General features: G+C 49.7%; 1 long non-coding RNA gene across 1 annotated transcript; it reads left to right on the forward strand.

The window, feature by feature from the left end:
- Positions 1 to 14,732: 14,732 nt before the first annotated feature.
- Positions 14,733 to 91,965, forward strand: LOC132237948 (uncharacterized). Its single transcript, XR_009453698.1, has 3 exons — positions 14,733 to 14,933; positions 78,364 to 78,410; positions 91,632 to 91,965. It is a non-coding gene; the product is annotated as an uncharacterized LOC132237948 (long non-coding RNA).
- The last annotated feature ends 52,214 nt before the right edge of the window (positions 91,966 to 144,179 follow it).

A 144,179-nucleotide genomic window follows, 5' to 3' on the forward strand; every position in this document is an offset into this window, starting at 1 on the left:
CTGTGCACAAGCTCACTCAGCTCCGGGAGAGGGTCCCCGGCGGCTGCTGTGGAGGGGCTGCAGGAGGGGCTGGGGGCCGAGTGCACCAACTCCCAGCAATTGATACCTTTTTGAGTCTGGTTTGACTTAAAGAAACTGAGTGTGTTATTTCCTGGGGAATGCCATAATAAACTCCACAAATGGGGCAGCTGAAAACAGCAGAAATGTGTTCCCTCACACCTCTGGAGGCTAGAAGTCCGCAATCCAGGTGTGCTCCCTCCTGAGGTTCTAGGGGAGATCCTGTTCCTTGCCTCCTCCGGCGTCTGGTGGCTCCAGGTGCCCCTTGGCTTGTAGCCACATCACTCCAGTCTCTCCTCTGTCTCCACACGGCCTTCGCCTCCTTCCCCTGTGCCTTCCCTCTTGCAAGGACACTTGTCATTGGACTTAGGGCCCAGCCAGTGTGATCCAACTTGATTATCATCCAAAGACTTTCCAAATCAGGTTCCATTCCCAGGTTCCAGGTTGTGGACATACCTTTTGGGGGAGCCACCATTCACCCCACAACACTCAGCCTGGAAGAAGTTGGGTGCTTTTGGCTGGAGCTGTGGCCTGCTCTGCTGAGCCTGCCTTACTTACAACCTGTCCTAACCGCCCAGGGGAGTGGCTGCAGCCCCATGCTCAGTAGTGACCTGCTTGCCCGCCCCTGAGTCCAGCCCGCTGGGTTCCCCTACCCGCAATGGACCTCAGCCTAGCCAGGGTGCATTTTCTGGTGACTCAGAGCCTGACACAGAAAGGCTGTTCTGCTAGATCTGGGGTGGGCTGTCTGGAGATAGCACTATCTTAGGTACTTTCCTAGCCAGCGTCACTGGGCGGGGTGAGCGAGTCTTTGAACCTCTGAGGTCAGAGGTCAGGCAGCCTGGTGTGTCCCAGGCTTCGGTGAGGAGCTCCCAGTGTTCACCAATAGCCTGAAGGGTTAGGAGCAAGGACCCCAATGTTTCTTCTGTTCCCGCAGTCTGCACCCCAACTCTGCTCAGGGAACACAGCTCAGGCCTTACACAGAAAGCGGCCAGCCAGGGCGGTGCCCCAGCTGCCCCAGAGGCCCTCAGTGGACAGGAGCCTGTGGGCGTGTTACCGGGAGGCAGAGGGAGTCCACCAGATGTCCCTTTATTCTGTGCACAATGGCCCTTGACATGGCGACGATCCATCAAGGACTCCCCAGCACCCCAACATCGGCCGTGACGCTGCTCTCCAGTGGGCCTCGTTCTCACCACTGTTATGTGCTCCTTTTGGGGGCAAATAGCTATGTGACTCCACTTTCCTGGACAGGCTGCGGCCCCATTCAAGCCCTCGCTGCACCCCATTGTCTCAAGGGTTTTGTCTCTCTTTCCCTTTTTGTGTATTGTTTTCATTGACAGACATTGGTCTTGACCACAATAAATTACGCTTTTTCCATTATTTTATTTCTTTGTTTGCTAAGTGTCCCAATTGTCACTAAGGGTTTTTTCTTCTTTTTTTCTTTTTAAAGTGTGGCCAGGGGAAATTTATAAGCAAAGCCTGAACCGAGGGCTGAGTGCCATTGACTGAATTTCTCCCCGTAGTCTTCTGTTCAAATTCTTCTTCTCTTTGGAGTTTTCTCTTGATCTCAGCTTATACAGGCAAACACACTGAATTCGGGGTCCTTCACCTCTAAGCGGAGTTTTAAAATTCACCTTTAATGCTTTACCGCCCCCAAAGGGAATTTTGCTTCAAAGCACATTGTTATAATCTTTTTGGAACTCAAGATATGTGGGAAAGGTAAAAAGTTAACATTTTTGTAAATGGGCTGCTCTGTATGACTTATGGCCGAGATAAAACGGGCCCTGTTTTTGCACGTATGGAGGAGTGATAGCCGTGAGTTGGTTTGGGAACGGGTTTAAACAGCCTGCACTGTTGGCTTAGCCATATCTTTAAAACACCAGGGGATAATGAGCATCTGCTCCGTGCCAGACACCGCGCTTGGCCCTCAGAAACACTATCTCATTTAATCCTGCGGCCCGATGACGTGGGGCCTTTATCTGTACTTTGCAGGGACGTCTAGCACTTTCTGAAAGTCCTGCCTCGGATCCTGGTCTCTCAGGCACCAGTCTGCCCAGTTCTTCCCTGATTGTAACTCCACCTGTGCCACTTTCATCTGTCCAGTGCGTGGTCTTCAGCCCCCACCTACTGCTGTGCACGGCGCATGTGTGATCCCGCTGTCTCAGGCTCACAGGTCGGGAGGCGGTCAGAGCGAAAAATCGCAAGTGACTGTGGTCAGGGCTGCGACAGAATCCACACTGAGGGCACCTGCTACCCCCGGTGGCCAGGCAGCAGCTCTTAGGAGGGACCATGAGCGGGACTTGATGGGGCAGAAGGAGCCGGTGGGTGGGGGTGGGGGATGGGTAGGCAGCAGAGGTAGTTTGTGGGAAAGGGGTCTGTGAGAACAGGGAGGAGCAAAAGAGAGTTGGAGAGGGGCAGGGCCAGCTTGCAGGATGTTGCAGACCAGGTGAACACTCAGGGTTCCTTCCCAGGGCAGGAGGAGCTGGGCAGTTTTAGTGGGCGAGCGACTTTCGGAGGCTCTCCATCAAAATCAGACATTGTGCCTGGGCAGGTGGGCGGGCGGGGGACACACCTGGTGACGGTACTTCATCTCCAACACCGGTCAGCGAGTCCTCACCTTGACCATGAGAAGGGCTCAGACTGACTGTGGGAGATCCCATCGCGCTGTTCACGAGCCTTTGGAGGGGCTTTCAGGAGTCCTGTCAGGTTTTGTAGCATGTCCTCCAGTTTGGGGTTTCTGCTGTTGTTCTCATGGTGAGGCCGGGCTGTGGGTGTCGGGGGACCCCAAGGAGCTTAAGTGCCCTTCTCATCACATTCTCTCAAAGGTGCATGCTCTTACCATGACGTGTCCCCGAGGAGAGGTGGAGCCTGTTGACCCTGTAACTCTGGGCCGAGTAGACTGGCAGGCTCTGTGGACAGGTGTCTCCCAAGGAGCCCCGGCCTGGTGTAGAAGGGATGGAGGCACACAAAGGCAATTACATACGAGCATGGCCTGTGGGCCTGGGAGGTGCCCAGTGGCCGAGAGAAGCAGGTAGGGTCACGGGGGGGCATAAATGAACTGATCTTATGTGGTGGGAGCCTCAGAGAAGGCTTTATAGGTAAGATGCCTGAAAGGGTTTTGAAGGATGAATAGAAGTTGGTCAGGCAGGTGGTGAGCAGTGCAGGGGGGCAATCAGCAGATGAACAGGTGTGGAGCCCCGAGGCTGCGGGGTGGCAGGGGTCTGTGGTGCTTTTGCATTTCTGAGACACAGCCTGGAGATGGGACTGGGGAAGGCCAGTGAGTCATGTGAAGGTACCATGTGGAGGAGGGATTTGATGGGGAAGTGGGTGGTGGGAGAGCAGGCAGGAGCTTACAGTGAAAGTCTGCACAGAAGAGGAAGGGGAGGACCTCAGCGAGGGCGGGGCAGCTGGGAGGAAAGGAGTGGATGCTTTAAGAAATTAGAAGACAAGTGGAATGATGTGGGGATTGGAGGCCGGGCTGAGACCTGAGGGGAGGTGACACTCTCCCTCCTTCCGGCTGGACAGGTAGCCGGCAGTATCCCCGCCAGGACCTATAGGTGAAGAGCAGGCTTCCAGGTGCGAGGAGCCTGAGGAACGACCGTGTTTGGACAGTGGAAGGAGCTGGGCGTGTGCGCCTGGGGCTGGGAGTGGGGTAGGACCTGTGGGTCACTGGTCTGTGCATGGGGGCGGGAAAGGGGCAGTCTGAGGCCCAGAAAGCGATCCTACAGCATGAGCATAAGGAATGGGCAGGAACAAGATGCACGGGGCATCAGGGTGGGGAACTAACAAGCTCTACGAAGATGCAAGCACACCAGCAGCCCCGGAGTTCAATCAGTGCCGTCACCATGGCTTTGCCACTGAAGCATTCATCTCACAGGACCCGAGCTGACTCCAATCCTTTGACCACTTTCTGGGCTCTTTGCTCTTTCACGCTTGGGTGTCTTTGCAGAAGAAGCTGCACCACTTTAACAGGACCCTAGGATCTGTTGGACACCACTCAGCCTGGCCGTCTCTGACCCGCACGATGCGCAGATCCACACACTCGGTGACCTCCTGCTGGTTGCAGAAGCGAAGACCTCGGCTGATGTTGAGTGAAGTCAGGAGGGAACTTGGCTTTGGCAGGGCTTGGGCGGAGCTGATCAGGAGCACCAACGTCTAACGGCAGCCTGGGCTGAGGACCAGGGTGGCTTTCCGCTCTGATTTCCCTGGCCTTGCGTCCTCATGTCGGGGTTAGCATTGGAGGGACGGCTCCTCCGTGCTGTTTGCACCCCAGGAATGGCTCTCCCTTGTTTCTCTGTCAGTCTCTTCTCAGCCCTAAGTGCAGGCGAAGGGTTTAAGCTTGGCAGGTTAGTTAACTTTCCGAATTTCTCATCCCCCTCTTCCCTCTCCTTCCAAGTGGCTCTGATGTGCCTGTCCTGCTCCCGTCACGTTTCCCGCTGTAATGCCTCCGGTCTTGGACCAGTGGTCTGGAGATCTCGGGCATCTCTTCCCAGTTTCTGTAATTTTTCCAGAGGCTGGTTGGTGGGCCTCCTCTCCAAGCATCAGGCTCAACTCACCAGAGGCAGCGGAGTGGAGCCCCGGGCGCTGGTGACAGCTGACATATTCCCCAAATGCTGATCAACGATCACGTTAAATGAGGATTTATGATCGATCCTCATCAATTAGGGCTGCCTCTCGAGTGCCAGGTGAGGCCCTTGCCCGCACGTCGTCGTTCATCAGCACGGGAGGTGTTCTTGCTGATTCGGGCGTGAACAGCAGTGTGTGTTGTTAGAGCCGCACCTTTCTGCTCGGTGGCCACTGTTGCTGGTGTCAGTGTCGCAGGCTCTGGCCGGGCGGGCGGCTCCCTGCTGGAGGTCACACTGCGGAGGGTGCCCTGTGTTCTATGGAGAGACAGGGTCCACCTGAGCTCACTGGTTCTAGGAGGTGGGAACCCACGCCATTTTGGGTGCTCAGCTTTGCTCTGCGGTGTCATCAGAAATCTCAGCTGTCCGTCTCTCTCTCTCTCTCTAGAACACACACTCCCACTCACACCACAGCTCGGCACTCTGCTTCTTGCCGGCTGGGTACCTTACCAGTCACTGAACAGTGACCCTCCCAAATATTTCCGTACCCCAATCCCCACACCTGTGAGTGTGGCCTGATCTGGAAGTTGAGTCTTTGCAGTGTAACTCATTGAGGATCTTGAGAAGAGATGATTTCGGATTAGGATGGACCCTAAATCCAATGACTAGTGTCCTTATAAAAGGGGAGGGGACACAGAGAGAGAAGGCAATAGGGAGACTGAGGCAGAGACTGGAGGGATGCGGCTACAAGCCACGGGCTGCCTCCAGCCTCCAGAAGCTGGAAAGACACAGGCAGGACCATCCCTAGAGCCTTTAGCGATAGCATGGCCCTGCCACACCTTGATTTTGGGCTTCTGGCCTCCAGAACTGGGAGAGAGAACAATCACTGTTGTTTTGATCCACCTGACGTGTGGTACTTTGTTACAGCAGCCACAGGAAGCTAATGCTCACTGTCCTGTCTCCATGGGGAAGGCATGGAGATGAATGAGACAACCCACCCGGCTCAGAGCCTGGGCCAGACTGGCATTATGATGCTTTATATTCCTTCCACTCTGCTACCGAATAAGTGCTTTGCCCCCCTGCCTGGGCTTTATGGAGAGGAGCCCCAAGAAACAGGCTGGGGGTCCCTTTCTGGCATTCGCTGGGGGACCTTGCTGGCCCAGCTCTCAGTAATGTCTACTAGGTAGCAGACTGTTTGCACTAGGGTGGGGAAAACTATTTTCAATTCTTGATTATTTTACCATTGGATTGTAAAGTATTTTTTTCAGGGTGTATGTGCGTGCGTGTGTGCATATGTGTGCATGTGTGTGCATAAGTGTGTGTGATGGTTAAATCACCCCTATATAGGTTCATTCTTTCTCAACAAACCCTATCAGCCTCAGGAAATCCTGCATTTAAAAGACACTTCCAGGAAGCATTTTCCATGCGTTTGGAGAAGATTCTTGGGCGTGCAGGACATGGTCTGTAAGCGGCTTCTTTGTTGCCATGCGCGCTTGGCACTACGGCCCTCTCCTCCACGGCCTCCTCCATGGTCTCAGAGGCATCCACCAGGGTCATCTTAGGGAGCCCTCCTCTTGACCCATCTGCAGTGCTTCCTGGAGCCGTGTTCCTCTGTGACCACTCTCGGCGTCTGTACTCCCTTCTCTTGTTCTCAATACTCCTCCGTTACCTTCTAATTACCACATTATTGTACACATCTTTTTTAGCTGGAGTTCGCATAACATTTAAAATTATTTTACTTCTAATAAATTTTAAGTTGCATATGGACCCCCAGCTTCCCAGCGTTGACTCTGACCCGGAAGATTTCTGCACCTCAGGTGTCTTGTGCAAACATCCTCACATGAGCTAATATCTGGAGTGTTAGAACTGTGCCCGGCACATCGTACGTGCTGCAAATGAGTTTGCTAAGGAATGAACTGCATAGCGGTGTAATCGGGAGGCAGGGTTTCAGGGCTGATTACAGACACACAGAGTCCACATTTCCTCCAAGATGATCTAATGGAAAATCCCATCTGCTCAACTGAGGCGAGGCACCAGATTTCAAAACCCAGGATGTTCTTAAGAAGGGGATGATTCCATAGTAAATACTGGAAAATATTCCTAACTTCCCTCCAGAGAGAAGCCATGGAAAATGACCAATTTTAAGAAAATGCAATCAAATGAAAGTGGAATACAGCATTTTGCTAGGATAATTTCAAATAAGTGGATTCTTTCCAGTCGTTATTAATTGTATGCCTATAGGTCACCTCAGTAAGAGTGGTGCTCATTTACATATCTTCATTAATATTCATGAGGCACTCTGGACCTGCTGGGCAGTCCCTGGATGGCAGGGATGCCCCAGTCTCTCCTCTGCAGGATGGAGAAGTCATAACAACATGGGCATATCATAAAAGGCTTTTAGAATAAACTTTAAAAAATGAGGCACTCCACCATGGCTTTGGCATTTGTTTCTTGATTGCTAGCATGATGCATTGTGTGAGAGGAGCTCACTTCATAGCCCTTAGGACATTATGTACCGAGACAGAGCTGCAGGTGCTGTTGGAACCGGCAGAGCCAGCGGAGGCTCCGGGAGGAATTCCATCTGGAAGAAGCATGCCCTGTCCAGAGGGCGGGGTGGTCTGGTGGAGTCGGCGCCGGAGAGGGAGCAGGTACAATAGTAGGGCTCTGGACCCAGGTGGGAGTCCAGGCCAGAAGGCAGACGATGGAGGCCTCCTGGAAGTGAGCCAGCAGACAGGAGCAAAGGGCAGGCGGGAGCCTTGGGCACAGGGCAGAGGACTGAAAGAGTCTAGTACCAAGGCACTCTGAAGCAGGCCCATGTGGGGGACCCAGTGTCCAGAGGTGGGTAAAGGTGGTGACGTGGCCACAGGAGGAGCTGGAGCCTGAGCTGGACAGGACAGTGTGGCAGCAGCACCCCGCCCTGGAGCCAGGTGGGCTGAGGACCGACCAGCTGACAGAATGGGCTGCAGAGGGTGGTGCTGGCTGAAGTTACGGGTTGAGAAAGTCTGGAAGGGCATCAGCTGGTCTTTGCCGGGATAAGACTGAGAGTTCTAACACTGTTGCAGCCCCTCTTCTCCAACTGTGATCCCTTTTGGTCTCTAAGTGAGGTACACAGGACAGGCTGGGGTGCCTCAGCAGGGTCAGACTGGTGAGAAACCATCTGACGAGGGCTCCAGCAACTTGCTCTGGATGGAGGCAGGTGTGGGCGTGAATCCCAGCTCTACCAGTTGCCAATGTCATGGCGTTGGGCTGTTATTGACTCCTCGGGGACAGGGCTAATCATAAACACTTGTTAGAAGGATGCATGAGATAATGTATGCAAAGAGCATCTGTGGTTTTGAGGGACGAAGCCTGGGAAAGTCATTTGCTGGGATGCGTTGGCTCTGTGCAATCAGTGTGATGACCGTGGCCATCTGCTCACCCCACAGTGTCCTGGCCGCCACAGCAGTGTCCCTTAACTTCCAATAAATGTTTTTTGAGTCAGCAACTTCTTTCAAAGCCTGATGAAAGCTCTGTGAGTCCACTCTTACATTTTAGAAGGAACTTCAGAGGATTCGCAGATACCTGAGCTGAGAATTCCTGCTCCTGAGGACGGGGCTGCGTTGGTGACTGTCCTTTTATCTGTCACGGTGCCGGCTGTATGCATGTTCTACACAAATGTTTGGACATTCTAAGTTACAAAACTGACTGTATGCATCTGATACCCACTGTGTCCCACACAATGATTAATCTGCCGAGTAGGACCGTGTAGGGCACAGCCACTTCTGACTCTCCGGGGAAGCTCCGTGCCTGCGCAGACCCTGCTGCTTGGGTATCGTGGGGCCCCTTCTCCTTTGAGTCTTGTTGAAGCCACTCCTTTCCCAGGGAGGACATGCGCCCTGGGTTGCGTCACAGGTAGACATCAAGTTACCTGGACTTGGCCTATCCCCATCCGTCACTGTCCTTGGGGCTCTCTTCTAACTTCTGCTTTGCACACTCCGTCCACCCCCATGTTTCCTTCTCAACAACGTTTGAGTGGGAATGCTGTATGGGACAGGCAATATATGGGATAGATTGACAATCAATGAAATAATGTGCATCAGTAAAACAAATAATAAGGAAGGTCTTTAAGAATGGATATATAGTTTCCAGGATATATTGGGAAGTGAGGATATGTTGTTAATGTGCAAAAGATTGTTAGAAAGGAGAAACATGTGAATATATTTGCATATATGTGCAAAAAGAAACCCAGAAAAGATAACGTAGAATTTAGGGGCATCAGTGACCGGTAGGGATTGGGTAGACACACATATGGAAGGGGGTGAGGAATAACATATGATGCTGGTTTGAATGAGAGGCAGCAGAATGGAACATGCGCACTTAGTACCTGTCCCCAGCAGTGTCAAGGCGCGATGACATCTCAGTTCTAAGGAGCATATCTGGCCCCCAAATCTTGGTGTCTAAATAGCGTTTCCCGGGGAAGTGACAGGACCAGCAGGGAAGGCACAGCTTGCTCCTGGAACATCTAACTTCCTAAACCAGGGCAGCGCTCATGGGCTGATGGGCTCGGCCGTCAAAAAGAATAATTATGTGCTACAGCAAATCCACCTTTCTGGCATTCTTCCCCAAAAACATTACTAACGAGGAAACAATCAGGCAAATCCAGAGGCCAGACCTTCTAGAAGACAAATAGCCTAGAGTCTGTTCCATGTCATGCAAACTAAACCAACCAACCAAAGGGTTGTGGATGGGGGCGGCTCTAAAATAAAAAGAAGTAAAAAACATTAAAAACAAAAGAATGTCGTGAAAGAAGCTTAATTGGGTCCTGGGGCAAAAAGTGAAACCTCTGCGAAAGGCACGCTGGGACAACTGGGGAAAGCTAGTGTGGGCGGTGGGGCAAGCCGAGGAGACTGTAAAATTTGTGTCTGTCCTTAGGTTCAGTCACAGCCCTGGTGGCCTGGGGAACGCTCGCCCTTGGGCCGAGCCTCCACCCTGCAGCATCCTGAGGCCTCGTCCATCACCCACATGGATGGGAGGGCCGGTGACTAGTGAGGAGGGTCCCATCCCAGCCAGGACCTGCAAACAGGCTGCCTTTGCCACTGTGCTGCCATTTACACCCCGCTTCTTTAAGGGGGAGCCTGAATCCCTCTTAAAGAAGTGGGTTGGATCCATCCTCTCCGTTCAAATTGTCCAGCACCTGTGCGCCCCGGACTCCTGGACCTGTGGAAGGAGGCATTCCTGGTGTCTCTGAGCCCCGCTGGCCAGGCCACAGCTATCTTCTGAACGGGTGGGATTCTGGCTTGTAAACCTCCGTCGCACGTGACTTGGTCCTGCTTTTATCTTTTTTCATGAAACATCCTTTCTTTGCTTTCTCCACAGGGGTTGGGTCAGGAGGGTCAAGATGGGCAGAGAATCAACCTGGGGAGGGAGGGGTTCATCCTGAGACCTGGAGCAGACCATTCCGCTCCTCAGGACCCCGGCTGCCAGAGGGTTACCTCAGGTCCGGGGATTCGGTGCTTCCTAGGGAGGGGCACCTGCTGAGGACCTTGTGGGACATTCAAACACATGAAAATCGCGAACACCCCACGCCCGTTGGCTCCCAAGCCTGGGCGCTCTTCCTAGCAGGGCTGGCTGGGCCTGCACACGCACACCCTGTGAAAGGTCAAGTCCTCAGCGAGCACGTGTCTGGTGAAGAACCAGCAGACCAGAATGAGGTCCACAGAGCTCCTTCCAGAGGAGAGGCGGTTAAGTGGCTCCCAAAACATCTCTGAGGTCAGAAAAACAACGCCCAAGGAGCTGACGGACGCAGTGCTGGGCCGCAGGTTTCCTCTGAAGCGTGGCTGAGTGGCCCCAGAGCTCCGCCCTCCTCTCACATCTGGTGTTTTCCTGGTGGTGACCCTGCCACCCCAGGGAGGGACTGCTCTCTGGCTGGCCCCGTGCCTTCCGAAGGGTCATTGGAACCTGAGTGGCAGTGAAGGAAAAACAGCCGGTGGGATGACAAATGGGTTTGGTTTCAAAGAAGTCTGTTTTCTCCCCGGGGCGGGGCGGCCGCTCGCTGGCTCTGCCGCTGAGTCATGACAGCTCAGGCCCTGGGTCTCACAAGCCGCCTCTGGGTTTACTTGAATCCTGCCCTTCCCAAGAAAAAGGCCTCGGCTGGGCCTCGAGGACTGATTCCCTTCAAAATAGGGGAGTAAACAGCTTTGGCATGTCACCGCTGGCTTTCCCGAGAATCCCTTGGATTTTGGATCTTGTTTCTTCTATGGTTTCATCACTTTAAAATTCCGCAGTCCAAACAGTCAGCTGCCTCAGAAGACCTATATGGAGCACCGACCTGTGCCCTGCTCAGCATCTCAAGCAGCTCCTCTCGGGCCCTTCCCCGAGGAGCCCAGGTGCGGGTCACCGAGGGTCACTTAGGAGGCACCTGATACCTCCTGGGCTTCCTGTGTCCTGACGCTCCCAGGCCCGCCGGCCGCTGTCACTGGCGCCTACAGCCCTGGGAGGCACATTTCTGGCCACTTGATCTCCTGAATGACTTTGAGATGTTGGTTATTGTATGGCCTCGGCTGATGCCAGTTTTCCTTTTCTCACCAAAGGCATTTAGCACATTAATACTGCTGATGGTATGTTAGGAACATTTTCTGAGAGTAAAAAAATCTGAATTTATTCTGTGTAACTTCCACCGTGACTATTAATGTGACCTAGGACATAGCTATAGTGTCCAGAGCTACACTGACTACACCCTTCGTCACGAGTTCTCTCAGCCTAGAGAGCTCGGCATTCCTGATGTGGCCCCTTCCTTTCTTTTAAGCTGGACAGTCCCATAGGAAAAAAATACTTCCGAGGAAACGTCACTGTGTAGGTAACTCACGACTCCACGAGGGCCCAGGTAGCCCGTGACTATCTCTTTTTTGTCTTCACGGCGACTCCTACCTTACCCATTAATTGAGAGGAGGACCCTGGCGTTCTCCCTTGTTTATCTTCTTTGTAATAATGCATGGGGTTTGTTTTCGTCTGGATAAATCAGTGTGAGCCTCACTGTGCCCCCACTGTGCCGTCCAGTGGGATTCTTCTCATTCCAGCCAGAAGTCTATGTTCTGATTTTCTGCACATGAAACGCATTCCCTTGTCTCATCCTGTCCCGTCCCTCACGGTGGAATGCTCCTGCCCTGGGCTCTGAGGAGAAAGCCCAGATGGGACACCTGTTGAACACACTAATTTTGTCAATTAATAACCAGAAAGAAAATAATGCAAAGAAGACAGACAATGATTCATTACTAGTTATAGCACAGAGCCATCTTGGTATCACATGTGGAGTTCAAGCTCAGTATATTTGGAAACTAAATAGAATTTTAAAAGTTTGTGTTTATGTGTTAGATATAGTTCATATGTTCAGAGAGACCTCAGAACTGTCAGCCTCAAGGAGACCCTGGCAGAGACCAAAAATAATTCCATTTTGCATCTTGGGTAGCTTTGCTCTCAAAATAAAATCTTCCCAGTGGTGATGTCATTTAATTACTAATTAAAGCAATTATATTCCCAGCTTGTCATGTTCTAGAATAGTTATTATTAGGACCCTAAAGTTGGTGGAATTCACTGGATTGCTTTGGGCTGACCGCAGAGTCCTGAAAGCAACAACCAAAGTTGTCCTTTGAGGCAAGCGGACATGAGCTCATGGCTGATCCCCCTGGGGTGACTGTGGGAGACGGGATGAGGAGCAGACCCAGTGACACAGACCCTCCTCCGGTCCCCCCACTTCTCTGACTCACCTCAACCCATGGCCAGGGCATTTTGCTAATATTGGTAGTTTCTGATTTGTTTATTTAATTTTTCACTCTGGTTTTTAGGAAACTCAGAGCTATGTTTAGTAACTATTTCACATCAACTTCCTGCGCTCCCTGAAGGTGGTCCCTGGTCGGCTCTGATCATGAATTCTGAGCTGCATTCTGCAAGTGTGTGGGGACCCCAGGATCCAGCTAGCGGCTGGCCTTCATGCTCTGAAAGAAGAGGAGGGGAGCAGGGCACGTTTGGATGAAGAGGGACAAAGGGAACATTCTGGCAGCGGGAGGTAGTTCTGCAAGTGAGACTTGCTGGCAAGTGCCCCCTGCTGGCAAGTGCCCCCATCCCACCCCTCTCCCCCGCCCCAAGTGCCTCCAGGTCTCCAAGCGTGCCCTCCCCCATACCCACTGTTGGGATTTACACATGGACACACAACTATTATTCTCCCAGCAGAGGGTCTGGCTGGCCTTGCTTGTGAACCTTGGCTGGCTGGACTAGGGCTGAAACCTAAAATAATGTGTGGTTTTATGACCAAATTCTTGAATAGTTTTATATGTATTTGTAACGGGAGATAAGGTGACTACAATAACCCCATGCCCATAATTCTTCAGAAACATCTGTTTTCAAAATATTGTTTTACCCAGAGGATGCCACCTTCAAATAGTTGAAGCAACTTCTAAAAGGGCCGGACTGTCAAACTTGAGTTTAATGCATGAATTACAGTTGAACCCTGCAAACAAGATTCACTCAATTGCAATTCTTTGCTTAATGCCTGGACTTCTTAAACAGCCTTTTCCAAGTGTGGTCCAGGACTATTTGCTTTAGAGCCATCTAGAAGTCTTCAGACTATTGGGCTTGCTCCAGACCCACTCAATTAGAAATTCTCTGGGTAGAATTTGAGTCTAACAGGCTCCGAAAAGATATTCAGGCAAAATAAAGTTGGAGACCCACCACATGAGGGGTGGGCAAACATTTTTTGTAAAGGGCTGTAAGTACTTTTTAGGTTTTGTGGGCCATTGGTCTCTGTGACAACTAAACTCTCACCATAGATCATATGTAGACGGATGGGCCTGGTTGGTTCCAATAAAACTTTATTTACAAGATAACTGGTGGGCAGATTTGGCCCCTGGCTCTCGTCTGCCAACCTTGCACTATGAGTTTAGAGAGGGGAGACTGGATGGACCCCGTTTGCTCCTGTACCGAACCAGAGACGTCTGCATCACAGAACAGGCACCAATAAACATGGAGCGAGGCCTAGGTGAATGCATGCTTACAATGCACACAGACTTTTCAAGGTTTTCTGGTAGTAGAATTTTGTTATTGAGGTAACTTTGATTTGCCACATTAAATAAGTTTCAGGTGTACAATATTATAATTCGACATCTGCATATACCATATCATGCTCACCGCCACAGTCTAGCTTCCAGCTGTCACCATGCAGTGGGCCCCCTTCCCGTGTCACGGTTGCTCTTTAGTTTATACAAGTAGAGTGCACCCTTTTGGTGTGTGGTTCTACGAATGTGGCAAATGTGTAGTCACGTACTTGCTGTTGCAATCAGGCATGGGCAGTGTCACCCCTCCCTGAAGTCCCTTGAGCTGCCCTTGGCAACCACACAGATCTGTTCTCTGTCCTAGAGTTGGCCTTTGCCAGACGGTAAAATAGATGGGATGGCACCACAGGCAGCTTTGAGTCTGGCTCCATCCCCCTTCAGAGAGTGTTTGAGAGGTGCGTGTTGTGGGTTTCAATAGTGGGTCCCTTTCACTGCTGGACTGCACCCCCTGCTGTGTATGTGCCACAGTTGTTCATCCACCCCATTAGAGGGAAACTTTGATTTTTTTTAAAATTAGAAGAAAGGTGCTATCAGCACTCATGTACAAGTTTTTTTTGTGTGTGAACATACATACCATCAAACTGTCTTTGACAGTGGCCCTAGCTTGTGTTCCTTTAGCGATGCAGGAGAGCGCCCGTTATTCCGCATTCGTGTAGACACTTGGTGCTGCCAGCTGAAGATTTTAAATCATTCTCGTCAGCATGTGTATCTCATTGGTTTTAATCTGCCTGTTCTTAAGTAATCCTTGAGCATCTATCTTTCCATGTGCTTATTTGCATCTGTGTATCTTCTTTGGTGAAGAGTCTGTTCTAATTTTGTTTTTGTTAATTGGGTTTTGTCTACTGTTGATCTTTGAGAGTTGTTTATAGATCCTGAAGTTCATTGTCAGTTATACAATTTGTAAATATTTTTTTTTCTTAGTAGGTGGTCTATTTTCTCATTTTCTGTTGCAGAACAAATGTTGTAAAATGTTGACCGTGTCTGGTTGACCCATTTTTTTTTTTTCTTTTAGGATTGAGCGTTCACATTCATATCTAAGAACCCGTGCTTGACACGAGGTTGCAAGTTTGTTTGCAAAGTGCTCCTGCTGGTGCACTGGAGCTGAAGGAAGAAGTTGCAGAGCTTGTGAGGGCAGATCTCCCTCAAGCCATCCACACAGAACTGAATGGAGACAGGCTGCGTGGACGGTGGTGCAGACGGCTTCTGGGATGCGATGGCTGCTGCTGAGTTACTGGTAAGTACCTATGTAAGAATTGCAGGTGAAGGGAGAATCTGAATGTGCACTAATTAACGGAAGCAGCTGAAATGATCCATGTTCCTAACAATTGCATGAAAAGTCTGCGCCTTGGGAAAGCTTTGTCACAGCCAGAAAACCTCAGTCAGGGTGGGGAGGCCGTGGCCCCTGGGGAAACGGCACATCCTCCGACCTACATCAAGGACAGAAAGCGTGTTCGCCAAGTGTCTTGTTTATGAGAGTGTTGACCCTGTCACAGCGCAGGAGTGGCTCCCCAAGCCCAGGACAAGGTGGGTCACATGTGTGGAGGTTTGATGCTTCTGACCCCTATAAAATACAAGCCAAAGTTCTCCCAGAAAAATTCAAAAGAATCCCTGGCTATTATCCAGGGCAGCTTACTTTCTAGGAGAGAAAAACTCATGATAACGAGTTGAGTGCTCTTTTGGCCGAGAGACACCCACTCAACTTAAGAAATGACAGTGTTTATCTGAGACGGAAAGGACTGAGGAAGAATTTTAAAGGTTTCCAGAGAATCCTTAGGTCCCTGCTGCTGCGGGAGGGGCATCTGGCAGACACCCAGGCCCCGAGGAAGCAGGAGCACTGGGCCGTGCTGGGTGGAAGTGCGGGGTCCAGGGCTTGGGGCAAGAGCTCCTGCCATGTCGGCCCATCCCCAGGAGTCAGCCACTCACTGAGCACAGGAAGGAGGGACTGGCTTTTGACCCAACCTTCTGGGCTCCATCCTCACCTCGTCCCCTGGTCCCTTGGGCGGAGGTTCCAGGAGTTCCAGGACCAGCTCCTGGAGAGAGAGTGCTGTCCTTTCCCAGATTCCAAAACGGGAGGAAGGAACTGCCCAGGAGTCCTGCCACGAAGGGCGAAGAGCGCCCTGACCCAGCCCTCCCCAACTAAGGTGCAGAGACGCACCTGCACAGAGCGCTGTCCACACAGCCTGCAGGCAGAAGTGTGTCTGCTGCATGTTGCCCCCACCTTCCCAGGAGGCTGGTTCTGAGAACCCAGAGCCATAACAAGCAGTTCTCGCTCTGCTGAAATAATTTGATTTTTTCCCTTTTACCTGCTGTTAGTTTTTATTGGCTCAAATGGAAACTTGATAGGATTTTATTATTCTTGGATCAAGTTTTACAGTTGCAGATTATTTAAATGTGACTCACAAATGAACTGATTCCATTATATATATTTTTGTAGAGAGTGTAGTTACAGTACCTTAATTGTGAACAAGTCAACTAAAATCATCCAAAAAGACGGCAAACATATTATTTGGTCTTTCTTCTGAAATAATTTAAAAAATCTCCTATTTTGGTTCTTATTGCTATTACTTAAATAATTATACGACATCTACATGAGGACTCGATAGAATAATTGTTAGGATGGTGTTCTATCAATAAATATACATCAGGTGAATGTGGTCTTTTAAATTGTTTCCATCTTATTTGATTCCTAGGTGGTACAACAGTATTTTTGTTACTGCTATTTAACAATATATTATATGGACCCAGGATTAGTAAATTTTTGTCTTTCTTCTGAAATAATATTGAATTTTCTCTTACTTGATTTTGCTGCTAGAGTTCAATGATTATACAACGCTCACAGGGAAGTTCGCTAGAATTATAATCTTAGGATAGTGTTTTTAGCAGTAACTTATGTAGAAGTGACTATCCCCAGTGTGTTGCTTCCTTTGTCTGTTTCTGATGGTCTCAGATTGCATTTCAGTTGTCGCTATTCGAGAAAGCCCGCAACCTGAACCTAGTGAGAATTTTAGGTGAGCTGTTTCACAACTGGGAATGTTTGGAACTCAAAATTTATTTCTGTTTACCAAAGGCGAATTTGCCTAGTTGTCAGATGGGCTAAATACATTTTGGTTCTTATGAAACAGTTTTGGAACCATTGTCGATGGGCACAGAACCTTGGCCTCGGTATTTACTGTGGATGTTGGCGTGTAGGTGGGGAGAGGGGTGGGAGACCTTCCAAAGGGCCTCAACATCTTCTACCAACTTCACCATTAAATCTGGGGCACCTGCTTTGGGCCCCAGGTGAGGAGTGAGGCCCCCATTGGTTCCCTCCAGGAAAGCACTTGAAGGATGCAGGGGAAGAGGAAGGAAGCGGGGAGAGGAAAGAAGGGGGGAGAGTCAGGAGGAGAAAAAAGAGGCAGGTTCGGCCCCACCCAGCTGCTCTGTGTTGCTGGGGGTGCACACGCCACCACCTCCCAACAGCGTTTGAAATAGGGCCCTTCCCTTGGATCTGTCACACGACTGACTACTCACCATCGACAGGGCTCTCGACTTGTGTTCATGCCCAGAGCAATAAACAGCTACTTTATCACTACCTGGAGGTTCTTCCTGACTTGGAGGGAGGATGAACGGTTAGCTATCCCTAAAGAACTAAATCCATACAGTGCCATAGTGTAGTCTTAAATCTCACAACAGAAAAGGCTGCTTCTCCACCTCCTGCCTGAAACCAGCGCTTGCTCCTCTGTCGGCAGCATGCATTGCTCAGGGAGGAAGGGGCGAGGCGAGAGATAAACTGTCTATTCTTTCTTTTAGAATACACACGCCAAAAGCTCTGCGTCATCAAGAAGCAGAATACCTCGGTCACATGACCACAGTTTTGCCCCCGAAATGTTTCCATTCAGCTGTGGAAACAGCGTGGAAATGGAACCCACCTTCCAGTTCACATGACCTAAGGCTGGTTAGGACACTTCTCAGTTTACAAAGCACATTCACATGCCACTGCGTCTTGTTTGAGCCTGGTACTAGTCCATGGTGAGCCCTTGGACTTGCAGAGAGAAATTCATTACCACACCTCTCTGGTGAGTGGGTTTTCCATCCTTAGACAAGGTTGGGTTAAGGCCTTGGGTTTAATGTCAGGAGCTGTCTCTAGATGCATCTGTGTGGGAACTTTGGTTTAAAAAATAATCGTGTACCAAAGTATTTCACTTTTGACGGGCTTTTAGGAAACTCATAGCTAAGTTTCCTATTAACTTGTGATAATAAGCTCACGTCTACTCCTCCACATCTTTAATAGGGTCTCTGTTCTTAATTGTCCTACTTTTCATTATGTTCAATCACGCAGGGTCTTTGAGGCATGCGGGAGGGTTTGGATTGACTCCAAAGGCGGTAGGAAGCCATAAAAGGATTTTGGCAGGGAGATGACTTGATTGACTAAGAATGTAAACGGATGATCTGGCTGTCACTTGTGGAGTCGGGTAAGAATGGGAAGGGAGAGACCGAGCAGGAGATTGCTGTAGGGGCCCGGAGCAGGGCAGCAGCGCAGGAGATGGGCAAGGGTGGACATTGTGGGATTAGAATTGATAGGACCTAGTGATGGTGTGGCCATGGGATGAGTCCATAGAGATGGGCTCATGGATGGTGAGTTAGTAAGGCAGGAATGGAATGCAGGAGGGAGTTGGGGGAGTATGGGGGGGCATTCACAAGGGCCCTACTTCATGCCAATATTCTGGACTTCCACTACCTGTGACATGCAGGACGAGGAAGATGATCAATCAGAACAGGAAGGGAGCCTGGTGTCCAGTTCTCAAGGATACCAGGGCCACGTGCACAGACCGGTGCTCCTGGTCACGTTGCTCTGGATACATGAACAGAGCAGCATGACCAGGGTAAGGTGCCCCAGTGGGAGGTGGGTCTCCTGTGCTGAGCTGGGTGGGGAATTTGCCCACTGTGACCCGGAAGGAAAACACCTTGGTTGTGGTGGGAAGGGCAGGGCCCTCTGAGGTTACCTTGGTTATCACTCACCCGCCCTTCCTTTTCCTCTCTCTGTGAGAAGATAAGGGGCCACTGACTCAGTCTCTTGGACGCTGCCTCCTCTGGCTTATCCCACGTCCCCAGCTGAGGGGCCCTCCCCCGGGGGGCGCTCCTCTAATTGTCTGGCAGAACCAGGCATTTCGGTTGGGGCCACGTAGTGACTGCCATGTCGCTCTGATATCACGGTGGCTGCCTCTCTTTGCTCTGTGACAATGCTGCCCTTGTCACATTCCTTCTGGGGGAGACTCCATTCTGTCTCTCGCCTCGTGTAGGTCCAAGGCTGCCAAACAGGTGTGAGGAACGGGGCACCAGGAGGGCATGAGCTCTCGTGCCCCCTTTGGCGGGTCCCAGGTGAGCAGAGACCTCTGAGTTACAATCCAGCAAGAGAGCTCGAGGATGTCCCACACCCGAGCATGTCACCGACATAGCCACATGGCATTCGCCCAACAGCATTCGTCAGATAAACATCTGTTTCTATAAGATTCTGTCTTCAGTTTTACTTGGAGAGCTTTCCCAGACTAATTGCGTGTGTCAACTCCGTGGCTGTAATCAGTGCTCTCAGGTTAACCTTCCTGAACAGTCAGATGTCGATGGCTTTACGGCCTGTCTCAGGGAGCCTGGGGTTACTCTAGACGAGAATGATTACCGGGCGATGGAACTGAACTCCACAGCCTGCTGACCTCTCCCAGCACATTAGCGGGATGGAGTCTTGGCACCGCCTTGCCGCTTGGCTCTCGAGCAGCCTTTGTACTGAAAGTATGAGTAACAGCGGACACGTCTAGCAAATCACAGAGTGACCCGGACTGGTTCCAAGTTGTAAGAACTGCGTGAGTTTGCTTAAGAGGGAGGCCCACAGTGAGCTCTGAGTGCATCTCTGGGAGACGAACTGAAATGAACCCAGCTTGTTGGTCATCAAGATAAAAGCACGCATTGGCTCCTGGGAATCCCGAAGAATGAATGGGCGTTTTTCCTGTTCCTTTTCCACTCCCTTTAGCTGTTTCCCACCTGCAATGGACAAGAGGGGGCAGCATGAGTGGGGAGGGGGCTTCCAGGTGATTTGGGGATGTTGATGTTCAGTCTTTTGATGTGTTTTATCAAAGGTCTTTCCCTCGCCTTTCTCTGTTACTACGGAGTTTCTCCTCCCGATGGTTAGTCCTGGAGTTCCCATTCGCACAGCTTCCCTCTTGGCCCTGGGGCGTCCGAGTGGAGTAGGCGTCACCATAACCCTGTGGCAATCATTTCAGGCAAAGGGGTCGTTTATTTTAAAACCAGAAAGCAGTGGCCCTAACGTTTCAAGTCAAGCTGTGAAACCACTCTATTTTTGTTCTCCCTGTCACTAAAGATAAATCTAAGATTATAAAATCATTTCTTGAAGGTAGGGAAAGCGGAATCAGTGGTTTTTGGAGACGTTATCACGATTCAACTGTAATAAAGAAAAGTAATGGGTAAAAGCAACCCTGACATGCAATAAAGATTGGCCTCATCATCAAGGCTGGGAGGGGCTGAAGAAAAATAAGCCAGCGCCCCCTCTGCTGCGATAAAATCTGGCTGCGTCTGATGCTGGGCACAGTGTGCGCCCTGGGGATCACCGCGAGGAGCATTATGTCTCCTGCCCTATTTTGCAGCTACTCTGTCTCTTATTTTAAAAAAGCAAACTCCAATGTGCTCAAACCCCCCTTTGCCTTTTTCAGAGCCAGAGTGTCTGGTTCCTGTGCCAGAAACGTTCTTAGCCCGTTGGCATTGATGAGACAAGAGTAAATAAGGTGCTTCGGGCTGTGGCAGGGGCGTGGTGCAGAGGAGACTCGGCCTGGGTGCCAGCGGCGGCTTGCCCCTGCCAGCGAGGGCTGCGTGCTCCGTGCTCAGATATCGGCAGAGCTACTCGACTTCACGTCGCCACCATGAAGTTGGCCGATGCGCAGGTGTTTATTTAAGGGTGGAAACGGGCCAGTGCCACAGACAGGGCTCTCCCTCCCCAGCCACCCATGATGTTGCTGACACGTGCCCGCCAGCACACCCCTGTCTGGTCTGGAACGGACGACAGCTGAACACAGAGCCCTCCTCCACCACTAGTGACTCAGGCAGCAAAATGGTGATTTCTGAAATGCTCTGGACCACGCAAAGGCTTGGGGGTGGGGCAGGGACTGCGGGGGCTCGTTTATCAGGAGCCTGTGCAGCCGGGATCTCTCACTCACACCCGGTTCTTGAGTTCTGGACCGAGACGCTTTTCTCTCTGGGTCGCTTTCCTGTGCTCAGAGTGGCCAGGCCTCTAAGACAGAGACATATAACTCCGGGACAGTTGGAGGGCCGGGGGGCAGGAGGTGACAAAGTTGGTTCTCACTCAGTCTCCACACTCAGACCGTGTGGCTCTCGCAGGGATGGTCCAGGTGGGAAAGTTTTAGGAATAAAAACAGGAACATGTTTAAAAGCTGTCATTTTAATCCCAGCAGCTGATCTGACCTGTATCAAAAAATCAAGCTAAAAAGATGTTTTTGAGAGGCGGCAGGACGGCAAAGTGGGAATTATCTCCTTGGCTTTGCATCCAGGGCGTTGGGCTCCCAGAATGAAATTTTCTGAGCCCCTGCTTCACAGTCAAGGAAACCCCGAGGTTCCCTTCATATGCTTCATTTACTACGTCTCCAGCTCCTGCCTCGTGTCTTCAGCTCCTGCCTTGTGTTTCCTGCAGCTGAGTTTTTGGCCCCAGCAAACTTCATGCTGAGTTGAGGGAGAGGTGGGTCAGAGAGGGATGAAGTTCCAGGAAGCCAGCCTGCGAGACGAATGAAGTCCACGAATGAAGTCTCCCTGGCACTAGCCCGTCCCCCACCCCCCTGCATGGCCTCTGAGTCCTGTCGGGTAGGCAGGCTCTCACCGCCAGACTGTGCATCCTGCCTGAATTGGAAAAAGAAAAGGCCAAGCATTATTTTAAAGTTTAGGACTACAGTGGGGAATGTGTGTGAGTAAATGGCTTATAAACAGCATTTGCTCTGCCAGAAACTCTGGATTGCCCGGCAATAAAAGCAGGGAGCATCCTCGCTGGGCTGAGAGGGTTGGAGTGTCTCTTGGGGGCGTCTTTGAAAGGCCGCCCAAACCGCAGCCCTAATCACCAAGGCACGTGGCTGACATTTAGCAGCCTCCTTGGACTGCGGGAAACTGGGGCACAGCGTCCCTCTGGAGCACTGCCCCGCCCCCTTCCCCTCCAGCCCTCAGCCACTGCCCTGCTCCCTGGGCAGTGTCTGCTCCGCAGCCTCCCCCGCAGCACACGGGCCAGAGCTCACCAGCCTCCCGAGGGGTGGGGCGCGGGAATTTGGCACAATGGTGGCTGTTGGTATAATAATGATGTTTTACATTAATAATGCTGCTTTTATCAGAGGGGTTCTTAAACACCCTACAAGCTTTGTTAAGTAATTGGAACAAGTTACAACAATTTAATTGGTCTATCAGTGAGCGTGGTTTCTGGGTGAATCACGGGGGTTTTGGACCACACACAGTAGCGGGATAGTGATCATGGATGATGTAGAGCCAGGGCTCCAGCCGGCCTTTGGTCTGAGCTGGGAAAACCTGGAGACCAGCTGCCTCCGGTTGTACCTGCGGTGACAGTGAGTGATGGCCACGAGGAACAGGAGATGGAGGGAGGCGGCCAAGGCATTTTACACGGCCCTGGATATGTATGCTCACACACTGTCTACAAACCACACGGAGTCCTAATTTAAAGACAGAAAAACCCAACAGGACAGACTATGGGTCTTGAGGGCAGAGGCTCACTCAACGGGGCCTAGAGCCCCAGGGGCCTCCCGCTCCTCTTGGGTGGGAGCCTTTCAACCTGGGCCTGCACTTCACTTTGAGGGGTTTTGTGAGGGAGCTGAAGGGTCACCAGGACGCCGTGGCCCTGGCCCTGCCCCTGCTCTGACTGTTCCACCCATTGGACTTCTGTATCGTAGGATCTCAGCGGGAAAGGTTCCACTATAAAGAAAGAAAAATACCTTTGGAGACCTGACTGGGACAGTGTCTGAGATGATAGGTGATGACCAGAGAGGGTGAGCGAGCGGTTTGAGGTCACACAGCTAAAACTGGCCAAGCTGAAGTAGGACCGAGCTCTCTGTGCTGCGGATGGCGGTGCTGGTTTCAGAAGGGAGGATGACTCCTTCAGGGGCCACAGGACTGTCCTCGGATGGTTTTCTAAGGAAGCGCCACTTTTCCTTTAAGTTAAAGGATGGGTCCTGAGCGATGGGGAGGAGGGTGTGGGTGCCTCTGCGAGCTCAAAGCGGGGAGAGAAAGTCAAAGGCAGAGACTGGGATGCAGATTTGAGCTGCTCTGACCTGGCCTCTGTGGAAATCCAGCACCACCCCAGTGACCACGTGGCACCGTGCACTCAGCATGGCTCTGGACAGGCACCAAGCGAGGCACTCACATGCCTTACTTCCCTGTCCTCGCTACACCCTGCCAGGTGGCGTGCCGGTCTCCACTTTGCTGCTGAGTGGGTGGAGTTTTAAGAAGCTGAGTAATTTGTCCACAGATTTGCAGCGTTGAAAACTGTTCTCTTCCCACCTGCCCACCCACCCACCAGGGAGAAACCTTGGACAGTGGCCAAACTCCAGCCACTGATAAAATACATCCCCACCAGCCATCGGCTCCTTTAGGGCAGGCGGCAACCCATTTATTCTCTCATTCTGAGTGCCTGACCTAGCACTGACGCATGGTGAACACCTGATGAAGGGGCCTTGGATTTAACTGACTACGTCCTGTTTGACCTTAGAGACTGACCCCAGCTGGTTCTGGAGCTCGGCGACCCTGTACAATGTAACCTGTGATTGCATTTGCTGGGGGCGGGGTCTTCACTACAGTGAAAACTCCTGTAGGCAAGACTTCTGTGTCCTAGTGTGGCTCCCCGGGAATATGCCTTTGGGGGGCAGGACAATGCCCCCAAAGATGTCCCCGTCCTTATCCCTGGAACCGGGGGATATTAGGTTACATGGCAAAGGGGAACTAAGGAATTAAGGTTGCTAATTAGTTGGCCTTAAAATAGGGGGATCACCCTGGATTATCCACAATGTGATCCCAGGGGTCTCTAAGGCAGAAGTGGGACGCAGAGCAGGCAGGAGGGTCAGGAGAGGAGACGTGAGGATGAGCGGAGCCCAGAGGGGTGCAGCTGCAGACTCTGGTGATGCAAGAGGCCCTGGCACAGGGGTGTAGTCGCCTCCAGACCCTGGGAAAGGCAAGGAATGAGTTCTTCCCAGAGCCTGGGAAGAAAGGCAGCCCTGCCCACTCCTTGTCTGTGGCCAGGTGAGACCCTTCTCAGACGTCCAGCCTCCAGAGCTGTGAGATAGGAAATTCGTGTTGTTTTGAGCCGCTCTCTGGTCATTAGCTACAGCCGGAACAGGAACTAAGGCGATGCCCCATGGAGTCTTGTGATTAGGTTGCTGACAGTCCTCTGGGTTTTTGAAGGAGTTGAGGCAAGAGTGGCTCCTACTGTCTGTGATGGGGCAAATTTTGCCACGGTGCCCCCCTGCACACAGGTGCCTCCTGTACATGTCTTGAGAGGCCCCCAGGCATCAGGACCACATGGGTTCTACTTGTTGCCACTATTGATCCCAAGGATGGGCTGGGGTGGAGGGAACAGTGGTTTCTCCTCATCCCAGTCCTGACAATCTTCTGAATTACAAATCCGCTGCCCAGAGGCAGCCCTGCCATTCCCTACCCACACCCCCATCCTGGGAGTTTAGTGCCCGGATGTCTCCTACACGCTGTGTTGGAGGAGGGTTTGGCTTTCCCTTGCACACTGCGTGTTTGAGTGTTTTAGTATTATTTCCCCCCCTGAGTAGCAATCTCTCTTCAAAGACGAATCCAAATGGTCAGCTAGAGAGATAGGGACACTGCCCCCACTTTGTGTGGAGCCCCCACCTTTACAGCTGGTGAGGCTTCCAGAGCTCGATGCTGAGCCTGACTCGCAGAAATATGTTACCTGGTGTCTCCATGTGCTGGCCATCTCCTGGGCCTTGTCACGCATCTGAGCCTGGACGCATGGCAGATCCCTCACACCAGTGTCCCCACCTCCCAGTCATTTCCTTATCAGGGAGCAGGAGTCCTCTGGCCAGCTGGGAATGCCATCGTGTCATGGAGACGCTGATGGCTTCACAGTGCTGGACACTGTCCCTCCCACAGATCTGGTGGCCCATATGGAGGGTGGGGGTCTTCATGACATAGGACACGTCTGGGCCAGAGTGAATGCCCTGTCTAATTCCCTGTTCCTCTTAGCACATCCTCCTTCATGGCTTCAGGACAGGCATCTGTCCTGCTTCTCTGGGCCAGGGGTGGGGGGACCCAGGCGGCACCACCACACCAGACCTCCAGGCCCCGGCACATGGGTAGGAGGACCGACACCTGTGCCGTCCGAGCCCCTGTCTGGGTGGAGGTGGAGCTCTGCCCGTGAGAACGCACTTGCTGAGTGGCTGAGGAGCTGTGAGCGTCCCAGGGACACTTGGAGAATTTTGTTTGGGCTTTGCTGCATTTGCAGCCTCCAGATCTGAAAAGAATGTTTGTGTCAGCAGCAATGACGCCCACGGTAGGTGGGCTGGAGCCACACCAAGGAGCACTTGGACAGCAGGCTCACCCAGAAGACGATGGGTGAACTTCTGACCCGAGCACACCCAGTGGTGTCACTCATCTGGATTCCCTCCCCATCATTTTTCTTTATGTCATTTCACATCACAGCCCAAGCAGTTCCATGTTTACCTGGGTGTGCAGACGTGCACGTGTGTGTGTGCAAATGTGTATGAGTGAGTGAATGTATGAGTGTGGGAGTACATGCAAGCATGATGTGTACTTGTTGGAGTGTGTGCATGAGTGTGTGAGTACTTGGGTGTGTGCGCCTGTGTGTGACGTGTACACACATGATTGTGCACATTTGAGTGTGCAGTGTGCGCGTGGCTGTCAGCTGTATACCTGCCTCATCCCACCACCCTTCCAAAGGGGGAACCATCCTGTTTTATTGTCACATTCCTCAGACATTCAGATACGGGCTAGACGTCACCACACCTTGGCTGGGACACCAGTGCCCACGGAGGCCCCTGCGCCAGGCTGTGGAAGGGGAAGAGCAGCCACACTGGGACCGCCTGGAGCAATGAGGGGCATGGGCCCTGTCCTGGGGGTGGGGGACATCAGGAGGACAGGGTGCTGTCACAGGCTGAGTTCATGCCGGCAAATAACACTAAACGACATGTTCCTGGAACTTCATGGTTATCACTGTTTATTGTGCCACATCCTTGAGGCAATCTGATTAGTTATGCAACGACAAGCTGTGGGGGTGCCATGAGCTCCAGGTGACACACTAGCCAACATGCTGAAGAGCAGGACTTCCCAGTCATCTGCAACCACTGCCCAGGTGGCTGGGAAGCCCCACAGGTACAATGACGGGACACAGAGGGCAGGTGGAAACCTGCATCTCAAATAAGAGAAGCAGCTGACATTCGTCCGAGGCCCCTTCAGGGAGGGCCTGGTGGTCAGTGCTTGAGAGTATGATCACCACCGGTCCCCACGATAACCCCTGCTTCATGAGCTGCTGGGATGGGTTTGGGGGTGGCTGCCTCGGGAAGTCAGGAGAGCAGGGTGCTGCTCCCCCTGGGGGACCTCTGGCAGGTCCTGGGCATTTGGAGGGTTCTCTCCCTCATTGAAACCCTGGGTGGGACTGGGCCCTCTTCCTCGCCCCTCCAGCATGAGGCTGATGCCTGCTGATAGCAGAGCTCTCTTCTGATGCAAATCCAGTGGCTGAAGTTCATGGCCAGGTGAACCAGTAGTTTCCTAAATAGGCATTCAATGTTTGTCGGACTGTGCGAGTGTGCTGACTTCAGAGAGCAGACTGTCCCCCGTTCCGGAGCCTGGTAGTGTGACCTGAGTAGGGGTGGTGAAGGATTAGAAAAGACAGACAAGAGAATAAAGCTGAGGCTGGGTGGGACACTGCCCTCTCTGATGGAGAGAGACAGCGCCATGGACTACAAGCCGTGTCTTTATTTTATCGCCAGATTCCACGAGGCAAAGTAAGGGTGTGGTCAAGATGTTTACAACATTCTCGTGGGTTTCAATCCTATTCAATTACATGCACCTGAACTCCATCAAGCCCACATCACTCAGGCACATAGGGCCATGTGTTCGGACCATAGGTTCAAGCTTACAACTATAGCTGTTGGCTATAATTGTGCTGGGAGGACTCTGCCCTCCAAGCTGGGACTTGCACGTGGCAATGAGAGGACAGTGCCCTCTCCTTAGTCCGAGGCTTAAACCTGTCCAAACACTGTAGCCAATCTCCACAGTGGCCCACACTCAGATTTGCTGTCCTGGCCACCCCTGTGCAGAGGCCACAAGCTGGGAGCACAGTGAGCTCAGGGAAAGCTAGTGGGTGCACCACAGATCTGGTTGCGGGCCTGGCTCCGAGCCCCACATTTTCCTCTCGGCCATGTTGGCGGGCATGTTGTTCCCTCCTAAGATGAGCTAGAGCATTAAGATGGTCTTCTCATTTGCTGAAAGCATATGGTCAAGACAGAACCCTGAATGTGTGCTTTGTGGAAATCACCTCCTATTTTTATTTTATTTTTATCCCCTCCATTTACTCATACAGAAAACACGTGACTCCTATTTTCACTGCCATCCGTCAGGGGGATTTAGTCTCCTGGTAAGCATATCTGGAAACATACCTCCAAGTATTTATTTGGACTGAAGAATTAAGTCTGTGCTGAGTTTAAACACAGGACACACAGGGACTGAGGTTTGCTGCTGGAAACAGCCAACGGCATTTTGGGAGCATAAAGTCATTTTCATTTTCCTGTAAGCAGGTGATGGAGAAAAGGCTGAGGCATCGGTTTGATTAAATCATGTTGTTCCAAAACATTTCTTCTTGGGGATGAGTGAGAGCTCAGGCCTTAATTTGGGGCTATTTCCTTCCAGGAATGCACTCTTTTGGCTGCATTCTCACTTGGCATGCTTTGGAGAAAAGTGGTGATTTGAAGAAGTGGGTTCATGGGATCTGTGCTGTCATCTTACAGATAAGGAACCTGAGGCGCAGGCAGGGGCTTGAGGCTCCCACACAATTAGTTCACGACAGAAGCAAGACCAGACTCCAGAATCCCAACCACGAGATTGGTTGGGATTTTCTCTGCACCCTGCTATCTCCCCTGACCGATTTCCTGACATAGACCAAACACCGGCTGCTGAGTTATGGGAAATGCTGCCTGTTGTGTCCTTATGAAAGCTCTGAATCATAATGCATGCTTTGGGGCAATGCAAAAGTTTTGAATTTGCAATTTGAAACTTCCTTCTATCTCAAGGAAAATCATGATTTCTTTATGTGTGTGGACTTTGACATATATCTAATTGGACTGTAGGCAGAGATCAGCTCAGAGAAAAAAGTTCTGACCACAGGGTTCATGGTTGTCGTTTTGCTGCGGGAACTCCGAGAAGGGAAGCCTGGTTTCTGTCCATTTCAGACACTGGGTGTGGGGGTGATTTGGGGATCTTTAAACCAATTTACATTCAGTCATATTAATTGCAGGACGATGCAAACAGGCTAATGGACCTTTATTTTTATTTTGTTCTTTTGCTTGCCTCTATAAGGCAGCAATTTAAAGAGTAGAACAACTAAATGGAAGATATGGAAATTTAGCCAAACAGTTGGCTCAAATAATAGAAGCCTTTCATGTTCTCTCCAAAGCTCCCTATTCATGCAGCCTGGTGCCAAGCTTGGGTTAAGTTACAGCCAAGTATGTTGTCTTTGCCCATTCAATTTATTCTTGGCAAACTTCAGAGAGTATTTATAATAAAGTCCCATTTCGAACATTCTATTGCCCCAGTAGAGTTCTAATAACACCGGGTATTTACTTAATGTCTAACTCTTGGAGTTCAAAGCACTTTACAGACATTCCTTCGCTGATCTTAATATCCCTGCAAGATTTACAGATTGTAAAAGTCAACTGAGGCACGAAAACGTGCTTGAGATCACCCAGGAAGACCACGGAACCCTCCGGATTAATCCCACACCCTGCGTTTGGAAGTTTCTGCACCTCAGATGGCAACGCATCCCCAACCGCCTACCTCGGTGCTGTTGACTAGAGAGCGTTTGTTTATTTCTCCATGGAGATCTTTAATTAGGGAGAGGAGAAAGCCCACAAAACACTTCTGTTTGTATGTCACAGCATTAATTAGGCAAAGTATCTTTCACATACTCTTTGGCAAGGAGGTGAGCATTTGCTAACTGAAGAATAGACTGTTTGGAAGGCGTCCCATTTAGACGAAAGCAATGGTATCGATTTTCCTGTGGCCCCCAGAATAGATGACACTGCCCTTGGGGTTCGTGGGGGGCGGTGGATTGCAGGGCTGTGGTGGTGGATGTGGAGAAGCTGTCAAAGGCAGGTGTTCAGATATTTCTGTGGCATCTTCAACCTGAATAGTATCACCATCCAGCTCTCCGCTGTTCCTGGGTGCTGCCTATGAGATGGCTATTGAGCCTTTTCTTGGCACTTTTCATGATGGCCAAGTTGTAGTTCTCTTAAACTTTGCACTGTGACCGAGGCGCTGAACATGCCACGTCAAATGTGTTGAAGATGATTACATGAAGGAGGCAAAGTCTGAAGTCCAAGTGTGGGCTTACTGGCCTGCGTGCCGGTCAAGGGATTTCCTCGTGTTTCTTGCATTGCAACAACGGTTATGCTGCCATCTGCTTCTCTGAAACAGTGTGAAAAGGTCACCTCAAGGACATTCTCTGAGAAGCACAGAGGTGGCGTCTGCTCCAACAGCGCTGGCACGGGGTGGGGCAGGGGCATTTACAGAAATGGCTCTGGTCTCTACAACCTGTTTATCTTAGGCCCGGCACGGGGTCCGAGGGTCCTTTCCAAGAGTGTTGGTAGGAGTCAGGATTGAAGGCTGCTCTGCCATTTTCCATGCTGCTCCTGTCCGTCCCCTGGGACATCAAGTGCTGGAACAAACAGCAGCTGGGGGCCAGTCACCTGCTTTGGATGGAAAGGCACAAGGGGGTCAAGAGGCCGACTCTGGAGCTGGACTGACCCAGATGTTGGTGCTACTCAGCAGCTATATAACTGGGAACAATTCACTTTGTTTCCATGGGCCTCAGTCTCCTCACCTGTGATATGGGGAGACGAATACTAGTACCTGTGTTGTGAAGAGTAAATGGGCTGACATATGGCAAATGCTTAATTCTGTTCGGGGCGCAGAATTAGGGCCTCACCAGTTTACTAGCTGCTTGTTATCATGCCCATGAACCTCATGGAGTAAGATGAACAGCGCAGCTTCTCTCTGTCTCCTTGAAACTGATGGCAAAGATACCAGTAAGGCAAAGACAGGTGGGGCAGTGGGGTCAGCACTGAGTCCTGGTGGGAGTTCGGTGACCAAGAACACTGAGGACTTTGTGCAGGATGTAGTGAGGGGACACAGGGTTGCAGCATCACCTCATCTTTCCCCAGAAATCAGTGAGGGGCGTGGCGTGGGTAGGAGGTGTCCCAGGGAACCTCATCCTGCCCCGGCCTGGGAAGGCAGGGCTCCAGGTGAGAATGGGCCGCACAGACATGCCTCTTGGCACCAATTTGCCGGTCCCCAAAATGACCCTCAGGGAGGCCACACGGAAAACCAGTTGATACGCAGCTTGTGTTTAAGTGGCCCTGCCTGTCCCACCTGTTTTCATGTTTGTGACCCACTGTCTCATTCCAGGTGAGCAGTACTTCTCCTATTTGGCAGGTGTGGCGGCAGACAGGGCCAGCCAAAGCCACATGGGTCCTGGAGTGGCGAGCTGGCTGGATGGCCAAGTCTGGACAACTGGGGAACCATGTGAGAGTTTGTCAGCAAGAGGATACACCCGGCAGAGACCGAGGGGTGGGCCAAGGCACACTCACTATTAGGCCTGTGGGACCCAGCACCGTCCCTATCGGGCTGTAAGTCTGGGCATGTGCGAGGGTGCTGACTGTGTCCGGACAGAGGAGGATCCAGGGGCAACTCCCACTGTTTTCGGTCAGATAGCGTCCAGACCCACACTCACCTGTGAGAAGATTCTGCAACATGAGAGAAGGAGCCGAGGCATGCAATTATCAGGGAGGAACATTAGCACCGGTGCTGCAGGAAGCAGAGGGAATGTGGAAATCTCTCCCCCTTTCCTGGGCTCCACACAGTGAGAGGTGGACTACGGCCAAAGATGGAGATAGAAAAGGAGACAGTGACGTAAGGAAAAATGGTTAGAGAAAAAGAAAGCCCCACGAGAATGTAAGATGGGGTCAGAAAGCAAAAGTCCATTGGAATTCAGAAAACGGAATCGGGGGGTCTGAGGAGCTCCTTCAGGAGGAAGTGAGCGTGCAGGGGAGAGGCGAGGAGCACTGAGAACCTAGAGCAGCTGTGGGTGAGGGCGAGCGGGGCCTCCACGTGCCTATGCCCATTGTTCCTAAGAGAAAGACCAGCACCAGGAGAGCATCCTCACTGACTGCGAGCTCTTTCCCCTCCCCCCGCCACTCCCTCACCTTCCTGCCAAAAGCAGCCGCAGCCACAGCAAAGCACTTGAACCTGACATTAGTGAAAAGGGACGTGCCTGAGAGGAATAGCAGCGGAAGCTCATCCTTTGGTTTTGAAGAGGTTACTTCAGGGAAAAAATGAGAGTGAGGGTTTAAATATCGTAATTAATAACTGCGAGTGGAGAGCTGAGAGGCATCCGGAGGGAACAGACTACCTGCCCGGGGACAGCTACAGAAATGGACTAAATGTTAACTATGTCTAAAGAACTCAGTAAATGACAAAGAGCAGAAACAGTGCTCTCCACATTCTTTCAGCACAATGCAGTGGACTCCAGCGAAGGGATAAAGATAATAAACAGGAAACCGTAGCCACAGGAAAAGGAAAACAAAGCAGGTCGGAACAAAGCGTCCCTACATAACTATCGGGGGCAAGATGCAATCGAAATCGCAGTGACAGACTACTCAGATGCATGATGCCGTGCAAAAAGTCCGCCTCGGTGAGGAATGATGGATCGAGGATGCACTGACCCGCACAGTGCAAAAGGCCTCGCCGAGGGGTAGCATGAGGTCATGAAGAGATTTCTATCGACACAGAGTGATGCCCTTGATATGTTCTAGGTAAGAAAGCTAGGTTTACAGAATCATCCCACTTTAAAATTTGTTTTTAAATTAAATTTATTGGGGTGACATTGGTTAATATGGTCATATAGGTTTCAGGTGTGGATTTCCATGTTACAAGATCTGTATATTACACTGTGTGCCCACCACCCAAAGTTAATTGTCTCTGTTGCCATATATTTGCCTCTTTTACCCATCCCCAAACCCCTTCCCTCTGGCAGCCACCCCACTGCTGTTTGTGTCCACAAGTTTCGGTTTTATATCCCACATATGAGTGAAATCACATGGTTCTTAGCTTTTTCTACCTGGCTTATTTCACTTAACATAATATTCTCAAGGTCCATCCATAGTGTTGCAAATGGCAGTATTTCATCCTTTGTTGTGGCTGCGTAGTATTCCATTGTGTACATGTACCACATCTTCTTTACCCAGTCCTCTATCGCAGGGCACTTTGGCTGTTTCCATGTCTTGGCCACCGTGAGTAATGCTGTAGTGAAGAAATAGATGGTTATGTTTTCTCTGTGGGCGGTAGGGTAATATACTTATTTCTTTTCTGCTTATGGCTGTTTTCTACTCTGGATGGGCATGTATAATTAAGTATCAAAGTAGACAAACATCTATAGACAGAAGAGGGGCTCAGGTGAAGATATGGCATCATAACTAAGGAAAACACGCAGTGATTTTATGTGGAACCATGAGAGTATGGAATTCACTGTGTGGGGCGCTGCCTGTGTACAATCTGCAGGGAATTTAAACTCCATATACACTTACTTAGCTACATTTCCATGGGCACTTACCAACTTCCTCTGATGGTTTCCACTATTTTCACCACAACAGTAATCCGCTCACTAACTGCGAAAGGATCTCGAACCGAGCTGGTGAAGTTTAACGTTGGTTCACGAAGCTCAGTGGCATGTGTAAACAAGATGAATTCCTCCGAGCGTGTTCTGAATGCCGGCTTCAGGGTACGATCCCCTGTGACACCCCAAATATAGTCTAATCGCCGGAGATCTGACTGTAGATTAGGTGACTCAGACACACGGGGTTGGAGCTGCCCTCCAGCCCCACAGTAATAACTCTGTATGGCCCTGGAACAACATGCCAGGATGAATGCTGCCAACACATCAGTGAATGCGCCCACCATACAGCACCCGTGCCCAGACAACGTCCACTCTTCCGTACCCAGCACCCCAAGCCATGAATGCATGAGTGACTGGACTGGGGCTTTCCCCCACCCAGCTGGGCCCATGAGAGGCTGTCTCCATAATTTGGACCTGGGACCACTGAATTTAATTAGTCTCTGTTGGTGCTTGGCTGCAGGGGGTGGGTGAGAGGGAGCTGGGGAAGCCACGAGCTCACTGAAAAAGAGGACCCTGGACTGTGAGGAAGATGATTCTTCAGGGGTGCAGAGGATCCGTGGTGAGAGAGGATGGGAGGGAGAGAGAGACAGGGAGAGACAGAGGTGGGGGAAGGGAGCCAGGACCATAGAAGCCCCTCTGAACTTGCCACCCAGTTCTAGGAGGCAAACCTGGGCCCTCCCTGCTCATTGGGGTTCAGTTATACTGATCCGCTGTCAGCCCCACAGGCAGTATTTTTGCCTGGTGTCACAGTGATGACTGGATGCGGTGGGCCAAGAGGCTCATCAAGGTGCTGGCGGTAGTGGGGACATTTGATCCAGTCCCTGTAGCTCTCCACCAGGGTCTGCTGTACTTCCATGCGGAATTTCTGTTACCATCCACACCCCACAAACCTGCAGCTGGTGCAGGAGGGGATTCCTGAGAATGAGCGTGTAGACAACATCCGTGAGCGAAATAACTGGGTGGATAGAGTCCTGGGGCTGTTCCCGTCTGAGCCCGTTGGCCCTGTTACTTTGGGCTACATTGTTATTTGGTTTGATTTACTGGAATTGACTCAGAATAAGAAGGGTGTGGATCTTTTTGGAAGATGTTATTATTGTCTTTATGGACTTGAGAAAAACAAGAGAACATAGAGACACCTTGATCTGCCAGTGCCCATAAAACAAAGTTGGCCTCTTTAAAAACAAGACAAAGCAATTATATCCATCCCAGAATTTGGTGCTGGTGCTTGTCCTAGAGAAGGAATTGCCCTGCTCCCTGTAAGTGCAGGACGGGGTTCAGTTGAGTTGTGACTCATGTCTACCTGCTAGGTGGGTGGGCATCATCCCCCCTGTCTTGCAGCTGGGCGACCTAAGCGGAGGGCTGAGGTGACCTGCCCAGGATGCTCGCTGTGAGTGGTGGGGGGATATTGCATTATTAGAGCATCTCTCTCCAAAAAAGTCTCTCAGTCTACAGTTAGAGACAAAATGGTAAGCCGGTGTATGGCGTGTTCTGTCTTCAGTCTCCTGTCTTCTGTCTAAATCTCTTCCTGGTGGTGAACCCTGCCCACCTGGAGCTCCCTCTCTGTCCGAGCTCTTCTCCCTGTGAGAGCAGAATGAGGAATGTCCTCGTCATTGCCCATGCTACGGACCGTGCTGCCCAAACCTCAGAGCTCCCTCGTCTTTCTCTTCTGCAAAGTGGAGACCAGAGTGTCTGCCCTCGGGATTTCCGTAGGATTAAATGAGAAAATTCTGTAGACCTGCGGCATGGTGCCCGGAACATAAACATTCAATGCTTAATAGATATCAGTAATGATACTCCTAGGTTAATAAGGGTCATGCATTTCAGCCACTGTTTTGCATTTTGAGCCTCTCTCCTCTACTAGGATCAAAAGACCCCTGGATATGACATGTAGGCATGTGACATGTGAACAAAGGGACCCCAATATCACTCTGTGAATAAGCTAATCCCCATGTGACAGCCAAAGGGCTGCATGACCCAGCACGACCCCAATGTCATAGCTGTTGAACGGTGGGCTGTGCCCGTGCATCCCAACGGAATAAGAAGCCAAGGCCCAGCCTGAGAGTCAACCCGGTGGCCAGCCACCTCGCTGCACCTCTTAGAAGGTAGAAGCATCAGAAAGCCCTCCCACCATGGCTGCAGGAGGAGGCTGTGCTGGGCCCTAGCAGGAGGCTGGCTTTCACCGTGGGGGCAGATGTGAACCTGGGATGGGGCCTGGGGCATGTCTGCTGCCTCCGGGCCCTAGCCCCACAGCACTCCTGCCCGAGCCGTCTCCTTGGCTGCTGTAGAAGCCCCTTACTCCGTCCAGGCCCAGAGGTGAAGCCGTTTCTAGGCAGGAAGTGGAGAAGGAGCTGTATCCGTGTCACTTGGGCCTCTCTGGGTGTGTGCAACTTGTCAGAGCAGAACAGGGTGTCCTCACCAGGAGCTGGCGGTCCCAGGGCGGTGGCCACAGCTGGAAATCAGGGTGGAGGGCAAGACTGAGCAGAGGCTGGGTCAGAGCCAGGGAGGGCCTCATGGGGTGTTTATGGAGAGGGAGGGGTGAACTCGGGCTTCAGATGTGGGGTGCCTGGGCTGAATCTTCAGATGGAAGATTCTGGGACAGAGTGCACAGGGTCAAGGGCCTGGGGGTCTGGTTGGTATGACTAGTGTGGGTGGCAGGTCTCCTGCAGGGACTGCTCTGGGGCCCCAGCCTGGGCCAGGGCTGAGCCTCCCAGAGGCTGGGCAAGCTGACCTGCTGGGAAGTCTGCTGAAAGCTATGAGGCGGCTCCAGAATATGACGGCTTCTCTTGGGGACTTTATGTTGGCAAAGACTAAGTCTGCACGTTGCATGTAGAATAAACATGCAAAGGGGTCTCTGGGTTTTTGTTCCTTTCTCATTGCCGACCCGCAGGCACCAGGTCCCTGGGTTTATCCGGGCTCCGGGGTCCTGCCTCTGCTCCTGGCTCCGGCACACAGGCCTGTATCAGACCTGAACATCTGCCCCTGTGCGCTGCCTCCGCCCTCCTGTCTGGCCTGTGGTCCAGGACATTGAGGTCCAGGGGCTGTGGGTGTGTCCTGTCCGGGAGGGGGCTTTGCACTTTCACGAGCTCCATTGAGACGTAGCCACTGTGGGTGGTTCCGTTTACCAAATGATGTGTGAGCCCCGGGGCGGTCTGTCCTGAGAATCTGGATCTGTAAGAGGAGGTCAAGCTATAATTCCGTGTATTATGGAGACTGTTGATTACAGAAAACTCTTTTATACTCTTCCTCTCTGCCCGTTCCCTCATCTGTGAAAACAATCACAGGGTCCCCACTTATCTCCTCGGAGAGTTCCTGAATGCTGTGGGAATAGGAAGATGTTTGGGGACTTAATCCGGTTTCCAGGGTGATGTCTGGACTGGGAGGGGCCGTGAGAGGAAGCTGGGGGTGGGGTGTTGTGGGAAGGACTTGGAGCCCTGACCTCACCACAGAGGAGGCAGCTGCACCTGAGAAAATGTCTTATTGAGGCTCCCGATGCATCTCTCCAGCCAGCGTGGTACCTGCATGGCACCTGCATGGCACACTCCTCATCCCCTGGTGCTGCTGGGCTCCTGCAGGCTCAGGAGACCTGGGGCGGATGCCAGGCCTGGAGAGGGGCACTGCCCTTCTCTGTGAACCCTGGTGCTGAGGATGGCCTCGGGGGGAGCTCCCAGGTGGGGGTCTGGGGGGGTCCTCTGTGGGGTGGGACAGGTCACGTTTCCATGTGGAGAGAGCCCAGAAATGCTCATTTGGGTCAAGCATTTTGAACTGGTTTGAATCCAAATGAATGCATAGCCAGAAATATGACAGGCATTCATATTCTAGAAATACACACGGAGACGGCCAAGTAGCTCGGGGACCACCCGGCAGACGAGCTCAATGGCGATAGACACTCCACTCATGTCCCGATTCCCTTCCCCAATTCTGGGATCTGGGGAGTTGTTTTGAACATTCTGCTTAAGTAAACATATTCTTCACCAGCAGGAAGCCAAGGCACCCATGTCGGGGATGGGCACCGCTGTGTGCCCACAGATGGGAGGTGAGACCCTCTCCGGCTGCCTCACAGAGCCCCTCGCCACCTGGGCCACCATTTCTCTTTTCTTGTGCACTGAGTTCAGAACCTGAGGACTTGGGCTAGCTTCCTGCCACTTTGTCAAAACGCCCAATGTAACGTTTTTACCCCTGAACTATAAGAATTCCTAGGAGTTAAAAGAAGGTTTGGGAAGGCCTTGGAATCAGGGGATTTGAGGGCAACAGCTGCTTCCAGTCCAGAAGAGCTGGGTCCTGTCTGTGCGGGGTTGTCTCATGGGTCGAACGCAGGCTGGAGGAGATGGTCTCCCAGATGGCTTTGAGCTGCTGACTGTTCTCGGTGCCTGTTATCCCAGTGCGGCTGAGCAGGTGGGTAAGAAATGCCAATGGAGGGGGTGCTGGGCATCACTGGAAGAGATGCCCTCCATGTAGTGTCTCAGAGACGAGGCGCGGAATAAAGTGGGCAATGTCGTTGGGAGCAGGCGAGCGTGGGGCTGCCGGGGAGCCTGACCCTGCGTTCATTTCCGGGAGGTGAAACAAAGTATAATTCAGAAGGTGCTTCCGGAGTGGTTAACTGTGAATATTTTTTTAAAAGCTGACATTTATCGAAGGCTGTTCCACGTGAAAAAAAAAATATGTATATGAACATTAGGAAAAGGAGACTTTGTTCGATACAGCAGCAAGTCCAAGGCCAAAAGGCTGGGCTGGGTGTTGTGGTTGAGCCCTTGGTCACTCTGAGCCCAAAGCCCTTGCCCGTGACAACCCTGCTATATTTCATGTCACCAAATCAGGAGAGCCGGGCAATCCATGCAGTGGTGGGTGTTCATGTGGTCCAGGGACTGTCCTGCCCTCCCCATCATGCCCCTCACTTTCTCAGGGGGTGCTCTGTCCTGGCTCCTGGCTCCTGTGGCCACCAGCCCACATCTGCTGGCACTTTCTGTGCTTGAGGGGAGGACGGTGGGCTTTGCAGCAGGAGCCAGGCCTCTGCAGCGAGCTCTGCACGATGCTCAGACTGCCCCCATATGTGTTGATATCCCATCTAACTCTTAGGGGACATTTTGCTTTCCTTTTTTATTCCCAGATTCGGGAGATGTTTTGCCTTCTATGGGCCTGTGTGGTTGGAAAGGATGTCCTTACACTTTCCTTCAAATTTTGAATCTGCTCATCTATGAACTTTTATAAGGTTTATCCTATAGGATTTATGCCAGAATTGTAGAAAAAGATCAATACCACATTGAGATGTTGGGGATCCCGACTCAATATTTTTAGCTTTCATTGCCTAAGGTGAGCTTGCAGATCCGTTCGTCTGGGCTGCGAGCTCGCACACGGCATTCCCTGGTTAGCATCTCTCCAAGGAAAGGAGCCCCAGGCTGAACACTGGCTGTTGGAGTCAATTAGCGGGAAGGCTTGTCTGTTTTCAAGGGCTGTGTTTTGGAATGCCTTGTTCCTGCATTTCTGCATTCCACATGAGCAGAGGGAACCCTGCAAAACCTGTCAGTCATGACAGTAATTGAAAAAGAAGAATGTTTTCTCTTATCTCGGATTTGAGCCAAGACGTGGGCGGGAACCCAGCCGGGCTGACTGCATTCACTTACCGCCTTCTGTGGGACTAGTCCCCTTCCTGCTGACTACGTACCCCAAGGCCATACATTCATGTGTGCACGTAGATTCTTGGAATAAGAGCAGGGAGAGACCTCAACCACATCTAGCCAGAGAGCTGCCATCTGGTCAGTGTGCCCAGGGAAGATGGAAGGGGCCCTGGCAGGTCAGAGCCTCCCCTGGGCTCTGCTCCTCTGTGACATCGCCCTCGTTCTCATAACCTGTGGAATCATTATTTGCATTTTGTAGATAAACAAAAAGACGGAGTTGGAGTGACTTGGCCAAAGTTGGAAGGTAGCTATTTTTAGCCTAGGATTAAATGGTGGTCCCTCAAGTGCATTTATTTATTTATCCACCTATCTATCCATCCATGCATCCACTCCCCCAATTCATCCATCCATCCATCCATCCATCCATCCACCCATCCATTCATTAATCCATCCAACACGTGTCCATTGAGCTCCTTGTCTGGGACGGGTGGCAGACTGCAAGAAAACCTGGACGTCCTTCTCCGTGAGGACACAGGCGACAGGCAGGTCTACTCTGCACCCTCTCATTATCAAGGTTTCCTGGGTTTGGGGTCACCTCTGTTTTCTTCTTGATTTCCCTTGGGGGAGGGTTGTCTTCTCTGATAAATCAGCTCCAGGCCTAGCATAGGATGAGTTCCAAATACCAGTCTTTCTGTGCATTGATCTGCTGTGGACGGAACGGTTGGGGGTCCCGAATGTGGAAACTTCAGCAAGTGACCTTCACCTACAAAAAGCATTTAACCCAGCGCCAGCATTTAGGAGGCATTCTCCTTCCTCCCAACTCTGTCCCTGTGCTTACCGGGGCCAAAGGGATTGCTACTCACCTACCTCCCTCCCCTGCGGCCAGAATTTGCCCACCCTCTTCCTCAGTGTCTACAGGTAATCCCATCGACTCTAGCTCAGAGGCGTCCCCGCCCCAGCCTGTGGTCCCCACACCAGGGCTGATGCAGCTTCCTGGCTGGGGGTGGCCCTCAGCCTCTGTGGGGAGGATGACCCAGCCGGCTGGGACACCAGAGGGACATCACCAGCCAGGTGAGGCCTTGGCAGAAAGGATCTTTCTCCTGCTCTCCTCCTTCCTCCTTTATTGACTTTGCTCATAGAGGGAGGTCTGAGGACTTGGATTTGCCCTTCTGGGCCCGCAGTGATGCCTCGGCTTAATCAGGTGGCCAGTGGCCACAGCTTCTGAGATTTCTGCAGGCGCCGAGGGAGCCACGGCCCAGGTGACCCACCTGGCTGGAGACCGGGAGGCTTCACTGAAAGGTGAGCAGTGACTGTGGGGTCTGAGGCACAGCTGGAGGGCCTCTGCCCTCATGTGCAGGGTCAGCCCTCTCTAGCTGCCTGCGAGCCCACCACTGGGCAAGCCTGGAACAGGAGAGCCACTGAACCCTACAGGCCGGGGAGGGGATCCCAGACAGGAGACTGGATAAAAATCTCCTGGTGGTGTCAGATTGCTGGGCAAGAAAGAGGTCTGAGGGGGAGCCTGCTGGACAGGAAAGCAGGGCTGTGGGAGAGGTGAAGGCTGGCGCCTCCCATGGACCAAGCCGCTCCGTTGGGCCCAGTGGTGGCTTTGGGTGTGTGTGTGGGGGGGGCTGGGCACCGACATTCCTTTGGTCTGGAGCAGCCGGTGGCTCAGGGCCACCAGGGCTCATTCCACACAGACCCCAGTGTCAACTCCCCTGCCATTAGGGCCGCATGCCAGGGACCTTCTCCTTTGGAGGAGGAAGGTAGCAGATTTCAAAAAGGGCAGAGAAAAGAAATCAGCCCTTCTGACATGAAATTCTTGGTTGAAGCAAGGAAAGGCAAAGGGAAATTTATAAAAAAAAACTATTGCTTTGGGAGGCTCCTAAGAAACCCAGTTCCACTGGGTAGGAACCCCACAAAATGCTCAGAGCCTGGGGGCTTGGAAGACCAGAGTTGTAGAGGCCTTCCACAGGAATCTGGGGAGGGAGGATTCCTGTAGACAAGAGAAAGCTCAACTGCTCTGTGTGCTCTGACAAGTAGGACGTCCTCTCTCCTTCCGGCCTCTCTGCAGCATGTGACTCACACCATCCTTTTTGAGTCTCTGTTCACCCAGATCTCTGTGCACTGACTGTCCTGCTGTCCCTGAGGCAGAGGAGAGACCCAGACTTGAAATTGGAACCCACACACCATTGCACTTGGATCTTGGTCAGTGTGAGAAATGCATGAGGCAGAGGCAAATACCCCTCCTACATCCCCAGCACCAAGAGGTGCCCAGTGCGTGGTGGTCCCCACCCTTCTAGCCCCTCATCACTTCCCTCCCTGGGCCTCGTGGTCATCAGATGAGGAATGGGTTGTCCACTCCCATGGCCAATGCCTGTCCTTCAATTTGAGGATGTCTCTGTTGCAGAAATAGACTCATGGTGCTACTCCTATCTCTTTTATAAGGTGGCTCATGATCTGGACACGCCATGGATTATCAGATTCTCTGTTCTCTTGCTTGAAAACAGGGGTTTAGTTGCCTTTTGGGTCTACTGTACCAACCAGGCAGTCAGTCATCTTTCTTTTAGAAGTCCATGAACAATCCAAATTGTTACATGGTGTTTCTGCTGGGATATCAATCTTTGGAGGGTGGGTATGGAGTATGGTTTGAGTTACGTTTTCTTCTCTCACTCACTGGCTTTTTGGCTTACGTCAGCTGTGTATTTGGCTTACTTGAACCCGAAAGGAACAGGCTCTATCTGAACATTTTAAACTGACATTTTGCTGGACACCTTCAGGTGTCAAAATGAAACAGAATTAACCTTTCTGCCCTGTTCACACATTATAATTACTACCACATTCCAATATTTATGTACACTGCGGGGTGACCATATCTTGAATGGCTGAAAAAACCCACTCTGCCTCCGGTCTGTCAACTGGCCGGTATTTTCCTATTACGCGTGGTAATGACAGGTACCATTATTAAAGCAGAGCTGACCTTTTTAAAGGAAGGCCCAATCAAATGTCACATCCAGTATTGCTAAATGGTCTTGTGAAAACGCATTCGCACAGTGACAGCAATCTTGGGAGAAGCCATTTCCCAAGAAAAGCCAACTCAGGATCCCGGGACACCTCGCTGGGCTTGAGTTTCCTCGATCAGATTACGCCCTGGCTGCCAAGGGGACTGCAGATGACAAACCAAAGGAAGGCCTTTCTGAGCTGGAAGAAAAACAAACAAAATATGCAAGATGTTTATATTTCCAACAGCTCAAGTATGTGTGTGTGTGTGTGCACACCCCCCCTCCCCCCACCGCAGAGAATATACACTGTTTAATAAGTGCTTGCAGTCCTGCTGCTTCCTGTGCATGAGGCCGCAGTGTAACAATGGGATCACATCTGGAACGGTGCAGCAGGAGAGAGCACGAAGCCCCGAAACCTCTCTGCTTCCTTGGAGCCTGTCCCAGCTCCTTAGGGTGACCGTGACCTCTTTCCCTGCCCTCCCACCCACCCATTCACCAGGTTGTCTCCAGCTTCCCCTGACATACCTGCCCCAAGAAATGCACTTCCCTCCTGGTGGTCATACTACAGGAATGCTGGTGTATCTGCAGGGAATCAAGGGAGCAGACATTTTCCAAGGAGTGGCCTTGGCAGTCCCAAGAAGACAGCAATCCCGCGGGACATTTGTATCCTACACTGGGCTCTACAGTGACCTCAGTCCTCCTCCATCCTCACTGGGCTCTCAGCTCCCAACAACACTTCAGTGGGGGTTCTCTGAGCTGCGTATTAAGGAGAAGGTCTCAATCTGTAGAGCCGACAGATGAGGTCCAAGGACCTGTCTGTTCCATAAAATGATGGGTCTGAGAGTTGGGTGGCACCTCTCCCTGCCACCTGTCTTCCTCTGAAATGCCCAGCCACTTGGCCCGCCTGTCTCCAGGGAAACGCCACCCTTCTGGCCTCCCTCCTCTCTGATTATTTTGTTCTGCTGATGCCCTTGCTCATGTGAACCTATTTCCTGGTTCCCCAGTCAGAAATGATCTCACCCTGGGTCTCAGAGCTGGTAAGCGGAAGGTAAACTTGGAAAAAGCTGCCCACACACTTTCTAGGGGAAAACATCAGAAGAAAAGAAAACAAAGCATTGATCCAATTGCCTTGCCTGGCGAGGGGAGCTGGGAAGATCAAGGATGCAAAGTCTTCCTAGCTTGCACATCCCTTTGTCTACCACTCAGTGATTGATTTGTTTGACAGACACTCACTGGGCCTCCAGCAGGTGCCAGACTGGGAATATCGTGGTGAGCAAAGCAGGCTGCCCCATGACTCATGGAAAGGCAGATGTTGGATCATCTCAGACTCATGTGTGCATACATACACTTTAATAACAATTATGGTAACTGCTCTGAAGGGCAGAATCTCCTCTGAAGAGCCAGGGAGGAGTTTCATGGAAAGGGAGTTTTCTGACACTTAAAGGAAAAGTGAAATTAACTGGGTGAGAAGAAAGAGGCCACACTGGCTGCAGCAGGAGTGTGCACCAGGCTGAGTCAGAGGGCAGGGCCAGCCAAGTGCCATGTGGGCCCAATCTGCCCACTCTGTTTTTTCAGTAGAGTTTTTTTGGAATGCAGCTACACCCACATGCTTATGTACTGTCCTTTGTGGTTGTTTCAGTGTTATAATAACAGAGTTGAATAGTTATGACAGATCATATAGGCCATTGAACCTAAAATGTTCACTGTGGGCCCTTTATAGAAGAGGCTGACAGTCCCAGCTCTGGAGCAAGGAACAGTGTGGCTGGGGCAGGTGGGGGAGGGCCCCTGGTGGGGCAACAGAGGAGGGGGAGCCTATAGGCCTCATAGAGGCCAGAGGCCATGAGGGAGTTTGGCTGTTTCCTGAGCAGCAAGGGGGAGAAGTCAAAGGTTTGGAGAGAGGATTAGATTTGGGTTTTTCAAGGTTATACTCTTCACAGTTCTTAATGGTCACTCCAGGCTTGCTTTTCTTGGTTTATAGTAGTTACTCAATGAATATTTGCTAAATGAATGGAAAAACAATTGCAAAGGGTTTGAGCAATAATCAGATTTAATAGGAATAGAGTAATATCCTAAGGCCCTTACTCCAAGCTACTTATTTTTAGAAAGTGTGCATCATATTAAAAAAATCCTCAAATCTCTGTGTTAATACTTGTAGTGACTTTGTATTTCAATATTTTACCTTGAAGCATACTAGCTCTATAGAGGGAGAGAGTTATAATGACCATTCTGTCCCACATTCACACTTGAATTTCAAAGTGCTTTCTTTCCACGAGAAGCCTGTCCCCCAGCTATGGTGGGTATGAGCCAGAAAGGTAGAGCTGGAGGAGGGAGTTTGGTCTGGTGAGTTCACCTGCTTAGTGGGAGCGACTGTGGAGTGAGTCCAAACAAAGATGTTAGTTACCTTCTTAAACCAGGGTATCCTGGCCAGAAAGTTCATTAATACTACAATCTGACCATCTGGTCAACCTGAGAATTAACTCTTGCTGAGTGAGTCCTGGGGGCCAAAGAGCTGCTTTCTCAAGGTGCAGATGCACCACACATAACACTTACTCTTAATTGCTTGTGTTGTGTTGGCTAGTGTGAAGGTGAATTTTGTGTGTCAACTTGACTGAGCCACAGGGTGCTCAGACATTATTCCGAGTGTGCTTGGAGGGTGTTTCTGGTTGAGACTAATGTTTGAATAGGAGACTGAATAAAGCAGATGGCCTTCCCAGAGTGGGTGGGCCTCAGCCAATCATAAAGACCCGAATAGAAGAAGAAAGCTGAGTAAGAGGGAACTCTTGGGCTGGAGCATCAGTCTTTTGACTTCCAACATCAACTGAAAGTTGACTCTCCTGGGTCTTGAGCCTGCTGGCTGTGGACTGGAACTACCCCATCGGCCAGCCTGGGTCTCTCACTTGTCACCTGTAGATCTTGGGACTTCTCAGTTTCCATAATCACATGTGCCAATTCCTTATAATAAAGCTCTTTCTATATATGTGTGTGTACATGTATATGTATGTGTGTAAGTGTATGTGCATGTGTGTGTGTATTTCTGTTTCTCTGGAGAATCCTGACTAACAGGTAAGTGTTTTCATCCATTACCACCTTTCTCAGCTTACTGTTTGCATTTTTATTTTCATAATGTTTTCCTTTAAGCTGACTTATTTGTGTAATACATTATGTTAAAAGGGGAATTTAGTATCGCAGCCTGAAATTGAAAAGCACTATCATATACCAGGAAGGAAAGCCAGAGAATGCTGTCCCCTCTGGGCTCACCCCTGGAGGCCTGCTCCCTTTCTCTGCTGAACAGGGAGATAAGCAGTGTGGGTGTTCCAGACAGACTAGCAACAAAGAGATGCAAAGGCAATAAAGTCCTCACATGTGATTTATGACTGGATGCCTGAGGCTGGTCCCACGCTAGTAGAAACAGTGGCTACTCCCTGTCCAGTGAGCTGACCCATAGCCTCAGCTTCCTTCAAGGATGGAGGTCAAGAGAAGACCTGGCAGTTCTTACTGTTTCTTTTAATAAAAATCACCAGGGGAGTTTGTTAGAAGCCCTGGTTCCTGGGACTCCCTCCGCAGAAGTTCTGATCTGGGAGAGGCTGGGAGTTGACAGGGTCACAGTGTTGGGGTCACCCTGGTGCCTGGGTTTTGGGGCTGCATTCTGGGAAGCACAGCTGAGACCGGGTTCGTGGCAGGTCTGCTGGACAGGCCTGGATAAAGGGTTTCCACCAAACAGCAACAAATAGCTCCCAACCAACCTGAGACAGCACCCTGGATTCCTCTTTATGGGTGTGGTTTGGAAAAGTAATCTAAAAAAAAAAAGTAATCTATACACTGATTGTGCACATAATTCCATCCACTTATAAGAGGAATTTAGGTTTGAGGCACTTTATTGCCAAATTCCAGGAATGAGAAATTGCCATTGACTTCTGGGATACCCAATAAATTCAGGCAATGAGAACTCAGCAGTTTCCTGCCCACTAGGGGTCTGACCAGTGGTTCATTCTCCTCTCCATCCAGCAGTGGGCTTAATGGTGGTCCCATAAAGATGTATCCATATCCAAGTTCCTGGAACTTGCAAATATTACCTAACTAGAGGCCCAGTGCATGAATTTGTGCATGGGTGGGGTCCAACCTGGCCTGGCCCCAATCGCTGGATGGGGGCCGGGCCTGTCAGGAGGAGGAGATGGTGGGAAGTTGGCTGGCCGGCCTGCCCAGATCGGGGCTGATCAGGGATGGGCCAGCTGGGGGAAGGGGCCACAGGCAATTGGCTGGCAGGCCCTCCCCCGATTGGGGTGAGGGGACTGATTAGGGGTAGGGCTGGTTGTGGAGAGGGGCTGTGGGTGGTGGGCCAGCCAGCCCCACCCCCAATTGGTGTGTGTGGGGGCAAATAGGGGGCGAAGCTGGCAGAGGGGAGGGGCTCCATTGGGCGGGTTCGCTGCCACAGTGGGTGTCATAGCAACCAGTCATTTGAGTCATTACGGCGTTCCAGTTGCTGGCTTTTTATATATAGAGATATGGTAAAAATGTGATGAAGTAAGAATGTTGAGAGGAGGCACTAAACCCAATGACAGTGGTCATGAGTGATGCAGGGGGAGCGCCCACGCACACAAGAGGGGAGGCCGTGTGAAGACAGGAAGATAGAGTGATGCTGTCACCTGCCAGCCAATGCCTGGAGCCACCAGACACTGGGAGAGGCAGGAAGGACTCTCTCCTAGACAACTGGGAGGGAGCGTGGACCTGCCGACACCTCGATCCAGGACTTCTGGCCTCCAGGATGGCTAGAGAATACATTTCTGTTGTTTTAAGCCATCCTGCTTTGGTAATTTATTATAGCAGCCTCAGAAAATGAATACACAACGCAGAGCAGGATCCAGGAATGATACTCAAGGGGCTGCTGATATGACCTTCTTTAAACAAGGCAAAGCTCTTGGTTTCCCACAGGGAGAGTCAGACTGAATGACTATTACTCATGGAATATGTGTACACACATGCGCATGCATGCACACTCCTCATACACACACTGCACACACTCTCACACATGCACACAGAGTCACACATGGCCACACACTCTCTTCCACATGCACACAAGCAACTTTTCTGTTCTCTCCTCTCACCTGGGTAGGTTTGGCTGAGCTGGTAGCCCCGGCCTGTGCATCCTTCACAGACGACCAGCCATGGACCGCTCTCCTCTGCCCCAGGGAACACACAGATGAGCGGACACCGTTCTTATCTGACTCCGAGAGGCATTTGGGGCCAGAGCTGGGCAGAGCTGCTCACGCAGGAAGGGTCCAGAGCAGAGCTGCCCAACAGAAATAGAATGTGAGCCACTTACCAAACCTTAAGCTTTCTAGAATTTATATTTAAAACGTTTTTAAAGGTAAAGTGAATTTTAATACGATATTTCATTTTACTCAGTGATTCCAAAATATTCTCCTTTCAACATGGACCCTGTATAAAATTGACCAGTGAAATGCTTTACATTCTTTTTCCTTGTATTACGTCTTTGAAATCCAGTGTGTGTTACACACTGCCTGTGCATCTTGGTTTGCAGTAGCCGTAGTTCAAATAGTCAGGACCTCCGTTTCTAGTGGAGAGTGCAAGTTAGTGCTCAGGCAGCACCAGGAGGTGGGCACGAGGGGCTACTCCGACCACTCTTGGCTCCCTCAGCTCTGATATTTGATCCATGTGGTCCCTGGCAGCGCTCCCTGGCCAGTGTTTCCAAGGAAGCCAGCCTGCGTGTGCATTTGTTTGGGGTTGTGGTTTGGGGTTGGGGCCACACGAAGGCAAATGAAAAAAGCATCTCCTTAAGAGCAAAGTAGACAGGAAAGTTAAAATGATGGCCGGGGTCCAGAGATCCGAAAATCTTTCTCCTGGTTTGAGTGAATTCCTGGAGTGGCTACAGGATTCCATCTGGGTTGAGGTCTTGAGTCCTTAGGTCATGAAATCTTCTAGAACAGAATTCCTTCAGGAGGCATCCGTTCGTTGGGAGCCCTGGAGAGCCCAGACTCGACATGTCTTTAGAGAGAGGATGGGAAGAGAAATTGGTTTACCTCACTTCGAATGGAAAGTTAATTGCTTTTTAGAAAGTTGTTTTCAGCCCAATGAGGACCACACAGAGGAAAAAGCAGCACTGCCCTGGGATGGGAGTTGAGCCAACGGTGACAATAGCCGTCTGCTTTTCCGAGGTTGATGGACGTGGAGGGCAACCCGAGGCAGGACCATTGTGTGCACTGACAGCTGAACAGCAGGCTGGAGGAAGAAGAGGTTGCGATGGCAGTGGGATGCCATACACCCTTAATCCGTCACAGAAAGTTTGAGGGAATCAGGCGCCAGACCAAACCCTTAATTGTTGGACCCTTGCCGTCCCGGGCAGTCTGCACTCGTTGGATGCCAACATGGCTGGGCATTCAGGCCAGGACCGCCCACTGGAGGGTGTGGTGGCATCAGTCCCCAGGAGATGTGGGAAATATGATGGATAGTCACCTGTCCACAGTGCTTGTCTCATTTATTCAAATTAGCTGGTGCCCAGAGCTGCAAAGAAATGGATCTGGACTCAGACAAAGATGGATTGCAGTAAAAATGGAAATTACAGCCCAGAAAACTAATATCATCAGGTCACTGGGATTTTATTAGCTAATCATGGCTATGATATTGGGCTTCTGAAAACGTTGCTCTGATTGAATTTTCGCCTTGTATCCATAAGGACATGTCAGGATGCGTGTTTAGTGACGCGGGGAGGGAGTGACATAGACTGTAATGAGCTGTTTCACGCCTCCTCTCGGAGGTTTTCGTTTTGTTGTTCAAGTATCACAGAGTTCTTGCCGTTGACAATGCTTCAAGTCCTAATAGTAGACGCAGTGGCTGCTACCCCCCAAGGCCAAGGTCAAGCATTATTCAATGTCTCAGGGGCCGCTGAAATGTCGTCCCAGGTGTGACGTGCTGATGCTTTGGGGGTTCAGGCAGCACACCCAGTCTAAGAGAGGAAGCAGCATGGATGGCAGCCTTCCTAGCCTGAGCACAACCTGGATCACCAGGACTGGGCTTTTGCCCTCAGCCATGTCTTTAGCACTTGCTTCAGGGCATCCACCGTGAGCTTGATTTCATCCTCACTGCCCCCCGGAATCTCAAGCTGATCCTAAGCCACGCCTCCCTGCGTCTCTGCTGGCTTCTAAGCCTGCACTATGTGACACATCCTCCGGGTCCCCTTCTGACATCCGCCTGCAGGTTCTCCTTGCCTGGCTGTCTCCAGCACAAGGAGTGTCTTTCATTTGGCGCCTGGGGCTTCCCCAGGGGCAGACACTGCTCGGAGCCTATTTTTCAGTGCAGAGTGTGGGGAGTTTGAGTCCTGGGGGCAACTTTCAATGGGTGGGGACTGGGAGGGGGGGGGGGGCAGTGGGTGAATCCTTCACCTGAATCCCTGGAGGGACAATTCCATGCTCTCCTCAGAGGGTCCCAAGCAAGATCAAGACCCGGGTTTCCTTTCTGAGTAGACATGTTCGTAACATAACCTTCTGTTGACCCTCCTTCTGTTTCTCACACCTCCGGGGCCTTCCCTCCTGTTCCCTGCAACCATCGCCATGGTGATCCAGGTGATCACAAGGACTTCTCTCAGCTCTCGGCTTTCTGGGGGAACCCAAGCCAAGCACCAGCTAAGTTCCAGGTCTCACCAAGGGCCCGAAAATCCACGACAGCTCATTCTCGCCCACCTCCAGGACGCCAGGGACTGTGCGGAGAACTCTGTATGCCTTAGTACCTTTAGTTCTCACCAGCCTTTCACACAAATAATTTTTTTAAGTGAACTGCCTTTGCCTTGTGCTCCTTGAACCTAGGAGTGAGTATCTGAAATGGAATCCAACCTCTGCTTAGAGATAAGATGAAAACAAGGAGACGACGGTGGATCTGAATTAACACGAATGAAGGGCTGGCCCACACGTGCCCTTGGTCTGGTATTTTTTAGGATAACGGAAATGGATTGAGACCCAGAGAGCTCGGACCCCCTGCAGGACCCGTGCTTCTTCCTCCGGCAACATATTAAAGGCCCTCCTGCTTTCTCTCCGGGTAACGTGATTGTGCTGATAAAATAGTTTATCATCGTGTGAGCTGCACTGATTCTCTTATGAGAGAATGTGACTGGAGGCTCTGAATGTGGCTGATCCTGACCCGTTTTAATTAGGGCTTCCAGAGCTGGGCACGGGCTGGCGGCGTAAGTCGGGATGTGACTCCAAGAGTGTTTAACTCCTCCTTCCCCTGACAGACAGGATGGAAGAAATCTGGGAGAGAGGGGGGGGGGGGGAGAGAGAGAGAGAGAGAGAGAGAGAGAGAGAGAGAGAGATTGTTTATTTTTCTGGGAAATAGAAAGACTGCCATCAACAGGCTGGGACGAGATGGGTTCCTGCAGATTGTGGGCCTGTGACATCTACACCCTAATGAAGCCAGATCCCCACCAGACCTTCCTGGGACCCCAGAACTACTGAGTTTACTTTACAGTCTATTTTCACCTGTCACTGTTTCTCAAAATTTAGCCCAAGGACCATTGCAGGATAATTGCCGGGTCATCGCTGAGACTGATCTGGGAGTTTTGCATTGAGCACCAGAGTTTTAAGGGTGCCCAGGAATCTTCATTTTCCTTAAGTTCCATCCTTTGCACGCATGGTGCAGCCTAAGCATGCAGTTCACAGATCTTCTTGTTCACGGTGATGTGAAATGTGGGGCCCGAACACGCGTGTCTGCAGCATTCAGACTGCCGGAAGCCAACGCTGAACGCTTTGAGCTTCTCCATTTCATTCCCATTGTAGCCAATGTAGCACAGTGACCACATAAAACATTTCTGGGCTTCTCCTCCGTGATCTTGTTTCCCTCCAGGCTGGGGTTCTTTGGCCACCAGAAGTCGGCAGCGTCTGTGTAGCTGGGACCATGTTTCTCTCCAGGCTGGGGTTCACCGCCACCAGCTTCTGTTGATTTTCACAAACTCAGGACCCAGCTCCAGACAGGCTGGTCTGCATGCGCCAGGCCCACGGCTGTGTCTGGTACTTCTCAGCGGCCACATGGAGCTTGTACAAATATGCCTGGGGTAGAGGTTTAATTAACATGGCCTCGGTTACTGGCATAAATAAACAAAAATTTGTGTGTTTCCAAGAGGAGTCATGCATGTCCCCAGGCCCTTCTTGTGCCCGATTCCAACAAACCTTAAAGTTGGGCTTCAAGTAAGAGGTAAATGGCTTACTTGACCAGGGGATCAGAGCCAGGTCAAAGTCGAGGTCACCAGGGTCCTGATTTACAACCCAGGAGGCAAAGAGGGGCCATGAGAAGGAGGCCCGGATGGCCGGAGTCTGTAACCAGAGGTTGAGCCTTCATGCAGGGCAGCAGGGGCACAGTGGGGTCAAGGTCAGATTGCTGGTGACCTGTGCTAGTTGGACTCTTGGACTCTGAGAAAGAAAACCAACTTGAGCTGGCTAAACTGGAAAAGATAAATTTATTATCAGGATATATGTTGCATAAACTATTCAAACACATATATAGGGTAATATATTTGAACTAGAGGCCCGATGCACAAAATTCGTGCAAGAGTAGGCCTTCCTTCCCCTGGCTGCGGCACCAGCTTCCCTCTGGCACCCGGAACCTGGGCTTCCCTTGCAGCCTTGGCTTCTTTCGGAAGGTCATCCGGAAGGATGTCCAGTCTAATTAGCATATTACACTTTTATTATTATAGACAGGCTGCAGAGATGAGGCACAGCCTGAGCAATACCAAGAGTTATTTCTGTTCTTTTTGGACTTGATCAGCCCTTCTTTTTTCCCTCCTCCTTCCTTCAGGCACTTCACACATATAATAGAGTACTATATTTAAATGTATAAAATGTATGTATAAAGCATACCACCTATGTACCTTGTATTTTCAAGTGTAAATGATAAACCTGTATCCATTAACCAGTTCTGATGGTTTTAGATACGTCTCTTTAATTTTGGGGGCTTTTCCTTTGAGCTCGCATTTAAGTTTCCAGATGTACTCGAGGGTGCCATGGCGTGCGTAGAGAGTCACCCGCCGCCCGTCAGGTGGAATCTGATCCCCTTCAGCCTGGCGGCAGCTCTGTCATGACGGGTGATGATGTATGGCTGTGCCACGGCTTGTTATGTCACGTCTGTTGATAACTGTATAATTAATTTGACGCCATCGGATGCGGCAGCAGGTGAGACAGGTGAGAAATAAAAAGTTGTCCATGCCCCACGGAGCACATCTGTTTAATGGCATAATTCAAATTAATCCCAGCGATTCTGCAGAAGGTCTGGAACCGCTTCACTAGGCGTTTCACCGACGTCCTCTTGTTGGCTGCGGGCGAGGCTCCGCTGAGCGTCCAGAGTGGTGGCTCCTGAGCCCATTCCCATGGAGCACATTTTAAAAAAATCTTTTTTATTTAAAAAAAACTTTTAGAACAAGTCAAATTGTAAAATTATGCACAGAGTTCCCAGTACCCTCACTATAACTTCCCCAAATGTTACTCAGAGGACAATAATTAATCGAGGCAATCACTGCTGGTCCACCCTTATTAAGCAACATACAAACCCTTTGCCAAGTTTGCTGCTTGTCCTGTGACATCCTCCCTCTGGCCAGGACTTGGCTGTCACGTTCTGTGGTCATCTCCCATCTGGGATGTTTCCTTCCATCTTTGTCTTTTCTGACCTCCACACTATTTTCAGGAGAACGGCCTGTTTTTGTTTTGTAAAATGTCTCTCCACTTGGGTTTTTCTATGTTTCCTCACTGTTAGACTGGGGTTCTGCATTTTTGACCAGAATATTAGTGAGCAACAATACCAATAGTTATTTCTGTTACTGTTGGCTTCTCTAAGCATGGGCTTGGTCAGCCCCCTTTCTCCTCCCTCCTTCATGTCCTCCCACATCCCCGGATGTTGCAGGCTCACCATGGAGTCCTGGGAAACAGCTGCCCGATGGAGAACCTGCGTGAGCACTGGGATCCCCTCCCCCACCAGGTGAGCGTGCTTAGACCATCTAGTCATATCTGGCGTGGGTGCTGGTAGACAGCAAGGTGACAGGCTGCAGCGATGAGGCACAGCCGGGGCTGTCCATCTATTATGGGAAGACAATGTGGCATCATCAAATGGGGGCAAACAGGGCCACACGAAGGGGTTCACTTACTTCCTATGTCATTAAATTTTTGGGTCACCTTGGGACAAGTTACTCTCAGAGCCTCAGTTTTCTCATATCTAAAATGGGAATGTTATCTTTCTTGCAGAATTGTGAGGAATATAATGTTGTGTGTAGTTGAGCCCAGTGCCGGATACCCAAACATGCTGAGTGAATGACATGTACATCCCATTATACCCATGCCTGCTCAGTGCATATGTGTTTACATGTATTAAGCATGCACATGTCTGATGCCTCATGCATATACCTGCCACATACCCCGCAGCAGATAAACTCTTGAACCACTGATTCAGGTAGGATTTATGAAGGAAACAAGGCAAAGGAAACAAACATTCACTAAAATCTGATCATTCTTGTTTCTGCTTAATGCTGTTTTCCTGAGCCATCCGGAAGCAATTTATTGAAAACCATAATTGTACGTTAACCATGGCGGCTTGTCGCAGACCCCGTCTCGGACTAAACAGCTTGGAGATGGGCTGTGCAGTCAGCACCCAGCGGCCCTGCAGCTTTGGTTACAGAGACATCATGGTTCCCTCGGGTCTTTCAGGATCACTCAGGAGAATGAATGCTGGTCCCCATAAGCGAAACTCGCAGGAGGAAGGGAACAGCACCAATGAAGCACCTCTGTGTTCATACCCAACGGAGGCAGTTCAGGGAGACGTCAGCGAGGAAGGTGTCTTCCCTTTACCTGGGCCCAGGGAGGGTCCCCGGGACCGCGAGAATGCTGCAGCTCCATCCCCTGGAAGAACAAACACCACCTGCCCTTAGGAGAGGACCTGCCCAGGTGGCTGGGCTCCCAGAGAGCTGTGACTGTCCCCGGTGCCCAGTGTGGCTGTAGCTACAGCAGTGCAGGTGGAGGTGGGACAGTGTGAGGCCAGGCAGTTGGATTTTGGTGTCTGGCCAGGATGGACCGATTGCTGTGGGCCACGTGCCTGGGGTTCAGCCGAAGGGGACTGTTTCTCAGCCCTGAACTAGGATTCAGTAGGAACAAACCGAAGGTATCAGTGCTGAAAAGCTGGATACAAATGGGGAGCCTGGGAGGTGGGAACACAGCGAAGGAAGCTAGCAAGGGCTTGACATTGTGATTTAATGCAACTGGAGGGAAAGGCCGATGCCCCCATTTTTCATGTGCGATGTTCCAGGTCTCCTGCTGGCAGGTCTCGGGGGCCAGAACCTCAGCCACCTGGTTTCACGCTGGGGCGCCCTGGAGTGGCCTTGTGGCCTCAGCTCCTCTCTGCTGGCACCCGCCCTGTCTTTTCGTGCCCTGGCTCCCTGTGCCATGGTCCCTTCTGAAGGTGTCCCTGAGAGCAGGCTGGTTCCTTTCCCCACGAGCTCAGCTCAAAGCCCTGAACACCTTTGGGGCAAGAGAGTGGTGGCTGAGTGGCCGGGAAAGGTTAGCGAGTGACGGATGAGGCTGCATGGCCCTGCCCCGCTCCCACCAGTCCTTTCACACGTTTCCATTCTGCGTCACTTGGTCTATCAAGCACTTCGCATTAGGCAGCCTGTCCACCTGAAGGACATTGTATTTCCTTTCTTCTTTGTTTCTTTTCCGGTCCCCTCCCACCCACCCACCCATTTGTCCTGGAATCTACGGTCAACTCGTCATCACCAAGAAGGGGTGACGTCCGGAGTGCAAGGCTGCAGAATGAGAGGCAAGGGGATCGCCACTTCCCTGAGTTCCTGTCCAACGCCTGGTGCTGTGGCCTTTGGCTCATAAACACCAGGGACACACAAACGCGCAGTTCCTGTGACCTTCCCGTACAGCGGTCGTTTGTGGAAGAAGAGGCTGTCATAACGTCGTGAGCTTCTTCTTTTGAGTCACTTCCGTCAGTCCCACTTGTGTTGTGAGGGTCAGTGGACCAAGGGGGCAGGATGGTCAGACCTCTGGCCTGTGTCACTGGGGGAGGAGCACCTGAATCTCATTGTCAAGGTCAGAGAAGGTCAGAGCTGAGGGAACGCAGGACCCTTGGGGGTGGGAGGAAGCAGGTCTGGAGAGGATCCGCCAGCAGGCTGGGCGGGAGGTGATGGCAGGACAGGAAGCTGGTCAGAGCAGGGATGTTTCGAGGAGGGATCAGAGGGCTTGTTATCCGGACAACCTGCGCTGGGAGCCCTGCCTCAGTCTCCCCTACACGATGCCAGCACCATGCCTCCTTGGAGCTGGTGGGATCTTGGATGTGGGACAGGCGGTGTGTTTGTGCCTCCCTCAGTCTCAAGCGCGGTGTAAGTACTGCTCTGTATGTGGTTAGCACCCTAGCCTAGACCTTGACCATGTCCTGGCCCTGCCTCGCCAGCCTCTTGGAGCTGAGCATCCATCATGAACTGTACCTTAGTGAGAACAGGCGGGATCAGGCAGGGTCCTCTCATTCAGACCAGAAAGTCAAGGCCCGGGGCTCGGTTTTGTTAAATATACATATTTATACATATGCACACATGAGTGTGTGTGTGTGTGTGTGTGTGTGTGTGTACCTGCTCACAGAAAATACTCTAGAAAGTAAAAGTAATAAACCACAAAGGTAAAAGTTACTGCACTTGGTAGTAGAATTTTTTGCTTTATTTTGCATTTAAAAATTTTCGTATAATAAAAAAGGAGCAAGTATCATGGTTAAAACAAGCTATTAGAAATTAGGTTCTATATTGGAAAATATTCTAAAACAAACTATTAGAAATGGGATTCTATATTGGAAAATATCGTAAGTGTGCTTAGACAATTTTTAGGATGTAGTGTGGTAAGACTGGGCTCAGGGATTGACCCCCCTGAGTTCTGATCCTGCCTCCCTCACTGACTGCGTCCACCTGTGTGTGAGCTTGAATTTCCCAGTGCCCAAGTGTCCCTAACTGGAAAGTAGAAATAATAACAGTACCTCCCTGACAACAAATGCTGTAACAGTCTAGAAGTGAGTTTATATTTCTGCATTAAATACTCCTTATTAACATAGTTCTAATTCATTAGGTTTTAAACATTAAATTTTCCACCACTAATAGCACATTTAAAAAATTACTTCGAACGCTAATAGAGAAGAGTGAGGAAAACTGGTGTGAGTGTTTTTGACCTTTTATTCCTTCCTGAGAAAAATGGCAGAGGGCAAAGTTGTGAAAAGGAGGCAGTTGCTCAGTGAGATTAGAAGCTGTAATGTCAGAAACAGCTGCTGGGTTGTGAACTTAGCAAGGAGCTTACTCTGCTCCCGTCTGGGGCAGGGGAGACCAAGCACACAGCAGGCTGGCTGGGGTTCTCGGGTCATCCGAGGCCGTGAGCTCAGCTGGCCAGCCTGGCTCCATCCCCGGGCCGCCGTCCCTGGAAGTCACAGGACCGAGGCCCTGCTCTCTCGCGCTGGCACCTCCTCCTTCCCACCTTTAGCCCCGCTAACCCGGTGAGGGGCGCCCCGGGGAACAAGTCCCAGGGCCAACAGCAGGAAGCTCTCTGGCATCTGTGCTCACACAGGCTCCCTGCTGCTGCCCAGGCCACAGTGATGTGCACCTGGGGCTGGTGGGTTTAACAAATAAAAATAGAGGAGGTCTAGTTAAATTCAAATCCCAGGCAAACAACAGATCCTTTCTTAGAATAGGTATGACCCATGCCCTACGCGGGGTATACTTACACTAACACAAATTGTGGGTTGCGTCTCTGAAATTCAGTCTTAACTGGGCATCCTGCACTTGACCTGGTTCCTGGCAGCCCCAGTGCCTCCCAGATCTGCAAGCCCACTCTGAGGGGTACTTATATAGCACAGCACAGCATGTGGGTGGGAGGGAAAGGGAAAGATGTCCGCTGCAGGTACAGGGGGAGGACTAATTTAAGTGAGTCAGCAAATGACAGCCCGGGGGCCAACCCGGCCCACCACCCCCCGGCTTTGTAAATAAAGTTTTATTGGAACGCAGCAGGAGCATTTGTGTACAATTGTCCGTGGCTGCTTTTAGGCTGCAGCGGCAGAACTGAGTAGTGTGACGGAGACAGTGGGGTCCATAAAACCAGGAATACCCCCCGTCTGCCCTTAGCAGAGGAGGTGGGCTGACCCCGACTTAGGGCAGCGATGGAGGAGAAAGGGCAGCCTCCCTTCCACACACTGTGTCGCGACAGGCCCCATGCATACACTGTGTCGGGCTGCATCCTCCCACCCATTTCTCAAACTGACCCTCCTCAGGGGGCACAGACTCTGGCTCAATGTGGTCTGTGTTCTTATCCAGGCTTCCTAAGACTAAAGACACAGGAGGTTGTATAGGTAAAGGTCTCAGAGAATCCGCTCCCCAAGGTGTCTAGCCAGGGCACCGGGAATTGGCACCAGTGGGACCCAGGCCTCCCTCCGCCTTCCCAGGTCTTTGCTTTTGGGAGCTTCCTCTCCAAATTACTTGACCTCAAACGGCAGCCTCTGCTCCAGAGAGCAAGGGTGATCAGGCTGGTGTGAGGTACCCCCCTCACCGTGTCTCTGTCCCCTGCACTGACCCTGAGAGAGGACAATCTAATCTAGGCCTCCAGGACTCTCAGGCCAGGGGCCCCGGGCAGTATGCTGGTGCCAGTAGGCAGGGTGGGTACATTGGGCGAAGGGGCTCATGTCAGGACAGTCATACAGCCTGTGAGTGGCCAGGACCGTCCTCAGAGCACAGACCCCAAGCACTCACCTTCTCCTGGAGGTAAGGGCCAAATCACAGTGTCCCGCCCGCCGGGTGAATATAATGGGAAGGAGGCACAGTGTAAGACACGTCCCTGTCGCCGAGCCTGACTTCAATTTAACCTCAGCAAACAGCGCCAGCTACAGAGGGCAGCCCATCACCAAGTGCCCTTGTCCCAGAAAGGCCCCTCCAGGTTGCTTTGCAGGGGTCAGATTACCAGGACAAAGGGCACGAGTGTTTAGGGCCAAGACACGTCGCCCTCGGACAGACCCATGTCCCCTTAGGGGCCACCCCCAGCAAGGGCTGGGTCTGTTCTCCTCAACCTGGGGGTCATGGCACATTCTCTCTCCTCTTTCTCTGTCCAAAAGGCAATATGAATATGAACCGGGAAGCAGCCTGGACCCACGCTGTCCCCGTCGTCCTGGCCCTCGGTCTCCCTGGAGCAGCTGGCCAACTGCACGGCCGAGTCTCTGGCCAGGGCTCCTGGATGCCTGGCGGATATGGAAAACCTCTGCCTCGGCTGGAAGGGACACCAGAGAGGGAAGAGGGGCGGGCGGTTTAAAGGTAAAGAGAAGGCCAGTGTATGACATTAACACCGCGAGAACACGTGGGGGCAGCTTCCTGCCTCAGAGACCCAGGAGCCCACCCACGATGCCCCATTTGAGAGGAAGTGACTAAAAGTGGCCAGTTGACATCCTGTTGGTACCTGTCCTCCCTTCCTGTGTGTCTGGGTGTCCCAGCCAGAGGTTACTGCAGGGGACATTTTCACCCTGAGTCACCACGGGCAGGTCCCACGAGAGTCCAGAGATCCAACCTACACCTTTTCTCTTTAGTTCAAACCTCCAGCCTCCTCTGCACCATTTAGAACTCGTGGACGAAGGAATTCACTCCCTCACTCTTCCATTCATTTTTTCACTCGCTTTTGTGACCATGTATTTGGAACAATATATGTGGAGAGCGGCTATCATGTTTGTACAGGTTATGGTCCGAACCCGTGGTCCCACGTGGCTGAGTGATATAAGCTGCAGGAGGTGCAGCAAGTAAACAAAGCTTGATCAGGTGCATGTAACTGAGTAGATTCGAAACCTGTTAGAACATTGTAAACACCTTGACCATGCCCTTACTTTGCCTCGTGGATTCTGGCTATAAAATAAAGACTCAGCTTGCAGGCTGTGGCGCTGTCTCTCCATCAGAGAGGGCAGCATCCCACCCAGCCCCAGCTTTCTTCTCTTGTCTTTTCTAAATCCTTTACCCATGGCCGTGCTGGCTCAGCACATATGGCACCCAGTGAGGCCTGAGTATGGGGGAACTATAATTGTCAGGTGAAAGGAGGCTCCCTTGAGGCATGCAGAAAGAAAAGCAAAAGTAAGGTCAGAAAGCAAAAGTAGGGTAGCGAGCGAGGTTTGGTAGCAGCTAAGTGTAAAACATAGGAAATTCAGGTTCTCAGGAAGGGGATCCCTAAAACAATGCTTAGTGAAGCATTTTTAAATTTCTTAAGTTTTGTTAGGAACTGTAAAGCACAGGATGGAAGTCCTGGTCAGCGGGACGCTGAGAGCCAGGCCAGGGCATTTTGTTAAGGACCGTCTGCTGTGGTCTGTGGCTGATGACCTCAATATGAGTTTTGACTGTTCGATGACCTACTAGCTCCCTGGAACTTTGGGTCTGTGTGAGATGTCAGATTCCAAGTTAGAGGTCTCCAGCTCTGCAGGGCTGAGGGCTGCTCGCCTCCAGAGAGGACTCCATGCAGCAGCAGCTGAAGAAGCCGAGGAAGGAACTAGACTTCCACGGGCATGGACGGGGCTGACTGGGACTGGTGCCGGCTCAGGCCCAAAACCAACCGTCCAAGCAGCCTGCTCCTCAGAATCCTGGGGCACCAGCCTCGCATCGACAACATCTACTCATCAACAGCATCTTCGAGAGGAGCCAGAGCATGGTCAGCAGCCTGAATGCCGAGGCAACCCGCAGAGGCTCGCTGACCTGCGGCAGCTGTGGGGCCTCCTCATCGAGACGGAGGAGCGGCACAGGCGGCTGGAGGAGGTGCAGGGGACCCAGAGAAGCTCCTCGTCCCTCCGTTCAAAAGACTGAGAGTTGCCCCGATGATTGTGATGTGGAAGAAGAGGACAACGGAGACTACGCAACGGACCGAGGAACCAACAAGGGGCCAGCTGAAGAGGTTAGCAGGTAGAAAAGCCAGAAGTGGAGCCCGTGTTTCTGGCTACGCTAGCATTGGTGAGCTGCCAGTTTGCTGTAAAGTATTGCGCAGTCAAGTCTGAGGACTCTGAGTAAGATATACTCCAAGTGCAGCTAAAGAAACTTTCATTTTGGAGAAATAGTCCTGAAAATGTTAACATGTTTGTAGTTTGGTTTCTCTTACAAGTTTGTAGTTAGGTTTACATTACTGTGTTTGTTGTTTTGTTAATAGCCAGAAGTTTGTTCTTGATGTCTTGGTTATGCTGCATAATTTGCCTAGAGCTTTTGATGATGTAAATGAAAGTGTTTAAAAACAAAAAAAAGGGTGGGGGAGGGGAGGGGAGATGTGGAGAGCGGCTCCAGTGTTTGGACAGGTTATGGTCCGAACCTGTGGTCCCACGTGGCTGAGTGATATAAGCTGCAGGAGGTGCAGCAAGTAAACAAAGCTTGATCAGGTGCACGTAATTGAGTAGATTTGAAACCCACGAGAACATTGTGAACATCTTGACCACGCCCTTACTTTGCCTCGTGGAATCTGGCGATAAAATAAAGACTCAGCTTGCAGGCCATGGCGCTGTCTCTCATCAGAGAGAGAGAGGGCAGCGTCCCACCCAGCCCCAGCTTTCTTTCTTGTCTGTCTTTTCTTAATTCTTCATCACCCCCACTCAGGTTCACTGAAACCGGCTGTGCTGCTGTGGCACAATTACACATTTTTATACAGCTTGATTTCATCCATTTTTCTAGGAATAATTGTTGTGGGGTTTTTTTTTGTTTTGTTTTGTTTTTTCCTTAAGTAGCAAACTGGAATCTGACCCAGATCCCAATGTATTAAACAGAGAAGAGGTAGGTGGTGACCTTCAGATGGATATGACTCACTGGGTTCATGTATGTATGTATGTGTTTGGAAACCTCCATGGTGTGCAGGACTCTGAGGCGCCTGGCGGTCTGTGAGGCCATGGCTGGAAATGCTCCGTCCTTGCCCCTCCACACCCTCCCTCCGGGTTGAGGGAGGGTGTCCTACTTATTTTAGCTGAATTTGCCCACTGAGCCTATAAGGGGAACGTGGTTGGTTTTAATAAGATTTCAGCTGAATTTCTCAGTAGCCACAGGTACTAAAGATGGATCCTTGGATTATCAATCCTTGTTCCACCCTCATTTTTGTTGAAAGACACTGAGACAATCAGGAGTCCTTTATGTGCAGGTTCCCCCGGATCCTGGAACCACCAGGCTGACCCAAGAAGTTCGTCTGGGGCCAAGTCCACAGTGTGAGAGCCTGGAGGCTCCCTGGGCACAGGTGGAAGGAACCTCGGCTCCACCACTGATTTGTTCTTCCCTGAAGCCAAGAACAATGACAGGATCTTAGAGACGCAGGTCCTCCCACCATGGGGCCCCATATCAGGGCTCACTCACCTTCCCAGGAGCGCTCCTCTGTGCCAACAGCACCCAAAGTGGGTGATTTGTTGAACCTGTACCCACATCCCTGTTAGCACTGACCCTAAAGATTTAGGAAATCTGTCCAAACTCTGTGGGGCGTGCCTGCCCTCCCAGTGTGTAAAGAGGGTTGTCTCATCCTCCTGAGGTTGTTTCTTTCCTACGGCGTTGCCATTGGCATTGAGGACCACGGCTTCACCCTCCCCTCTTCCCTGAGGAAAACGGAGCCTCCCATGAATGTTGACAGTGATACTTTCCTGGGAATGACACCTAAAGGCCTGAGGCCCAGGTGATGGAGTGACAATGTCACTTTCCAACATTTTAACTCTGCCAATGGCACTGCAGGAACCCCGGGTGTGGAGGAGGACACTCGAACATGCACTGTGGGGGGAAGTGTCTTTACAAAGTGTGGCATTTGAAACAACATGAGTACAGTGATACTATATGAAGTATGCAAATTCAGTGAGCCTCTATTCTCCAACAGAGTTATGTGATGTGTATTATGTAGTCACAGTACAGAGGCAGAGTAGAGGAATGGCTGAGATACAGCTCAGGCGTGCGCGTCTTCTCTCTTCTCACTTGGGTGGTGTCAGAAACTTTAATCCTCTCTGGTTTCTACACCCTGGTATTTAATACAGTGTTAGGGTGGGCTCTGTAGAAACACAGTTCCCCAAATGCTCTTTAATATACGGTTTCTGTGGTCAGAAGAGTTTGGAAACTATCACATATTATAGCCTCCTCCTGGAGATTCATAATTCACATTGCAGTATTAAAAACTACAAAAAAAAAATGCTGCAATAAGTATGCCGACTTCAACTGTGTTTAATCAGTGATTTATAAGCTTGCTTGAGCACCGGGCTCCTTTGTTATTTAATACCTGTTACCATCCTGTGGAATTACCACTCCACCGGCTGCTCCTTGGGAAACGCGACGGCACAGCTTTCTCATGGATTAAGAGCGTTGCTTTGTTCCCAGGTTTCTCACTTAGTGCAGCGCGGTTGCAGGTGGCTTTGGTCACAGTGGGACCACTTATGGCGGCGCCGGGCAACGTACCTTTGTAACTTTCGTCAGCATAAACAGACTAATCAAACTGGAGGTCAATTACAAAACTTTCATAAAAAAACTTTATCAATGGTATTGGTTTTAAATGAGGAGACACGATCCGCAGTTCAAGTTGATATTAACATACTGAAAGTTTGAATTCCTTTTGCAAAAGAATTCATTCCGCAATCTCTGCTGATTTTCCCCAAGGTGGGCTAAAAAAGAATACAGGATTCTGAGAGCACCCACCTGCCCCACCCCGTGTCTTGCTGCTGACTTCACCGATGGATGGAAGTGCTCACCTGTGCCGGTCAGTAGGGAGCTGGACTCTCCTCTCTGTGACCAGCAAAGCTCTGCCTTTGGGCTGCTTGCTTCCAAGTAAAGATGCGTCTCCCTCTGGAAAGGCCCGCACTGCCACCGTCCGGACAGGTACACTTCTCTGCCCTGATGCCTGTTCCACACCTTCGCACCTCCATGCACCTCCTTTTCATGCCCAAAATCATGTTTTATCTCCCCCACAAAATGAAGGCTCTTAGAGGGTAGGAGCTGTGTGCCTTTTACTTTGTGGGGCTCCCCCGAGCATGCAGTGCGGGATGGAGAAGAGCCATGTGCTTGTAGCCATCTGTAGTAAATACTTGCAGAGGATGCAAATGGTTTTTATTTGTCCCTGTAAACTGCATTTTGCATTTTGGCCAATCTAATCCTTAATTTAAAAAATATATTCAGACATCATATCCATTTGAAGGCATAGCCAGTTCCCAAACTGTGCTATAAAATAGGTTATAGTTCCCTTTGCTTCCCCTCCACCAAATGTTAGCTCTAGTGTTTTTTGCCTGGTTGGATTTCACGTTTGTTTGTTTTTCTGGCCACTTTTCTGTCATCTCAAATTCCTAGTTGTGGGTATAGCCAATGGAGTCATGAAGTACTTACTGTTCTGTGAGTGCCAAGATGTCACCAGTGAGTGACTGCCAGTAGGGCATACACTGAGAGTGTCTTCTCCAGCTGGGAGGATGTGCTTCGCTGTTATCCAAAACTCCAGTTCCTCAGGTCATCAGGTGAGAGAATGGGGAATTGATAAATGTGTAGACAGACGGATTGATGGGGTCATGGACAGATGGGTGGATGGGTGGTTGGGTGAATGAATGGATGAGGAGATTGATGGATAGGTGGTGGGTAGGTGGATGGATGTATAGATGGATGGATGGATGAGCTGGTCGATGGATGGGTGGGCAGAGAGAAATTCTTACAGCTGGAAGGGGTGTTAGCTCAAATGCCTTCTTTCCCAGTGAATTTTTGTGGCCGACCAACCATCATGTGGACACTAAAGTCTGAGTGTTTCGGTTTGAACCCCAGCTTTGCTGCTGCTTTACTTTTGAGAATTCATTTCCTTCTCTGAGAGATCAACATAATAACAGCATCCACCTCTGAGCTTCCTGCCAGACCTCAGGAGGCAATTAACACAGTGTCTGATATAAGAGGAAGCGCTCAAAAGTGATAGCTGTTACCATTTGGATAATTGTTATTTATAGTTGAGCGAGGAATTGTCCAGGGAAGAGTGAGGGAATCACCTGAGTCTCACACGGCCAGTGAGATCATGAGAAACAAGGTCTCCCCGGTTCTCAGACAGTCTTTTCCTCTAAAATTGTGTCTCTCTGGGTCACAAATATTCAATGGCCAAAACCCAAGGAAAACAAGCAGAGATCCAATTGGCTGGCTACTGAGATCATGAGAATGTACCCATATGTCTAGAGTCTACAGGAAGTATCTTCATTTGTTCAACAAATGTTCTACGTGCTGCCATGTGCCGAGCATGCTGGAATTCAACAGTGGAAACAAATCAGAATAAGGCCATGCAAAATCCCTTTCTTCATGGAGCTATATTCCCATGGGGTTTCGGCATAAAAAACGAACAAAATGAGCAAATAAGATATGTAAAATGTTCAATTGTGATCAATGCTGAGGAGAAGTAGAGTAGTAAAGGAGGAAGTATGTCAGTGTGTGTATGTGTGAGCATGTGTGAGTGTGTATATAAGTGTGTGTGTGTGAGCATGTGTGAGCATTTGCATGTGTGAACACATGTTGAGGAAGGTATGGTTTGGGAAAGGAAGTGACGGAGCCATGAGAAGTCCTAAAGGAAGAGCATTCCAAGCAGAGAGAAAGGCAATGCAGGTGCTGAGAGTGGGGGAGAGCAGAAGTCAGTGTGGCTGGAGAAAAGTGGGGGGAGAGCAGTGGCCAGGAGGGGGGAGTGGCAGGGGAGCTTTGGCCTTTGGAGGGACTTTGGCTGCTGCTTGAGGTTGGAAGCCAGTGGAGGGATTTAGGTGTTAGCAGGCATTTGACCTTAGTACTAATATGTAAGTTTTTCATTAGGTCTATTATTGCCATGCTTTCCCTTCCTCTTCCTTTATAAAATCACTTTGAGGTAAGGTAGGTATTTGCAAACCAAAGACCCAACAAGGAACTTGATCCAGGCCTCACTGGTTTTTGAGGAAAGACACCAAATCCATTCAGTTTGATTGTAACTGGCACCAGGAACCCTGAGCCTGCCCAGCCCCACCTAGCCCAGCTCACTCTGCTGTGGGAGGTGTTATCTGAGGCCCTACTTCCCTCCCCCAAAGGCCTGGGGGATCCCCCTGAGGCTGCTGGTAGTGAACACCTGGAAAGGTGGGTGAGATGAGCCCGGGTTGGGGGAGGAGGAGCGCCTGAGATGGGAGGCTGGCTGGGCCTGGGGTGGCCTATGCCCGAGGGATCCCAACTCCTGAGGCAGCTTCTCTTCAGTTAGCCACCCAGAAAATTGAACTTTCCAGAACCTTAACTTTTTCCCCTAGAGAACTGTCATTCTGTGTTCAAGTTGCCCCACCCCTCAGCAGTGGAGAGGGCTGCACCTCCAGCGGCTGCATGCTCATCTACTTGTCTCTCAGCACATGAAAGGGGGGTAAGTCCTCCATCAGTGGTCTCTCTGCCGCTCAGGGCTCCCTCACAAAGCTCATGGCTGCATCACTTAGTGAACCAGCGGAATTAATTAACCTGAATGACCAAGTGGGGCTACAGATGGGACTCTAGGGCCACCCCCTTTCACTCTGCCTGAGTGATGAATGCATGCTTTGGCTTTTCTACTTTTCCGAGTCATTTTGTTTAATGAGTCTCTTGGAGGGGCATTGGGTTGGATTTATGGGACAACCAAAACCATGTTCCGTGACCTCTCCCTCCAGGCAGATGGGCTCTCGCAGAGGCGAGGGAGCCCAAGATGCCAATGCATCGGTGAGACTGCAGCGTGTGTTTTCTGTAATGATACAAGTTGTGTTTTCTCCCTCTCCTCCCACCCCCTGCCTCCTAGGGGAGCCTTCGTACCTAGTGTCCTGGAGGTTAGTAGACATTACCTTAGGAACTGATTTCTAAACTGAACATTCTTTGAAAACAATTTGGAATAAGACACTTACCTTCAAGACAGTCCATAATCCAAGAATGCAACCATTTGATGCCATTTGCTAATAGTAAGATTGAAAGGATAAAAACATGCAGCATCTTACCAAGGGTGTCAGTGTGTCTCCATAGAGCAGTCTACATTGCAACAATGACCAGTCATTGCATTGAGTAGTGCTCTTGCCAGGAAGCCCTCCAAGTGCTTGTCCTTTTGTCTGAAGACCTGCAGACCCCCAGGAGAGGAGGCTCGTTAGCTGTGGGAAATACCCAGGAGCCCCTGCAGCAGGGAGTGGCCGTGGCCACTGACTTAGGAGCTTCTGGATGCTCATGTTTCCAGCATGAACTTAGCTCCAGGGACAAAATGACCTTGCTTATGCTTTGGGCATAAATGATGAACAGTGGATGACAGGATAGGAGAAGGTCTCCTGGGAAGAGCAGGGGGCAGGGGAAGGAGCACAGAGCTGTGGCCCTGGTTGAGCAGAGGACACATCCCCAGTGGCAGGAGCAGCATGAGGACTCCTCCTCCTCTCACTGGGCTTCTCACCACCACTTACATAACCTAAGGTACTGGTCATGGCTGCTTTTAAAAAGGTGTGAGCTGCTTTGATCTAGGGCCTAAAGGGTCTCTATCCCCCAAAGTTAACAATGCCATAAAGTAAATCAGAAAGCAATTGGGTAGAAAGAGGAAGGAGAAAACCACAGCCATGGAACAGGCCATTCCTTTGGGATGAGCACTGAATTTGCTTCTGAGCCTCTCTGAAAACAAAGGAAAAAATGAGGAAAAATTATCTCATGATTTCCATGATCATAACTAGGAGTATTTTTGTTTTTCAGGTTTGACTAAATGTTTTCTGGCAGTGAATTATTAAAATAAGAATTGTCATGGACTTCAACTGTGGGACAACACTGGATGGCATAATGAGAAAAGGCTTAGGCAGTGTTTTTATATAGAAACTCTAGTTTCCTATGACTATTTTTTTCTTGTAGTAAACCTGTAAGAAAAAAGGTCAAGCAGTAGCATAAAAGTATAACAGGATCTTGGATGAGGTTAAATTTACGTGGTGCAAGTATGTAGCTTCTAGCATTCTAACTTGATGCAATGATCAAATGTGAGAGGACTAGGGAAATGAAGGCAGCACAAGACTGATCCCCACCTGTGGGGACTTGTGTGGTCCCTCCCACGAAGGGCTCGAGACCCCAGTTCCATGTGTTTGGTGGAGAGAAAGTTGTGCCCTTGGAAGTTCAGAGGCGGTGGTGACAGGACTGATCTCTCAACCTTGGGAAAAGGAGACGAGGAGGCTGCTGTCCTCGAGGCGGGGAAGGTCATTGCAGGCAAAATCTAAGATTTTCTTCAAGGAGTGTCCTAGGGACTGGTATAACCTCAACTCTCTCCCTAATGAGAGCCCAGAGTCCCATGGTTTATAGGGTCGGGCAGAGAAAATTTGGACCTGGAACATCTTCAGAGAAAGTGTTACTGCTTGCTCTCCTGGGGAGCCCAGGAAGACCCTGGAGACCCTTTCTCTTCAGTGTGTGAGCAGCTCCGGATGCTGGGCAGTCACCAGGGTGATGGACACAGACATGTTGGACTTGCTTGTGAACTCGCTGAGTGAGGACCTGACTCTTAAACTCATTGAGGAATGACTCATTGAGTCTTGAACAGTGTTTGCAAAGACCATGGCTAGAGCTGGGGCGGTTCCATGGAAGCTGCTCTTCCTGGCGGTGGTTAGATCTTTTGAGGTCGCTGTCAGTTCATGATAATGAAACTATGTCCTCGGCAGGAGGGAGGAGGCTTATCTCCCTCCGTGTTACCTTGGGGACATACATCCAGTTCTTCATAAGCGCTGCTAGATGATTAAGACACAAGCTCCTGGGGAAGGATTGGAGGAGAAAAGCAACTGCACCTGCTCTCACTCTGCTTGCGACCCTGACCCTGTCTGTTGGGTCGCCATTCCTGTCTCTCCTCATTTGTGTCACAGTTCTTAAAACAGACCTCTTGCCAAAGCACTCGGAGCTAAGGAATTTGATGATGGTTTTGTTGCGCTCCAATGCTTTGGATTTTCATGTGCTTCAAATTACTGAATGACAACACCTTGCCTTCCTCAGCGACGTGAAACAATGTCCTGCTACCGAATGCACTCCCAGGGCCAACCCAAGAATGTCCAAGGAAAATCACTGGAATGTGTTTGGCAAATGCAAAAACGTTTCGGAGAAATCATCAATGCATCCCATTCACAGATGTTCCTGCGTGTCAGGAACTATAGACTATAGACGTTTATTAACTCTAGGCGTTCCTTAAGCGCTTCATTTTGACCACAAGCATGAAGTTGCTGACCATCAACCGTTCTCTGGGAGCCCATCACTGCACAGACATCTGAGTCAGCAGCACTCAGGCCCTCAGAACAGACCCATTGGCCGGGAGTCAGGAGAGAGGACTGTGCGTTTATCAGGGCTTTAATGAGGCCTAGAGATTCTTCTGTGCCAAAAATAGTAGAACAAAATACGGTATGGTCAAAGATGCAGAAGTGGGGAAATCCCTTCATTCAGAAAAAAAGTGCAGTAGCAGAAAGAGAGATACAGAAAGAGGTGCTGGCTGAGGCTTTCTGAGGCTGTTTGCTTTAAATATATCCTTTGCTGCTTGTGCAGATTCCCACTGTCACTGAACTTGGCCTAAGTGCCTTGAGGAATAAGAATGAATGGAGCGTTCACAGAAGCCTGGGGGTTGGGGCACTCGGTGCCAATGCCAAGGGCGCCTGCATGCACCAGGCCTCTCCCGTCCTCACACCCAGGTGCCCACACTTCTCAGGAGGATGTTCCTGAGCACTGAGCTTCTGGAATGGAATTTAGCTTTTAACCACGATCGTTATTTTTCTCCAGCTAAAACCTTGCATTCATCAAGCCGGGTGGTCTACTAGAGCACAGAGGCCTGGAGAATGTGAATGATTTACAGAATTCGCAGACATTTTCACCAAAGGGATAAGCCAACATGTGCTTCAATTCAGGGCATAGATGTTTGTTATTCAAAGATTATTCTTAAGGACCATGCTTAGGTCGCAGGATAGCGTCTTCAAAGTTTGTCAATGATTTAAAGAAATATATTAGTGTGAATTTCTGTGCCTATCACATCTTTATCACTGTTCCTCTTGTCTCCAGGACAGCTTTGGAAAACTTTCTGAATAGTCCTCCTAAGAAGTAATTCTGGGAAAGAGCCACATGACTATCTGAACATGCACTGTCATAGTCATAGATTTGAGGGGCCAACACACTTATTCCTGGTGACCGGGGTTGCTTAAGTTCATGTTAGAATTTGGAGTTATACCTTAGTTCTTCTAGAACAGCAAGCACAGGGTTAGAATTCCCTGACATTTGGTGAACAGCTAAGATGGCCTTGGCGGCGGGGGACCCACTAACAAGGAGCTAACAATTGCCAACTCACAAGGTCCAACTGACAAGGAAGGTATTTTGCTGAGAAAGTGCCATCCAGGGACCCTGAAGAGAAGGAGCAAGGAAGGCCTGGCTGTTTACACCCTTGTCTCTGTGCGGAGACACACACGGTCACGTACTGATGGGTCCCAATCCTATTGCAGTGTTGAAGCTGCTGTTTCCTGGTTGGGTGGATGGTTATCACACAGATATCGCTTGGCTGTTGAGCGTCCTCATCACTGATGTTCTTTATCTGATATAGGAAGTCCTGGTGTGTGACCAGCTGAAATGTGGGATGTCACTGTGTCGCATCAGACCCTTGGTGCCCACAGACCCCGGGTGGAATGTGCTGTGTATGGCATCAGAAATCTGAGTAATTGGCAACGAGTCTATAATGGGTTCCAGATGCTCCTCTCTTGGAGTTCTCTAACCTGATTATTTGCATGGAATTCACAAAAGCAACGGGTATCCCAGGGAAGCCCACATTTGCAGTTGATCTCTCACGGCCCTTTGCATTCACCTTGAAGCTAGGACCTGGTCACCTGCAGATGACCTTCAACAGGGCAGCCACATGCCAGCCCCAGGCTGTTGGGTGAAGTTACCGACTGGGGGTCTGTGCCGCGTGCTGCTGTCCGGCTGCTGCTGGTTTGTTTTGCCTTTTCTCTATCATCTATTTCTAGAGTCTCTTCAATCAGCCCAAAGCAAAAAAAAAGTTCCTTCCCATTTCTGTACATCTGGAAAACAATCTATTAATCACCTTAAAATCAGCTCTCAGTCCTCAGGTATCTGGAGTGACCACCTAGGTCAGGGCCCCGGGACCTCCCGCACTGTTTTCCGGGACAGGAGTGCCCCCAGCAGCGGAAGTCTCATGTGCAGGCCCAGGCGCTGAGCCCACTGGGAGAAAGGTATTCAGTGGGTGGGGCAGACCACCTCTCCCCTGTCACAGCTCTGGCAGCTTGCTTCACTGTTGGCCGTGATTCTATTGGCATGGCGTCCCCCCTCCACCACGCAGACAGATTTACAGGGTCGCTGTGGAGGGGGGATCAGATCCACTCTTTTCTGGGTTCCATCTCCCAGGCCTGCAGCAAGGCACCTGGGTGGGATCTCGCGCTCTGTAGGGGCCACCACTCTTCGCTCCTGCACCGGGCTCTGATCTCTCCATCCTGAGTTTTGCTTTCTGGATTCCTGGTGCGGACACCCTCAGAAGGCTCATCCAGAGGCCGATCTGACGCCCCTGTAGCCACGTCCCCTCAACCATCTTCCTCTTTAATGCACAGTGTGTGCCGACCTTGGCTCACGGGCCGTTCAAAGCAGCACCGCCTCGTGATGAGGAAATATCAGCATTAAATAATTTCCCTGGGCTTCACTTCCCATCCCAGCCAAGTCCCCGCAGGCCGCCAGCCTCCCAAGCCTTTTTGCTTAGTCTGCTGTTTTATGTCCAATTCCAGGGTCTCGCTTGATCCTGCCTGTGAGCATCCCTGCCCCCAATTCCTCCTTTGAGTCCTGGCCATTGAGCCAACGATATTTTAAAATCACAGAAGCTTAAGGCTGGAAAGCATTTTGACAGGTCCCCCAGGCTGAAGCTAAATGCCTTTTCTCTGGTTTTGCTGAGTGGAGCCAGACAATAGCGGAGTGCCTGGGGTTCCCCACAAGCTGGCTCTGGATTCAGAGGCTGGGGCTCCCAGCTGCAGACCCTCCCCTGAAGCTGGCCTGCCACCGGCTTCTCCGGGAATGTCTAGCACGAGCGAGGCAGAGCATGAAGGTACATGAGGCCGGGCTCCCCCCAAACGTTAGTGGAAACAGCAGCAGTGCCTTGCATTAAGCAGGACGGGGATTGCCTTGTCCTCCAGAAGGCAGAGGCTGTACCGTCAACCCATATTTCCAACAGCATTTCCAGAAATAAACAGAGGAAGAAATGGTACAACCAGATGTTCTAGTTGTGACTCGGCTGGTGATGTGATAGTTTCAAGCCCTGATGGGGAAGCTACACTCTAACACTTGACATGGAGATCCATCTGACTTTTTAGCATGTGGTTGACTGATAATGTTCTGCACAAACTCTTTTATTTGATATTTGTACTGTTGCTTTATTCCTCTGATATTTATGGGCCGCACTGGTTCAGTGGTGAGCAGGCAGACATGCGCCATGCCCATGCGGCCGTCACAGCTCAGCTGGAGGCAGAAAGCCCCAATACCACAGGCTAGCGTTGGGCACAATTGTGGGAAGCGTCTTTAGGGAAGGAAGGCAAGCTTGGAAAGTAATAATGGGGGCAGGAAAGGCTTCCTGAGGGGATTTCACATGGAGACCTCAAGGTTACTGAAAGGAAAAGGAATTCCCAGGAGAGAGAAAAGCTTGTGAAAGGGCCCTGAGCCCAGAGGATGAGAAAGAGCAATGTGTTCCACAGGCGGGGGGAGCTGGGCCAGGTAAGGACATGCACCTCCCAAGGCCCCCTGGACCTCTTTTAAGAAAGTCTGAATCTTGTTGTTGATTATTAACTTATAACACTACACATTTCGTTTGAAGTACGAAGTGAGAGAACATACAGTGACATATAGCAGAATACAGTAGGGTATGGGACAAATAGAAAAATTGAAGTGAAAGGGAAGGAAGGTGAGCACCTGGAGCTCTGGGTACTCTCAGAGATGAGTCCAAACTGGGCTCAGAAGTTCTGAAAACAATGGGTTCTATGGTCAAATCCATTTGGGAAACATGGCCCCCTTCATCCCAGCTTCGGAGACCCACAATGCACATCTGCACACGAAGGGCATGGGTTTCCTTGTGGTAAAGAATCTGATTAACTTGCTGTCCATCTCTTTCTCTCTCTCTCTCTCTCTCTCTCTCTCTCTCTCTCTCTCTCTCTCTCTCTCTCTCACACACACACACACACACACACACGCGCGCGCACACGCCTGGGGCACTTTTTTTTCTCTGCTATTTCAACAATGAGATGAACTGAATATACTGTTTTCAAACCTGCTTTCTCCATTCAATAAAACATCACAAACATTTTTCAAGCCATTAATTAACTTTTCTCAAACATCTTTCTAATAGTTGCTGCATTAGTATTCCATTTCATGGTTGTACCATAATTTATGGCCCCAAATCCTATCCTAACATATTTAGGCCAACCCTCATTTTTCTACCTATAAATAAAATGGATGAACAGCTTTGGAGCTAAATCTTTGCCGACGTTTGTGATTATAACCTCAGGATCTGTCTTGTGTAGTGACGTTTCTGAATCAAAATGTATAGGGATTTCTTGGTTCTTGATACATACGTGTCACCATTGTTGAGCCTTTGCAATAATTTAAGCTTATTTTTTACTGGTTATTTTGAAATAATTTTAGATAAACAGGAAACCACCAATAGCACAAGGAACTCTTCCCTGAGTCACTTGAGAGAGTGCTGTCGCCAGGAGCCCTTCACACACACAAACACTTTGCTGTGGGTTTCGTGCAGACAAGGCAGCACAAGGGCAGCATGGACAGCAGAGAAGTCAGGAAATTAAAGTTAATAGATTGTATTCTTTGATTCCAGACTCCTTTCAACTGTTACCAGTCATTCCGTTAATGTCCTTTAGCTAGAGCAAACTTAGTCAACTCGGGCTACAGATTGCATTCAGTTATCCTGTCTCTTTATGTTCCCTTCATTCCGGGACAACTTCCTAATCTTTCCTTGACTTCCATGACCTTAATGCTTTGGGAGATGACACCCGAGTTATCTTGGGACACGGCCCTCCATTTTGGTGTATCTAATGCTTCCTCATGATGAGATTCAGATTACTCATATGTGGAAAACATCTTAGACATGATGCTGTGTCCTCTCCCAGGAGGTGCCCAATGATTTTGTTTGGTACCATTGCTGGTGATGCTGATTCTTATCACTTGGTTAAGAGGGTGTCTACCAGGATTCTCTACTGTGAAGGTGCTTTATTCCCTTTGTAATTAATGAACATTTTTGTGAGGAGATATGTCAATATCCTATTCTCTTCAAACTTTTACCCACTAATTTTAGCATCCACTGATTTTTTTTGATGCTATAGTAGTTGCCAAAAATGGTGATTTCCCAATTCCATCATATCTTCTGTATTTATTAGTTGGCTTTCAGCTCCCACAAAGAGCTTTCCCTTTTCCCTATTTATTTATTCATGGATTCCTATGAGTATAAACTTCAATGGGTTATAATGTATTAGTACTATTCCTCATTTTGATGTTCAAAGTGTACCATAAATACTAGGAGCCAGCACAGCCCACTCTACCTGGTATCTAATCCTTTTGCTATACCCCTGCCACAGGGTAAGCACTTCTGTATTTTCTGTGACAATGAGTTGTCTAGCCTCCCAGCCTTGAAATCAGTCATTTCTCCATGAGAATGGCAGTTAGACACCAATGTCTGGGTGCTAGGTGTGCTCTTTGCTGTTGTGGTGTTGCTGCTTTATGTCAGAGCTAGGACTCGTGTGTCTGTGAGCTCATAAGGATACCTTAATTCCAATCCAACACCACTGAGTCCATCTCAGCTTCCTTCCCATGATCAGAACCCCATTATCTCCTCTATATTTTCTTATTTTACCTCTCTTACATAATCAATCTCAGGGGTTGAACATTGACCTATGAACCAGGAGGTCACAGTTGGATTCCCAGTCAGGGCACATGCCAGGGTTGTAGGCTCAATCCCCAGTAGGGGGCATGCTGGGGGCAGCTGATCAATGATTCTCTCTCATCATTGATGTTTCTATCTCTCTCTCCATCTCTATTCCTCTCTGTGAAATCAACTTAAAAAACTTTTGAAAATGTAGATGACGAATAAGAAAAACACCAACAATGATGAGACCAAACAAAATTGAGAAGGGGGGGCTTGTACCTGCATGTGCCTTTCACCTTACGGACGGGAGAGGAAGTGCGTGCTGCTCAGTGCGATGGGCTTGGAAGCAGAAGTCTGAACCCATTGTTTAATGTTGTGGTGACAGCCACGAGCATAACCAAACCAGAGACTGTTCCAGGGGCGTCTACAGGATATCGGATGGGGAGGATGGTGAGAGAGATTTTCACTCTTCATTTAATTCCTTTCTGGAGTCTGTAAATCATTGTTTACCAAATGGATGTATTACTTTCATAATAATAATAATTTATAATGTGAGTTAACTACAGGATACATTGCTGGTGCAAAGTGTGTGTTATTAGGCATGTTGGCAGTGGGAGGGGGGCAGTGATGTTTACAGGAAGATGTTCCCACCAGCAGTGTTGGGAAGGGATGGGTTCCAGAATCTGACAGAGAAGACCACATTAGAGAAGTGGGAAGTCTCCTCTGGGGGAGGGTGGGGGGCAGGGGGGCACTGTGCTTCCCATGGGAGAGGCTCTGGGTACTCTGTAGGATGCTCTCAACTGTTCATCTGTGGAAGAAATGGGCATGGACTGATGATTCAGAAGAGGTTAGTGTGGGTGGTGGGGTAACCGCCATGAAGACTTGAGTGATGGATGAGCCGTGGGCAGGAGCAGTGACGTTGACCAGATGGCTGAATGCTGAGGTGTCCAGGGCCCGGGTCTGCTTATCCCAGAGGCTGAGGTTGAAGATGGTGAGACCTTGGGCAATGAGTCCTGAAGGCTCCTTATCAGTGTGCTAACTGGACCACAGTCCCCTGAAGTCCCAGGGACCAGAGGTAAACACAACTGTGATTTTCTTAAAATGAGGACTCAGAAGTAGGATTGGAAAGTCAGGGCCCATTGTCCCCTAGAGATCTCCACTGCCCCTGGTCCTGAGATTAGGAGGTGAGTCACTGCCGAGCACCCCAGCACACCGGCCTCTCACCTCTCTGTCCCCCTGTCCATGTTGCCATCGTGTCCCTGGTTTCCTGGCAGGTGCACAATAACTTGCAAGACCCTGATAGTGAACGAACGCCTCAACTTTTACACCCCGAGTGCCACCGTCACCTGACCCTGGACTTGGCCCTGGTCACTGTGGTGAGAACACATTAACTAGAGTCACAATGCGATGGAGAAACGGGTCCCGTGCCTTGTTGTCTCTTAAACAGAACCCTGGCTTCAGTGTGGGGACGAGTGGCTCGGGGTTTAGGCACCATGAGGAGTGCGTGAGGGCACGTGGTTCCTTGCTTTCCCTGTTTTGGAAATCTGCAGAAAGTAGATTCCTTGAAGGTTTGGGGGAAAATAATGAAAACAGTATAAAAATCATATTTTTAAAGAAAATTCAGCAGAGCACTTTGCCTCCTTCTAGATGCGGCCGTGCACGTGGGACAGAAATTAGATTCCCCAGGGCTCGGACATGTTTTTAAGATAAACGCCTCCCCTACGCGGGAAGGAGGTGATACAAAACGATTGGCTCTGCTTTCCACGGAGTGAAAGAAATGGAAGACAGCACATGAATGCCATTTGCTGGACAAATGGTTACAAGGTCAGCTGACCTTCGCGCATCAAAAACCCCCAAAACTCCATCAGTTTCTAAATTTGCTTTAGTAAATCAGCGAAGCATAAAAAAATCAATGTATAGGTCTTAAGAATTTCTGATTTTTAATTATTTTACCTAGTGCTTTCGTCCCACGCTGCCTACCCATTCTCTTGGAAGGAGGAAGACCTTGTCAGTCACTGAAGGAGATGACAGCCCAGACAGTCCACACAGCTCACAACAGGAATGGCAGCCCGGGATTCCACACAGATTGGGAAATGTGCGCATGTGGTATCTCTTCAGAAAATCACACTGAGCTACGTGACATCGGTGTTTCTCCTGAAACTCCAGGCGTGGGAGTGCACACCTGTGCTGTCCTGTTCAATCTGACCTGCAGCGGCAGTCAGGGCACAGACTACTACAGTGGCCTGCAGTGCCCTCCTGCACCGCTGGGTGTCAGACGGGCAGGTGTGTGTGGCCCTTGTCCTACCCAGATCAGAAGTGTGGCCCTTGTGGTTGCCATGTAGCAGCCCCGTGAACTGCAGGGAGGATGGTGACGGTGATGGTGTGGGTGCGGGAAGATGGCTGACATTGCTCAGATCAGCCCGCATCTTCCATACAAGGTCCCAGACAATGCCAGACCTTGCGTAGGTGTGCCTCCAGGTGCTCTGGACAAGGGCCCTTCCCGCCAGTCTTTGGGCCTCTTCTTTCGTTCTCTGCTTCTCCAGTTTCCTCTGCGACAAGGCTCAGGAAGCCACAAGAAAAGGCCTGTCCCCACCTCCAGGTTGTGTTGCAAGTGCCTTTGTTCCCAGAGTCACCCCAAGCAAATTCAGCCAGGTGCAGCCCCTGTCACCACCCCCGCACCTTTGTGCCATGCCATCCAGGAGAGCTCCCAGGGAGTGGAGGCCGAGCCCTTCCACCCTCACAGAGATCACCCGGAACAAGCTCAGGGCAAGAATGACCTGCATGATCATGTACTGAGATGTTAGCCTGTGTGCTGTCCATGGATTCTCTCTCTCCCCCCCTTTTCCTCTGTCTCTTCCCCACACTTTCAAAGCTTTCCAATATTTGTAAAATTTTCAGTTTCTTTTTTTTGTGTGTGTGTGTGTGTGTGTGTTTTTTAATTTGTAAAAATAGAGAGGACAACCCAGGCTCTCTGGCCAGCTTGGTAGAGGCCTGGGCCTGAGATGAGCTGCCTGCACTGGCCGCCAGGTCTAGATGCCAGGTCGCTGTGTGGACCCCTTTGTATCTGCAGCTGCCACCGGCACCATGAAGAAACCTCCTGCTGGAGAGAGCATGGGTGTGGGCAAACCCGTACCTGCCGGCATGTGGCTGAATCCATATGCTGAGAACATATGTGGAAAAGCTGGTTTAGGAAAACCTCTTCCTAATGTGTTTTTGGGAGGGGAAACACCTTCAGGGGTTTGGGCACCAGCTGCAGAGACAACAGCAAAGCTTCCGACATCCCCCTGTGGACCTTTATGGTCAAGAAGTAACCTGCAGGTGTTTGAATATCCATCTTAAAACACCTGGAGGCCAGGTGATGGCCAAGCTGGCACTGGCCTGGCTCTTGCTGGCTTGGGAAGTGCGTCTTCGTCAGCACTTTATTGTTCCATTAAGGACATGGTTGCCGATTTTCTGAGCGCAGCCTACGATACCAGCACCAGTCTCTGCTCAGCCACTTTCTAGACTTCCCAGGGAGCCTTTATTCTCATGACCCATGTTATTTGATCCCCCCAGCTCCGCTTTTTGTTCTTAATTTCTCTTGTTTACAGTGAGTTTAATCTCTGTCATGCTTAGGGTTTAGTGGGACAGATCCGCCCCTGCCCAGGCCTGGCCATGTGACCACATCAGTGAGGCCCATGACAGGGGCTGCAAGTGTGTCTACCTCTTGAAAGAACAGAGTCTTCAAAGCCTTAAGCCTTTCCCCCTAAACAGTCTTTAAAGGGCATCAGAGGCTGGAGTGATGGGGACCACCCTGCTACAGGATGCACCAGGTTTAGAAAAGGAAAATTAGTCCATTTCTCCGGTCGGTGTGAGCCTGTGAAAGACTTAGACCAGTTGTATAAAAGCTTTGCACTTAAAAAAGCAAGAAACATTCGATCCATGTGGTTCACAGGTTAAACTCAGACTCCCAGGCACCCGAGTGCTGGGTGATGGTTGTGCATGTGCAGGTTTGTGAGTGTTTGGGGACATCAGAGCAGGGTCATCCATAACGCTGTCTGGGGGGTGTGAGTGGGGTGCGAGGCACAGCCCCCTGCATTTCAAGGCTGTGTCCGTGGCTGATTGTCCTCCTTCCCCCTGGAAACGGGTAGTGGGCTCATGGAACCAATGCTACAGTCCTCGCTAAAGGCTGCTCTCAGGAGCCCAGCGAAGAGGCTCCAGGGAGAGAGGAGCTGGACAGGGAGCTCAGCGCCCTCGGACAAGGAACTCCTTGTGCTTATCCGTCCAAAAGCAGAGCTGTTTTCACACTGGTGACTTGAATTTAATTCAGCCTATTGAGACTTTTTTTTTTTAAATTGTGGTAAAATACATATAATATATATTCACATTTTGATCATTTTTAAGGATACAGTTCAGTGGCATTAAGTACTTTTACAATGTTGTGCGACCATCCCCCCCATCATCTCCAGAACTTCATCTTTCCCAACTGAAACACTTACCCATTAGTCCCCCCATTCTCCCTCCCCCCAGCCCTTGGCACCCACCATTCTACTTTCTGTCTCCATAAATGTGACTGTTCTGTGTATAAGTTGAATCAGGCAGTATTTGTTCTTCTGTGACTGTTTATTTCACTTAATGTCCTCAAGGCTCATCCATGTTGTAGCATGTGTCATTTTTCAGGCCGAGTAATATTCCACTGTCTGCATGGACCACGTTTTGTCTGTTCATCCATCGATGACACTTAGTTGCGTCCACCTTTCGGCTGTTGTGAATAATGCTGCCCTGAATATGGGTGTACAAGTACCTGTTCAAGCCCCTCTTTCACTTCTTCTGTGTACACCTAAGTTATACGCTAACTCTATGCTGAAATTTTGAGGAACTGCCGTATTGGCTATATCATTTTACATTCCCATCAATAGTGCAAAGATTTCCAATTTCTTCACATTTTTGTAAACACTTTCTAGTTTCTGTTTTGTTTTTTGTTTGTGTGTTTCTTAATTATAGACAGCCTATGGGTATGGAGTGGTCTCTCAGTGTAGTTTTGATTCACATTTCCCTAATGATGGATGATTTTGAGCATCTTTTTTACGTGCTTGTTGTCTATTTGTCATGTGCTCCAGAGAAACGTCCATTCAAGTCTTTCGCCCATTTTTTAACTGAGGTGCCTCGTTGTTGTTGTCGAGTTGTGGGAGCTCTCTGTAGATTCTGGATCTCAGTCCCTTATCTGATGTGTGATCTGCAAATATTCCCTCCCATTCCCCAGGTTGCCTCTTCATGCTGCTGATGGTGCATTGATGATGGCCCAGGAGCGTGAGTAACTGCCGGTGTCTGTGGGGAGCACGGGAAGTTACGGGGTGGGATGTAAGCAAAGCCAGCCTGGATCCCTGGCCATAGAGAGATTTTCATGTGCTCCCAGGCCTCTCGGGACCGTGGCGGGTAGCTGGTGGGCAGGTAAACCCTGGCATGACTGTAATAACGGAGTCTGTGGGCTGCCTCCCTCACTGGCTAGAGGCGGGGACCCACCCTCCATGTCCTGGAAGCGCCCCCTCCAGGCGCCACTCCTAGCTCTGTCCTGTGAGTGAACCCATAGAGCACAGCGTCACATGACTCAGTGACCATGGCGCTGAAGTCGGTGGGCCCTGGAGGTCTGTGACCTTGTTTCTGGGCCTGCACCAGCCATTAACCCAGGCTCCCTGCTGCCGCCCACCCCCGCGGCTACCTGATGCTCACACAGAAACTGGAAGCCCTGAAGGTCACAGGTTACACATGAGAGAATCTATCTGGGGAAACTGAATCGTGGCATTAAGTAATGCCTTCCAGACCTCTCCCCCCTCCCCACCTTCCTACCTTCGACCCCAAGTCGCAAGGTTAACCTACCAGCTTGGCCCACGCAAGCCTGTGGCCCTGGGCCATCCACGGAGGCTGTTAGGAAGCTGAGCTTCGGAGTCAACCCTGCTACCCTCGAGGACTGACCTGTCTGCTGCTCTGAGACTCAGGGAGTCTTCTCTCTCCTCCTCCCTCTGGCTGGTGCCCTGGTCATGCTTGGGGCCGGCGCCAGGCTCTGAGCTGAGCGTGTTGAATCAGAACCCCCCACTCCCTCTTCGCCTCCGCTGGGGGTGGGTCTGCTGACAGGAGGACAGTGCTGGAGATGCCAGATTTGCATGCGAACATGGAAGATTTCCCCTCAGCTCTGCACCACGTTGTGGAAGAATGGCTTTGCCCCAGGGCCTCTCTGGCCTGCGTAGGTTTCTCTCATATGTGTATGGGGTGGGGGGTGGGGGGGGAGCAGGAACAGGCACCAGACCACAAACAGGCAGGGGCCACATGGGGGATGTGATTGCCACCCAAGACCCGAGTGCTGCCGGCTTTGGAGGTGAGCCCTGCCCGCCTGTAGAGCCAAATGACCGGAGCGAGGCCGCCAACCCACAAGGACGGAGGGAGCCAGTCCAATCCTGAAGGATTTCTTTCTAATGGAAGCCAGACCATGGGCCCAGCTCTGCAGCCCAGGCTTCTGTCCCCCAAACATCAGAACGGCCTCTTGTCTGGGGGTTTTCTGCAAAACCCTAGCCCCCAAGGCCGCGCTCTGCCACTGCGCCTGGCACATGCGGCTGGAGTTAGAGGCATTTTCATCCGATGGGCAGATGCTGTCAGTGCCTGGCAGGGAAGAGGCAGGAGGAGCAGCTTCCTGGGAGGAAGGGCCTGGACTGGGAGGACATGACGGGTGTGGGGGTGTGGGGTGGAGGGCGAGACAATGGGATCACCCAGAACACAATGAGGGGCAGGAAAGCAGAAAGGGGTCAGCTTGGAGTCAGAAGTCCAGCCCAGGGCTTAGACCTGGGCGCTTAGGTAAGAGATTGCATCTTCATGCCCGAGTGGGGTCCTTCCCATGGGACCCCGGGTGCCATGAGGGCAGGGGTCTCACTCATCCTGTATCACCCACACCAAGAGCAGTGGCAAATGCCCAGGATGAGGCCCGGATTGGGGTGGGATGACAGGGCAGGTGGGAGGAGAAGTCCGATTGTGAGGAAAGTCCAGGCAGTGGAAGGAGGGCCCCAGGCAGGTGGGCTCCCATCTCTGGGGTGCTCGCCTCAGAGACAGGGACAGAGAGAGAGACACACAGGAACCTTAGGGTGGAGCGTCCCCCAGGGGACGCCCGGGTCAGCCACATCTAAGGTAGAGTGCTGACCACCACCAGGCGTCTACACTGGGCTATTGGGGGCGTTGCTGGGGGAGGGCACAGCACCTTTCCTTTGGGTGGTTTACTTCCTTGTTCTCCAAAACCCTTAAGGAGGGGTAGGGTTACCAGGTCAGAATCACTGTCCCCCACTTACTGGCTTATTTTCTGGGACCTGGACCAATAGGAGCTGAAAAGGTGGAGCAAGAGACATGCCTTCAGGTTGGAAGGTACAAATCCGTGCTCCTGGGGTGTTGACCCCAGGTGTGGCCCAGGCATGCTGAGCTGGATGGGGTGTGACAGGCCCCGAAGGATGAGTCCCAACCGGGGCAGGTCTGTGCAAGGAGGAAGAATGCAGGAAATGCCACTGCACCTGGCTCGCCTGATTCCTGCCCTTGTTCTAAGCGGCCTGCCCGGGTGGGGGTCTGGCAGAGTGCGTGTGTGTGTGCACGTGCGTGCCCTCTGCTCCCTGTTCTTCCTCATCTCTGAGATGTGAGCTTCTAAGAAGTCAAACGGGGCCCAGAAAGACACTGTCATGCAAGAGAGGAACCAGAGGACCCTCCTCTCCCCCCTCCAGAGGCCGGGATGTTTGACCAGCTGGAGGGTTGGGGAGGGAGGGCATCCTTTTCACCCAATCCTCAGAGAGTTTGTCTCCCTCCCTGTCAGGTTCCCAGACTAGTACACCTTTCCAAGTTCTTTGTGCACATGTGACGACTCAGATGTACCTTTCAGAGAGCCCGGCCCACCCACGTGGAGGCAGGCTCTGCCTGCTTTTGGGGCCTTCTCTGTGCCGGCTCCTGCTCAGTGGGAGGCAGACACCCCTGCACATTGCCTGGCATCTCCCAGGACAAGGAGGACAAGTCCCGGATAGTCCTCAGGGGCTGGGCCTCGGACCCCATGAATGCTCTTGCTCAGGACAGGCTGGTGATCTTTCTACAAGAGAAACAAAGTCACGGGCGGCACCTGCATTTTTGTCTTAAGAACTCCCACCTCTGAAGAGGCTTGGGCCTCCTCAGATCCAAGGGGAAGGTCCTGAGAAGTTCACCGGCTGCACTTGGATTAAGAACCTACCCCCTGGCGAGTCAACTCTTCACCCAGTCCCTCAAGACCCATGCAGATGAGGGGCAGGGAGGAGGGTGACTCTGGTGGGGGACCTGGGCCCCTGGACATGGCCGGTCCGATGAAACCTGGGCAGCGTCCCTTTCCTGGGCACAGAGAAGCCTTGGTGGCTGCTTGACGCCAGTTACAGTGCCAAGGACTCAACAAGATTAGTGTGAATACGCTGCCCTCATGGAGGAAATCGGATACACGGGCCACCCCAACAATCGCCTTTAGAAAGCGTTCCAGAGCCCCCAATGCCTTCCAGGATGAATTTGAAATGGCTGCCAAGGAGATACAGGGCGAGGCGGCCTACACTTGGGCTGGGTTTTGTCTATTTCCCTCCGTCTTCTCACCCCTAACCATTGTGTGAGGGCAGTGACGGAATAGCTCCAGGAAGGGGGTGGAGAGGCATGTGGGCACCACGTTCCCGAGGAGATAGGCAGGCTTCTGATGATGGGCTGGGCCTGTGCTTTCTCCCTCAAAGACCTCAGCATCCTTCTGTGGGCCACCCGTCATCCACCACCTATCCTCAGATCCGTTCATTAGCTCATCCCCTGAACAAACTCCTCCTTGTCATGCCAGCCGGGGCCACAGGGCTCTGCAGCCTGCCTGGTGAGCATATCTGGGCCCTTGACTGGCTCCCCTCTCCCTCCGCTGGACCCCAGCCTGCCCTGGCAATGCACAGACATCCTTCTTGAAAGAGCTGTGGGGATGGCATTGTCCCAATTTAGACTTTCCCTTTCTTGTTGACATCAACATCCATGGCCATGCTTCCTACATCTGCAGTCTGGTGGGGATAGAAGGGGAAAGTTGGTTTTAATTTATGTTTTTGCAACTTAGGGTGTTTGAGATCCGTGTTCTGTGGTACCAACAAGTGAGAGGGAAAACTGACTTCAATCTTTTTCTTATTATAGATGCTCATTGAAGCCGTTTGGAAAATACAGCCAAGTGTGAATAAGCAAATTAAAACCAGTTGTGGGAGCACAGTTAATCGCTGTTGACATTTCGCTGCATTTTCTCCATGCTTTCATCCTGCATGCCGTGTGCTTTAGAGCCGCGTTTACAGACAGGGAACGTGCATAGCAATCCTCCGGCGATCAGGCCGAAAGCCAGATTCACCTTTGACCCCTTGCCTGAGCTTCAGGTCACACTGATGCTGCTGGTCTGGTCACCATGACTCGGAGGGCTGAGGGTAGAGCTCAGGCTTGGAGTCCGAGCGGGCTCCTATCATGCACAAGTGCTGGAGAGCGGCTTATTTGACCTCTCTGTGCCTCAGTTTCCTCACCGATAACATGGGGACAGCATCTGCCATGTAGAGATTTCGTAAAGAAGAAATGAGAAAAAGTATGCCAGGGTTCATCTCTTGCCTGGCACCTCGCAAGTGCCCAGGAACTTGTAACTAAATTGAAAACAAGCCAGTGATTTCCAGAACACCGTAGTCTGTGTAAGGCCTGACATGACAGGCTTGCTTTCACTTGACATCATATGGTGAGCATGTTTCCAATATTACAAATTCTCTGAAAACATAATATTCAATAACTGTTTCTTAGTGGCTCCCACTGTGTTGATGAATCATAATTTATTTGAACATTTAAGATGTGAGAATAATTGTTTACTTGTGTATTTCTTGTAATCCAATAAAACTCTGTTAGCAAAGCTGCTATTTGAAGGGTGAGGAGAGTTCTAGATTGAAAAGAAACTGTGCTGTGTTTTCCTCCCCTGGAAACAAGGGTTACAGAACATTCTGTGAGAACAGCCGTAGCAACTTACAGACAAGGATCTTTTAAGTTCCGAGGGTTCCTGGCACCCCAGGGGCTCTTCACAACAATGATAGAAATAGTTATAGGACCAAAAGCCCCCACACTTTATAGATCTAATAACAGAAAGTACAATTAGGGCTTTTCAGACAAAGAGGATATTTCATGACTTTGTTCCTGGTGATGACGAAAATAACTATTGAGAAGAAACCAGTGAACTTGGGAAGAATCTTGACATTTTAAGAAAGAATTTCAAACATGTTAGGACCCTTTTGTACTTGGAGATTTTTCGCCCTCGGTTTCATTGGCAAAGACATTTCGTGGAATTTACGTTAACCCTCGAGAACGATGTTGATTTGGAATCCTCGCTGGCGTTTGATGAGGGTCCCTTCCTACTGGGCTCAGGGAAGCTGCTTTGAACAGGGTGTGCACGGCCAGGCTGCACAGGGAGAGGTGCGTGCAGGTCAGACCTGTGAGTGGCTGCTGTGTGCAGGTCAGACACAGACCTCACCTGCGATGGAATCGCTTTCCTAAGACCAGGGGTGCCTCTGGAGACAGCAGCTTTGCCTGTCGCTGAGGATCAATGTTGTGGCTTTGAACCTTTAATGAGGATTTTGAAATGTCATGTCGGACGGTGTAACTGGAGAGAGGGATGGCTTGTGGCCTTCGTTCATTTTTGTTCAAAAGGTCACGCACAGTTGTGGCTGGGACCCTTGCAAATCTTCCTGCTGAGACCCATGCCTTGCAGATATGAATAAATCATCACAAAAGACCTGTGGGGAGGAGCCACTGTTCCTACCAACATCTGTGATTCTCCCCACAAACCACACCTCAACACTGTAAACACTGTGGTCTGTGTTCACTCTGTGCGTCCCCATCATCTGCCACCCACAGGCCTGATGAGTGACTCACACCTTCCCGCTAAGCCTACCTCTGCCCCACACACCTGCTCTGCCAGGTAACCTCCTCAGCATCGATCAGGGACGGAGCCCAGCCCCAGAGGGACCAGAGAGGGACCCCAAGTCATGCTTGGCTCTGTTGACTCCAGGTTCCCGCAAGGACTGAAGGCATGTTTGACTTCTTCTCTCTGACCTTCCAAAAGAAGCTGTTTTTCAGCCTTTCCACGCCTATAGACCCATTGCATATTCATCCATCTGACACTATTCATTTTTTATCAGTGATCATGTTTATCCTGGGCAGTGTTGCCAGGACAAATATTATTTCATTGATTTTAACATCTGTTCACATGAAATCTGATAGTCAAATTCACCCCGTCTTGTCCTGACAGCTAAAGGGCCCCCGGGACAGTCACACCCATGTCTGTAACCAACACAAGTTATTTCTGCCCTGCGGCTATGAGCATTCCTCTGCTATTTTCTGAAGCAATGCCTGCCTGCTTGCTCCAACGAATAAAAATGGCACCAAAACAGAGAGATAGCTCTCCACCCTTCCTCTCACCAGGGCTTCTACCCACCAGGGCCACCGTCATGCTTTTCTGCATCTGAAGGATGAACAGGCCACACCCAGGGACCTAGACTCAGGACCACTCCTATCTTAATGCTGCAGCATTGGACACCAGGTCCTCCTGCAGGGCAGCCCTGGGGGGGACGCACTTGGAGGCAAGGAGGGCGACTGCATGCCTGAGAGCACCTCCCAACAAAAGGGCCGTCAGAGGTGACAACAGTCATTTCACTTAGTCACCGTGTGTCCTGAGCAGGGAGTGATTTATAGCATCGTGACCCGGCCCTGTGACCTGGATGTGAATGGCCCCTTGTTCCATTTGTTCGTGGGCTGCTGGTCATCTGGCCACCCCAGCCCCAGCTCTGGGAGGAAGGACAGTGCTGTCCCTGTGGCAGGCTGAGACCAGGATGGAACAAGTCCCTGGTAGGAAGGAGCTGGGTCACCTACATACGGGGACGTTTTGCTCCTGCAGCTGCTAGCTGTCCCTCCATCACAGAAGGACCCACTCACACAGCCTGAGGCTGGAAACATGTTTGTTCCAGGGCGTGGTCATCCACTGGACCTGTCGAAGCTCAGTTTATAAAAGGACTGGCTTTATGAGGCTTGGCTCCAGTGCATCTTGAAAAATGATATAAAAATGATGCAGGTGAGACAGGCCACGCCTAGAGGAGCTGTGACCTCTGCTTCCCTGCATGGAAGATGCCGATCTGTGGCCTCTAATGACCTGCCCTTCTAGGAACTGCCCTCGTCCAAATGGGTCCTGCAGCTGCTGCCCCCTAAGACCGTCTTCTCTGTTTCCCCCAAATCCTCTGGGACCGCCTATGAGTGGAATCACGCAGTATTAGTCTTTTTGTGACTGGCTTATTTCACTTAGAATCATGTTCTTGAGGTTCAACGGTATTGAGGTATGCATCTCCTTCCTTTTATTTTACTTATTTATTTTATTTATCTTAGAGAGATAGGAAGCGGGGCGGTGGGGGTGGGGGAGAGAAAGAGAGAAACATCGATCGGTTGCCTCCTGTATGTGTCCCAACCGGGGATCAAACCCACAACCTGGGGATGTGCCCTGATGAGGAATTGATCCTGTTGGTGTACAGGACGACACTCCGACTGAGTCCCACTGGCCAGGGCCCTCCTTCCTTTTAAAGCTGAGTACCATCCCCCTGCATGTATGGACCACATTTTGCTTGTCCGTGCATCTGTCCCAGAACACTGGGGTTGCTCCACAATGACCTCTTAGAGATGCTTTCAATTCTTTGGGGTATACACCCAGATATGAAATTGCTGGATCATATGATAGCTCTAATTTTTGTTTTTTTGAAGAATTTCCTTACTGTTTTCCAGAGCGGCTGCACCATGTTACATCCCACTAGCAGTCTACAAGGGCTCCAATTTCTCCGCACGCTCGTCAATACGTGTTGTTTTCTGGTTCTTGGTAGTAGCATGTCTAATGATTTGTGATGTTGAGCATCTTGTCATGTGCTTATTGGTAACTTACACATCTTCTTTGGGGAAATGTGTATAAGTGCTTTGCCCATTTTTTTATCAAGTTGCTCAGTTTTTTGTTGCTGTTGTTGAGTTGTAAGAGTGCTTTACATATTTTGGATATTAACCCCTATCAGATATATAATTTGTAAGTATTTTTCCCATTTTGTCAGCTGACTTTTCACTTTATTGATTGTGCTGCAAAAAAACCCCAAAACACACAATCAATAAAATAAAAAGGCAAAAAAATGTTAAAAACTACATCAGAAGTTTTTAATTTTGATGTAGTCCAATTTATCTATTTTTTCTTTTGTTGTCTATTCTGCGTTTTTAGAAGTAAAAACTTCTTTGGTCAAAATATATGAGGGCCAGACTGAAAGGAAAAAGCACCTCGTGGTGACAGATTACCTGTGACCTCCAGAGGCTGCCGCGGTAACGGAGAAATCGCTCTGAGGTGCATCGGGGGAACTGTCTGCCTGCCTCTCACAGGGATGAGCGGCCTTCAGCTAACATTCCTGTCACACCGCAAATCCCACAGGGCTCAGCAGTCATAACAGCCTGAGCTCAGCTACGGAGACTTAAAAGAGCAAATGCCCCTTGTTTCAAACCACAGACACCTGGCCCACCAGGGAGCCCGGCTGTGCTTGTTATAGACCACTTCCATCCATCTATGCACACCATACGCACACACACATGCACTTGCAAACACACACGCTAACTCACATATGTGCATGCACACACAAATACACAAACACACATGCACAAACACACATTTGGATGTAACCTGTCCCCTAATCCTTCATTCTTTGAATGTAAAGAGGACCAGATATACCCGTCCTTAACTATCATTGAATTTTTGAAAGTTTTATGTCCTACACGGTATATATCATGTTTCTATCAAAACAGAAATTCCATCTAAGACCGGGGCTCTAATTCCAAGATTCATTATAGCCCCCATTCTGGGACTTGGCTATTTTGCATTCACCATAGAAAAGGGTCCTCACAGAAACAGGGACGATTGTTGGTGTCCTCCCTCAGCCCTCCCACCCCACACTCTTTCTCTCCCTACAGCCTCCACCAGAGTCAGCATTTAAATCCCAGTGGCTTCATAGTCATAGAACCTGGCTAGTCACCAGGCACCTCAACTCAGCACCCTTCCCTCCACCTTCTGTCCCTCCCTCCACGGACTCCTATTTGTGCAGGTGATACCACCTGCCTGGGGGGACTTCACTGGCATTTCTTCTCCAGAGCCTAAAGCTGCCACTTCTGCAAAGTCAATGCCATCTCTAGAAAGTTCTTTGCATCTCTCCCCCTTTCATCACCACTCCCATTGCCTTAATGCAATGTATGGCCTCCTTCCCAATGGTTGGTCTGTTTCCCTGCCTCAGGTTCCTCTGCCTCCCCTGCCTCTCTTACCACGAAGGGCTTGAGATGATCCTGACACCAGCTCTGCGTTTATCACTGAACTGATTACAATGTCAAGGTTTGGGGTTTTAATCACTTCCCAAGAAAGGCCCAAACCACTTCGCCTGGCTGTCAGTGCCATCCTCATGTGAAGGAGACAAACACCTCCTCCCCACACAGAGTTGGGGTGAGAGTGAGCCGAGGTGCCATGAGAATGAACAAAAAGTCCGAGCCAGAGATCTCATACAACTTAACAAAAGGAAGGTAAATGATCCAATCAAAAATGGGCAAAGGACCTAAATGGACACTTTTCAAAAGAGGACATACAGAAGGCCCAGAGACATATGAAAACATACTCAAAGTCACTAATCATCCAAGAGATGCAAATCAAAACAATAATGAGGTACCATCTCACACCTGTCAGAATGGCTATCATCAAAAAATTAACAAAGGACAAATGCTGGAGAGGATGCGGAGAAAAAGGAACCCTCTTGCACTGCTGGTGGGAATGCAGACTGGTGCAGCCACTGTGGAAGACAGTATGGAGTTTCCTCAAAAAGTTAAAAATGGAACTGCCATTTGACACAGTGATCCCACTTCTAGGAATATATCTCAATAAATCAGAAACACCAATCAGAAAGGATATATGCACCCCAATGTTCATAGCAGCACAATTTACAGTAGCTAAGATTTGGAAACAGCCTAAGTGCCCATCAGCAGATGAGTGGATTAAAAAACTTTGGTACATCTACACAATGGAATACTACGCCGCTATAAAAAAGAAGGAACTTTTACCATTTGCAACAGCATGGATGGAACTGGAAAGCATTATGCTAAGCGAAATAAGCCAGTTGGACAAAGATAAATATCACATGATCTCACTCATGTGGGCTATAATGATCAACATAATTTGATGAACAAGAATAGATCCAGAGACAAATGGTAGGGGAGAGGGGGTTAGAGAGCAACCAAAGGACTTGTATGCTTGCATATTAGCATAACCAATGGACACAGACACTGGGGCAGTGGGGGCTTGCCCGGGGTGGGAATGGCTGGGAGGGGACGTCAACTGGGGAAAAAGGAGACATATGTAAAACTTTAGACAATATTAAAAAAAAAAGTCCAAGTCAAAATGAGGAGGTCCACTGAAATCCAGGGCAGGTGCCCCGCCACACCATGGGGAGATTTCCTCAACTTGCTTTCCTTTGTCAAATACAAAAATGCTTTTCAGCTCAAGCAAAGGAGAACACAAGAACGCCCAGGTTGTGGGTAAGCAGGTGGATGACCACGGCCAGGTCTCAGTAAACTCATGGCCGGGGAGGATGTGGCAGGTGCTTGGGAGATGAAGACCAGGGTTCTTATGTTAACCAGCAAATTCAATTTAGGCCAAACCACATTGGTCAGCAACCTGGTGACAGTTTTGCTCTACCTTCTTGCTTTGAAATAGCTTATTATACTAAGTCCGTGGTCAGCATACTGAGGCTCTTGAGCCACATGCGGCTCTTTGGCCCCTTGAGTGTGGCTCTTCCTAAGCCTTAGAAGTACCCTAATTAAGTTAATAACAATGTACCTACCTATATAGTTTAAGTTTAAAAAATTTGGCTCTCAAAAGAAATTTCAATCGTTGTACTATTGATATTTGGCTCTGTTAACTAATGAGTTTGCCGACCACTGTACTAAGTGAAACAAGCCAGTCAGAGAAGACAAATACCCTATGATCTCACTTATATGTGGAATCTAAGGAACAAAACAAACTGACGAACAAAATAGAAACAGGCATGGATACATAGAACAAATTGACAGCTGTCAGAGGGGAGGGGGTTGGGACCCTGATGAAAGAAGGTGAACAGATGAGCCAAAAAACATGTATACATGACATATAGACACAGACCACAGTGTGGTGATAGCCGGGGGGAAGGGGGTGGGCAAGGGGGGCTGGGAAAGAGACTTTGCTTGGGGTGGTGGGCACCCGATGCAGTGGGCAGATGATGTTTTACTAAGTGGTACACTTGAAACCGGTATGGTTTTGTAAACCAATGCCACCCCAATAAATTCAATTTAAAAATAAAAGAACCAACCCGCCGAGGAGTTATTCCCCGTGGGGCAGAAGTACGGATTTTGTCTATTTAGCAAAACAGGAGGCTAATTGCGTGCTGCTGGGCTAATGGCTCTGCAAGGGAGAAATGAGGCAACGGCTTAATAGATTAACCAGATTTCCGACTCTGCTCGTTCTATTTGATCCGTTTGCACGCACACTTCAGAACACGGAGCTGCAAGAAAGCTGAGCTGCCGCCGTGTTCACCGAGGAATGCAGCCTTTATGGTTCTCGTGTTAAAGCAAACACGGAGTGAGCGGCTGCTGCAGAAACCCCAAGCAGAAGGAACTGTTTACGGGGCAATAACATTTCTCTCATTTCCCACATCTCTTACATTATGTATTTCATCGTTTTCGAGGAGCTCCAAAGCCATTGTTTCCTGGAATCCACGCTGCTTTTGGGTTCTGGGTACAAGTATGCCTTATTTAATCAGGAATGAATTCGTGTAGCCCTTTGAGGCCCCAGTCAGGAGTTGAAATCATTGCCAGGAAGGGCAACTCCCCCAAGAAGCAGACATGCTATGCGCGTGCCCTTTGCAACTGATGTCATTGATTTGCAAAGTGATGTAATTCAAAGAAATATTGGGAACTTTTGCAGTGACCCACGCCTCCCACCACATAGCTGACCTCCACAATACTTGGCCTCGGGAGCTGTTGACAGACAGTTTGAGCCGGTCATTCTGAGCCCCTGCTCTCAGAGCCCCAGTTTCCATTGAGAGGCTGGCCAGTGGGACCTGGCTTTTCTAGATAATGTCTACCTCATCCGCCCATCCACACGCTCACTCAGCACACACATCCTAAGCTCTATGACTGTGGACAGAGCACCAACAAATGGTGATTTTCTGAAAGAAACCTGTGGTAATGAAGTCCAGTGTCAAAACAAATGCAATTGCTTCGGCAAAGTCATTGGCATGCCTTGCTCGGCAAAAATTGACCACCTGCACGGGATGACAGTGGCCCGGCAGAGCGCCCTGCGCGCCCTGCTGAGTCTGGGGACTCGCTCTCCTGTGGGCGGGACAGTCCCGAGCTCAGCCTGGGGACTTAGAATTCGGTTCTTTATGAGATGGGATGGATTGTGTGAAGGGGCCTCTGAGTCAGCAGCTCTTTTTGGTCCACTGCAGTGAGGAAGGGAAATGAAAAAGGGACCCCGTGGTGACATGTTAATTTAACACTGCTTGCTTGTTGAGTTTGATCAACTAGGGTCATAATTCCTGGGTGAATGTAAAGGAAGAGGGAGCCAGGATCCCTCCCCTGACGGCCCAAGGGGACAAACACAAATGCTGGGGGACACCCCTCCTCTAGGGCTCAATGAGCAATTTGGAAACCAGCTTAAGCAAGACGCCGTCAATGTCCCTCCTGCCTTCGCTGTGACCTCTTCCCCTGGTGCTGCCTGGACCGTCTTTCCTGAGCCTTGTGGATAATGAGTTTTCGAGGGTCAGTGTGTCAGGCTGTGCCTGTGCCTTCACTCTCTGCTAAAGGCATGCGCAGCAGACTCCTGACATCCGGGAGTCGTCTGGATAAAATCCATCAATCACCCGAAGAACTCTCACACCTGGCAGGCTGTAGGGCCCATCAAGTCCCATTGGCCCAAGTCACACAGCTATTAGGGGACATCAGTCCTTGAACCCAGAGTTCCCTTACTCTGCACACAGCAGCCGGGATGGGGAGCACAGACAAATATCCTAGTAATCCAGGATGATCTCTCCATCTCAAGGTCCCTGACCTCATGACACCCACGAAGTCCCTTTTGCTGTGTAGGGTCAATGTCCTTAGGTTTCAGGAATTAAGAGGTGCACATCTCCGGAGTCCATTATTCTGTCTACCACACAAAAGAACAAAATGCACGAGTGTGGTGGTTTTAAAATTTGTCCACAAACTGATACTCCTCCCTTCAAGAGATGGAGCTTAATTCCTTTCCCTTCGCTTGTAGGTCAGACTTAGCAACTCTCTTCTAACAGATAGAAGGTGGAAGCAATGGTTTGTAACTTCTTAGAGACTAGGTCAACACTTTGAGTTTAAGGCATTGTGATGTTTTCTTTGCTTTCTCTCTCTTAGGTCACTGGCTCTGGGAGAAGCCAGCTGCCATGTTGTAAGGATGCTCAAGCAGCCCTGTGGAGAGGCCCACATGGTGAGGAACTGAGGCCTCCTGCCAACAGCCACATGAATGCGCCATCTTAAAATTGCTCCTCAGCCCCATCAAGCCCTCCAAAGACTGTAGTCCCAGATGACACCTGGATTGTAACCTCACAAGAGACCCTAAGCCAGAAGCACCCAGCTGATCCACTTCCAAACTCCTGACCCACAGAGAAGTCTAACATAATAAATACATTTATGGTTTTAAGCCACACAGTTTGAGGGTAATAATCTGTGTAGCAATAAATAATTAAGACAATAAGCTATTTTAGAATCCTGTAAACAAAAGAAAAACACTTTATTTTGTGCTTTGATAGTCTTTGAAACTCTCTTATCCAATCAGGATCCCACACTACCCCGAGGGACAAGATGAGGAGAGTCTGATCCCAGTAACCCCACCCTTGGGATTATGTTCTCTTTAGGACCTTCTCCAGTTACCATGGAGCCCAGCACAACATATATAAATCGGTGATCTGAGAATCTGACTCACAGAACAATCCAGAAAGTACAGTTTCAAGTGTAATTTCATTAGTGAATTCATTTCTATCTTTTGGGTGTGCCACTTTTACATTTTCTTGCACATTCCATTTCTCTTATCTCCTTTGGCTGCTATTATAAGTGTTATCCAAGTTTCCTAGCTACCAATGGATCTAAGTCTTTTATCTTATTATTTCCTTTACTTCTTTAACAACATTCATAAGCCTTGGTCTAATGGTACTCTGGATTCTGCAAGTCTTCGAGATCTTCCTGCACATTTCTCCCCCCACATGGAGGACCTAGATGACACGGCTGGCTCACCATCTGAAGAAGGTCACCTTGCCTGCCTGAGTGCTTACTGCTGTTCCCATGGGCTAGATGTTTGTCAGTCAGGATCAGATAAACTATGCTTCAATAACAAACAAGCCAAAATATCAGTAGATTTAAAATCTTTATGTCTGTTTATTTCTTTCCCCCCACTCAAGCCACATGTCCATCACTACTTGCCTGGGGCCATGGGCTCTTCTCTATCTCATGGAACCAGGCTGAGGGAGTCTCCAGCTCTATGTTTCCATGATTGGCAAACAGAGGAAAGGGAATGTGTTGAAATAACACATTGGCTCTTAAAGCTTCTCCCTGGAAGTTAGATGTGCCTCTCCGATCACATTTCATTTGCCAAAGCAAGCCATATGGCCTCAGCTAACTTCAAAGGGGATGGAGAAATGCAATCCTAATATGGGCCTGGAAAATCGGGAACTGGAGACATTTGATGAATATCAGCGATGTCTGCCACCTTTGGTTCTTGGCCCGCCTGACCCCTTCCTAAGCTCTCCAAATTCTGCAGACAATCAGATAGGAGTCTTTTAGTTGCAACTGACAGAAATATAATTAAAGTTGGTTTTAAGAAAAGATAAACCCATTGGCTTATATGACTGAAAGTTCCAGTGGGAGCAAAACCTCGCTTTAGGGGAAACTACTTCCAGATATTCCAGCAACGTTTTAGGAAGCTGGTCTCCAGTGTGGGGTTCTGCTTTCATCTGTGCTGTTTTCATTCTCAGATGGAGTCTCCCGAAGATGGGAGCTCCAGGCTGCAGGCAGAGAGGCTCCTTCCCAGGAATAGCAAAGTCTCAGGGCTGGTTCTTGGTTTGGCTCCTGGGCTGCATACACCAAATCCACCACTCTGGCTGAGCAGTTGTGACACCTAACTGGCCAGGCCTATGTCATAGCCTTTGCCTAAGAGGCAATCAGCCTCACATGAACTACCTGGCTTGAGAGTGAAGGAGGGGTGGTCCTAGGAAAGAAGTCAGTGACCTGCAATCTAAAGAGGGTGGGCAGCCGAAACCGGTTTGGCTCAGTGGATGGGGCGTCGGCCTGTCCCGGGTTCAATTCTGATCAAAGGCATGTACCTTGGTTGCGGGCACATCCCCAGTGGGGAGTGTGCAGGAGGCAGCTGATCGATGTTTCTCTCTCATCGATGTTTCTAACTCTCTATCCCTCTCCCTTCCTCTCTGTGGAAAATCAATAAAATATATTTAAAAATAAATAAATAAATAAATAAATAAATAAATAAATAAATAAATAAATAAATAAAGAGGGTGGGCAGATGGACATGGACATGTCAGATACTCTCTGCAGGTATTTTTCATGTGCTTATTCTATTCCCACAAATAACTCACATGGCCCACACCTCTCCCTCTATTCCTATAGCTGTGCCCCGGCCACCAGAACCCAGGTCTGATTTGCTCTGTGTTGCCCTTGGTGGCAGTCAGAGAAGCAAAGTGACCCCAACTCATCATGTCAGCAGGGACAGCAGGGACGAAGCCAGGGACTTGAGGGTTGTTTTTCTTACCTAGATGCAGGTATCATACCTTCTCAGGGCATAAGGAGCAACTGGATTAAAAAATGAGCCACAAGACTTTAGAAAGCCAAATCTAAGAAGATTTTTAGCAAATGGCCATTATGAAAAACTCATGCACTTCCCTCCTCCCCAGCCCCTGCCCATCTAACATTGTAGATGGAGACAGAATTCTATTGTGAGCAACTAGAAAATTACCCAGATAATTAGGATGGAGAGGAGTGCTGGCCCAAGGTTAGTCAATGACACCTACGTGGCCGTAGTTTCCAAAAAGCTATGGCCCATGTGAAAAGTGGGACATATCACTTCCTATGAAAAGGGGAAGATGAAGCGTCTCCTTCAACCACAGCCCCGGAGCTGGATCCAGGGCAAGCATTTAGAAATGACTTTCCAGTAGATGGTTTATAAGCCTCCTGGGAGGAAGGTGATCATTTGAAGCCAGCGGGAGTTCCTCGAGGGCCAATCACAGGAGATTAGTCCCATTTCCTTGTTTTGACAGGGAAACTGGACTTACAGAGCGGAGCCGTCTGCAGACATCATATATCTGGATCGGAACAGCATTTTGGAAAAGTTTCTCATGCAATCCTTTGGAAGGATAAGCTGAGGGATCACGCTGGATTGGCCCGGGATTAATGGCTGCATGGAAATGGGGCTGATGGCTCTCAAATTAGTGGGCCGCCCGGCTTCCTGCTGAGCTTCCATTAATCCTGCACGTGAACTATTCCTGCCCGTAACTTAGATGACACTGATGGCACACGGGGTAGTATAATTACAAATATGAATGCCAACAGTGACAACAGCAGCCACAGCTGCAGTAACACATATAGTGTGTTCACTGTTCTGGGCATTGTGCCCAGGGCTTTCCATGGAGTATATTATCAAAGCCCCAGAATCCAGTGGGGCGGGCAGTCCTATTTCCCCATTTTACTGGGGAAACAAGGGCTGGCACTGGGAGGGAAGTAACTTGAGGAAAGACAGCTTAGCCCATCTAAACCTAAGCACTTTCAACCATGTGCAAGGCAGGTGGGGAATGGGTATTTGGAGGGGGAACAGTTGGTTGTGTTTCCTATCCAGGAGGTCCATCTAGGGGAGGGGCCCAACGATGGAGTTTACTGCAGAAGGTCTTCTCACAGCACACTCCCCTTGCTGGCTCCCACCTTGATCCTGGTTCAGGAAGGGCCCCGACCTCACACTAGGCCTTAGGAAGGAGGCTGGGCAAGTGACAGCCAGTGCCAGGCCCCCTCCAGGAGAGTGGGGATTTGGGGGACAGAAAATGATGTGGGACCCATGCCAAGGCTGAGATGCAAACTGTGCTCCGATGGTCCTGGTGGCCGAAGCAAAAACAAACGTGAATCCGTTATCAGGTGCCAACGCTTATGTGGAGAAAGCAAATGAGTGCCTCGGGGAAGAAACTTCTCCTAGGGGGTGTGTGTGTGTGTGTGTGTGTGTGTGTGTGTGTGTGTGTGTGTGTATAATACCATTTCTCACATCGGGCATCTTAAGAGAGGAGCTACACAATGTCCTCAATAACTCAAGGCTTTTTCTATGTCATCCCTACATGTGTGTGGAGAGTTTTATGGCAAAGTGCAACTCCATGACAAATGAGAGCACAAGAAAATATAGGCTATACTTAACATGGAAAATTCTAGAACATGTGGAGGACTGGATGGACTCCATGTCCTTCAAACATTTCTCCGTGGGAGCTCAGGTCAGAGCTGCTCTGTGGATGAGTGATTGCCTTTGGGAAGTGCACTGAACCCGGGGCTTTTGTGTTCTTGGTTGAGGTCAGACTCAGTTCTCTCAGAGAGCTAGAGATGGTCACGTTGCACGTCTGCTTTCGGGAACCCAAACTCTCCACTAGAATGAGCTGAGGGGATTAGGAACACATGAAGAACCACTGGGATGATAAAGTTCTATTCCCTATAAAACACTGGGGAAATTATTTTAGCTGGGAATTTTTTTGTGGTACAAAAATTATAGCCAAAGGAAAAGAAATCTCTGTAATATTCCCATGGAACCTCAGTCTCGATTGCATATGATTTCTCGGTGAAACCAGCAAGAAGAATTGATTTCAGAATGCACCGCCAGTGGCCTATGTCACAACATTTTGGGAGCACATCTGCTGGATGGAGTTTGGGATGAGCTGACATCACACTGTGACCTCTGGCAGTAAGTAACCCGCAGGACTGGTCTCAGCCTGGAGACTGCCTGCAGCGCTAACAGCAAAACCCGTGGGCCCACGGAACAGGCACTTGTCCTAAGCCCTCTAGGCAGGATGGTGGGCAGCCAGCGCTACTGAGAGCCATTTTGGCCGGGGGCGGGGGGGCCACACAAGCCCTTTTTTATGCCATTTAGAACTACATATTGATTCGCCATGTGACCTGCTCTCTCAGAGGTGTTTAAACCCCAACCCTGAGTAAGCACAAACCCCCGAAGACGCTGGGAGCACATAGCACCTTACCCTGCCGCCCGGCGGGGTCCTCCGTCAAAGGCTGGGGACAGGCTGTGGAGCGGCATCCGTGTGATGTTGTTTGTGACAGATTCTTTAAAAGGGGCTCCCGAGCACCGCCAGGCTGAGTGAGAGCCGCGGCGCCCGTCCCAAGCCATGCAAGCTGGACCAGCGGTCTTGATGTGAGCTTCATCTTGGCATCTTTGCAGCCGTCTTTGCTCAGAGCGTTAATTACCTTGTGTCCCACTCAACCCGATAGGAGTTCTTCATATCATGCCGCATTCATTCTTCTCCATTTCATGTTTCCTTGAAAAACAATGAACAATCTTGGTCTTTTCATAGAGAATAATTGCCCGTGATTTTGGAAGAAAGCAGGTTTTGTGCCAAATTTAGAAGCTCACGTGGTGCTTACCCTGCCTGGTTTGCGGCAGCTGCAAGTGCTGCAGGATTATCTGGAAGCTGAATCTGCATCTCCAGTTGAGGGGACCCATTGTGATGCCTGCAGCTCTTTGAATAGTGCCCCGCCTCGCTGCAGTGTGAGCCCCAAGCAAATCAGCCCCCTTATCAGGTTGAGCCCAGGCAAAGCAGTCACTGTGTGCTCCACCGAGTGTGCCCGAACTCAGGACCTAGGGCCGGCGGAAGAGACAGCACTGTGGTCATTAATGGACCCCGTGCACCATCTCCAGTTCCCACAACAACCCTGCAAATTGGTTATAAGCTGAATTGTGACCCCTTAAAAAGATGTGTTGGAGTTCCAAGCCCCAGAACCTCCGAATGTGACCTTATTTGGAAATAAGGCCTTTACAGGGATGATCAAGTTCAAATGAGGTCCTGGGGTAAGCCCTCATCCAGAGTAACCAGAGCCCTCAGACAGACACACAGAGGGAGGACTATGTGACAGACACAGAGGGAGGACTACATTAAGAACCACAGGGAAAATACCAGGTGAAGACTGCAGTGATGCAGCCATGAGCCAAGGAATGTCCAGAGGTACCAGCAGCTGGAAGAGGCCAGGATCCTTCCCCTACAGACTTTAGAGGGAACGAGGGCCTGCACGCACCTTGATTTTGGACTCCAGCCTCCAGAACTCTGAGATGACCAATTTCTGTTGTTCGATATCACCCGGTTCTGGTACTTTGTGACAGCAGTCACGGGACACAGAGGGATGGATGGATGGAAGAAGACCTTAAGCAGCATAATTGTTCCCATTGTATAGCCCAGGAAGCAGTAGAAGACATTTCCCCAGGCTCCTATAGCTGCTGTGACGGAGTGAGTCTGAGTCTGAATAGGCCTTTAGAGCTGCCCGGTGCCTGCCCTCCGAGGCAGGGATGCTGCTGCCGATGCGGCCATGCCAGACCTGAAGGATGCTGCTCTGGAGGGTGGTGGTGAGAACGTGACATCCCAGTACCTCGCTGTGCTGCATGCACACACTGCTTTCTTCACCTTTCTCTATTTATTTTGTGCACAAACTCAGATACTATGGACAAGCAGACAGGGCATGATTGTAAGTGTTGAAAAGCTCTTCCTGCATATTTTGGCCTCTGATATCAACCAATACACAAGGGATGGATGCACTGAACATCCACCTTGAAGGACTTGGCAAGAGCCGGCAGGTATGTTGCTGAGAGATGAGAGGCAGAGCCCCCAGCAGAGTGGAGGGACAGTTCAGCCCTGGGTGGGGAGGGGGGGGGGAATCGGGAGGTGGCATCAGCCATTGGCTGTGAGTGCAGGGTGACATGTCAGCATCATTCCTGCTCAGAGCCCAGAAAAGTCTGGGTTCAGGTGCTCATGAAAGCTCTGGTTCCAGGCGGACGCCATGGGAGGGCTCTGTGCTGTACGCCACAGCGAAGGGTGCTCAGCACCGTCTCATGTTTCCAGCAGTTTCTTGGTCATGGCAGCCATCTGCATAGTGGGGCCCTGTTAATCCACATCCCTGTAATTGTAACCATAGATTACAGACATTCGTCGCATGGTGCACAAGGTGGGAGATGAAGAAACTGCTTCATGCATGCAAATCTGAACTGTTTGTATTCCTGAATATAACCATGGGGGGTGGGGGGGGACGGGTGAGTTTCCAGATGTGCTAGAGAGAGATTTTCAAGACATACAGTCACACCATAACACGTTATGATGAATTCTTCAGAGATGAAATATGCCTTTGATTAAGGAAGGTTTTTTTCTCTCCCTTTTTGATTAAGTCCTGTGTGCATTGGGGTCCTCATTTAGTCATGATGGCGTATGCAGAATGAAAGGATAAAAACTTCACTTTGATTTATGATCATGGTTATTAATTTCTGATGCAGCTTTTTGGTTTGGATTATTTGGGGGTGGAGGGATTCGGCAACGTATCTGAGAAGCCTGAGAGATTTACTGGCATAAACATCACAGCTGAGGTCTAGCCGTAAATAACAAAACTTCTAAAAAGAAATATTAAATCCCACATTCATAGTAGGTACAGGAAGAAACTTAAACATGTAAAAAGTTAGTGGACACAGACGGGGGTCTCTGCACAGGTCACTTCTGAAGGGAACCTTATGTACGGGGCATGGACTCATGCTTCCTTGTTTTATGTAAGACCCTGATTCCAAACTCTTGTCACCAGGATGGGGGTCCTGGATCCTGGTGCACCAGCAAGCTAAGACCATTCCTGTGCTTAATTTTGCTAATGACCAGCGTCCACAGGATAGAACTTTGATGGATTATTTTCTACCTCCTCATATTAAAGGCACAGTCATGAGCTGCCTGCGTCAAAATTTCAATTTTGAGTGCATGCTGTATTCATAACATTTTCAGTCTGGACATGTTATCATCATAATTAGCTGGTTAATATTAATAAAAGGAAAGACAGCGAACAGGAGGCCAGACATGATAAGCACAGCCATCTTGGCAGCTTCATCAGGAAGCTAAGCTTCATGCTCTTCAGGGAACCACTGGCCCATCCCTTGACGTTCACTGGGGGAAGGGAAGGGGTCAAACAAAGGGGGAGATGGGTGCATGGGCAATGAAGTCTGGATGATGTAGAGAAGTTGCTTGCCTGTCAGTCTAGCCTGGGGAACAATGGATGGGCCAGGCGGTGGACCCCATCAGAATCACGTGCAAAATCTTGGAGAGCTAATTGATTAGTTCTCAGAAGCTCCTAGTTAAAATCCCCAAACAGAGAGTTCCCTCTCTCTTGGGCTCTCTTGTTCACTCTCGCTTGTTTGCTTTTGTTCTCTGTTTGCTCTCCTGCTCCATGACCCACACTCGCCCATGCGCTGGCCTCTTCTCTCTCCATAGCCACGTGGCCTTAAGCAGCTGCATGGTTCTTGGCCATGCAGGCCCCACATGCAATGGACTGCAGCTGGGACACAAGCTGAGCGAGCCAGATGCTGGACTGGACTCTAATATGGAGCAGAAATTCTGGGCAGTGGCTTTAATCCTGGCCCTGCTGAAGACAAGACTGGGCTTCTTCCATGGAGAGACGGACAAAGATGGGATCTTGGAGGAGAACCCCCTTAATTTTACATCATTAATAAAGCTCTTCATGAAATCCCATCTTCCCATAGGGGCCTCAGGAAATTATTTTCCTTGAGGCACCCCAAAAACCACACTTCCACTGATAACAGATGTATCTGATGACGCCTCTTTTGTGGCGTGGGCAAGCAGCCTTGAGGTGGGATGAGGGTGTCAAACTGGCCTGGCAGGAGAGAGGTCAGACCTGGAGGATGTCGGAGTTTAGGGGATGCTGGCTGCCCAATGCAGCAGGGCCAGCTGTCCACTCATAAGGTCCGCTCGTCTCAGGGTGGTCTGGCTGATGTCCGTGGTCATGGCATATACCTGGCATAGGGTCTCCGGGCAGAACTTGGGGTGGATTCACAATTCCAAAGAAATTCAACTAGAGCCCCCGGCACATTCAGAGAGCAGGTCTGGTATCCAGGGATGGGCTGGGCGGGTTGCATGTGGGGATGTGTTTGATAGACCAGATCCAGAACCTTGACTGTGACCCAGAGGCACTGGAGGTGGAAGCCAAGAAGAAACAAGCTAAGCAGAGAGGACTGGCAAGCTAGGCAGATGTCGGAGCACATGGGGGGGGGGAGGCGGCGGGGGGGGGGGGGTTGTCAGGGAAAGAAGGCTCAGTTTGGGGTTCTCTGCCTGCTTCATTCAGGACGACAGATTTCACCACATACCAAGAGTTGAAGGGACCCAACGAGCGAGAGGGGAGATCTGTGCATCGGGACAGAGGCCTATGTCTCCTCTCCCACGAGGGTTTACAGAAAAGCCAGGAGTACTGTCACCAGAGCAATGGCAGGAGCTGGGCGTGCATATCACAAGCTGTCTAATGTGCTGCCATCCCCGTGCCATGAGTCCGGATGGAGCTCTCTGCCAGCTTTGCCCCATCTCCTGCGATGGCTCACCCTGAGGCTGAGCGGGGTCCAGCTCTCAGGGCCCTTCTCCCGGCCACGGAGGAGCTGGGCAGCTGTTCCTCTCCCCACCTGGCACCGGGCACTGATGCCTGGAGAACCTTTGCCCCTCTGCTCAGCCAGACGTCCATCCTCGACCTTTCAGAAAACTGGCACGTGTGATTGCCCTTCATTGTATGTGAACCAGAGTGAGGCTGGGGGTGGGGTGAGAGGGCAGGGGATTGGAGGGGGGGGGGCATAAGGCTGTGAAAGCCGGAGGAGCTCCCCACAGCTGCCCAGGGTGCATCTCAGAAGAGGGGTCTGAGAGCAGGGGGTGCTTTGAGTCAGCCAAGAAAGTTCGGGGGGAACGCCCAGAGGTGGCAGAGCAGGGGAGGCCAGGCTCCTCAGTTTACCTGAGGTCGCGGCAGCGAGGCCGGAGCCCTGCCCTGGCGTCTCTGCCTGTTTTGAGTTGCTGCCCGGAGACGCTGACTAACCCCATGCTCGGACCACCGCCGAGGGCGACGCTGTGGCTGTGGCTCGCCAAGGCCCGCCAGCTCTGCCCAGGGAGCTATCTCTGTCCAGAGGAGGAGCAGATCTGTTTTCTCTGAATTGTTCGTGTGAACTTGATCTTCAAGGGGAAAGAAACACTTAGGAGCAAGGAAATAAACTTTTAATCATTTCAAGCAGTCAATCATAAAATTACAGTCCATTTCCCCCAACCCATCTCTCTGCAGCCCAGCGAGGCTTCCCTCTCCACCTGCCACGTCGCCATCCACGGGAAGCCCAGCTAGTCCTCTCTGGGCACTGCTCCCACGTGGCTGGGGTCCTCGGGCGGCCTCCACAATGCCCACCCGTCCCAAGACCCGAGATTCTGCTGCAGATAAAAGGCTACTCTTGTTAGCGGCTGTCGGAAACACGTGTGCAGAGTGTCTCCCCCCCCCCCCCGCCCCGCCGCCGCTCCACCCTCAGCCATGCAGATTGGACTTGGCACACAGGTGCTTTGTTCATGAGGATGGTTTAAGTATGTGGCGTGTGGGAAACTGTGCCAAAACCACAGAGTGAATCAGCTCTTTCTGAGGAAAGCGTCTGTCTTGCCGCCTCAGGAGCGTGCGGCAGGTGATGGACACGTGGAAAGAAACCGTGGCTCTGAGATGGCGGGTCCGACAACGGTGCTGTATCCAGCAGCTCGTCAAGGATGTTTGATGAGCCTCCCCTGAGAATAGCAATCTCACACCTCCTTCTCTACCACATAAATAGGTTACAACAGGCCCTGTGGTGTGTCTGGAATGAATGGATTATAATCAGAAAGAGCTGCCCATGCAGAGATGGGCCCAGAGGAGGTGAGTCAGTGTGAGTCAGGGTGCAGGAAGAGGGTCAGGTGCAGGGGGACTCGGCAGGCCAGGCCGCTGCCTGAAGAGCACAGGACAGTGGCCCAAACCAGCTGGGGTGAGCAGGACTGAGGGAGGTCGGACAAGGGAGCCAGGAGCAAGCTCAGTTGTTCCAGTTGCCCCCACCATCTGGGCTGGGCCACGTCCTGGGGCCAGAGGTGGACATAGCGCAGGGGATGAGCGCAGCCACAGGCGGAAGCAGGACCCAGCGTCCCCAGAACCATGGTCCACTCTTGAGACAAACCCACTCATTTTTCTATTTTTTCTAGAAAGGACACACTGAGAGATTGTCAAGCACTTTGCTACAAAAACATGACTTTGTCCCACTCCTATTCTGCAGTCTACCGACGCTCTTGTTTTTAAAGAAGCTACTGCAGCCCAGCTACTCTGCACAGGCTGACACAGGGCCGAGCGACCCTCACGCACTGTCCACACGCCCTGACACCTCCTCCATCACCCGTTACAAATGCTCGTGTTCCAATGTGACTCCATAAAACCGGGACGTGAGCGCGATCTCACACACTGCGACCACAACCGAGTTCCAGAAGCTACGCATCCGATACCAACACTGGGAACGGTGCAGGGAGGCCAGCGCTTGGCCTCGGGGTTAGTCCTCTCAGGGACGTTCTTTCCCTTGCCTTTCTTTCTCCCTTTTTTTCTGTATATTGAAGCATTTCACAAATGACTTTTGCTCTGCTTCTATCATGAAAAATAAAAGAACAGTAAACAAAACAACGGATCCTGAACCACCCCAGAGGCCAGGCCTTGGACCTCACCAAGCAGACGGGTGGGTTTAAAGGCATTTCCAAGTCTGCGGATGCTGGTGGACAGCATGTCACTGGTGGGTCTCCTGGGAGTGACCCAGACTCCGGCCTGATAAGGGTGTGCCCCAGTTTATAAGGTCCCCCCCCCCCCAGTCTGGCCTTGGACATCTTCCCTTTCACGCAGATGCCAGGAGAAAGTGGCCCAACAAAAAGATCCTCCCTTCCATTAGGAGCTGTTTTGCTCATCCCTGCCTCACAGGATCGTCGGAACTCACGAAGTCAGGTTAGTGACTTCCACTACTCTGTGTTGCAAACGAGGCTCGGCGGAAATATTAACCAGAGGCTCCAAATCAAAAGAGGGTTTGGACCGGGGAAAGCGTGCACTTTGTTTACAGTAAGCACCTTTGCATCCATCACTGCCGTTCTCATTCATTTGGCCCTTGTTATGAGCGAGACAGTATAATATTTCATCGGAAAACGGCTCTCAGCCACTCGTGCACAGTCATGAGAAATTAGGCTGCAAATGCCATTCTCCAAACTAATTTGATTTAGGCTTAAATAGAGAAAAGTCTGTGCGGTGCCTCAGTTTTCAGTGTGGAGGAGAGTCAGCTGGTTCTCTTTGCGACCTGGGAGGCCTGGGCCCTGGACCTGCGGGGGCAGGGAAGGCTGCTGTGAGGCCCGGGAGCAGCTGCCCTGGGGGCGATGCTTCCCTCTTGGCTTAAGGCTCACCCTTCATTTTCCTTCTGTTAACCCACCCTATTTCCCACAGCGTCAGGGCTATCCATGCGGCAGCCCTCCTTGCACCCACACCTGTAGGGGGTTTGGAGGCACCGGTCCCTTTGACTTAACCGTGGAGGGTGAGGGATCCCCAATCCTGGAAGACAAAGTAGCTGTCCCCCACTTTGGGGAAGGGGAGATGCCACTGTCCTTTCTCCATAAACCTGAGGTCCCATGGTGAACTGCTTAGTCGGTTCTATCCAGTTACAACACCTGCCCCGGGAATGAAGTTGTCCTCTTAGATACTCATTCATTGGGCTGTGTCCATGGGTGACAGGGAGGAGAGGAGAGTGAACCCCGGTGTGGTGGCATGCTGGCGGGGGTCACCTTTTGAAGCTTACTATAGGCGGACAGGCCTAGCCCCGGCCTGGTGACACCTGCTTCCCATGCAGCCCCAGAGGCGTGGGGTGGGTGCTGGGTCTCGGTGCTGGCAGGACATGGAACTCCTGCCTGAAAGGATAAACAGAGAACACATATTCAGCCGTTTAGAGAGAACATTTTTTGAAAATAAATAATGCGTTTTTAGTATTTCCCTGTGTATTTGATTTGTGGCTTAACTCTACAAACAGGAAGTGGATGAATAGCAGGATGATGAAGGCCCCATCCGGGTCTCCCAGTCCAGGATCTGTCAAGCCCTGAGTCTCTCCAGCCTGAGGCAGAGGGTTCTGCAGATGAAACCCCAATAACAGGGCACAGCAGTGATTCATTAAGGCGGTGAGCCACAGGGTCTGGGGAATGCGGGTCCAGAATTTTAATGAAGACACGCTCCTGGTTAAAATGCCGATACTAAAAACACCCCAATAAAAGTCAAAGTCTTGCACACACAATGTTACAATTATTTCTCTACAGCGGAAAGGGACCTTTGAGGGTGGCCAATTGGATCATCTAATTTTTCAGAAGAAGCTGCTGTGCGGAGAGGTTTCCTGAGAGAATGTGGGCAAAGGCAGAGTTTCTGGCATAAAAACAGCTCTGTTCCCGTTCAAGTTCAAGCAAGGAGCTGGCCACTTCTCAGCACTCACAAGTCAACGAGAATGACTGAAATGGTCGCTTTTCAGTGAACAAAGTTTTATTCTAACCTAGTTACCCCACTTCTCAAAATTGATCAACACTTAACGACAGTGATTGGACCTGGGAGAAGCTGTGAGGGAATCCACTCACGGCCTACCTGTTTTTATGAGCCATAACCTGAATGTCCAACCAGGGACTTCTCTGACCCATGGGATGTGCTGGAGGAAATGGATGAAGTTATGCCTGCTGGGTACCCAACCCTCAGGCTCAGGGGCTGACAGGCATCCCTTCCTCCAAAAAGACACGGCTCCAGCCAGGAAGCATGGCTGCCCAAGTTCACTGTGAGCTACATTCACCTGCCCTCTGCCGGGTGCTGCTGTGCATTAAAGGACCTGCACCCCCATCCCTGGAAACACTGTCCCCGAGAGAGAGGGTTAGACACAGGTATCAGGGTTAATGCTGGATGGAATATTATGCAGCTATGAAGAAGGAGGTAGAGGGTTAGACTCAGGTATCAGGGTTAATGCTGGATGGAATATTATGCAGCTATGAAGAAGGGGGTAGAGGGTTAGACTCAGGTATCAGGGTTAATGCTGGATGGAATATTATGCAGCTATGAAGAAGGGGGTAGAGGGTTAGACACAGGTATCAGGGTTAATGCTGGATGGAATATTATGCAGCTATGAAGAAGGAGGTTTAGGGTGGATGTTTATTGAAAAAGGTAATGCTGTCAAGGTAACAGCACAAAAGGAAGCAGTGGGATCTGCCCAGGGCACAGTTATATGCCAACACGGACACCCCGAAGGAGGAAAGGCATGAGGCAACATTTTAACTGTCCTCTTCTGATGAGATGGCAGGTGAGTGTTCCTTCTCACTTCATCTTTAAGTTTCTTCATGTACAACTTTGTAGTTAAAACAACCACAGCCCATTCTTCTTCCTCAGATGGTTACTTTCTATCAAGTCAGCACGAACACCGAAGGAAGGAACACTGAGCCCTTGCTCCCACGGGACATGTGGGCTAAGCTTCCCGTGAGTCTCTGGTCACAACACTCTCACCAGCTGTTCCATATGTAACCTTGTCTTACCCGTGTTTCTGTTTAAAGGCACCTTATTTAATATGCGCTTCTCATAAATAACTAATTATATATCGTGTTTCTTTATAATAAAACACTCGCTGAGAAAGACCTAACACTTGCAAAACCCTGGGCAACGGTGACCATACATTTCTCTGGCTTTTAGTTTAGCCTCACAACAATGCCTTTGCCATGACATTTTAAAAAATCAGTCATCATCTCATGAATCCGCCAGTGTAGCTGCTTTTCCATTCTCCATGGCTCTCGAGCGCCCTAGGTGTCCCTGAGCCCTTCCCAGAGCAGCCGCCAGTACACAGGGGTTTCCTCCTCGGTTTGCTCCATGCTCGGCACCCTCACTCCCTGACACTGACCTGGCCCACCGCACCGGCACACAGGCCTGAGCGAAGCGCAGGTAACACATGTCTGCTCCATAAGTCACCGCATAGCCCTCTAGAGCTCAGGGATACCGACTACCCCCAGTACCTCGGCACTGCACTTGGGGCACGTGAAATCACTGCGAAAGGGCACAAAAATGCAAAGCAATACCCCCAACTTGGCTCTCTGTGAACCTCACCTGGGGACATGCTTTTGGACGACTCATTCCCGGCTCTGCACCTGCCCACACCTGACTGTCGGAGCATGTGAGTGGTGAGGTTGCCCTCAGAAACACGTTTTAGCCAGAAGGTGAATTTGCAAATGTGTAGTGTTCGAATGAAAGGGATCAGCAATAATTAAAACCGAACAGATCAGCTTTTTTTAAAAATATATTTTTATTGATTTCAGAGAGGAAAGGAGAGGGAGAGAATGATAGAAACATCAATAATGAGAGAGAATCATCGATCAGCTGCCTCCTGCACACCCCCTACTGGAGATTGAGCCTGCAACCAGGCATGTGCCCCTGTCCGAAATCGAACCCGGGATCCCTTAGTCCACAGGCCGATGCCTTATCCACTGAACCAAACCAGCTATGGCCAGATCAGGTTATTGGATCTGTTGTCTGCCCAGGTGGAGCCATTCTGATGACATTTCTGATCATCTCCATAAATCACGTGGATCCCAATTCACCACACCGGCGGTTCCTGAACGGAGGGCTGGTGTGCTGTCCACTAGGGAGTCGTAACCCATAAAATTTAATGACGTTTAATATGTTTTATGTTAGAGAGCAGTAATTTTCAATCGAAATCATTAGGTCTGGGTTTTATTTTTCTGAGTGAAATTTTGTGCCTAAAGCGCTGAATTGAAGCAAGATGGGCTGAAACCCGAGTGCAGCCTGGTGACAGGGGCCTCTGGGGAGCTTCACAGTTGGGGGGATCACATTTCACTTCCCTTGGCTGCAGCCCCACCCAGCACCTGGGAAAATAGCCCCTCTTCTCCCACCAGGCAGCCCTGCCTGCCCAAGGGCTGCAGAAAGAGCTTTAATTTAATTAACAGAAAACAGCATCAATAAACATTAGCTCAGGGAGATTGTCACGGTGACGCCAGGGCCTCAGGCGACAGCTGTTGGGGACACACCCAGCGTGGGGCTCTGGCAGGCGGGCGAGCTCCCTGACTTGGTGCCTCTCTTGTGTGGCCCTCTGCAACCTCCACCCACCTGTCCCAGTCCCAGTCCCAGTCCCCCACCTGGTGGCTGGGAGAACCACTCCCCCCCCACCCCCCCCACCCCCATGGCAGGAGGTGGAAGAAGGTGAGAAGCCCCCAGCAAGCACAGCCTCCTCTTCCTTCCATCCCCCCGAATTCTGCCTCATCCAGGACAGCTGACACAACCAGGAGTCTCCAGCAAGCACCAAACATAGAATAAGGAAGGTAACACATTTGTCAACAAAATGCTTCTTGCAGATCCTGGCTTTATTGTGACAAGCTTCCTGCTGACCGTAGCTGATGGGGTTTGGTGATGACAGGAAGGGAGGTGTCACCTGTTGTCAGCTCCAGTGCAAGAGCAAGGGCGTGGCGTCGACGCTGGGTCTGCTCTGACCTCTGAGGGCCCGGCAGGAGAGCGGGAACAGCTCCTTACGAATGAATGCAGTCCCAGCTGCCGTGTCCCACATCTCCCCAGGATGTGTCCACGGAGGTTCTTGGACGCCACAAGGCGCTACTCTCACGTGGTGGCTTATTGTCGTCACAGGAGATTCTGCGCGGGGACCTGGAAGTGAGTCTTCCAGCTCATTATTGCTCTTTAATGGCAATTCTGGTGTTTTTCCCTCTCACAGCTGACATTGGCACTCACAAGTGGTTGTAATATATTAAAACAACATTATGAGAGAAGCCACAGAGCGCTGAGCTCTGCGTGTCTGTGCCTAGGAAAACAGCAGCCCTGTGTGACTCCTTTGGCTCAGACACCAGCGCGTCACAGAGGCCTCGCTCGGGATCCCGGTGAAGGTGCGCGTTCCAGAAACAACAAGCCCAATCCACTTGACACATGGGGACGTGGTGGGAATGTAACCCAAGCACCTTTGCGAGTGTGAGGTGGCCGGGCAGCTTAGCCCCCGCCGCTGTTCCTGCGGCACCCGAAGAGCAACGTCTTCCTAAGCCACGCCGAGCAGGTGGCCTGCGGGGCTGCACGGCCAGGTGCCCTGGGGCAGCTGCGGAAAGGCTGATAGCGGCTGGTGCAAGGAGGCCCCACCTGCTCTGCAAGGAGGTTCCATCCCATCGGAGAACACAGCTCCTGTGTCTACCTGCACGACCCTCTCCTGCTACCTCCAGACTTCATGAAGACACCAAAACACTTTCCTGGTGATTGACTCACTAAGAAATGAGGTAGATAAACATATAATACACAATATATGTTCTATATTCCAGGCACATGCGCGTGCGTGCACCCAGCCCTTCCCTCTGAGACGGGCTTTGCATCTCGGCTCCCCTGCCCACTGTCTGCTCCCCCAGCAGCCTCCACCAGGCAGGACCACAGGCTTACGTGTCAGGGAGCAGGGACTCAGAGCCCCAGCTCTTTGTGGGAAGGCCTTTGCGGTTCAGCGGCAGGAAGCTGTGGTATTGAAACTGGCTGCGTGTTGAGAATAGAGGGTGATATGTCAATATGGGCCTTCCATGCACGTGAGCCTTCCTGAGGAGGCCAAGGGAAGGCCTGGCCTGCAGGCTGCGGCGGGTGACCCTGGAGGGCCTGCTGGGCACCGTGGGGGTGTCCAGGTGGCCATAGGGGCAGCAAGGGGGGTTGGGATTTATCGGCATGTACACACAGGATAGGATGGCTCAGGGTTAATACCCCCTGTGTTCGTCACACACACACATAGCTTATGCCTGGAGCTTTCCCCATTTAGACGGGGGCATTGGTCTGGCATTGCCCCAACCAGGAAGAGAATTATACACAGAGAAACCAGAGGACGACTGTATGAATGTTTTTGCTCCAAACTAAAAAGCAGGGGCGTGGTTTGGGAGTGCTGGCGAATAGGGTCCTTGTCTCTGTCCCCTCTGCTCCTCACAGAGTCCAGGTAAGTGCCTCTAAGGACGAGGTGATGAGAGAGCACCTCTTCTGGCGGAGTCCCTGCTGCTGTGGGCAGAGATAGGAATCCAGTGAGGTCGGGGGTCCTGGGCTGGAAAGATCCCTGTCTTCCTTCCCAAGGGGTTCCGGGCAGAGAGCAGGCCTCAGAGAGAAGACAGGAGGCCACGTGGCACCAGAGACCAGGCCCATGGCTGCCAGCGGGAGCTGGATGGGTCCTGCTGAGCCCCCCGTTTTGGATGGGTGGAGAGTTTGGAGACTTGGTTGAGGCCACGCAGATGGGCAGGGCAGAGATGACTAAGCCAGGCCTGCTTCACCGGGATGCCGATGCCTGGGGCTGCAGCCTGTGGCTGTGGAGTGTGGAGAGAGGAGAGGGGGGGCGGGGAGGGGAGGGGAGCAGAGGGGAGAGGAGTTTTGTTTCTGCCAAGGGCCATTTGGATATTTATAACATCATTTGCAGGCCATACAAAATTATCAACTTAAAAACGGGCCTGCTATATTTGGTCAAACATTTAATGAACTCACCCCGAATGCCTTGGCAGCCAGACCAAATGACTTTGTGGGCCTTGTACGGCCCGGGGTGGGCTGGATGTTGCTCACCCCTGACCTACACGAATGTGTCCCCACACTGTGCGAGGCATGCTCAGAGGACGTGGGCTGGGGGCAGGGCCAGGGCCAGCAGGGAGGCCTGGCCAGGATGGAGCAGGGGGGAGGCTTGGGGCAGGGCCAGGGCCAGCAGGGAGGCCTGGACAGGATGGAGCAGGGGGGAGGCTTGGGGCAGGGCCAGGGCCTTCTGTCCAATGCTCACCTTTCTCTTGTCAGTAAGGACAGGCTCCAGCTACCTCCTGCCCATCATGAAGGGAAACTTTCCTGTCTCTCCACTTTTCCCCTGGAAAGTGGGAAAAACCCTTTTTATTAAGCGTCCATAGGACAAACACGTGAGCACAATCCCTGGGCGCTGGGAGCAGGTGTGGGCTCCTCGCAAATGCTCACGCGCTCTCAGCTTGGAACAAGGTGTCTGCATCCATCTGGTGCCGACATCATAAAAAATCCTTACCTCCCTTCAGAGGGTCCCTTCGCCAAACAGGCCTCTCAGGGGAACGTGTCCCCGCCCCCAGCAGATTGGGTTGGGAAGGACACCTTTAATCAGCTCCGTAAACAGAGGGTCCGGATTAAAAGGAAGAGCGCCACCAGATTGAAAGTGAGAACCTGTTAATAACACGCTGTGAATTAGCCTTCAGGCCTCTGATCTTTCAGAGGTGGCTCCGGACAGGAAGGTTCGCAGCCTCCCGTCCCGCTGTCCTGTCCTGCCATCGCCTCGCGCCTGGGAGAGCAGGAGGAGAAGGAGAATCTCCTGAGGTGGACGTGTGAGCCTCGGGGTGCAGCAGAGGGATGGTCAGCATCTCCTGAATTTCAAACTGAATGGCATCAATTTGAGGATTTGTCACCAAGAAAACTGCTTTTTAGTGTGGACACGAGAGGACCTGTGAGCCTGTCGACACTGAGCAGTAACACCACCTCCCCGCCTCCTGTGGACATCTTAGCCCAGAGGACATGAGAAAAAACAAGGTTGTAATCCTGAGGAGGATGTTTTTCCTAACCTTTCTGTGTAAAGGTCCAGTTTCTTTCTTGAATATCAGGAAATAAAATGTCATTTTAAGAAGGGGGCATGGCATGCAGTCCCTAAATTAGGCCCTTTGTTCCGGCTGCCAGGCATTTCAGAAATATTTGTTTCCTGAGAAAGTGCATGAAGATGAAACAAAACCGCTGTATTTAAGGGCAGATTGAAGGGTCTCTTTGAAGTCCCATCTGGGGAGGGCAGCAGCGAGCCTGGCGTCCTGCCCCTGTCCCTGCTCCTTTGTCCTAGCTTTCCCTTCCCCGACGGGGCGGGCTCTGCCTCCGAGGGTCTCCTGCCTCTCTGGATAAAATGCAGAAAGCTGCTCTCGGGGTGTGTTTGATGAAGGAGGAAACAACTAGAAGACCGGTTCTGCCGACGGCACTTAGCACTGCGTTCGCTTTCCTGAGGTGGCGATTCTCTCTGGCAAAGTCGGCATCCTGGGTCGGGCGTGTGGGTTAGACCCGGGTGCCTGCAGAGAGGATGGTATTTGCTGGACAATTAAGTTTGTTTTCAAAGACTCTGCACATGTCAGTGTTGCCAGTCATAAGGAATGAAGTTAGGCAGGTGGTTTCACTTGGCCAGGTGGTCTTTGTTGATGCAGCACTTTTGTTACCTGATAATTAAGCCAGGCCAGCTGAAGGCCTGGCTGTCCCCTTGCCCCGGCCTGCCTCATGCTGTCCTGGCCACCTGGCCCTCCCTTCCCACCGTGCACCTGTCTAAATCCCGTGGTTCTTCAAGGCCCAGTTCCGATGGGACGCCAGCGATCATATGTCACTCACACAGTGGTTGAGGCCATTGGCCTTCCCTTTTGAAGTGCCCCCATTCACTGTTGGTAATGCGTTCTTGTTGGTCTACTCCCCCTTGGTGGATATCTAAAATAATTTATATGTGATTTATTTATTTAGAAGGCCCTTCTTTAGACAGAGATTGCATCAATATTCCTATATTTTTCCTTTTGTTTGTTAACTAATTGATTGACCTCTATTTTACTTGGGTGTGGTTTAAGGTGAACATTGACCTTTGTTTTATTTTTTAACCAAGGAACCAGTTCTCCTGGTGCTTTTGGTAACGAGTTGGCCTGGCTTTTACCAGGCTGGGTGCATTTCTCTGCCAGTTCAGGTTCCCAGTCACACTAAAGCCTGTCCTGAATCCACCTGTGCCGTTATCAGCCTCTGTCTACCTGAGTCAGTCCTTCCGGCTTGTAATCACCTGGGCTCCTGCTGGATCTGTCTGCTAGTGTTGATGGCAACTTCTTTCCAGAGTTTGAAAAATTGTGATTGAGCGTCTCGAATTCCCTGGCGGAGTTAATTTTGCAGCTGAGTGAGTGAGTGAGTTCCATGTGCATTCCAGGGGGCTTTGGGGGCAGAGCCTCGGGGCCGCTCTTGTTTCTACCAGGGAACCTCCCTTCCAGGATCTGGCTTCTCTTTCCTGTCTTCCTAAAGCAGTGGTTCTCAACCTTCTGGCCCTTTAAATACAGTTCCTCATGTTGTAACCCAACCATAAAATTATTTTCGTTGCTACTTCATAACTGTAATGTTGCTACTGTAATAGCTGATATGCAGGGTGGTCTTAGGCAACCCCTGTGAAAGGATCGTTCGACCACCAAAGGGGTCGCGACCCACAAGTTGAGAACCACTGCCCTAAAGGCTCACTCTGTCCTCTGCTCCCTGTGGGCTGTGGTGCTCTGCCCTCCTCATTTTCATCTTCTTTGGCTCTCCTGTTTGCTGCTACCCTGTCCCGTAGGCAGACACACCTGTGCCTGAAAGTCCTGTTAGCGCATCCCTCACGACATACCCTCTCCTTTCTGGTGTGTCTTCTACAATATTAGGCCCACACCCAGCCTCATGTCAGGCCAGCACTGAGTCTGCCTGTAGAATGATAAATGTCTCTCCCTTCTGGCCTTTCCTTTGTGGCCCCTGCCAGTGCCCCACCTCATCATCCCATCACTGCCCTTGTTTCTTGGATGGTCCCTGTCGTTCCTCACTGTATTGTCCCATTTTCTGCTCACTGACAGTCACCTGTCCACAACACAAGGTTTTTCACCCCACTTCCTTGTGGAGCCCAGATGCTGTTTACATAAACACACACACACACACACACACACACACACGATAAACATACACGTAAAACGGGAACAAGTGTCACAAAACAACAGTTATTGCGTGCACTGTCCCCTGGCATTTCTGTTCTATTAGCTGCCATGCCGCACACACTTTATAAAACACTCACTTGAGGGGCAGGTGAGATAGACCCCTTGGCTCTGTTACCTGCCCTCGGTCATCTCTTCTGCACGAGGACTTAATCTCCAGCGAACACGGACCACAGCACTCCTTCCAGAAGTGTGACATATGGGTAGATGCTCAAACATTCATCCTCTGCGTATACCCACCTCCAGCTAACATTCCTGCTGGGAACCCCTAGTACCATGATGGCGCCAGCTCCAAGATCCCACAGGGAGTCTTTCCTACTGCCCTGTCCTCTAGCGTCCCCAATTACCTTCTTCATTAACAACCTACACCTTATTTTTTAAATTAAAATAATGCATGTTCTAGTATTTGTCAGAGTGTAACTGTTGGACATGGGCTATTTATTGTGACATAGTAAAGAAGCCCCCTGGCCTATGTCCCCATTCCTTGTATAGAGTTCCAAACCCCTTGGGATTTTCTGAGCCATACCGATGTCTCTGCTATTCACAGGGACACTTTTAGGCCATACCTGAATTTATGCTAATGAAGTGGGCTCTTAGATCTTTTCAAGGAGGAGCTGTCCAGGCAGGAAAGACCAAGCATGTGATAGGAGGGCTGGAACTTGAACCATCACAGTAGACCTCTGGGGAGGGGTGGGAGAGGGCTGGAGAGTGTGTTCAACCCTATGGCCAGTGAGGTATCAATCAATCGTAGATGATAAAACCCCCAATAAAAACTCTGACCTGGAGGTGTGAGGGAGCTTCCTGGTTGGTGAATGCATCAATGTGTTGGGAAGGGGACGAGCTGGGATTCTGGGACAAGCGGGCATGGAAGCTCTGGCTTCCCCTCCCAGACTTCACCCTGTGCATCTTTCTTTCTGGCTTTACTTTGTATTCTTTGAAATAAAACTGTAATCACGAGTACAATGGACGCTTGAACACTGCAGGGGTCGGGGTACCGACCCACCACAAAGTTGAAAAATTAAAAGTTTAACTTTTAATTCCCCCCAAACTTAATGATTACAAGCCCATGTGGAGCAGAAGTCTTCCTGATCACAAACAACACGGTGTGTGTGTGACATGTGTTATATACTGTGTTCTCACATAAAGAGAGCTAGAGAAAAGAACATGTAAAGAACATCACAAGGAAGAGAAAATACATTTAAAGTACTGAATGTATTTATTGCTGCTGTAAGTTTACACATAGTCTATTTTAGGCTGCATGGTTTGCTTTCAAGTTTCTTCAAATTATCGATTGAAAAACATCTGCGTACAAATGGACCCTTGCGTTCTAAGCCATGGTGTTTAAGGGTCAGCGCTTTCCTGAGTTCTAGCAAATCATCAAACATGAGGTAGGAATCATGGGGACCCTCAAATTCATAGTCAAGTGGGACAGAAGTTGGGGTATCCTCAGGATCCCATGGGCAGCTGGCGCCTGAAGTGAGGGCAGCCTGGTGGGGAACTTGCCCTTTCACTTGTGGGATCAGATGCTGACTCTGGGTGGTTAGTGTCAGAATTGAATTGAACTGTGGGACACCAGTTGGTGTCGGAGAATTGGTTAGAACTGCAGACATGACAATCCTCAGAATGTTAATAGGCACGGTGCTTCCAGGTCTCGCAGATCAGACCCTCTGGGTCCGGGAATCCTCATTTTTAAGGACCATTCAAGTGATGCTTCTACATATTAAAATTTGAGAGCCAGGGCTCCCCGTAAAGCAGATTTGTGAAATATAAGCAAGTAGAATGAAATGAAAAGTAAATCAACCCTAATCCCATGAGAAAAACATCTCGGTATGTTCTTTCACCTTCCCACGGAAACTGATTTTATTACGGATTTGATCACACGGTGTATTCAGCTTCGGGTTCTGCTTTTCCACTTAACATTCTGTCACATCAGACATACTTCCCTGGCTGTGGTGTACTCTTTTAAAATATCAGTAATCGCTTTTGCAAAAGAGTGTGTTTCCTTAACCACGTGTCTCTTTGGGGGGCATTTCTAGCACGGCCCATTTGTCACTGTTGTGAATTATGTCGTGATGAAAATCTCTCTCTCTCTCTGAAGCTTTCCTGGTATTTGTTTTCACTGCCTCGGGATTCCCAGAGGTTAGAGGACTTGGTCTGTCACCACAGATGGTCCCCGGCTCTGGGGCAGCACTGTCCACTGGTAACTTTAAGGTCCCTTCTCTGGCAACGATGTTTATTTTCACAAGCTTTGTTAACTTGATAGGTCAGATGGTATGTAATTATTTTAATTGCATCGATCCACCCTTCGTGCTGTGGGAAATCTCCCCAAGTGTTTGTTTACTAATTGCATTTCCTTTTGTGACTTCTTGGTCCATGACCCCCACCCCTTTCTCTCCCAGGGGCGTTTTGCAGTGAGATTAACCCTCTGTCTGCATACTTACCACAACTACCTTCTCTTTACCCATTCACTCTGAAGTCCTGGTTATGGTTTTGATAGTCTGGCATTTAAAAATGGATCTAGTCAGAATCCAACAACTTTTCCTTTGGCATTTCTTTTATTGCTTCAAAATATGAAAGCTCCTCCTTCTCAGGAGATTTTACGATTGATGTTTGCTCTCTTGTAGCTTTGCTGACGGTTAAATATGTCCTTCTTGAATCTATCTCGGATACATCTTGGTGTGTGAGAGGAAGTAATCTAATAAATTATTCTTTTAATGTTGTTGTTCAAAAAACATGTACTGACGGTTCTTTCTCTTTCCCTCTGATGTTCTGGGAAAGTTGCTTTATGGTCCCAGCCACTTTGTAGGACAACTGTCTGTTTACAGCATGACCTACGGGTAGGGCTCTGCCGTGGTCGGCAGTGTAACCCCAGAATCAGCAGAGCACACAGGCCTTCTGGGGAGGTTTTGAATGAGAATTTAAAAGTACGTGTATGTGAGCCTGCGAGCCAGCTCCTCCGAAGGACCATGATGCCTGGATCCCGGAGAACCATCCTGGTCTTCGTGGAGCACATGCCCTCGTGGAATTAATCATATTTATTCTTTCCTTCATATTTTGCACATGAGATTTTCCCCAGGAGCATCTCAGTCCATCGGTATGACGTGTCTCTAAGCTGTTATTTTTACACTGCTTATGTGAAATGGCCATGCATTTTTAGAAGTCCTCTGTGCCACAATGGAGGGAAATGGTGAGGTCTTGGAGTCTGCTGATTTCATTTTCTCACACACGGTTTGTGGGTGAGAAAAAAACACGCTTTCAAAGGCCCCGAGGCCCCAAACTGGACTTGTAGCCTCCTCACTGGGACCGGTGGACAAGTGCCTGGTTTCCAACTTCGCCCGCCCGCCCGGTCTCACACCTCTTTGCGCCCCCACCCCTGAATCTCTTACACTTTCGCCCTTTGACTGGTGGGATTCCCAAGCCTGCCTGGACAAGGTCAGGTTTTCCATTTCTCTTCTTTGCTAAGCCTAGAAACACAGAGACCCCTGCATCTGCCCCTAACCCTGGCCAGCTGTTTCATGGGGAGCCTCCAAAGGCTGGTGTCCCCAGAAGACTGCAGGTTCTGGTCCTTCTCTGTCCCCTTATGACCTGCAAACAACCCTGCTCACTGGCGGCTGATGGCAGGGTCTGGGCGGAGGCGAGTGACAGGCCGCAGCCCTCACTCTCGGGGTCTCCAGAGTGCACTGTCTGATGTGACTGTGCCCGGTTTAACCTGTTCTTCCTCTGATGTGTCCTCTGAGTCTGCATCCCCCTCACTGTCCAGGTCGCCAATGGCTTCAGTCAGCCCTCTGCTGCCATCAGCACAACCTGACTCCGTGACAGGCGCGTTTTCCACAGTGAGTACAGAGAGGCTGCACCCCATACTAGGCACTGACTCCGAGCTTGAAGGTGAGGAGCGAGTGTATTTTGAAAAAAAAAACAAACACGTTCTGTGTTTAAAGTTGGGATAATGAAATAAATTGGTAACACGATTATAAGAGCAAGATGGAGAGAAGCACGCTGGCTGATGGAGAGCGGCAGGTGCCTGCACGGGCGTGGGGAGGACTGTGGACACCCCGAGACCTGAGTGCCTGAGACGGGGGACAGCACACCCCTGTCACATTTATCAGAGAGGATGGGGGTGAGAAAGGCCGAGGGGCATCACCTGAGTTAATCTCCCGTCTTTGTGTCTTTGTTCATTCATGTATTGATTCGTTATTGCAATGATCGATTATTGCAAATGCAGCTGAGGGCCTCCGATATTCTAGAAACGGCTAGGATTAGGAACACAGAGACGGACAAGTCGTGGCCTGTGTCCCTGGGGAGGCACCATCCAGCCCAGGAGAGGCCTGCGATCAGCTGCAGGTCCACTGCGGGGTGATGAGGGCCGGATCACAGAGAGGCTGGGTGGGCCCCTAACCCGGTGGGCAGGTCTGGAAGCTTCCTGACAGCCCAAGCCGGGCCCTGAAGGATGGGCGGTGTGAGCAGGTGGAAAGGACGGTGAGTGGGGTTTCTCAGGAAGTCTGCAGCTCAGAGGCACGGAGACAAGGGCACAGGGAGTGAAAAGGCACTTATTCGGGGAGGAGGTGGTGGGGAGAGACAAGCTCTGCTAGGGAGTGTGGAGTCCTGAAGTCTCCACAGTCCAGTGGCTGTGGCTCTAATTGGCATTGTTTGTACTTTAGTTTTTGTCATTTCTGCCAATGAATGGGCTCCCGCTCAGACTGCTGCCCCACCCCGACCCCCCAGCGCTCCCTGGGGCCTGACTGGTCCTCCTGGTGGGGAACGCAGCCTTACCTCCCCCTCCCCCCCAAGAACGTTTCTCAAGGACGGCCATAGGCACGCAGCCTTGATCTGGTCCCGGCGTCAGCACGGCTTCCTGCACACGGCAGGCTGGGGAAGAGTGGCTGCTCTGAATTCTTCCCGTGAACTAGCTTCCCCGCCGTGCGCATTGCTCAAGGCAGAGAGAGCACTTCAGACAACAGGAACCTTTTACACATACTTTTACTTATTTTAGCGGATTGCTTGAGGTATAATTGACACAGAAAGGGCACATACTGAAGTGTGCATTTGATCACTGCTGACAGTGTTACACACCTGTGAAGCCACAGGCACACTTGACGAGGAGATGTGTCCACCGTCTCCGGAGGCTCTTCCCGGTCCTTCCTCATCCCTCCCTCGCTCCTGTGACTGCCCCTCCGTCCCCAGGCAGCCACTGCCCTGCTTCTGTCACTACGGATTTCTTGGCATTTTCTTAGACTCGAGGGGAATGTGATCCCATAGTACACATAGTTTTCATCTTGCACTGTTCACGCGGCATCATTACTCTGAGGTTCGTCTAGGCCAGTGGTCGGCAAACTGTGGCTCGGCACACCGCGGCTCGCGAGCCACATGTGGCTCTTTGGCCTCTTCAGTGTGGTTCTTCCACAAAATACCAACTTCTGCGCATGGGCCACGAAGTTTCAATCGCACTGTACGTGCGCGCCCGCACTTGGTATTTTATGGAAGAGCCACACTGAAAGGGCCAAAGAGCTGCATGTGGCTTACGAGCCGCGGTTTGCTGACCACGGGTCTAGGCTAAAGGATCATGTTCATTGGGGTTCTTTCCCTGTTATTGCCGAGTGGTGATGTGCTGCACGGACCCCACAGTTCCTTTCTCCGTTCACCTGTTGATGACACTGGGCTGTTTCCAGCTGTTGGTTATAACAACGATGCTGCCGTGAGCACCTGTGTACAAATCTTGCATGGATATTGCTTTGTCCTCTCTTGGGTAAATGCCCGGGAGGGAAATGCCTGAAGCACAGCAGGTGTAGGTATAGCTCTTAAGAAAACTATCAGGCTGTCTCCAAGGTGGCGGAGGTGTGCACACTCCCCAGCTGTGTATCAACACTCCGGTCACCCCCCCCACCCCCCCACCCCCTCCGTTTGCAGGCGTTCCTGGCTGAGCACACACCTGTGCCATTACCCAAGCCTGATGCTGACAAATTCCAAAGCAACTGCGATTTCTCAGGCACTGAGAGGCCTGGGGATGGGAGTGTGGGTCATATTCCAGCGATTACTCAAGGGTGCACCCTGCCCAGCCCCTGCAGGGGGACAGCACCGTTCCTCACGCTCCTGCCTCCCAGCCCCGCAGCAAGATGAGGCGTTACATCCGTCTTTAATCTTTTCCAGTCTAATAGGCAAAAACACATCTGGTTTTAAGTTTGAATTTCTTTGTTTATTAACAAAGCTAAATATTTTCAGTGACTGCTGGTCATGCGAATTTATTATTCTATGAGCAACACGCTGTCATGCTTTAAATTGTTTTGAGAAGGTTCCCATCTTATTAGGGGTTCCAATTATTTGTCATACAGGCTGAGAATATTTCCAAAGTGCTGTTTTATGTTTAATTATGTTTATGGGTTATTTTAATTTGTAGACACTTTTTACTTCCAGGTTTGAGCAGGTCAATGAACGGCTCCTTCATGGATTCTGATCGGGGTATTATGCTTACAGAGGCCAAACCAGTTCCAGATTTTTTTTTCCACTTACATTTTCTTGTAGCTATTTAAAATATTTTTTATTTTATTTTATGATTTCATTTTAAAAGAATCTTTCCATCTTTAATCCAGCTGGAATATATTTGGCCCATCAGCTGAGATAAGGATCTAAACCAAACAGTTACCAGTTATGTCATCGCCCTATTAACTAATTCAGCCTTTCAACAGTTATTTGCAATGCCATCCAGGTAGGAGGGGAAATTAGCACTCTCTTACTTGGGTGACCTGATGGCTATCTTCAAATATATGGAGTCCCTGATGTGGAAAGAGGAGCAGACAGGCTCCATGTGGGTGGAGAACAGAGCGTGGGGTAGCGGGAGGAGGGTAAGGGGACAATCCCAGGAGCAGGGCAGGGGGGCTGGGGAGGGGAGCACAAGAGCCCTATGTTCCCCAGGAGGCACCAAGAGAATGGGACTGAAACGGCCACCTTGGTAAGGTCACCTTGGTAAGTCACCTCCATTCTAGAACTGACCGAAAGCTCCCCTGGCCATCCGGGAGGACTCCCCAGCCTGGCCTGAGAGTCCCTGACCTGTCAGTCTTGGGCAAACCAGGACTCAGAAAATTCTCTTCCCACACTCAGCATTGGACATAGAGAAACCCAGGACTGGCGAGGCTGAAACGAACCAGACAAGCAGACCCTTCTGACGTGGTCACACAGAGGCAGTGACCCTTGTGTCCCTGGCCTCGGGTCCCAGCGGGCACCCTGGCCAGCTCTGCCCGTGTGAGAACCAGCGGACAGACCCGTGCTGGGTGGGTGCTCTCTCCCGCGGTGTCTGGGAAACTATTCACTCTGTTTATTTTGGGCTAAAACATTGCATTTTATTTGTGTGTAGTTGTTTAGCAACAGAGAAAAATTAGGAAGTCTAAACTTAACAAACGCTAAATATATCATTGTTCCACGAAAATATGACGTTTATTTGCCCACCTGGCAGGAAAGTGCAAGCAAGAATATCCCCAGGGCCCCACAGGCAAAGAAATGGCCTCGCTTTTCTCACTGGAAGCATTTCTGGGCCGGAGCCTGGCATTTGCTGCATTCATGCAATGGGGTCAGTTATTCCGTCTATGTAGAGGGCATGACCTTGGGTCCCTAAAAGTTCAAAAGATAAGGCAACATGCTCTTAGTTGGTGTTCTCGGCAAAAACCAGGTGGCCCAGCTGAAGCTGACGTTTATCTGAGAAAGACCAGCAGCCCCAGAGCCTGCTCCCCAGGTCCCCTGTAAGGACACGGCCCATGGGCCAGCTGAGGCCTGAGGTCATGGGAGCCACTCTGAGCCTTCAGCAAGGCCCTTGTGCCCATGGAGACATCTGTGGCCAGGAAAGAAAGGCCTGGAACTTGGTAAAAAGGAGCACCCCCAATACAACCCTGATGACCCACCATGGGGCACTGGGGAGGGGGCCTGGAGATGGGACCCTGCTTTGGAAGTCTACCCTAACTTAAGTGGATTGGTTCATGTTCACCAGTCATGACTAATGTTGCTCTAGGCCGTCTGGAGTGGGGGTGGGGGATGGAGGGGGATTAACATGGACCACAGTGGTTAGGAACATGGACCCAGAGGTGAGTCTGCATCCCATTCCACTGCTAACTTGCCCGGTGTGACGTGGGCAGACTGCTTGGCCTCTCTGGGCGTCCGCTTCCCCTCCCCTCGCCTGTGAAATGGGCTGATCTCAGCAGCTCTGCCACAGACCTGCTGTGACCATTAAATGCCTTGTACATGTCCCGGGCACACACCATACCATCTGTGGGTGTGTATCTGTGTGTTTCATGGCAGTATTCATTCAAAACTTGTACCAGTGCCCGTAGGAGACCAGGCAGTGACCTTGATCTCAGGAGCCTCCCATTGTCTTTGGGGAGTGACCTCCCGGGGCTCCATCCCCAGGGAAGGCAGAGACATTGAGTCACTCTCGCTGGCCCCAGTGTCCTGAAAACAAGCAGAAATTCATAGTTTATGATTTCCTGAATTTTTCTTGCATTTCCCACTTGGACTAAGCTTTTGGAGGAAATAGGTCTCTGGGTCAGACCCTAAATGACACGGTGCAGGAACGTGCATTTTGCTTTGGAGACAAAGAGAAACAGAGATGAGGACTGGCCCTGAGCAGACTGCCGAGTAGTACCCTTGTGAGCGTGTGTCTCTGTCCCCAACACTAGGCGTGAGTTTAGTCCTTAACACCTAGAAGAAACAAGGTTTGCTCTATTCCTAGGCAGGGAAAGCAGACTAGTTTTTTTGTGGGTTGTGTGTGTGTATGTGTGTGTTAATCTCCCTCTAGACTTCCTGAGATAGATTCCCAGGAACTTCAGAGATTAGGTTTCAATTTGCATAACAGCCCCAAATATGCAGGTGTCAACCTCTGGAGAGGAAGCCCGCCTTGGTGGCCTGTGGGCCTATTGTTTAGACACTTTGTCCAGGCCTGGGCTCTGTGGTTGCGGACATCTCCCACTGGATCCAATTTCGTTCTGTTTCTGCCTCCTTTCCCCCTCTGGCTGCCTCTGAACTTGGTCGGTTGCATCTGGTCCTTCCCCCTCATGACCTCAGCTCCCCTGCAAGGACGGTGGCTAGGACCTCCTCTAGTGTTGCTAGATAAACATAGGACACCCAGGAATTTCAGATCCTTGGGACGGACTTAGACTAAAACGTTATTTGTGTTTATCTGAAATTAACATTTAACTGGCCTCCGATATTTTCATTTGCTGAATCTGGCAGCGTCTTCCTTGCTTTGAGCTACAATGGAGAATAGACCAGCCCTAGCCAGCCCCCAGGACACAGGCCCAGTTCCAAGGGGGACTCATTCCACCTCAGGCCCACAGCCCACTTGTCCCTTCCCTGTGTCCAGTGAAAGGACTGGCCTTGACTGCATTGGCCAGTCACCAAGGTGGGAGTGAGACCAGCTTCACTTCTAGCAACACTGGCTCGTCCCCCGCCGTTCAACTCAGACCCGGTATAAAACCGGCTGTGGCTCCAGCCCGGATGACAGACTCATTTTTATTAAGACTGTGTGAGGTTTCAGACAGATGAGTTCAAGGTGTCTGCATGGCCCAGGATTCAAATATCCTCAAGAGCCAGTGCTCTCCCAGACTGTTCTTCAGACATTAGGCCAGGCTTTCATCTCGCAGACAAGGATCCTTCCCAGGCTTAGGATCTTCCCACAGAGCTGTGCAAAGTGGGAGTCCGGCCCACAGAGAAGACCCGCCTGTGCGGACACGTGGCCTGGAAGGCTGCAACGCCCAACCAAAGCAGAGAGAAGAGACTTAAGAAAAAGCGTTTGCTCAGGGGTCTTCTCACTGGGAACACAAGTTATCATAGAGCGATCAGGGGACTGAAAGCCAAAGGAGGATCCGGCCAAACACCCACCATGATCCCAAAATTCAAGTCAGCAGGAGGCAGTTGAGCAGATGTTGTGATTAATGCCAATTACAGACGCATCAGCTCAGCCACACCTGCTATGACGTCTCAGAAATCAGCCTGGCCAGAGGCCTTCCAGGTGCATGTCTCACTGGCATCATTTATATCTAGACCGGCGTACAAAACGCAGACCTGAGACCAGACGCAGGGAAGCAGGCGAGAGGGAATGTTGGATGGGTTGGAGCCACATCAACTTCCTTGGTATCCACAGAGGATGTGCTCCCACATCCACTGCTGTGCGCCTAATCACACGTGGATTTATTCCTACTCGAGAGGGGAGAAGTGGCTCTGGGAGCCTTGTATCCATTCACAGGTAGCAGGTGGGTTCAGAACAATCCTGTTGGAACACCATGGTTTCCAGGTTTTGTTTAAAAAATGGGGCCAGGGAGAAGGTAAGCTCTTACCATTAAAGATAAATGGGGTCTTCATTCATCAGGTTAATGGCCCAGTTTCTGTAGGAAGAACTAAAGCTAGGAAGCACTTTGATGAGAGGTGGGACTCCGTTTAGTCAGGGGCGGTTGACTCAGGACAATGAGGAGGCCACACTCCTTTCACATTGAAGCAGCTGTGCTACAGAATTTCACACGGGAAGTGCCTGCCATCTGCACGTGTGGGCCCTCTGTGGTGCCACTCCGGGGACTCTGAGTCTTCTAGGGAGCCTGGGAATGCACGAAGAGCCCATGAACATGCCAAAGGCACCGGTGGCAATAGGGAGCGACAGGGTTTCTCCAGCGCCAGTTCCATTGGGATCTGCAAAGCAACTCAAGGCTTCAGAGGAGGCAGGTGTTTCGAAGACATTCCCTCCATCCCACCATCTGTGCTACCTGGGGAAGGTCCAAGGGAAACCCCACATGGAATCCACTGGGGCCGCTGTCTGGAGAACATCACCATTCCCCTTCATCCCTTAATTCAGAGTCAGGGAAAGGTTCGTCTCCGCGTGAGGAAATTTGACTCAGACACCATTCTGAGTCTGCAGCAGCCGTACTGCTTTGTTTCTGGCATTCAGAGCCGCACAGCTCTTTGGGGCCACCAGCACACAGGCAGGCCAGCGAGTAAGGATCCCAGCACTGTGATGGGAGAGATTCCATTTCCTCCCTCTGAAAATGGGGCCGTCACACCTTCCTCTTAGGTTTGCATCAGGGTTGAGCTTGATAATTTATGTTAAATGCCTGGCCCTGGGGAGTTCAGTAAATACGCAGCAACTTTTAGAATCCAGAGACAAAGGTCACTCACTGTGGACTGGGGGGTGAGCAGAGGGGACTCAGGACTCAACAGGCTGGATAATAGATATTCAGAAAGGAGGTGACAATGGGGAGAGAGATGGCAAGGCCCTGTGGCAGGCCCAAGCACAGGACAGTGAGGGAGCAGCTCTCAGAACTCGGAGGCCACCTGGCCCATAGCATCAGCACCCTAAGGGCTGGCCTCCTTTCAGACAACCATCTCTGCATTGCCATCCCCATGGCTGAAATCTCCTGCACCCAGATGTCTGCAAAGATGGCAACCTTTGTCTTTCAAGAACAGCTGAGAAGTCCCCTGTTCTCGGACTCATGGGTGCCTTATATCAGCTCATCACCTCCCCCCTGCTCCTGTCTTGGGAGGCTGACCGTGCAGGCTGTTTAGAACTATATCCAGGATTTAATTTATTAGTGTGGTAAGATGACAGACACAGAGACTACTGCCTGGAAAGAAGAGGATGGGGAACACCACCTGTAGGGGGCACGCCAGGCCATGCAGGGCCACATGGGGAAGCACCAGGGTCAGTCAGAAGGCAAAGGGAGCCAGGGGAGGGCATGGGCCAGAGCCTTTACTGTGGCTTTGTGGGATGATATGGAGGAGGCAGGATAGATGAGCTGAGCAAGCTTAGGGTTGGATAGTTTGGATAATTTCCATGCATTCTGGGATATAGGGGTGGTCTCTGGTTGTTCGGTACCTGGTCATAGGGTGATTAAGGCAGGGAGAAGATTGGTCTGGTGTGTGAGAGTTGAATAAAGGAGATGATTGGGGCTATGGACTCAGGACTGCTTGGTTGGCATGCTTGCAGGCACGTTGTTTGCTGTCTCTAGAATTTAGCTAGCCCTAGGGGGGGACGGACAGTCACTTCCAGGGTCCACAAAGCCTCAAGATGTAAAAGCATCACAAAATATAGAAGATAAAAAGCATGATTGATACAGGCTGCAACCATGGGCTCTGGTACCCTTTGCTTTTGCTGGGGGGTGTGGGGTAGCCCTGCAGGAGACAAGGGAAAGCAAGCACAATTAGGGTGTTTGCTCACCTGTCCGCTCCCTGGAAGGTCACTCCTTGACTGAGGGTGCTCACTGCTCCTTGCAGGGCAGCTCCTCTGCATGACTTTCTCCTTGTGTCTGTCAGCCAGCCCTCCTTACTTCTCCTGAGCCACTGCATCACTCCGTGTGAGCCCCCAAGGCCCCTCCCAACTTGTGGGGGGAAATATTTTAAAACTCTACATTACCTTAATTTGAGTGTGCCCTCTGTTTCCTGTTGGGACTCTTACTAATACCAGAACCCATCCCAGAAGCAGACCTCAGACCCTCACAGTAGATGGGTCTGTGTTAACATAGATTCTAAGATTGGCTCACTCAGATATCAATGACCACAGAGGTACCCTCCCCATTGGGGACATGATTAATGCACAGCACGTGGCAGCATCGTGATGATTATATTATCATCATGTTATCATCTGTGGTTGCATGGGGTGAAGTGCAGGTGGGAGGCAAGCACTGGGAGATGGAGTGGCTGGGGCACTTAGTCACTATGGCAACAATAATGATTATGAAGATTATGGAGTAGTCAGGCTTCTTCTCACCACCTGGGGAGCATGCAGAGAGAAAGAGAAATTAACTCTATGAATATGCAATTAAGAACACGCATGCAGAGTCAGGAATCCTCTTCTGCAGTCTCGAGCAGACATGGGGGAGGTCCTGGGCCAGGCGCTGGTGATAGGGTTGCCGAGTGAAGCACCTATTAAAAGCTCAACTAACAGGTCTCAACAGGCCTCCTTCAGGTAAGAGCAATGGGAAGGGAGCCATGGGAATGAATTTGGACATTTAGGCACATTAGCCATCATGTCCCTGAACCCCCTTTATCAGCATAAATGCTCCCTCTGTGAAAAAACACACACAAGAATAATAGCAGCCCGAACTATTCTAAATGTGGCATGCTATCCGTGTCCTACTTCCTCCTGGGACTGCCCATCACACCTTTCCGAGAACACTCTCCTCACCTAATGCAGAGTCTCTCCTCGCCCAGTTATTCCCCATCAACTCGCTCTGTTGCTTTTTACTGTCTTACCGTGCCCAGGCTGCCATAACAACAAACCATATAGTGGGGGGCTTAACCAACAGGAACTTCCTTTCCCACAGTCCTGGAGGCTGGAGGGTTGATGTCTGGAGAGGCCTCTCTCCTTTGTTTGAAGATAGCCACCTTCTCACTGGGTCCTCAAATGGCCTCTTCTCTGTGCCACGTGGAGAGAAGTCTCTGGTGTCTCTTCTTCTTTTACAAGGAAAACCAGTCCTCTAAGATTAGGGCCCCAACCCTTTGACCTCAATTAACCTTAATCACCCCCTTAAAGGCCCTATCTCCAAATTCAGTCATAGGGGGGTTAGGGCTTCAACATATAAATTTGGCAGCGGGGGTGGGGGCGTGGGGAGAGACACAGTTCAGTGGATAACACCTGCTTAAGAAAGAAAAATGATCAAAAAGTTGTCCCTATTTTTTATATTTCATGTTTGTGGCCTGGAACATCAGCTCAGCTTCGTATGGACAGAGCCCTTCACTCTTTCATCTCTGTGCTTGGAGCAAGGCCAGGAGCAGAGCAGGTTCTCATAAATATCACTGGATAAAGGAATGGATAAACAAATTGTGTATAAATAGCTATACCCCCTTGCAGGATACTCCAAACTCCACCAAAGGCCCTTGACCTATGTTTAAAACTTTACTGGAAGTAGGAAACCACATTTCTGATCATGGAGGGACATGAGAAAAGCAATTAAGAGAATCAATATGGCAACAATACGAGGATGGACTGAAGAGGAATAAATGAGGTGGTAAAGGCCATTGGGAAACTATTAAGCTAAACCAGGTGGGTGGAGTTGAGGATCTAGACCTATAGCTACGGCAGTGAATGTGAGAAAGGAGGATACATTTGAGAGACAAGGAAAAATTGAAAGAAGGAGGTTAATTGGAAGGAGAGAGAGAGAGAGAGGTAGCAACAAAAAGCTACAGACAACTGAGTGAGTGATGGATGCCTAAGAAGGTATCCTGAGGGTGGACCCAGGGCAGTAGGGAAGGGTCTGCATCAGCCAGCACTGGTGCACTGCCATACCATGCTTTCTTACCTCTGGTTTCACCATGGCCATGTGAAGAGCTGAATGTAGATTTTGATCAACATTGTACTGACAGCAGCTCACCTCAAGAGCATGCCTCTACTATCCAACTTCTCCTGTGGGATACCCCTGGAAGCTTGGTTGGCATTCCTGCATGGCATCTCTGAAGTTTGTAAGAGTTTTTACCTCATAGACCAATCCTCAGCCACAGGGGGATGGGAGATGGTGGATGATGCTTCTCCCTTTCGTACCTTGGGTGGACAATTCTGAGATTTTTTTTATCCTCTTCTCATACGTCCTGTTGTGGTGGGCCAGCTTCATATCACATTTTAGAGTAAATCACGTTGATTGTATTGACTTGTCCTCCTTCCCTGTTGCCTCCCCAGACCTTTGCTCCTATACCTGGGTGACCCCAACATAAACTACCTGCCCACAGCCCTTCTCTAAAGCTGTATTTTCAGAGGAGAAGGGACCATACCAACACAAGTTTCGGTTGGTGGGAGATCATGCAGCTGGTTTATGATACAAAGAGTTTGATATAATCTTTTGTTCATACTCTCTCAAGTGCTTACTCTGCCCCTGGTGCTACACAAGCCCATGTACATCTTGACCATCACAATAACCCTATGAGCTGAGTAGGGCAACTCTTATTCTTTATCCCATTTTAGAGAGAATTGTCTCAAGTTTTCAGTGTTCATGACCCACACTTGACCAATACTTTCCACCCAGTGCAATACTTCACTCCACTGGGGTGTGCAGGCCTCCAAATCACCAATGAGCTGATCCCCCCAATTAAGCTGTGCTTCATCCAATGAAAACAGATGTGGAAACATAACTGATGTCCTTAGAAGAAAGTTCTGAGCCCAGACAATCCTTTGCTTTTTGATTGCCCAGGCTAGTCATTCTGGCCCTTGGTTATAATTATCAACCCCCTTATCTATATTGCTCTGCATTCATTCTGTGTCTGATCATTCCTGTGAGATAATATGCTCACTGAATGCTGGAACCCTGTCCACCAACTGAAGGTGATGAAATCTTGGAATTCAAACCAATATCCCGCTGTGATCATTTTGAAGACAGGCTAAAATAATGCAGGGCTGACAGGCAGGTACCAAAGTCATGGGCTTGCTGTCTCTGCTCTGAATCATTTGTAGTTGACCTCAACTACATTAGACTCAAACTAACTGTCAGATCTATCTGACACTAAAAATCTACTTAGACTGTAATTTTCACCTTTTAAGCATCGTGGAGACAGCCTCACTCAAAAATATTAATATATGAAATAAAACATATCTTCTAACTATGTCCCATAAATCCTAAAGGAGGGGAGTTCTTGTGAGCCTATGTGTGTTGGGGTGTATGTTAATAATATGGAAATGAGTATTGAGAAGGTCAGCTCCTGGGAGATCTGACTGTCTCCATGGTGACATCTCAAATGACCCGGGGTTGGGGCAGATCCCACTTAAGCCCAGCAGCGCAGGTCTGCCAAGGTCCCTGGGAACAGGTCAACAGGAGCCAAGTGCACAGGAAAATCAGCCCGGGCACAGCCCGAGGAGGGAGCAGCTGCCAAAAAGCACAAATTCCATGACTTCTTCTCACTCCTTTCCATGGGAATCTGGGTTTGTTTGGGAATTTGCTTCCTCATATGTCTGAGCTCTGGCCTGCTTGCTAAACAGATCCAAGCACACCAATGCAGACATGGCCTGCTTCCATGCTTGGAAGTAGCCTGGCCATTCCATGTGGTGGCGTCCCCAGGATCTCATGGCATCTGCTTCTGCCAAGTCCACTGCTGTGCTTGTAACAGACAGGATGACTGGTGTTGACGTGGGCCTATTTGTATGACAACTACACCTTGAGGAGCAGATAATTGAATGCTTATGGGGGCAGGAGGCGCTTTTCACTTACATTTGTCATTTTATTTAATGTTCACAATGCAGTGACCTTGTTGTTCACTAATGGGGTCAGACAGTTTGAGCACCTTGCTCAAAGTCAGCAGACAGAATATGGCAGAGCTGGGTCAAGCTCAGATGTGTCTTAGTCCAAAGCCTGTTCTGTATCCAGGACAGATCAGAGGTTCCCAGGACCACGTCTTCCAGTTTGATTAACTTGCTAGAGCGCCTCACAGAACTCAGAAACATTGACTTACTAGATCGCTAATTTATTATAAAAGAATATAATTCAGGAACAGCCAGATGGGAGATGCACAGGGCAAGGCGTGGGGAAGGGACGGGGCACTCTCATGCCCTCTCTGGCTTGCCCCCTCTCCATAGAGCACCTCCACTTGTTCACCACCCTGGAAGGTCCTTCCTTCGGGGTTTTTTGGAGGCATAGGTTGATTAACTCATGGACTATTGGGTGATTGAACTCAATCTCCAGTCCTTTTTTCTTCTCTTCCCAGGGATGTGTCTGGGACTTGGGGGATATGACTGAAAGATACAACTCTTTAACTACAAGGTTGGTGCCCTGGCAACCAGCCTCCATTCTTAGATGATTCTGGGGCTTTCCCAAAGTTCCTTTATTAATATAATAAGCTAGTTTAAGCACTCTTCACACTTAGGAGATTCCAAGGGTTTTAGGAGCTCTGTGCCCAGATCAGACCAAGACCAAGACCAAATATGTATTTCTTAGTATAAACCACATATCACAGAGGCTTCTCTTTAAGGCATCCAACAGCAAAACAAATATGAGAATCCCAACTTGAAACTCACCCTCTATTACAGCCTTATAATTTTAACATGATTTAAAGATTTCCATTAAGCCCTTCCCATCCAGACAATTTAAGGGGCAGACATTAGGGACCCTGCTATTTGGGCAGGATTTATTTTACTTGACTATAATACATAATTTCTATTATAGTTTCATATCATATTTCATTTTAAGGTATACATTTTTTGCTACAGATCCATTTTCCACATATGTATTTATGTGGTAATTTTCATATTTATTCTTAGTTATTTCCCTCCCATGGTTCCTAGTGCTGGCCTCTGGAACCTCTAGCTGGTCTAATGACTGACTCTCCATGTCTGTGAACCTCATGGCTGACCTTTGGCACATGGAGAAGGCCATGGACAACTCAATAGTAGTGAACCCCGTGTCCTCTGTTCCTTTTGGTGTCCAGGCTCCGGAAATCTTCCCTGAGATCTTGGGTATTATCTATGATGCCATGGCCTGGCCTCATGACCATTTCCTCCAGAATGCTTTCATTTTATAGAAGAGAATCCGCATTTACCTGCACTTGAGAAGCTCCTTAAAGAGCTGGTGAAATGATCTCACCTTGATGATGGTTAAAATGAGGGTCATGCTAAATACAGTCAAGGTTAGGTGTTGAGGTATTTTGTTTCCAAGTGTACTGCTAGTGATAATTTGCTACTGACCAAGAGGACCTGGTTCTATGCAACATTTTAATTCCAAGCATTAACCCCAGGTCTTACTATGACCAAGAAAAGCCATGTTGTCAGTGGAAGGTGGATCCTGTTTAGCAGGCAGGTCTGGGGGGAGCATCTTCTGTGGTCCTCAAGGGAAGAAGGGCTGCATGTCTGGTCCCACCATAGCAAACGGGACAGAGTCCTGGTCATAGACAGGGTGCCACATGATACATCCTGTCCATGATCTTTAGATGAGTCCTAAGACTCAGCCCAACTCCTCTGACCTCTCTTTGGACTAGAACTCAACAGAGGCCAGGACTGGGTCAAACCAGGCCCGAGCCTGGCATCTGGTCCAGCCGTATTTATCACAAGAGGAGGTGATATACGGGCAGTTGGTGCCACTGTCTTCAACCACTTACAGTTCCCAATCTGCCTCTTCCACCTTCTCTTTTAAATGCCTTCTCTCACTTGCTCTATTTGATCAGCTTCCGACAGAAAGTTAGGGAGAATTAGGGATGATATCTGATTTCTCTAACTAGTCAAGAAGCCACCTGCAACATCCCAGGGTAACTGGGCATATCTTATTTACTTCCCTTGGCCCATGACCAGTTGCCATGACCACCCTGGTCCTAGGTACCATGTCTCATCATGGGACTGGACCCAGAACTTAATGTCTTCCTTAAGGCTCTGTCCACAGCTGAAGGCAGACACACCTAGTGTCATCTCCTGGGTACCCAGGGGATCATGTCTTGGATTTTCCGATGAGACGAGGTTCGTGGCCAGCTAGGGCTCAGACCACTCTGTCTATAATACAGATACCAGTAGTAGCTGCAACCACCCCTATCAACAGTTATGGTGTGCTTCTAACACCCCAAGCTGGGCCATGACTGTATATACCTTAACTCCTTCAAACTTTACAGCAGTCTTAGAAGTAAGCGTCAGGTTTATTTCCATTTGACAGGCAAGAAATGGTAAGAGTTCATATTTATTCATCACCTCCTATAGTTACTTTGCTAAGTGCCTTACATATATTATCTCACTTGACCCTCACATTTGCTCTGTGAGATGAAAGTGTATTTCACGGATGGGACCACGGAAGCTTGGGAGGAGGTAAATAACTTTCTGGGGGCTACAGAGCTTGTTAGCATCAGAAGCATCTGGTGGGCAGTCTGGCTACAGAGCACCCACCAGAGCCACCCAAGACTCAGGTGGATCACATTCCGCTGAGGGTGCCAGCCCAGCCTGCCTGATGGCTCTGTTCCACCGTGCTCTCTGAGATGACCCTGCTGTGCTGTGAGTAGAGAATCAACCTCCTAATGCAAGACCTTCAGTGGATGCGGGCTGGGCGATGCTGGAATGTGGAGCTCAGGAATGGATGTGCTCCCTGCTTTTGGGGAAGCGCTGCTTGGCTGATGCTCACCCAGAAAGCCTTGGAAAATTAGAGCATTGGAAACACAGTGGTTAAGTTCCATCTGTAGAAGTGGTGGTGGTGGTGTGGCGGGGGGGTGGGGGGGGGGCGGGTAGCAGGAGGAAAGGGCAGAATGGCACAAGAGAATTTTTACATAATAACAACCATATGTCTTACAAGAGTGGGAATGGTTTTCCCTTTTTGCGCAAGGACCCTGGAAAACTGCTTCAGGAAATTAGCCTCACCCCCTGATTAAGTTAAACTAAACGTGTCAGAAGGCAGATGAAGTGAAAATGGCCCTTCCACATCATGTGGCGTCTGACATTCCTGACCATTAACCATATTAAATGGACAGAGATACTCTGTGAGACAAAGGAAATGTCAGAGTGTCTTGGGTGAAACTAAATTCTTTGAAGATCAGGTTGTTGATTTTTCACAGAGCTCTCTAGGTAGACTTGACATTCAATCCCACACTGACTGAATTATTAGGAAGAAAATTCACCTAGAAAAGAATGTGCATTATTTACTGGCATTTGGTCTTAATTTTAAAGACTGTGGTAAACAATATTAAAACACTGATCTGCCCACCTCATGGAAGCATTATACCAAGACTGTGTCCAGCATAATTTTCAACACTCACGATATGCACTATAATTTGTGCCTTTAAAAAATCCCCCCCTACTCAGGAAACCTTGACCTTGAATGAATAACAATGACCATATTGACTTCAGTCCCCCCATCATGTGACTGCTACATACACTTCCAATTTCCTAAGCATTTCTTTGTCAATGGGCATCAGACAATGGGCACTTAAAGCGAAGCCATTTCCTCTTAAATTTCTTGCCTTATTATTCTGATTAGTGTAGACTGACACTACTTGAACTTTCCTTCTGATCAATGTCAAGAAAAAATTGGCCAGCTCTTGCTTCTTCTCTTCCCTTTTTTCCCTCCTTCCAAACCATAGGCTTCTGGTTGAGCAACCCCTAAGAATATTTTTAACATGCTGGGGAAAGGGACTATTACTGAAGGAGACCAAAGCAGTTCTGAAGAGTCTGGGAGCTGGGACCAAAGTACCCTGTAGGTACCTACATCAGAATCAGTGCTACGGGCAGCTGAGAACCATGACCCAGGACTGCAAGAGGAAAGCTTTGAACCTCAAGTTTGAAAATGGAGTCATTTTTGTTTCTTGAAGACCAAGGACATCTGAGCAGGCATCTCATCTTGGGCACACTGTGTGTAACAGACCTTTATTGGGGCTGAATTTGGCTTTGAAGTGATCCCACCTTTCCAATGGCGGAGTAAGCCTTATGCAGACTGAGGTTCCGCCTTTTATTTTTCTCTTAGAGACAAGTGATGATTTGTGACATGCTACCCATCTTCTTCAATCAGCAGTTTCCACCTCTGTTGACACTTGCCTGGGTTCAACACCAACAAAGGAGCGCCCACTCCCTTCTACACAGCCAGCCCCTCTGGAATCCGAGGAGCCCACATATCTGCCTTCTTCCATGGTCTCTGTTTCTGAGCTGTTATCAGACATACCCTCTTTCATGACATTGACTTTGTTTTGCTTCTTGAACTTTTCTGCTATCTCCTTGGGATGAAGAATGAGCTCTAACCCACGAGCCTGGCATAGATTTACACTCGAGAGTTGAGCTATCAAAACAGCCACAGCAAAGGAAAAGGAGCCTTGCGCTCTCTCCAGGATGAATGATGGAAAAGGCTCACTGGCAAATCAAAACATCCTGCTTCCCAGCACATTCCAGGCTCATTCAATTTCCACTTGGTGACAATTCTGTGAAAGTAATGTAGACAGATAATTATTTTCCCCTCTAGAAATGACTAAAAATGTGGATATAGGTGACATGTTCTGTTTTTGTAGTAATCAGTATTTTGACTGATATTTTAAGCAAAAATGTCACATTTCTTAAACCACCCCCACTATCCAAGTAACTTCTAGATTATAGCATTTAGGATAGCACAAATTTTCTCTTTCTCCACTCTCTTTGTAATTTTTGATATTGTGTTTGAGACTTGAACAGTCACATCTAAACTGTCATTAATTCTAAAGAATATGGACATTCTTGCTTAATATCCTTGAAAAGAAATTGATGTCTGAGGGCAGATTCCCTGAACATGGCCTTGGGTAACTATTATGTGCTGAGTCACCACTGCATTGAGAAGTCTTTCCCCAAGTTCATCTTTCCATTGTCCTTGCCTCACAATGCTGATGCCTCACCTTGGCCTGGAAGAGCCCCTTATGGCTGAACAATGATTAATTGATTAGAGTGCAGTCACATAGACCCTCTTTTTGTCTTTATTTCCAAGAAGTTGATTACCCTAATTTTGTACAGAAAGAAACCAAAGCTCAATGAGAAATGCTGTCTTGTGCAAACCCATACCACTAGTAAGAGGAGGCAGAGCTAGAATCCATGCCTCGGTGTCAGTCTGGGCACCTTCTAGCAGGCTGCACAGGGCTGTGGCATCCCTTGAGGCCATTATGGTGGGACTAATTTTTATACCTTTGAAGCCCTCCCAGAGTTTGGTTGAGGACTGTAGGTGCTTAGTTAAGTGTTATTGATGACTGTAAGAACCCGTGAGAAGAAGTCAGTAGTCACATTCATGAAAATGTCATAGTCTTGTCAAGCAAGATAAGCACCGAAGACACCAAAGTTGGAAACATCAACAGAGGCAATACCGAGCTTCCAGACCTTCCCTGCTCTCACTGTGAGATGGGGTTGTCAGAAAGATGTCTATGGACCCTTAGACCTAGTCTAGTTAAGTGGGCGGGGCAAAAGTGGGTTTACAGTTATAGAAAATAATACAATAGTTAATAAATAATAACGCAAGAATAAACCCTGTTTCACAGACTCACAACTGTAAGTCTACGTTTGCCTTACCCTGCATGCAAGAGCTTTGAACCCTGAGTATTCACAATTAATGTCTAAAGCATGACCTAAGTACCCAAGATCTAAGTACGTTTTTCAGTTTCTGTTCCCCAAAGAATGAAGAAACAATGATTTATAATTGTCCAGCGACGTTCTTCTCTCCAAACTAAAAATCCCTACTTTTTTTTTTTAACTTATAAAATGAGGACAGACACGGTTACCTCATTTATCTTGTTTTCCAAACATTTGACCCTGTGTTAGCCCCTCTGTGCACCAGCCTTACACTGTGCCCTTCAGTTTTGGAGACTAATGACGGCCCAGTACATGCTAAATATCATTTAAAATTGTCTTCATGTCAATAATGCTTTCCTCCCTCTTTCCAAACGAACATTTCACTATTGACTCGTACTCTACTACTGGCCGGAAATGAGCTCTAGATCTTTCCCAGGGATGAGTATATTTGATGTGTTCATCTCTTGATCCTTAATCACTACCCTGTGATCATCCCATACCCAGGCCTGTGTTGCGTTGCTTCCTGTTGGCAGTGGACAACCACAGAGCAGCCGGGACCACGCCATTTCCTTTTCTTTTGATATTCACATTCATATTGCTCCAGGTTGTATGTGCAAAGAGTCGCTGTGGCCAGTGTGGTGAGCCTGGTGGTGTTGGGAAACTCAGAGCGTCGTCAGAGGGCTTAGGAAAATAGCCTGGGTGCTGGCACCAGGAACAAAGGGGAGTGAGGAAGTGGCACAGGGCTGACTCTCTCATTGACTCATCCCGGGTTCCGTTTCTCTCCTTTCCCAGCTCACTTCCCATCAGAGTAGAAACTCCCGCATGGTTCTGCGCAAGTGGGGCTTTCCTAGACCCAGTCAGGATGCCATCAACAACATACTTCTTTCCTCTAATAGTGTTCAACTTACTGTCATTTGGGCTTCAATTTAATATTGTGTCACTTGGATGGTGGGAGCAAAAGAGCCTCTCTGGCCGGAACAGAATCCGCACTTGTCCATACTATGCTCTGCCATGTTATTCATTAATCCATTCATTCATTCATTCATTCATCCATCCATCCCTTCATTCATCCCTCCAATATACTTTGGGAACTCCTATTGTGTGTCAAATGTTATGCTGGGTTCTGTGTATGCAGAATCCTGCCTGCAGAAGTTCATGGTCAATGGGTCCCCAGCAAAGTCTTTGCAGGGCCTTCGCTTGCCCTAGCAGAGGAAGCAGATGTATCTGAAACAGGTTTCCATATGGAACCCAGTATCTGATTCCATGCTGTCTGGACAGGATGTAGATTACAGCACATTATAGCAGACTGAGTGTGAACCTAGGTGCCTCATCAGACCTAACTATGTCACCCACTAAGTGGGTAAACTTGGGCAAGCTACTTAACCTTCTAATCTATAAAATGGAGCTAGAACTAGAACCCCTTCTTTAGAGTTGTTATGACAATTTACCTGAAGAACTCAGAACTACCACACATAGGAAGAATCACCTTAGCCTAACCACCCGCCTACATCTTTTATTACTGTAAACAAAACAAAAATAAAACCCTCTACCTGTCTAATCTGGATGTAATGTTCTGTACAAAGTGACACCTTATAAGCAGGCCCTGTGTTTATTAGATAAAGCTCTGAACAAGAACTAGGTAGTGAAAACACAAGTTATGTACAGGTAGGAAGGTGTTAACGCAACTGACCCAGTTGGGTCCGGGAACCTGACTCGGAGAATATAAGGACCTCTTTGTTTCCCACGGCCTGTGGAACCCAGGCCACTCAGGGGAAGGATTTGTGGCATGGCTCTTGTCATTGTTTTGGGTTTTGGTAATAAAAAAGTGAGACAAATGGTCCCTAAAATGCAGACGACTTTTTTCCTTTTTGCTCACTGCTGTTGAGGTTAAGCTGAAAGCCACGTGCCAGGAGTAACATCACCAAAGGAAGTGTGTAGGCAGTTGTGAAGTAGGGATCTGGGTGTGAAAGGGAAACATCAGAACAGTCACGCCTCCTGGAACAAGTCAGGACATGCGGGGCCTTTCACCTCCTGCTCACACGGGCCATCTGCCCAGAGGTGTCCATGAGCATTTGGCGCTTGGAGCTGTTGGTGGACCACGGAGAGATCAGATCCAAGGCCCAGGGCAGTCCTGGGATGCAGGTGCCTCACCCTGCATTCAAACTGCATTTTGTGAGGATGTGTAACACCAGTGATGAGGTGGTCTGGATGTGTCATTCTCTGGGGGCTTCCAAAATCCACTAGTTAATCCATGTGGTCCACTTCATATTCTCTCCTTCCCTTTTTTCTCTTCTCCTTCCTTCCTTCCTCCCTTCCTTCTTCCTTCCTTCCTTCCTTCCTTCCTTCCTTCCTTCCTTCCTTCCTTCCTTCCTTCTTCCTCGCTCTTCCTCCTTCCACCTCTTTCTTCTTTTTGTTCTTTTTTGTCCACATTCATTCATTTATTCTTCTCACCCATTCACTGTGTTGTTTAGAGAATATCCTTAAGCACCTACTACTCTAGTAGGAATATGAAGCAGTTTTATATATTCTCTCTGGCTAGAATTGGGAGGGGCATATTCCAGGTTCTAAAAAATATTGTGTGTGTGTGTGTGTGTGTTCATGTGTATGTGTTCGTGTGTGTGTATGTGTGTTCATGTGTATGCGTTCGTGTGTGTGTGTGTTTGTGTGTGTGTATGTATGTGTGTGTGTGGAGGGGGGCGGTGTTGAAAAGAAATTGCTGAGTTGGAATGAGATAGTGAAGGGGAAAAGACATCATGAGTTTGGTTCAGAGCGAGGATAAAAGCTCTCATCATTTGAGGCTGAGATTACAATATTAAAATCAGCACAAAAAGCAAGTCTTCTTTGCGAAATGAAAGCTTAGATTCTGTATTTCTCAAGCGTGTTGGCAGAGCCCTGGCTTTTCTTCTTGGCCACTTACTCTGTCCCTGTGTCATGGGTTTACCGGTGAGTCAGGAACTTTCCTCCTGACATCTCTCCATAGATGGCCATGTGTATAAAGTTCCCCAATAAAGCGAGCCCTGCTTTTCATCTGCGTCCTGTCCCTGTGAGGGAGGCTGCTGCGGCAGAGCTGGCGCAGACGTAAGAGGGACTCAGCGCTTCGGTGCTCACGCACTGGCTCCAAGAGTTGGCCCGCGACTATGGAGGCTTCCCTCCTGCGCTGCGGGGTAGGAGGCCCTGGTCTACATCAAGGGGCAATTTGCTACAAATCAGGACTGTTTCCTGGCATTTTTCCTCCTCTCTCTTAACCTTGGGTCATGGGCCCTCAGTATGTTTCACGCTTGCTGTACCGGCCTCTGAAACCTGTCAGATGGAACTGGCTGGCTGTGGTGCATCGCGGAGCCTCCACTGGGAGACCCGGGACCACATGTGGCCAAGCGGCCACTGAAAGGGCTGCTTCTATAAACAAGCTCAGAGCGGAGATCGCGGAGAGCCACCGGCGATAGACCCCTTAATTAGTGAAGTTCAAGCCCACCCTTGTGTTCTGAGAAGTTGCTGAGTACCTGGAGGAGGGGCCTGAGGAATGTGTTTACAGCTAAGGAAAGGTGACCCTTCCTGTCACTCTCCTGCCTCTTCAAACAAGCAAGTCCTCCCCTGTGACCTCAGGCATCTCCTCCCTCCTGTCCTTTGAACCTGTTTCCATGCACTTTTGCCCCCGGAGGACATATGGCCAGGTTTCTGATTTCCCTGGTATGTGCTGGCTTCTCTTTTATGATAAAAATCCAAACATCAGAACCCTTGACTGGACTAGGCAGGAGAACCATGGAGCCTGCTACCCTCAAGGAATGCTCACTGCCAGGTGCTCCCCAGAGACCCGCGGATGCCTGCTGGCCTTGGAGGCCTTCACACCCTAGGAGTCCTGAGGAGTGCATACCATTCAAGTGGGAGAGAAGGCAGGCGGGCCCTCCCACCTCTGCTCTTTCCTCTCCTTCTGCTCCATTTGTGGGAGACGCTTTCTGGCAATCCTGTGTTAAGCAGCCGGAGACTTCATTAGAAGAGTAAGATATGGATTGAGTTTCTTAAGCTGTGAAAAGTGTTTAACAATAACAATAGTGTTGTTTATCTTACAGCTGCTGCCCAATGACAAAGCTGGGGGAGTGAAAGCCTCAAGGATACGCCGAGGTCCTCTGAGATGGAGCCAGAACTCAGGGTAAAGGATGAGGAAGGCCCGGACATCCGGGGAGGGAGGAGGCAGAGCAAGGGCGGACAGAGAATCCCAGGACCCAGGCAGGGAGAGACCCCAGGAGAAAATGCAAACTGTGCTTTTGGTTACGGTGAGCAAGCCTTTCCCCCAATGTGGGAGATTTCCTCCACAGTATCCCCGGTTCTGGGCCCAGCTCAGGGTATACCAAGCATCTTCCTACAGTTGTATTTTAGGGGCTATTGTAGCAGCGTCTATAAAGAGCATAACATTCCTAATTGTCCCCGAAAGCTTGAAGGTTAGAATGACCATTGCACACAAGTGTCAGGGCACCGTGTTGTTCCCGCCCTACTGCAGGGCTTCCAGACAGAGCCGGTCGGCGCCTGCCTGTGATGCCTGGGCCTGCCCGCCAGCCGGCCTGCACCACAGTTCATGTTCACCCAGGCACCTGGTGAAGACGAAGTTGATGACGGAAGAGTAAGGATGTGTCCTAAGTGGGGCCTCAACCTGCTGTCCAAACCGCCTGCAGTCTTTGCTGGAAGAACAGGGCTGTCTGTCCAGCTTCCTCCATGTTGTGCAGTGTGGGAGGAGCAGGCTCTCTCAGGTCACCGCCGGGTTGTCTGAGCTGACCAAGGCCTCGGTGGACAGAGTCCTGAGTGTTCTCTTGCCTTCTCTCCCGACCCCCTGGCCGGCCTGCAGCTTGCTCGCAGGGGGCCATCTGAGACTCACACAGGCCTGCCCTCCTCTGCAGCCTCCAGCTCTGCATGGTGAGGGCGTGCAGAGCCTGTGTCCTCCTCTCAGGACAGCAGACTCAGATGCTCAGCTGATTCAGGGGAAAAGAAACCCATCAAATCTGCCTGTGTGCCTCATGCAGACCCACCCCAATTCACTGCTGTGTTTTGGTAGAAACTCTCACTGCATGATCACTGAGAAAACATGTTTTATAGGCAGTCTCTGCTCTTTGTTAGGGGCTCCGGCTCCTCACGATGGTGTTTGCAGAACCTGACCAAGTGATAAATTTTGCTTATTTTAATCCCTTCCTTTTTTCTGCCAGAGGTTAATTGTTTGGTATTCTTTGTTAAACTAACACTTTTGATGGGTTAAGAACCACTAGGGCCACTTAAATAAACAGACTCAGGTAAGCACAGAAAAGCTAGTGTAGAAATAAGCTTAAACTTGAGGCCTTGGGCTGGTATGCTGGTCAACTGATATTGAAAATGACATGTGGATTCGCCTGGAGAATTAAAAAATATCCAATAACTGCTAACAAATGTTAGCTTTCTTTTTTAGGTAGAAGAAATAGATTCCTTGATATTTAATCTTCCTGAATTATTCAAATAAGCTCTCAAGTAATGTTGTACCACCCTTCAAATGCACTGCTCACACTGCTACTATTTTAATTTAACGGTTCACATAAGTAAACTCAACCTGTCTATATACAGGGGTTAGCAAAAGTAGGTTTACAGTTGTTTGTATAGAAAGTAATACAATAATTAGTAAGTAATAATACAAGAATAAACTCAGTGTTTCGCATACTCACACCTGTAACCTACTTTTGCCTCACCCCGTATTTATATTGTCCCACTGTTCACAAGTTTTAGAATCTAGGTCACAAAAGCTTCATCAAATGATTTGGGAACTATTCCATTTGTTTCTATGCTCTGGGAGAGTTGCGAGGACATGGGAATTCTGAACTCATTTTAGCAATAATTTTACAGTAAGAAAGTAGAATAATAACCTATGTTCAGGAAAGTAAGTTTAGATGCAACCTTAGAATAATTTGGAATAGGTAGCTTCTTCTCACAGGCTGGGTTCTTCTGCCTCCTCCAGGGCAGAATTTGGAGTCCAAGGTGGTTATTAGGGACTAAGATGGATGAAAGGAAGTGGAGGGAGGAAGTGGAGGAATAGCGTGAACTGTATGGCAGGCCCTCCAAACCTTGGGCAATGTGGCCTTAATTGTCCAACAATTCTCTGAGTTTGTTATTGTCAGTTCTCAAACTTTCTTGTTTTCTAAAATATTTTGCCTACCCTGAGATATTTAAAATTCCATATAAATTTTAAAATAAGCTATTGCTTTGTACAAAGATGTCTGCTGATAATTTGATTTGGATTGTTTTAAAGCTATAGTCTGAGAGAATAGTTATCAATAATATTGATTCTCAACAATTCATCAAGACATTATAGCTCTCCATTACTTAAGTCTTTCATTTCTCTCAACTGTATTTTGTAATTTTCATTGTACACCAACACATCTTGTTAAATTTATTCCTAAGTCTTTTGTATTTTTGATGCTATTGTTATTATCTTTAAAATTTCAATTTCTAGTTGTTTGTTGTTAGTATACAGAAATACAATTGATTATTGTATATTGATCTTATGTTGTCAACCTGGCTAAAGTCATTCATTAGTTCTAGTAGTTGGTTTTGGGTTGTGTGGTGTTTTATTTTTTTTGCTACCTTAGGAGTTTCTACATATATAATTACAGTTTACTTCTTTCATTTTATTCTAAATTTGTTCCCCATAGTTGAAGAAATAAATCCAAATTCACCATTGAGTCTAAGGTCCACTGTGGAGTTATCTTAGATGCTCTTTATCAATATGAGAATGGTCACTTGATTCCTAGTATGCTGAGAGTTTTAAAATATGAATGGGGTCCAAGTAAAGTCCAGTGATTTTCTATACTCATTGAGATTATTACATGTTCTGCTGTTTTATTCTGCCAACAGAGTAAATTCCTTTGATTGATTTTCTTGTATTCCTGAAGTGAACCCCACCTGGTCATGGTATTATCTATACTAATAAAAAGGTAATATGCTAATTAGACTGGACGTCTTCTGGATGACCTTCCAGACGTCCTTCCTAACAAGGCCGGGCCCGGGCAAAGCCGCCCGCAGTCCCGGGTGCCTATGGCTGTGGCCGGCCCTGGTGAAGCTGCCCCTGGTCCCAGGAGTCTGCAGCCGGCCAGAGGGAGGGAAGCACATCCTGGGTCTCGGATGTGTGGGCCAAGGCAGAGGTGGTTAGGGGCAATCAGGCCAGCAGGGGAGCAGTTAGGGGTGATTAGGCAGGCAGAGGTGGTTAGGGGTGATCAGGCAGGCAGGCAGGCAAGTGGTTAGAAGCCAGTGGTCCCAGATTGTGAGAGGGATGTCCGACTGCCAGTTTAGGGCAGTTGAACATCCCCCAAGGGGTCCCAGATTGGAGAGAGTGCAGGCTGGGCTGAGGGACCTCCCTCCAATGCACGAATTTTGTGCACTGGGCCTCTAGTTTTAGGGTTTTTAAAATATATTTTATTGATTTTTTACAGAGAGCAAGGGAGAGGGATAGAGAGTTAGAAACATTGATGAGAGAGAAACATCGATCAGCTGCCTCCTGCACCCCTCCTACTGGGTATGTGCCCGCAACCAAAGTACATGCCCTTGATTGGAATCGAACCTGGGACCCTTCAGTCCGCAGACTGATGCTCTATCCACTGAGCCAAACCAGTTAGGGCAGGGCCTCTAGTTTTAATATATTGCAGGATATTATTTCCTAAGTTGTTTTTAAGGTTTTTTTCATGAGGGGTATTGGTTTATAATTTTCTTTTCTTATAATATTTTGTTGGGCTTTGGCATAGGGTCAATGCTGGCCTCATAAAATGAGCTTGGAAGTTTTCCCTTCACCCTCTATTTTCTGAAAGCATTTGGGATTGGCATTATTTTTTTTCCTTAAGTATTTCATAGAATTTATTAGTGGGCTCACATAGGACTGATATTTTCTTTGGGGAAGACTTTTAAATTAAATATTTAATTCCTTTATTTAATATAGGGTTATTGAGATATTTTTATTTCTTCTTGCATACATTTTGTTACTTTGTGCCTTTCATAGAATTTATCTTTTTCATCTGTGTTACTCAATTCATTGTCAAAAAATGTTTCACATATTCTCTTATTGGCCTTTTAATATCTGTAGGACCTGAAATGACATCCCCTTTTTCATTCCTGACATTAAGAATTTATATTTTTTTTCCTTTTTTTTAATTTGATCAGTCATACTAGAGCATGCATATTTTTTTCAATATGGCAGACTCAGTATTATTAATTTTTTTCATTCACTTTATTAATTATCACTCTTATATTTCTTCCCTTCTACTTTCTTCAGGTTTATGTTGTTGTTGTTTTTGTCTTACATTGAAAGATTAGGTCATTGATCTTAATCCTTTTTATGAGCATTTAAAGGTAAAAAAAAAATTCCTATATCCCCAAAATTGTGCTAGTTGCATTTTCATTTTAATTTAGTTCAAAATGTGTTATAATTTCTTCTTTGGCCTATGTGTTCTTTTGAAGTGTTTTGTTTCATTTCCAAATATTTGGATATTTTCCAAATATGTTCATATCAATTTATAATTTAATTCCACTGTGGATTTTTTTTAAAAGCAAATTCAACAACACTATGATGTCAAATTTTAAAAATATATTGAGATTTATTTTATAACCAAGTATATTGTCTATGTTGGTGAATGTTTCGTGTGCATCTGAATAGCATGTTATTCTGTAGCCTGCGTATTCTGTAGTTTTGACTTACAGTGTTCTCTGAAAATCAATTAGATCAACTTGGATAGTAGTGTTTTCCAAGTCCAGTGTGTCCCAATTTATTTTCTTCTCTTTCTTTTTTTTTTTAATTTATCTTTATTGTTGAAAGTATTACAGATGTCTCCTTTTCCCTTCCCATTGACTCTCTCCACCCCAAATCCACACCCAGGCCTACAACACTATTTTCTGTGTCCATGGGTTATGCATATATGCATGTAAGTTCTTTGGTACTGGCTTTTTTCATTTACTAAGGGAGAGAAGTGTTAAAATCTCCAAATATAATTATGAATATGTCCATTTTGCCTGTAAGTTCTGCCCACTTTTGCTTCATCTCTTTTGAAGTTCTGTTATTAGGAACATGCACATGCAACACTGCCTTCATCATGACATGACTCCCTCTGATCCTGGCAATATCTCTTGTTCAGAAGTCTATTTCTGGCTCTTTTGTATTTGTTTTGC

Source organism: Myotis daubentonii, chromosome 7 (assembly GCF_963259705.1).
Source record: "Myotis daubentonii chromosome 7, mMyoDau2.1, whole genome shotgun sequence".
Taxonomy (NCBI): domain Eukaryota; kingdom Metazoa; phylum Chordata; class Mammalia; order Chiroptera; family Vespertilionidae; genus Myotis; species Myotis daubentonii.